General features: G+C 42.9%; 1 protein-coding gene across 2 annotated transcripts; it reads right to left on the bottom strand.

Annotated features, from left to right (window-relative positions):
* Positions 1-48,009: 48,009 nt before the first annotated feature.
* Positions 48,010-120,609, bottom strand: CACUL1 (CDK2 associated cullin domain 1). Of its 2 annotated transcripts, XM_027529408.1 has the most exons (9): positions 119,813-120,604; positions 97,839-97,965; positions 96,643-96,745; positions 73,688-73,783; positions 71,656-71,758; positions 69,138-69,227; positions 65,513-65,651; positions 57,324-57,367; positions 48,010-56,892 (listed from the first exon to the last, which is right to left on the bottom strand). In XM_027529408.1, the coding sequence occupies exons 1-9, from the start codon at positions 120,168-120,170 to the stop codon at positions 56,852-56,854; spliced, it is 1,101 nt and encodes a 366-aa protein (XP_027385209.1). In that variant the 5' UTR covers positions 120,171-120,604; the 3' UTR covers positions 48,010-56,851. The 2 variants fall into 2 exon arrangements, with proteins under 2 accessions (XP_027385209.1, XP_027385208.1); XM_027529407.1 differs by lacking the exon at positions 57,324-57,367 and having other exon boundaries at positions 119,813-120,609.
* Between the last annotated feature and the right edge of the window lie 23,570 nt (positions 120,610-144,179).

Genomic DNA, 144,179 nt, shown 5'->3' with positions numbered 1-144,179 from the left:
AACAGGGATGAGACAAGAAAAAAAGTTTTCCCTGGAGATGGAGTAAGACAGTATCACATCTGCTTTATAATGAATTGAGGCTTCCCATGTAGCCCAGTCAGTGAAGTATCTGCCTGCAATGCAGGAGACCTGGGTGCGGTTCCTGGGTCAGGAAGTTCCCCTGGAGAAGGAAATGGCAGTACACTCTGGTATTCTTCCCTGAAGAATCTCAAGGACAGAGGAGTCTGGCAGGCTACAGTTCATGAGATTCCAAGAGTTGGACAAGACTTAGAGCTATCTTTCTTTTTATAACAAACTGAGAGAGTAGCATTGACAAATATACTCTATCATGTGCAAAATAGATAGCTAGTGGGAAGCTGTATAGCACAGGGAGCTCAGCTCGGTGCTCTGTGATGACCTAGAGGGGAGGGAGGTTCCAGAGGGAGGGGATATATGTATGCATACAGCTGATTCACACTGTTGTACAACAGAAACAAACAACATTGTAAAGTAATTACATGCTAAGTCGCTTCAGTCGTGTCCGTCTCTTTGAAGTCCTATGGACCATACCCACCAGGCTCCATGGGATTCCCCGGGCAAGAGTATTGGAGTGCGTTTCATGCCCGTCCCACCCAGGAATCGAACCCATGTCTCTTAGGTCCCCTGCATTGGCAGGCAGGTTCTTTACCACTAGCGCCACCTAGGAAGCCTCAAAGCAATTATACTCTAGTTTAAAAAAAAAAAAAGAAAGAAATTTTAAAAAATAAATTCGACTTTTGCTTTTTTTCCTTGAAGGCAGCATTGATTTTACCGGAGAAAGAATTGATTTGTACAATGTCTGTTCACCCTTTTTTCCCCACTCAAAATGGCCTTGGGGGAGAAGTCTAACCCGGAGCAAAGAGTGGTAAGACAGTCCCTGAGAGCCGCCAAGGGTCTGCGGCTGGCAGATCCACCTCTGCTGTGTTCAACCCTGCTGCCTCCCTGCCGTCCCAGGAGTCCTGAGACTTGGTCCAAAGTTTTGATCCATCACACCCTCTGAATTAATTCCAATAGTATGACCTGCATTTTCTCCCTAAACTCAGACACTCAGGATGACTGACCCCAAACACTGAAGTGTGAGCAGAGTTCTGGGCCAGAGTCCAGAGGCAGGAATAGTGGAAACTGCCAATACCTCCAAAACAGCTGTTCTGAAAGTTCAAGGCTCGCAGAAGACACGGGGCAAGCCTGGGAGGAGGATGGCTGAAGAGGTACTTTCCACTTGAGAACAAGCTCGCTGAGGTAGAAACACAAGTTGGAGGGGCCACTGGATGGACGCCCAGAGATGGTCATCCAGAAGGTTTTGTGGAAGGGCCAGCAGAGACCTTTTGAAACCACTTCCTGGGCACGTCTGTGGTGGGAGCTCCAGGCCAGGGTTTAAGGACATGGGCTCAAACATTCTAACCCCGCCTGGCTGTGTGATGCTTCTATTCTGTAGATCGGGTTCACGAGAGTCCTCACTTTCTGTGCTCCCTGAGTCAGAATGAGATAACTCAGGTGATGAGCTCTGGGTAGGTCCCTGGGTTAGTCTCCCTTACCCGAGTCCACACTCGCTCTGCTTGCCCAAGGAGATGGCAGACTAATTTCTCAAAATAACCATCATCTGGGGTCTGGATGCCAGGTTCTTTTATAGAACAGAGCTGAAGGAAGCGAGGAAATAAAGTAAAAAGCCCATTAATCTTGCACACATCTCCTAGAAAGTCAAAACTTGGGAAGAGGATATGTTCATTTCTTTCTTCCTGTAGCCACCCACAGGTGCACAGGGTCCTGAACGTTGGTTCAATAATCTAACAGAAGGGCAGAGTTCCCTGAGGATAAACAGTATCCTCTTAGTGAACAGCGGGGGAACAAAGGCTAAAGTAAAACAACAGATCCATCCTGGAGTCAGGATGTGCATGTGGTTAGTTCCCTGTGAATGTCAGCAACTCTATCTGCCCTCCTCGGTTTTTCTCCATGTTCCCAACACTCATGGCCTTGTTTCCACCTCACACTAGCCTTGAGAAGTAGGTGAAGTCATTACACCCATTTTACAGACTTGGAAGCTGAGGCTCAGAGAGATTGAATGGTTTCCTGAAGATCCTATGGCTGGAGGTGCAGAACCTGGCTGTGCACTGGAGTCCTTCAGCCTCCTCACCCCACCCCTCCGTTGGAGGGCACCAGACAGCAGTGTGGGTGCCTCTGAGAGCGTCAGGGAGCGTCTGAGCTTACAAAGCAGGTCACCCAGCACAAACGGAATCTTCACTTCATACCTTCATAGAATGAGAGGGTAACTGCCCTCATGCTGCACAGTTCAGTTCAGTCGCTCAGTAATGTCTGACTCCTTGTGACCCCATGGAATGCAGCATGCCAGGCCTCCCTGTCCATCACCAACTTTCAGAGCTTATTCATATTCATGTCCATCGAGTCGGTGAGCCCATCCAACTATCTCATCCTCTGTCATCCCCTTCTCCACCTGCCTTCAATCTTTCCCAGCACCAGGGTCTTTTCCAATGAGTCAGTTCTTCACATCAGGTGGCCAAAGTATTGGAGTTTCAGCTTCAGCATCAGTCCTTCAAATGAATATTCAGGACTGATTTCCTTTAGGATTGACTGGTTGGATTTCCTTGCAGTCCAAGAGATTCTCAAGAGTCTTCTTCAACACCACAGTTCAAAAGCATAAAGAATTCTCCAGCGCTCAGTTTTCTTTATAGTCCAACTCTCACATCCATATGGAGAAGGCGATGGCCCCCCACTCCAGTACTCTTGCCAGGAAAATTCCATGGATGGAGGAGCCTGGAAGGCTGCAGTCCATGGGGTCGTGAAGAGTCAGACACGACTGAGTGACTTCACTTTCACTTTTCACTTTCATGCATTGGAGAAGGCAATGGCAACCCACTCTAGTGTTCTTGCCTGGAGAATCCCAGGGATGGGGGAGCCTGGTGGGCTGCCATCTATGGGGTCTCACAGAGTCAGGCACAACTGAAGTGACTTAGCAGCAGCAGCAGCAGCAGCAGCACATCCATACATGACTACTGGAAAAGCCATAGCTTTGACTAGATGGACCTTTGTCAGCAAAGTAATGTCTCTGCTTTTTAATATGCTGTCTAGGTTGGTCATAGCTTTTCTTCCAAGGAGCAAGTGTCTTTTCATTTCATGGCTAAAGTCAACATCTGCAGTGATGTTGGGGCCCAAGAAAATAAAGTCTCTCACTGTTTCCATTGTTTCCCCATCTGTCCACCATGAAGTGATGGGACTGGATGCCATGATCTTAGCTTTTTGAATGTTGAGTTTTAAGCCAACTTTTTCACTCTCCTCTTTCACTTGCATTAAGAGGCTCTTTAGATCTTCTTCACTTTCTGCCATAAGGGTGGTGTCATCTGTGATCTGAGGTTATTGATATTTCTCCCAGCAATCTTGAGTCCAGTTTGTGCTTCCTCCAGCCCAGAATTTCTCATGATGTATTCTGCCTAGAAGTTAAATAAGCAGGGTGACAATATACAGCCTTGATGTACTCCTTTCTCATTCATTTTCATAGAATGAGAGGGTAACTGCCCTCATGCTATACAATTTGGGGTTAAGAGTGTAAATTATGGAAACAGACTGTTGGATTCAACAGACCAGATACATGACTGTGGGCTGTTACTTAATCTCTAGGCGGCCTCAGTTTTCCTGTCTCTAAAGCAGCTAGAGTAATTTGTGTACCCAACTCAGAAGCCTCAATGACTAAAGTGCATTGAAGAGCACCTGGCATAGAGTAAGTGCTCAGTAAATATTAGCTGCAACCTTCCACATTTTACAGATGTAGAGTGTGAAGGGTGCAGAAACTCGAAGCTCGGTTTCTAGAACTCTCCCCATCATCCCTTAAGAGCCTGGCCCATGTGCTCGAGGCCAGATCCACTCAGCTGGAAAGTCTCAGTGCCAGTGTCAGCCAGCTGCCCAGTCAGCCACTTCTGTCTCCATCCACCCATAATTCCTCCTACTATCATGGGATTCTTTTAAATATATTTACTCAGTTGTATTTTTTTTATATCCTGAAGCTTTGTTGCTTTTTAGCACACAATCAAGAGTTAAAGGGGGCTTTGGAGGAGAATGTGGAAGTTGCTCAGTTGTGTCCGACTCTTTGTGACCCCATGGACTATGCAGCCCGTGGAATTCTCCAAGCCAGAACACTGGAACGGGTAGCCTATCCCTCCCTTTCTCCAGCGGATCTTCCTAACCCAGGAATCAAACCAGGGTCTCCTGCACTACAGGTGGATTCTTTACCAACTGAGCTATCAGGGAAGCCCATTTGGAGGCGAATGGATACGTGTGTATGTACAGCTGAGTCCCTTCACTGTTCACCTGAAGCTACCACAGCATTGTTAATTGGCTACTCCCCAATACAGAATAAAAAAAGTTTAAAGTGAAAACAGGGGGTTAAAAAAAGAATTAAAGCCTCGGGGATGAGGAGCAATGTAATTATAACAAAGATTAAATCAGTATTTAAAGGCTAATTTTGATGTGTGCCTTGAGCAATAGAAATCAAAATAATATAGGCAGGTTGAGAGCGTGGGTGAAAACACACTGATTCTAGAACACGATGGGAAATGCTCTTGAGTTTAGGTGAAAACACTGTCTGGCAACATGATATGTTTTGCTTTTCTGTGGTTAAATAAAAATCTAATTAAGTCACGGAATCTGCCCTGGGGAGCTCCAGTGATGCCGTGATGTGATTCAATAAAGAAGAAAATGTGTGAGTACAGTGAGCTCACGCAGATTCAAGCCATCAAGACACCGTGTTGCTGGGATTAATATAAAACTGTACACAGCACATTCTGCAAATTTGAGGACTATTGCCTAACTATGCAGAAGGACCCAAAGCTTCGTAAACAATTTAAAAATACCTGTAGTACAAACTCTCATTTTCAAATGAGGTCAGATCTCAGGTGTTTTTTCTTCCCACTCAAAGAAAAGGGAACACAAACGTGGAGTGGTATTTTTAGTTTTCAAGGGCCCCGGTTCTAGGGAAAACATCTTTTCCCCAGGCTAGTGGCAATTTCAGAGGAAGCGGTGGGAGGGGTTTATCTGGCTGCAAGTCCAGCCTGAACTCACTGTAAGGGGGTCGTTGTCAAGAAAATGAACTCCTATTAGACAATATTAATAATAATTATGATGATGATTAGTGGAAGAATAGGGTGTGAATTTAAGGAGATAGTTGTCTCATGCTCTGTCTTATTTATTTAACAGTCTAAGCTGGAGCAGGCTTCCCTGGTAGCCCAGCTGGTAAAGAATCTGCCTGCAATGCAAGAGACCCTGGTGTGGTCCCTGGGTCAGGAAAATCCCCTGGAGAAGAGATAGGCTACCTGCTTCAGCATTCTTGCCTGGAGAATCCCCATGGATAGAGGAGCCTGGCAGGCTACAGTCCATGGGGTTGCAAAGGGTCAGACACGACTGAGTGACTAAGCACAGCACAGCAAGCTGGAGCCAATCTGGCAGGAAAACAGTAGGAAAAGTAGTATATTTGAAAGAAGAAGGTACATCTAAGGAAAAAGTTGATGGCTCTGAGATTTAGCTTAAAGAAGCAAAGTAGTGGGACTTCGATGGTGGTCCAGTGGTTAAGACTTCGACATCCAAAGCAGGAGGTTTAGGTTCAATCCCTGGTCAGGAAGCTAAGATCCCCCATGCCTTGTAACCAAAAGAAATTAAAATATAAAGCAACATTGTAACAAATCCCATAAAGCTTTTTTTTTTTTTTTAATTGTTGTTTAGTCACGTGCGACTCTGCAACACTGTGGACTGTAACCCTCCAGGTTCCTCTGTCAACGGGATTTCCCAGGCAAGAACATTGGAGTGGGTTGGCATTTCCTTCTCGGGAGATCTTCCTGACCCAGGGCTGGAACCCACATTGCCTATATTGGCAGGAAAGTTCTTTACCACTGAGCCACAGGGGAAGCCCTTTAAAAAATGGTCCACATCAAAAAAAGGAAAAGAAACAAATTAGCAATTAAGTAAGCTTAGGGACAGAGAAGGGGAGAGACTAAGGGATCCAAGAAAATGTACTAATAAGGTTATCTTGGATATAAAGATCCCGACAAATACCCACTTGACATTAATATGTTTATTCATAAGAATACAGAAAGCAGAATTCTTTATATTTGAGGATATTCTTTATGCATGTGTTTTTCTTAAATATATTTTTGAATTAGTTCATTTCATTCAATGAATAGATCATTTTCAGGCTATAGCCTTAGGAATATGTTCTTATAAATACATGCATGGTTGCTCATTTTCCCGTCTTTTTTACCCTCTTTCTGCCCTCATCATTAGCTTCTCTTCTTCAGGCTCTGGCTTCAATAACAGGCAGTGAAGGCAAAAACAAACTGAATATTCCTTAAAATACTTTTGTGAAGACAGAAAGAAAATCAGTCAATTAAAACTACTCGGTATTAGCTTTGTAAATTTTCAGTCAGTGTGGTGGATCGACAGTGCCCATTCAGCAGACTGACGGTCATGTGAAAAGATAGAGACGTGAGGAGTTCTAGCCAAGCTCACCATGGACTGTGTTATCTGGCATCAGTGTCATTAGAAATAAGCTAGTAGTTGACTAATTAAAAAGCTACATATATTTGTACAATGTTATGAATAATAATAACGACCCTTTCCATTGACCACAGTTGATTGAGTCAGAGGTGGACGGCTGACCCAAGCAAGGGCAGTCAGAATTCTTTCCTAGGATTTTTCAAATTGAAATTGAGTAAAGGGGTTGGGAAGGAGGTTCAAGAGGGAGGGGACATATGTATACTTAGGGATGACTCACATTGTTGTATGGCAGAGACCAACACAATACTGTAAAGCAGTTATCATTCAATTAAAAATATATCTAAAAAAAAAAAGAAATTGAGAAAGAGAATGAGCCCTCTTAAGACTGAGCGCTTGAGACTTCCCTGGTGGACCAGTGGTTAAGACTGTACTTCCAATGCGGGGGGCCTGGGTTTAATTCCTGGTTGGGGAATAGATCCCACGTGTCACAACTAAGAGTTTGCATGTGGCAGCTAGAGATTCTGCATGTGCAACTAAGAGCCAGGGTGGCCAAATACATAAAATATTAAAAAAAAAAAAAAAGACTGAGCCCTTAAGAAGTGACAAGAAGAAGAAAAATTTTCCTCAACTTTTTCAGGATCCCTGATTGGGTCAAAAAATTAAAGTGACAAAGATTAACAGGAGAAAAGTGTACACATCTTATTGAATTTTTACATGTACATGGGAGCCTTCACAAGAGAATGAAGACCCAAAGAAGTGTCCAAAGCAGGAAGCTTGTATACTTTGAGACAAGCAATGAATTTTTGAAGGATTGACAAGACAAAAGGCTTGAGCTAGGGTGATAAGGGCTTCCCAGGTGGTGCTAGTGGTAGAAGAACCTGCCAGCCAGTGCAGGAAACAAGAGATTGGAGTTCAGTCCCTGGGTTGGGAAGATCCCCTGGAAGAGGGCATGGCAACCCAACTCCAGTATTCTTGCCTAGAGAATCCCATGGACAGAGGAGCCTGGTGGGCTCTGGTCCATAGGTTCGCAGAGTCCGACACAACTGAAGCGACTTGGCATGACCACAAGCAGGGGTAATAAAGGCTCAGATGGCAGAGTCTGCCTGCAACGCAGGAGACCCAGGTTCAATCCAGCATTGGGAAGATCCACTGGAGAAGGGAATGGCAACTCTCTCCTGTATTCTGGCCTGGGAAGTCCCACGGACAGAGGAACATGGTGGGCTACAGTCCATGGGGGTCACAAAGAGTTGGATACGACTGAGCAACTAACATACAAACACCTCAGGGGTAATCAATGGCAATGAAGCAATGAGGAAGACAAGGGTTGGTTTAACTAGGAAGATAAAGGTTGGTTTAACAAGGTTTGTATGGATTTCTTGGCCCCAAATTCCCTTCTCTGGTGATGAGAATATCTTCTTTTCTCCTTGTGCAGGGAGAGTACCTTCCACATGGAAGACTTATTTGTTTCAGGGAAGAAGAACAAGATGGGAAGGAGTCAGAGTAACCTTCCTGCGTATGTCATTTTTTAATTCCTTCAGCTTCAGATATTTAATATGCCCAGGAGGTGTATCTTGGGGTGGTGTGTCCTGAATGAACTCCAGCACAGACAATCCTGCACAGGCTTGTTTCTCACTAAGTGAAATAAGCCCCCCACTGAGTGGAGCTGAGTGACCAAGAGTAGAAAGGAACATGGAGCAAGAGGGTCTTGACAGTGTCCAAGCACCCAGATCCCACTCTTCCTGAAGCCCTGCCACACTCTGGTTCTGCCCACAGAAGGAGGTGGCTAGTTCCATCCTGAAGGGATGGATCAGGAGATGCTTGGGGGAAGACCTGGAAGATGAGAGACACTGAGAAAGGAAGAAACACAGAGACCTGGAAGATCAGAGCTGCCCAGCCCAGAAGTGCCAGCAGTGCAGGTGGCTGAGCAGAGTTGGAATGAGAAGGCAGGCTGGGGAGGCAGGACCAGATCCAAAAGAACCAGCACCTGTAAGCCAGGTAAGGAGTTGGAGCTTTATTCTCTAGGCCCTGAGACTCACCGATGGGTCTTAAGTAGGGGAATGAAGTTCACTCCCATGGGAGTATGGAGAGAAGATTGAAGTGCTGACAGGTAGGAGCTGGGGTGTCCATGGGAGGTTGCTGCAGAGGTGCAGGTGAAAGGGGAGGAGAGCCCAAACAGGGTGGGGGTGCCGCTAACTCCCAGTACCAGCCCTTCAGCTTTTCCCACCGCTGGTTGTGGCTGGAGGTGAGGGGAGGGGGAGTCAGAGTGAAAGGGAACATGTGGCAGCCTTCTGGATTGTTCCACCTGTTACCCCAGGCACCCAGAGCACACACGCCCACACTCGGCCCATCCTGGGTTCCTCAGATGCTAGATTTCCTTCCAAATACACAGAGGCTGCATGATCCGATGTTCATTCTACGGCCTCTATCAGCATCCACTGAAAACCAGCAGCTCCCAAGAGGGTGTGCTCTCTCTTCTGGACACATGGGCTCCTACCTATTAATCCCCTTGATGACTCTTTGTCTACATCACAAACCATCCAAAATTCATGCATCCAGGCAGTCCTCCCAAAGTGGGACCCACCCCATATGGGCCCCTGCCCCCAAATGCAGTTCACTTTCCTGAACTTTGTTTATCCTCATTTTGCTGCCAGATGATAACAAGAGAACTTTTGTCAGGACAACAGAGCTTGGCGTGTGCCCAGGGCAGTCTTGACTGGACCCATTTACTCTGGGACTCACTCTGATTTTCACCATGGCCTTGGCCTTCAGCAGGATACAAACTACTGCCACGGTCCCACAGGACCGTCTCCTCTCACTGCACCCCTTCTTCCTCCAGATTCCCTCTGTCCTTCTCCTCAAGATCTTAGACCGATGCATTTCTCCTGCATTTGCTAATTCTGCTCCTGTATCAACCGGCAAACCTTGACTCCTCCTCATAACCCAGAGCTGCATGTTCCACTCAGCACTCCCTCCCTTTTGATAAGAGGCATTCTAAACTTTCTTTTCAAAAAAGGGTGCTTAGGGGGACTTCCCTGGTAGTCCAGGGATTAAGACTCTGTGCTTTCACTACAGGCAGTGTGAGTTTGATCCCAGATTGGGGAACCAAGATCCCACATTGCCAGGTGGTGCAGCCAAAAAGGGAGGAGGGGCTCAGAGGTAATTTTCTCCCATCTGTCTTTTCTGTTTCATTTTGCCCTCATGTTGCTCTACATGAAAACATAACACCAATAACTTAATGACTTCCACATTACTGTAATTCCCCTTATTATGCTATTATTACCAGTTCCTCAGTTCAGTTTAGTTCCTCAGTCATATCCAACTCTTTGCGACCCCATGCTTTGTGACCCGAAGTAGCATGCCAGGCCTCCCTGTCCATCACCAACTCCCGGAGCTTGCTCAAACTCATGCCCATCGAGTCGGTGAGGCCATCCAACCATCTCACCTCTGTCGTCCCCTTCTGCTTCTGCCTTCAATCTTTCCCAGCATCAGGGTCTTTTCCAATGAGTCAGTTCTTCGCATCAGGTGGCCAAAGTGTTGGAGTTTCAGCTTCAGCATCAGTCCTTTGAACAAATATTCAGGACTGATTTCCTTTAGGATTGACTGGTTGGATCTCCTTGCAGTCCAAGGGACTCTCGTCTTCTCCAACACCACACAGTTCAAAAGCGTCAAGTCTTCAGTCCTCAGCTTTCTTTATACTCCAACTCTCACATCCATACATACTGGAAAAACCATAGCTTTGACTAGACAGGCTTTGTTGGCAAAGTAATGTCTCTGCTTTATAATATGCTGTCTAGGTTGGTCATAGCTTCTCTTCCAAGGAGCAAGTATCTTTTAATTTCATGGCTGCAGTCACCATCTGCGGTGATTTTGGAGCCCAAGAAAATAAAGTCTCTCACTGTTTCCATTGTTTCCCCATCTATCTGCCATGAAGTGATTGGACTTCTTAGTTTTTTGAATGTTGAATTTTAAGCCAGCTTTCTCACTCTCTCACTTTCATCAAGAGGCTCTTCAATTCTTCTTCGCTTTCTGCCATAAGGGTGGTGTCATCTGCGTATCTGAGGTTATTGATATTTCTCCTGGCAATCTGGATTCCAGCCTGTGCTTCAAACAATTCCTAGGCCTCTTCATCTGCAAAGGGACACCATCCTCCTATTCCAGCCTGATTGCTGCATCCAGGAGCCTTTTTCTCCCACTGCCACTGAACGGCTTTCACCTGCTTCTTTGTCCTTTTGTTCTGTCCTGCTGGTAAGCCCTGCTGATTTTTGCAATGGTTAAGTGCTGTGTTGCCCATTGTAAAAGCAAGTTTCTTCTATGACAAGACAGGCAGATTCCCTTTTTGCCACTGCACTTCAGGGCCTTCTGAGATGTCAGAAGGACTATTCTTAGGAGCACCTGTTCCTTGGGTTGGAACAGAGACAGCCAACCGTGGGGACACTCTGACTCTGAATCAGCTCCTCTACAGAAAACTCTTCTCTGTGCTTGATGTCCTTCCACTGGGGCCCTCCAGGAATCCCCCAGGTGGGAGTGCTGAGGGACATGGCCAAAGAACCCAAGCCAGCCAACCTTCCAGAACAAGGGGTTTCCATGCAGCATCAAGGAGATGTGCCTGCAGTGCTCTCAATAAGGGACTTGAGACCTGTCTCCAGAGGCTGCTGCCTCAGCTCCCAGTGGAAAAGTGAGATGAGCTTCTAGCTCTCCAGAAGGGATGTAGGACATGACTGTCCTTACAGCGCGCTCAGAGCCGGGCAGGACTCAGCCCCACAGCCACTGTGGTCCAGCTCTCCCAGGACAGTCCCCAAGGATGACTGGTGGGGACCCATGTACCTGATGACCTCCTGCAGCATCGCCAGCCTCAGAGCCAGCCACCAACACTGTCCACCAAGAAGCTCACAGCAAGCGCCAGAAAGGTTCCCAAGGACCCTCCTCTTTTTCGTGCATCTTTCTACGTTTTTACCACTCTGTCAAAAACAATCCACGTTCCCCATAAGTACTGTTAGTCTCCTAGCTAAACAAATAGAATATGTGCTGAAATAACTGCATTTCCCACAGGGTTTATGAGTTTTCATTTCTTTGTTTAATTTTGACCATTGGCTCAGCTTCCTAGAATTGACTTCAGAGTGTTTAGGTGTGGCTGTGACCTCGCTTTGAGCATCACTTGAAATCCAACAGTGGATCTGAATAGAGGAAGCCAAGCCTCTGTCTAGGGAAATACCAAACAGCCCTAGGGTACAGAGTACCCAGTGTCATTTTTAAAAAATATTTTTATACACTTTTTAAGAAATCGATAAAAATGAAAGGAGAGAACAACAGGAAATATTAGCTCCTAAGGGTTGTTTTAAATCCTTCTCTAATTTTTGCTACTGGAGTTTCATACATGAGTTTGTTTTTGAACAGGGAAAAATTCTATGTCTCCCTTACTCTCATATGCTGCTTCTGTGATCAGATATGTGGGCATTTTCCCTCTCCAAGCAATTCTGCGACACCAGCTACTTAGTCCCACAATTTAATGCCATTCTAATACTGTCTACCTGAAGTTAGCCTCAGACTCCACAGGTTCTGTGGAGCTCAGTTCCAAAAGACTGCCCCCTACACTTCAGATGCCAATCATAAGTCCAGGTTATCACCTGTGCTTCAGACTGACTGGTTATAAGTCCCCAAGACCCCCACTTTGGGTTTGATACTTTACCAGAGAAGCTCACAAAACTCAAGGTAGCTGTTTACTTACTAAATTATGGCAGCAGAGGATGAGATGGTTAGATAGCATCACCAACTCAATGAACCTGAATTTGAGCCAACTCCAGGAGACAGTGGAGAACAGAGGAGCCTGGCGTGCTGCAGTCCATGGGGTCGCAAAGAGTTGGACGTGACTGAGCAACTGAATAACAACAATAATTATACTCAGGAGCAGCCAGGTGGAAGAGACGAGTATGGCAAGGCATGGGGTAGTGAGGAGGCTTGGAGCTTTCACGCCCTCTCCAGGCACACATCCCCATAGCACCTTCACATACTCAGTGTCAACTACAAGTTGGCACTTATCAAGAGCATTGCCAACGACTGAACAACAAAGGCCTTTGCCCTCTGCCCCTGTGGAGACTGAACCCCATGCTGCCGTAGCTGTTGACCTTCAACAACCCCTGAGGGAGTTCAGGGTGAAGTGAGGCACTCTGTGCTCCAGGGAATCTGGTGGGACAGGTCTTTAGATGGTGGATGTTTTTAGGAACAGATTTTATGATCTCAATCCTTGTATCTCCTCATATCTAGAGAAGCACTGAATCGTTTCATGGTGCTATCAGATCCTCATGACTAACAAAAAGCCTTTTGTGAAATGAATGCTTCATGGTATTGAACTCCCCCTTCACCAAAACCTTATGTATTGTCTTTCCCCCACTGCCGCTTTGGAGCAGTCGCTCAGAGCTACCTGGGATGCTGCCTCCCGGCTGCAGTCCTCATTTTGCCCCAAATAAAATTTAACTCACAACTCTCAAGTTGTACATCTATTTTCAGTCGACATCACCAACCCAGGATTTTTATGGAGACTTCATTTTGAAGGCTCAGTTGATAAAATCATTGACTACTGGTGATTAAGTTGATCTCCAGCCCGTTTCCCCCCCTCCCAAAGGTGAGACTGAAAATTTCAACACTCTAATTCACGGTTGTTTCCGCCGGCAACAAGCTTTCATTTTTAGGGCTTTCCAAAAGTAATCTCATTAATATGAACTCATGTGGTTGAAAGAGGATTGTGATGAATAACAACAGTCACCCATTTTTATCTTCATCACTCTGAAACTATTTCAGGAACTGGGAACAAAAATGAAATATTATAACAAAAGATGCCCTTATAGCTCTTATCACTTAGGAAATCACAAGGGTTTTCAGGGTTATGTGCCAGTAACCCTGGAGGAAGACCAAAATAAATATACTAAGTGATGGTCAATGGAATGCAGGAGGAATTGTTGAATACCACTTCCAAGTTTGAGCTCTAAAAATCCTCCTTCACAATCATTCATTTCCTTTCTGCCAGCTGAATGCAAAGAAGATAAGACCTTAGAAGATGAAACACCCACATCATGGAAGAAACTTTAGTCCCTAATACATAGAACAGTCTAAGACCCTCTGCCCACTTCCCATTAACTGGAACAAAACCTCATTGGATCATAATATGAGCAAGAAATGAAATTTTGCTGTATTAAGTAATTGAGGTTGAGGGTTTCTCTCTCTTTCTCTCTTTTTTTTTTTTTTGTATTGGTCTACTTCATGTGCCTACTAAAATAATTTTAAAACTTGCAACCAGAAAGTTTACAAAACAACCTCCATGTCTTATATGCCTTCTACCACACTCCTCATAGAGACTCCTCAGTGGTAGGTCCACACTCACCCAGCACCGTTCTGGCTTGCGTTGTCACAGTCCGTGAATGAACGCTAATGGTTACTTTCAGTTTGGTTCATTGTCCTGACTGACCATATTGACACCTGGCAGCTCAACAGTTTGTTCTTAATTGCTGGACTCTGTCTCAGTGCTGCTGCTGCTAAGTCGCTTCAGTCATGTCCGACTCTGTGCGACCCCATAGACAGCAGCCCACCAGGCTCCCCCGTCCCTGGGATTCTCAAGGCAAGAACACTGGAGTGGGTTGTGTCTCAGTGGCACCCACCCAAACATTTCCAGAAACATGAGCACATTAGATTCTAATGCATCTCAGGGCTGAGGTCCAGTCAGCCAATTTTCTTGCCACCCCCACTTCCAAACATCCTTTCTCTTTTCCCTCTCCTCCCCCAGGTCCTTCTCTCCTCAGGATCTGCTGGATCACCTAATTTCTCCTGAATTTATCAGCTGAGCTCCTATTTCTACTAGATGATGTCAGTGCCTTTCTAGTGTCCTTTATCTTCCTGATCAACAGCTATATCACAATCATATGCTTGATACCTACTTGGTACCTATCAGGTACATAATATGTACTCAGTCATATTGTGAAAATAGACCATGACCAAGGGAAGGGGAAGGACTGGAGGCAGATTCCAGGGACTCTGGCTTGCATCACAGAAAGAGAAATGTGCTTAGGGGAAGATGCCTGCTTCACTTTGGGACATGCTGTGTCTGAGGTGGTGTCATCCAACCAGGTGAAGATGTCACTTCAATTTACGAACGGGTTTGCTGAGCTCTCGCCTATGCAGATGAAAGATAAAGCCATGGGCATGGACCATCTGCCAGCCATACTGCTAGAGGGGCTTCTTATACCCTGGGAGCAATTAGAACTTCTGAGTCTTGGGGATCAGCCAGTTCCCGGGAAAGAAAGGAAACGAAGGAGCTTTCTGCCATCCAGCCAAGCAGGAAGGCAGTCCTCGTGTTTTCATCAGGGAAACAAGCTCTGCATCTCACCCTGCTGCTCTTTTCAGGGAGGAAATACGAGCAGAAAATCAGAGGCCCCACCTCCCCACTGCCAGGTCAGACTAGCCTCACTCAGGTTTCTTTTTCTCCTTCACCACAAGGATGGAAGCATAATTGCCTTCACACAGCCTGCATGGAAACCCTATGGAAAGCCTCCGATGCAAGAAAACACAGGGAGGTCACAATAGAGCCAGCTGCAGCTCAACAGGCCCTGTGCCCTCTGCCCTCCATCTAGCGAGGAGGCTCTCAGCAATAGGGCCATTGCTCAGAGGGGAGCAGGCGGCTCAGAGCTGGCTTACAAATCAGCTGCACTGAGTCAGGAAGCAGAAAAGAGTTTCCTGCTGGTGACAGCAACTCCTGTGACCAGTGCACACCCTGTCATTCCTGAGCACACCCAGGCTTTGGCTGGTTGTGACAGAAATGGTTGCACAAACAGACATTTCTCCAAAGAAGACATACAGAGGGCCAAAGGCACATGAAAAGATGCTCAACATTGCTAATTACCTGAGAAGTGGAAATCAAAACTACAATGAGGTATCACCTCACACAGGTCAGAGTGATCATCACCAAAAAGTTTACAAGTAATAAATGTCGGATAGGGTGTGGAGAAATGGGAACCCTCCTACAATGTTGATGGGAATGTAAATTGGTACGGCCACTATGGGAGATTCCTTAAAAAACTAAAATGAAAAATTTTTTAAACTAAAAATAGAGCTACCACAGGATCCAGCAATCCCAACTCCTGGGCTTATAACCTGAGAAAACCATAATTTGAAAAGATACATGCACCCCAGTGTTCATTGCAGCACTATTAACAATAGCCAAGACGCGGAAGCAGCCTACATGTACATCGACAGAAGAACAGATAAAGAATATGTGGTACATATATACACTCAGCAATATTACTCAGCAGAATATTACTCAGCAATAAAAAAGAACAAAATAATGCCATTCAACATGGATGGACCTAGAGATTGTCATACTGAGTGAAGTAAGCCAGACAAAGACAAATATCATATGATATCGTTTATATGTGGAATCTAAAAAAATGGAACAAATGAACCTATGTACAAAACAGAACCTGATAACAAACACATGAAAAGATGTTCAGTATCACTCATTATTAGAGAACTGCAAATCAAAACTACAGTGAGATATCACCTTATACCAGGCAGAATGGCCCTCATCAAGAAGCCTACAAACAATAAATACTGAAGAGGGTGTGGAGAAAAGGAAACGCTCTCACGCTCTTGGTGGGAATATAAATTGATACAGCCACTATGGAAGATGGTATGGAGATTCCTTAAAAAATAGGAATAAAACCACCATATGACCCAGCAGTCCCACTCCTAGGCATATCCCCTGAAGGAACCAAAATTGAAAGAGACACATGTACCCCATGGTTCATTGCAGCACTACTTACAATAGCTGGAACATGGAACCAGGATGTCCATCAACAGATGAATGGATAAAGAAGTTGTGGTACATATACACAATATAATATTACTCACCATAACAAGGAATCCCTTTGAGTCAGTTCTAATGAGGTGGATGGACTTAGAACCTATTATACAGAGTGAAGTGAGTCAGAGAGAAAAAGATAAATACCATATTCTAACACATATATATATGGAATCTAGAAAAATGGTACTGAAGAATTTATTTACAGCCTAGCAGTGGAGAAACAGACATAGAGAATAGACATATGGACATGGGGCAAGGGGAGGAGAGGGTGAGATATATGGAAGGAGTAACACGGAAACTTACATTACCATATGTAAAATAGATAGCCAACAGGAATTTGCTGTATGACTCAGGAAACTCAAATAAGAGCTCTGTATCAACCTAGCGGGTGGGATGGGGAGGGAGATAGGAGGAAGGTTCAAAAGGGAGGGGATATATGTATACCAATGACTGATTCATGTTGAGGTTTGACCGAAAACAGCAAAATTCTGTAAAGCAAATATCCTTCAATAAAAAATTAATTAATTAAAAAAAAAAAAACAAGAACCTGAGTCACAGATGTAGAAAAACTTGTGGTTACCAGGAGAAGGAGGGATGATAAATTCGGAGATTGGGGTTTACATATATACACTAGGGTTGCAAAGAGTTGGACATGACTTAGCAACAACTACAACTGATACTACACACAGAATAGATAAGTAACGAGAACCTAGTGAATAGCACAGAGAACTCTGTTTAGTACTCTCTAATGATGGCAAATAGATGGGGGGAAATGGAAACAGTGACAGGCTTTAATTTATTGGGCTCCAAAATCACTGCAGATGCTGACTGCAGCCATGAAATTAAAAGATGCTTGCTCCTTGGAAGAAAAGCTATGACCAACCTAGACAGCATATTTAAAAGCAGAGACATTATTTGCTAACGAAGGTCCTTCTAGTCAAAGCTATGGTTTTTCCAGTAGTCATGTACAGATGTGAGAGTTGGACTATAAAGAAAACTGACCTCTGGAGAATTGATGCTTTTGAACTGTGGTATTGGAGAAGACTCTTCATAGTCCCTTGAACTGCAAGGAAATCCAACCAGTTCATCCTAAAGGAAATCAGTCCTGAATATTCATTGGAAGGACTGATGTTGAAGCTAAAACTCCAATACTTTGGCCACCTGATGTGAAGAACTGACTCATTGGAAAAGACCCTGATGCTGGGAAAGATGGAAGGCAGGAGGAGAAGGGGGTGACAGAGGATGAGATGGTTGGATGGCATCACCGACTCAATGGACACGAGTTTGAGTAAACTCAGGGAGTTGGTGATGGACAGGGAAGGCTGGCATGCTGCAGTCCATGGGGTTGCAAAGAGTTGGACACAACTGAGCGACTGAACTGAAGTGAATGACATATATGGGGATAGCATGTAAAAAATAATGAGAAAACAAACAAGAAAAGAGAATGTGCATGTTAAGTTTTAACGGTATTTTCAGATTGTCTTCTGAAGATAAGTCCCCAGCCTCTAGTATCACCTCAAAGATCTCACCCAGAACAAAGTGCTATTTCCCACATTTTGTGGGGGGTTTTTTTTTTTTTTTTTGGTAAGAAAGTGTTGACACTTCCTGAGCATATATCCAGGACATTTCACATTCTTAGAACATAAAACATAATGCAATTTAAATGTTATCTGTATTTAGAATTATCTTTAAAGGTTGTATTAAAGAAAAAACCCTACCTTCCTATTATATTTGGAAGTAACCCATCTCTATAAACCTTGAAGTAGTGAAGGCTGACTCATCACAAGCAGTTAATAAGGTTAATAAAAGTGAAGCAGAAATGGGGACTGAAACTGATAAGGCAGCACGTGGCATACTGCAGCAGACACATCTGTGACCTGCCCAGTATCTATTCTTGCTTCCTTCTATCAAAACCTTGATTGTGCTCGGATAACAGTGCCATTTGCCTGCCAAGGTCAAGTCCTACTTTCCGACTCTGGTCTGGTCACACAACACAGTTCCAGACACAGAAAATGAAACAGGTGTCTACTGTGGACTCCATAAAGATTTTTGCTTTTGCTGATAGAAGGGGTGGGTATCAAATGTGTATCATTTGCACTAACATCTCTCATTCCACCCTCTCTCCACCATTGCTTTCATCTGCTTTGAGTGAGAAGTGATGCATGAAATGACCATAGCCGTTCTGTAAACCTGAAGACAAAAAACATGAGGGAAATCTAGGAGAACTGCAGAGAGATTGGCCTTGATATTCTCCGGCATAGGCCTCTTGATATTTGACTTAAAAAATCAAACATATATATTATGTTCGTCTTTGTTTAACTACTATATTATTTTGGTACTTGAAGACATAGACATCCTTAATCTTGCATATATTATGTAAAAGTGTAGATATGGTGAAAGTATTTTTAAAGTTGAATTCCAATGAACCTTTATTTCACAAAATAAAGAGGTGAATGAAGGTGCTGGATTATCTCTTTAGAAACTGTTTGCAGCCTTTGGTTGGAAAGCAATATAATAAAAAGAGAAGAGGCTGAACTTTGGAATCTGACATGCCTAAATTAACATTTAATTTCTGCTACTATCTCTTGAGGTGAGGGGGGAAGGGAAACGTGATTTCCTCACATATAATTTAAATATATTCTGGTGGCTCAGATGGTAAACAATCCGCCTGCAACACAGGAGACCTGGGTTCAATCCCTGGGTTGGGAAGATCCCTGGAGGAGAAATGGCTACCTACTTCTGCTCCATTTTTGCCTGAAGAATTCAATGGACAGAGGAGCCCGGCGGGATACAGTCCATGGGGTCCCAAAGAGTCAGACACAACTGAGCAACTAACTCTTTCACTTTCAAGAGTCTTACAGGTTTGTTCTGAAGATTGCATGTGATGATCACATAGTAAGTCATCAACACATGTTGATTCTCTTCTTCCATTCAAAACTAATCATTTTGTGTAAAAAGCAGCCTCAATCTACCTCCCAGGAGATAATACAACTTCTCATTCTTGACTAGTTTATGAAAAGAGGAAAATAACAAGAAAATGAAGTGATATAGGACTTTTAAATCTAAACTACATATCTCAGGATGTGATTCAACTCAGCTCCTAAACTTTATAGAAGTCCATCCCAAGTAAACTGAAAATTAATGCCCATCATGAAGGACTATGAGCTTCTGCAAGGTCCTGGCCTAGAGGACCAACTTAGGTTCACTCTCTAGTACTTACCAATGCAGGAAATATAGGAGTGGGGAGGGCAGGGGGGACAAGCAATGTTAGTTCTTTGCTGTTTAGAACTCCCTAAGGATGACTGTGGGGTCACACAGAGTTGGACATGACTGAAGTGACTTAGCAACAGCAGCAAGGATGACTGTTATCTAAGATTTTGTTAAGGATGATAACATGAATTTTTTTTAAGACAGGAGGAACGTGAAAGATCGTGGACATTGCAGAAGTACAAATTCTACAGTTTTTTAAGGTTGGCAGTTCTTTTGTGTCTTAAAATAAAAGTATGCATTTTCTTCTCACTTTGCAATTAAGAACCATGTTTGTACCAAAAACCACTGAACTGCACACTTTAAATGGTTGAATTGTAAGATATGTGAAGTAGATATCAATAAAGCTGTGTACAAAAAGAAAAAGAAAAAAGAAAATAGATAACAAACAATAAATAGCATTTGAAGCTATACTCAATATTTTGTAGTAAACTATATGGAAAATAATCTGAAAAAATAGACATATATGTATATATAACTGAATCACTTTGCTGTACACATGAGACTAACACAAATGGGATGTGTCAAGGCAAAAAGCACAGAGAAAGAAGTGTTCAATAGAACGAAAAGGCAGCCTATGGACTGGGAGAAGACACTTGCAAACCATATCTAATACGGAGTTAATGTACAAAATACATAAGTGATCTAAACACTTCCACAGCAAAAAAAAAAAAAAAGTAAAAGATAATTGAATAGACATTTCTCTAAAGAAGTCATACAAATGGCCAACAGGTATATGAAAATGTGTTCAGCATAACTAATCATCAAGGAAATGCAAATCAAAATCACAATGAGATATCATTCTATACCTGTTAGAATGGCTATCTTCAAAAAGGCAAAAAAGATAAGTGTCGGGGAGGATGTGGAGAAAAGGGGATCCTCATCTGTTGGTGGGAACTGAATTGCAACAGTAGTTATGAAAAACAGTATGGAGGTTCCTCAAAGAATTAAAAATAGAAGTACCATATGATCAAGCAATCCCACCTCTGGGTATATATCCCAAGGAAATGAAATCGGGATCTCAAAGAGCTATCTGTACCCCTTTGTTCATTGTAGCGTGATTCATGATAGCCAGGATATGGAAGCAACCTGAATGTTCACCAACAGATGAATGGATGAAGAAAATGTGAGAGAGATATATAGGGAGAGTATGGAATATTATATAACATATGGAATATTATTAAGCCAAAAAAAGAAAGAAATCCTGCCATTTGTGACAACATGGATAAACCTGGAAGACATTATGCTAATTGAAATAAGCCAAATGCAGAAATACAAATGCTGAATGATTTCATTTATATGTGGAATTTAAAATAGTCAAACTCATAGAAGCTGAGAGCAGAAAGATGGTTACTAAGAGTTGGTGGGGGGAATAGAAGAAATGGAGAGATGTTGGTCAAAGAATACCAACTTTCAGTTATAGGATGAGTAAGTTCTGGGAATCTAATGTACAGCAATGTGACTGTAATTAACAATACTGTATCATATATCTAAAGTTTGCTAGATAAATCTTGAGTTCTCACCCACTCCCCAGTAAAGGTAACTATTTGAGGTGATGGGTATGTTAAGTAGATTGATTGTGGTAATTAGTTCACAATGTATTCATATATGAATGCATCAGTCCATATACCTTAAATATAAAAATTTTTACTTGTTAATTATATCTCAATAATGCTGAGAAGAAGAAAAAAGACAGAGAAAAGCCACATATCTAAGGTGACACATAACTTAGAGTTTGAACCCAAATATTTCTGTGGATGACCAAATGTCCTGGTGGGCCTGGGACTAGGGCTTCCCTGATAGCTCAGTTGGTAAAGAATCCACCTGCAATGAGGGAGACCTGGGTTCAATCCCTGGGGTGGGAAGATCCACTGGAGAAGGGAAAGGCTACCCACTCCAGTATTCTGGCCTGGAGAATTACATGAACTATATAGTCCATGGAGTCGCAAAGAGTCGGACTTTCACTTTCAGGAGTTTCTCAGGACGGAGTGAAAGAGTGACTTTCATTTTCAGGAGTTTCTCAGGACGTAGGACACTTGGTCATTTTACTTTTGAAAATGAAAATGAACATGACTCTTCATTCAACTTGTGATACTTTCTGGTTCTCCTTATGATTTCTTCCTTGACCAATGTATTGTTTAAAGATGTGTTGCTTCATTTCCCAATATTTGAAAATTTTCTAGTATCTTGTTTTTTTAATTTCAAGTATAATTTCATTTGGTTAGGGAGCAATCTCTATATGATTTTAACCTTTCCAAATTTATTGACACTTGCTTTATAGCCCAGCATATGGTCTAACTGGGTGAATGTTCCATTTGCAGGAGAAAAGAATATGTATTCTGCTTGTTGGGTAGCAAGTTCTAGCAATATCGACTAGGTCAAGTTGGTTGATAGTTTTGTTTAGCTCTTCCATATCCTTTGTGTGTGTGAGTTGTTCAGTCATGTCCAACTCTTTGCAACACCATGGACTGTCACCCACCAGGCTCCTCTGTTTGTGGGATTCTCCAGGCAAGAATACTGGAGTGGGTTGCCATTCCCTTCTTCAGGTGATCTTCCTGACCCAGGGATCAAACTCAGGTATGCTTCATTGCAGGCAGATTCTTTACTGTCTGAGCCACCAGGGAAGCTCATTTACTGAGAAGAAGGTAATAAAATTTCCAAGTAGACTAGAAGATTCATTTGTTTCTCCTTTTAGTTCTGTCAGGATTCTTACTTGTATTTTGAAGCTCTATTATTAGGTACATATACATTTAGGATGGCTATATCTACTGAGAACTGACCTTTGTATCATTATGAAAGGCCCCTCTTTACCTCTGGCAATATTCCTTATCTTGAAGTCTAGGTTAAATAATTCATAAGCTCCCTTCCAACTCAGAAAAGGAAAAAGACAAGGAAGTGTGTGTGTGTGACTCTGCCGCAGCCCTGACTCATTTAAAGTCAAAGATAGTCCGTGTTTTTTTCACTCCCTCTTGGAATCTTGGGGACAGAGCACAACATTCAGAGCATCCAAATTTATTCTAAAAGAAATGGTCTGTTTGGTTTAAACCTTCCCAGATGTGATTCCAATTCAGCTGCAGGGAAAGCAGCTGTTTATGTCAGACGGGCTGATAAGGCTTTTTGTCTTGGGGAAAAAAACCGGAAATTTATCAGTTCTCTTGGACCTAAATCACTGGGCTTTGGGGGTGGGGGTGGGGGGTGGCAGATGCTAATTCTGCTCTTTGAAAACCTCAAGAACATAGGTGACCTTCTCAGCTAACAACCTCTTTCCCAGTGGCTTGTCTCTCATTTCATCGGCATGGAGATATTCCTGGATGAGGTAGAGCTTCAGGTCATGTGGAATAAAATCAATGGTTTAAGGACATGAACCACAAACCCCCAATTTACAGAGGGGCCATGGGGGTGTGAGAGTAGTAAAAGAGAAGTCACAGGTAGTTTCCAGTTTAAAAAATGAGGGAACAGTGACCCCAAAGACTGGAACAGATGCTGGTGAGTACTGTACTATTTTCATTTTGTGTCTTCCGAGTTCATCACAGTGATAAACGCCTAGTAGATGCATAACATGGGCTTCCCAGGTGGCACTAGTGGTAAAGAGCCCGCCTGCCAAAGCAGGAGATGTAAGAGATGCTGGTTTGATTCCTGGATCGGAAAGATACCCTGGAGAAGGGCATGACAACCCACTCCACTATTCTCGCCTGGAGAATCCCGTGGACGGAGGAGCCTGGGGGCCTATGGTCCATGGGGTCACAAAGAGTCAGGCACGACTGAAGCAACCTAGCACGCAAATGCATAATACATATTTTGGGGGTGATTCAATTAATAAAAGAGTGAAACTGAAGTCAGAATGTGCTCTCAAGGAAAGCAAAGGAATAAATCAGGGGTCAAAATCCCAGCTCCTTTAGGGCTTTATTAATCAGGATTCAGTTGCAAATAACAGTAACCACTGTAGCTAAACAGCAATGAATTTAATTTCAGGAATTGAGTGTTTACAGAGTCATTGGATGGGACAAAAGAATGAATGATCTCTAGTCTGAGAAGAGATTCCCTCAAATGCATGGAACTGGTCCACCAAGGGACAGGAACTGTAACTTCTGCTACAGTCAGGAAGCTGCAGATCCAGGAGGCAATGGCTGGCTGGAGGTCTACATGACCCGTGGTCGGGGGCCAGATGTGGCCCCTAGCACTGCTGACTCCACAGCCCCACTGTGCTGCTGGAATCCACGGCAGCAAACAGACACTTAGCTCACTTCTGAGTGCAAGTCCCAGCAAGGGCATCTGAGAGTCGATCTGAATCACCTCTGGTGCCACACCTGCAGGGAGTTTGAGAAGTGCAGATCTTTCCAAACTATCCAGTTTCTGCCATGAAGGAAGTTATCCCAGAAGGAGGTTGCAACAGAATGCTGGGGGTTCAGATTCTAAACTTTTCAAGAAAAGTGTGCTAACCAGACAAGACACATCTCAGCCACACCTGCGTCTCTTGCAAGCATGAGAGTCCTGGTAGAAAAAAGATTGCAGAGGCTGGGCAGAGCCTGGGCCAGGGAGAGGGGAGAGGAAAGTCAGTACAGAAAGCAGGATTCCACGTATATGTGTTAATATATGAGATTTGTTTTTCTCCTTCTGACTTATTTCACTCTCTATGACAGTCTCTAGGTCTCTCCATGTCTCTACAAATGACTCCGTTTTGTGAAATCTAGAAAAATGGTACAGATGATTCTACTTGCAAAGCAGAAATAGTCACAGAGGTAGGAAACAAGTGTATGGATATCAAAGGGGAAAAAAAGGGTGGGAGGAATTGGGAGATTCGGGTCAACACATATACACTATTATGTATAAGGTCCCTCAGTCGTGTCTGACTCTTTGCGACCCCACGGACTATAGCCCACCAGGCTCCTCTGTCCATGGGATTCTCCAGGCAAGAATACTGGAGTGAGTTGCCATGCCCTTCTCCAGGGGATCTTCCCAACCCAGGGATTGAACTCAGATCTCCGGTATTGCAGGCAGAAAATTGATAACAAATGAGAACATATTGTGTAGCACAGGGAACTCTACTTAATGCTCTGCGGTGGCCTAGATGGAACAGAAATCCAAAAGGGAGAAGATATATATATATCTGATTCATCTTGCTGTACAGTAGAAACTAACACAATGTTTTAAAGCAACTCCACTTCAATAAAAATTAATTTTAAGAAAAGAAGCAGGAAAAGCAAGAGCAGGCATGTGGGGGAGAGAAACAAGGAAGGTTAGTGCAGTTGGTGATCAGAGAGGAGGTGGCTGAGATTGGAGGAGGGAGCAGCAGCGGGGAGCTGGGAGGAAGGGAATAACACAGTGGGGACCATTTGGCAGGATCTCGTGAAACTGGCTATAGCCCAGCTAGTAAAGAATTCACCTGCAATGCAGGAGACCCTGGTTCGATTCCTTGGGTTGGGAAGATCCACTGGAGAACAGATAGGCTACCCACTCCAGTATTCTTGAGATTCCCTGGTGGCTCAGATGATAAAGAATCTGCCCGCAATGCAGGAGATCTGGGTTCAATCCCTGGGTTGAGATCTCCTGGAGAAGGGAAAGGCTACCACTCCAAAATTCTGGCCTGGAGAATTCCATGGACTCTACATTTCAGTTCAGTTCATTTCAGTCGTTCAGTCGTGTCCAACTCTTTGCAACCCCATGAACCGCAGTATGCCAGGCCTCCCTGTCCATCACTAACTCCTGGAGTTTACCCAAACTCATGTCCATTGAGTTGGTGATGCCATCCAACCATCTCATCCTATGTCATCCCCTTCTCCTCCTGCCCTCAATCTTTCCCAGCATCAGGGGCTTTTCAAATGAGTCAGCTCTTTGCATCAGGTGGCCAAAGTACTGGAGTTTCAGCTTCAACATCAGTCCTTCCAATGAACACCCAGGACTGATCTCCTTTAGGATGAGCTGGTTGGATCTCCTTGAAGTCCAATGGATTCTCAAGAGTCTTCTCCAACACCACAGTTCAAAAGCATCAATTCTTCAGTGCTCAGCTTTCTTTATAGTCCAACTCTCACATCCATACATGACCACTGGAAAAACCATAGCCTCGACTAGATGCACCTTTGTTGACAAAGTAATGTCTCTGCTTTTGAATATGCTGTCTAGGTTGGTCATAACTTTCCTTCCAAGGAGTAAGTGTCTTTTAATTTCATGGCTGCAGTCACCATCTGCAGTGATTTTGGAGCCCAGAAAAATAAAATCAACCACTGTTTCCACTGTTTCCCTGTCTATTTGCCATGAAGTGATGGGGCCAGATGCCATGGCCTTAGTTTTCTGAGTGTTGAGCTTTAAACCAACTTTTTCACTCTCCTCTTTCACTTTCATCAAGAGGCTCTTTAGTTCTTCTTCACTTTCTGCCATAAGGGTGGTGTCATCTGCATATCTGAGGTTATTGATATTTCTCTCAGCAATCTTGATTCCAGCTTGTACTTCCTCCGGCCCAGCGTTTCTCATGATGTACTCTGCATATAAGTTAAATATACAGCCTTGACATACTCCTTTTCCTATTTGGAACCAGTGTGCTGTTGCATGTCCAGTTCTAACTGTTGCTTCCTGATCTGCACAGGTTTCTCAAGAGGCAGGTCAGGTGGTCTGGTATTCCCATCTCTTTCAGAATTTTCCACAGTTATGGTGATCCACACAGCCAGACCACAGCCTTATCTAATTCAATGAAACTAAGCCATGCCGTGGGGCCACCCAAGACGGACGGGTCATGGTGGAGAGGTCTGACAGAATGTGGTCCACTGGAGAAGGGAATGGCAAACCACTTCAGTATTCTTGCCTTGAGAATCCCATGAACAGTATGAAAAGGCAAAAAGATAGGACACTGAAAGATGAACTCCCCAGGTCGGTAGATGCCCAGTATGCTATTGGAGATCAGTAGAGAAATAACTCCAGAAAGAATGAAGAGACGGAGCCAAAGCAAAAACAACACCCAGTTGTGGATGTGACTGGTGATAGAAGCAAGGTCCGATGCTGTAAAGAGCAATATTGCATAGGAACCTGGAATGTCAGGTCCATGAATCAAGGCAAATTGGAAGTGGTCAAACAGGAGATGGCAAGAGTGAACGTCAACATTCTAGGAATCAGCAAACTAAAATGGACTGGAATGGGTGAATTTAACTCAGATGACCATTATATCTACTACTGTGGGCAGGAATCCCTTAGAAGAAATGGAGTAGCCATCATAGTCAACAAAACAGTCCAAAATGCAGTACTTGGATGCAATCTCAAAAACGACAGAATGATCTCTGTTCATTTCCAAGGCAAACCATTCAATATCACGGTAACACATATCTATGTCCCAACCAGTAACACTGAAGAAGCTGAACGGTTATATGAAGACCAACAAGATCTTCTAGAACTAGCACCTAAAAAAGATGTCCTTTTCATTATAGGAGACTGGAATGAAAAAGTAGGAAGTCAAGAAACACCTGGAATAACAGGCAAATTTGGCTTTGGAGTACAGAATGAAGCAGGGCAAAGGCTAATAGAGTTTTGCCAAGAGAACACACTGGTCACAGCAAACACCCTCTTCCAACAACACAAGAGAAGACTCTACAGTTCATAGGGTCGCAAAGACTTGGACACGACTGAATGACTTTCACTTTCACATGAAGCTGGAAAAGCAAGCCCTGAACCCTTCCGGGGAAATTCACACACAGGCTCAGAGAGACGAGTACAGGCACAGGGACATGGGACTAGGGAAAATGACACCTGAGTGAACCGTCTGTGGGGCAGCACAGAGCTCTCTGTCTATTCGGTGAATACAGAGGTGAAAAGAAAGCCTGTCTATTACCTCTGTCACACCCACACAGGTTTCAAAAACAAAATGTTGGATGAGAGGAGCAAGAAGACAAATGACACATGCAGAACAATACCACTTATTTCCTTTTTAAGACGAACACACACAAAGCACTGACCTGGCTTATAGACACACAGGTGTGTGCTCGCTGCAGGGCACAAGGGCGCACAGCAACTCGCTTGAGATGACAAAGGGTGTGAGGAGTGGAATGGGAGAGACGGGACCCCGCAAGAGAGCACCGTTGATAAAGTTTAGTATTTTTTATAAAAGCCTGGAAGAAAATAGACAAGATATTAAGAGCTGTTCATTTAAGTGGTGACAATACGGTCATTGGTGTGTTCTTTCTGTACTTACTTTCCAGGGCAATTTAAAACTCAAAAAATAGATTTCATTTTTTTTTTTTTTTTTTAAGAAAAGGAGGTGGGTGATTCTGAAATGGTTCTGTACATTTAATGCAACTCAATGAACATTTGTTTCTCACCAACACGTTCGGATCCGGTGGTGGCTGTTCAGAGGGGCCCAGCAAATCCTGCTTCTCCTGAGGTTTAGGAGAAATTGATGGGGCTTCAGGCAACTCATCTCCACATACAAAGATGCAATTTAAAATCATCACAGCTTCTGCTACTGTTGGTGCATCTCTCCCCACCTGGTGCAGGGGTGTGGGTTGGGGGGGGTCAGTGAGCAGGCTCAGCAGCCTGGGGGAAGGCGGGCAGGAACCCCAGCCCATCTGGAGCTGCCCACCCCTTCCAGAGCTAGAGGGAGGGACACCTCAGGATCCGTGGACCCTCCCCAACCTCTCCCTGAGCTAGCCCCTCATCCTGAGCAGTCCAAGGGAGTCAGAAAAGGACCCAAGGAGAACAGGGGCACCAAGGCAGCAGAACCGCCTTTGAAGCATACAGAGCCTCACCCTCTAGGGCTGTGCCCACCTCACATCTCAGGCTGTCTGCTCCACTTCAAGAAACTCTGCTCTCCTGGGCAGAGACCAAGAGCATCATGGCTGAGCACCCACCATCGCCAGGCTCAGAGGTAGGCACTTAATTATGCAAAAGATCAGCTCTCTCATCTCCCAGCAAGCCTGAGGGTGACAAGAAAAATTAACCCTGAAGAGTGCAGCCAAAAGGCATCTAATGGAAGGAGATTGGTGAGCTCACTGAAGTGACAGGAAGGCTGCAAAAAAGGGATCCGAGGAGGACCTGGAAGCTGAGCAGATCCAGCGGTCTAGGAAGCAGCTCTTGTGGGAGTCTTGTCAGGGCTAAGCTGCCAGACAGTCCTGAGGGTGACTCCACCTAGAATCACTTCGCTGGACTTAGTCACGTGATCACTCTGGCCAGGGGAGGGGAGGACACCTTGACATATCCATCTGAGATCGCACATGGTTGGGAGGTAATTCCCCAAAGGAAATCAAGGAACTGTTAGCAAAGGAAAGAAAATAAATGTTGAGCAGCCAATAAACAGCTGATTTTTATTGTAAACACACCCAATTTACAGATGAGGAGACTGAGACTCAGGCGTTAAATCCTTTTCCCAGGCTCACACATTTAGAGCTGAACTAAGGTTCCAGTTCCATTCTTTGGGCTCCAAAGTCCATGGCTCCCCACACTGTTTCCATGATTCCAGAGACTACAGGGGGTTCGAAGCAAACAAGTATCACCCCTGGAGTCGAGGCCATACCTGAGTTTCACTGCCATACCCCAGCCATCTGAAAGCTACAGCTTCTCAAAACGTCTGTGCATTCTCACCCCAGATGGGAATTAAGGCCGTGACCAAGCTCAGGACTTATTGCTGTGATGTGGGACGCTGCTGGAATAATTGTCTTATTATAGCAGGCCCAGAGATGCAATTTCTCAGACCATCTGGCTGGAGTACGTGACTGGAAGGGACAAATTAAGATGCCCTTGGAGAGGCTAATCAGATAATAAATAGCAGACACACTCTGAGAGCACAGGTTCATGGAGAAGTAGCCCTGGAAGCTGTTAGGGACTCGGGGCCCGAGACAGCTGAGCCAGCTGGCCTGTGGTCTGGCCCTTCAGCCTGCCGACCCCTCTCTCAATGAAGAGGTTCCGTCGTCCTGATGGGGAGCAGGGAGGGAGAAAGAAATTGGGTTCCAAATGTGAAGCTTTAGGCATAAATGAAATGAGCTAGTTTGCTCATAACCTGAAGAGTCCAATTGATCATATCCAGCATAAAACATTTTAGATACAATCCTGCCAACATGATAATAACCAACATTTAGGCTGTGCTTTTCTCCCAGAGAAGCTGGTAATAAGCAGGGGTGGGCTACACATTTGCAGAAACATCTTCCATTGGAGAACTGCCTTCTGAACACAGAGCAAGCAGCTTGGCACAGGCCTGAATGTTTTTCTGATGAAGAACTGGCATCAGCTGAATGTTAAGAGACCATCCACTACTGCCTGGCTCCAGTTAAGAGTATGTTGTGTATGCGTGTGTTTTATAACACAGGACATCTTCGAACAAGAATCATCCAGCCCAATACACAACAAAAGTTCACCACTAAGCCATTTGTGACTGGTTAATTATTTTCTTTTTAAAAAATATTTATTTACTTATTTATTGGATAGCACTGGCACATAGGATCTTCCATTTTCATTTCAGCCCATGAACTCTACAGGTGCAGCATGTAGGAATCTAGTTCCCCAACCAGGGATTGAACCCAGGCCCCCTGCATTGGGAGTGTAGAGTCTTAGCCACTGCACCAAGGGACTGGTTAATTCTTTGTTGCAGATGGTAGGGGACTGTCCTGTGCATTGGAGGATGTGCAGCCGCATCTCAGGTCTCCACCCACTAGATACCATTAGCTCCCCACCCCTGCCTCTCTCCTGCTCCTTTATCCTTCCCAAGCCTGGTCCTGCCAGCAACTCTTGTAACCTAGGTCAGAGATTGCTGAGTTGCGGGCCAAATAGGTTCGATTTTGTTTGGTTTGCTAGAGTTTAATGCTTCAATCTGCTACCTACTGGCAGAAGAAGTCAAATTTCTATCTCTTCCTGAGAATTCAAAAAGCAAAAGAAAACATCTGACTTTCCTGGCTTAGCAAGGTGGTAAGTGGAGGGGGCTCCAGGTGCCTGGTCACCATGGAAACCCTCCATCCTGCCCACGCTCACTACCACTTCCCTGAGTGATGGGACCAGCCCCATCTGCAAGTGTTTGAGGATGTGTTCTGTTTGATACTGATGCTATAGCTGATACCTGGAGCTCTGGGTTTCTTTGTAAACCACCCTGTCCCAACCCAAGGTGGTCCTGAGGGTTACAGGTTCCCTAACAACATTCCCAGCTCTCCTCACCTCTCATTCCAGACCACCTCATCATTTCCAGCTCTCTCAGAGCTTTGGATGATCTCATGGTCATCTTCTTCATCTTTGTAACAGTCCCAGATAAGGAGAGAGACAGAGGTACAGTCCCCCACAGAGTACAAGAGGGGAAACTGAGGCCCTTAAAGAAGTCACATCACTACACCCAAGAGACCCCTACAGGCAAACAGGAGCTGGATGGAGCCCAGGATTTGCTCCTTGTTGTGAACCCAATGTCTGAGCCTCCCGCAACTTCATATGTTGCAACCTTAGCCCCCAGTGTGGCTGTATTGAAGGTGGGGCCTCCAGAGAAATAATTAAGGTTAAATGAGGTCATGGGAGGGGGTCTGCTCTGGTAGGATCAGTGTCCTTCTAGGAAGAGACACCAGAGAGGACTGTCTGTCCCTCCCTTCTCCTCCCCACACCCCACAAGCGTGACCATGTGAGGATCACGTGACAAGACTGCCATCGGTAAGTCCAGTAAAGAGTCCTTAAGCCAGGAAAAGAGTCCTCAAAGCAACCAGATGGGCCAGCTCCTTGACTGTGGACTTGCAGCCTCCAGAACTGAGAAAATAAACATCGGGTGTAGAGGTCAACCAGCCTGTGGTTCTGTTATGGCAGTCTGAGCAGACTGAGTCATACCGCACACAATTTTATAAACTGCTTTTTTCACTTAATGGTGCATCGTAGACATCTGGTGGGCTCATTCCTCCTAAGGGCTCCCTCCTCATTTTTTTAACACCCACATGCAGCTTCTCCTAAACGTTTCTGAAATCCTGGCTGTTGACGTCTTGGGGCAGGGACTCCCTGAGGGCAGGATCCCAAGCCTGGCTGAGGGGAGACCCAGGAAGGGCCAGGACCAGCCTTGGGCAGAGAAGTGATGGCGTCGGTCATGCGCCTGGACAAGACCGCCATCCCGGCGCGGCCTCCTTCCGGCGGCCGGGGAGGGGCTTCCTGTCCGGTTGCTCTGTGGCCCCCATCCCGCCTCCCTCAACACACCGGCATAACTCTGAAGTTGCTGCCACAGGAACTCACCAGGCAGAGGCTGGTACGGGTTCTCAGCATGATTAGGGATAATGGTGCTGAGTCACACGAGCCGTCTGACTGTTTTTCAGCTCAGTTTTTCAAATTAGGGCTGCGAGAGCACTCCCAACACCACCCAGGCTGGCAGTGTGGAGTGCCACCCCACCCCACCCCTCCTTGCCTCCTCCCGCCAGTTAGAGGGCATGAAATGCTCAGCCTCGTCCACATCGTCCGCTAGTGCTGTTGACAACAATCTGCCGGATGCTGAGTTCCCAGGCCACCTGCTCGTAAAGCCCTGATGCCTACAGGTGGCCTGGCTGGGAACAGGGACCCTGCAGCCTCCAAGGGGGTGCCTGAGGCCAGGAGGTTGGGGCGGGGTGGGGGGGAAGAAGGGCAGGCTTGGAAAAATGGGATGCAGGCCCCCCTCTAGCTGAATCCCTTAGTCCTTGTGATGTGGCTGAGATGACAGCCCCCTCCACCCTGGGGCTGCCTCTAAGGTCACCCCTTCCTCCTCCTTCCCAAAGATGAAGACAAAGAACAACTCCCTGAACAGCTACTGTGCACCAGGCATCCTCCTGAGTCTTTTACACAGATCGTCTCACTTAATGCCCCGTTTAGCTCGAAGTGTGGCATGTCCTAAGGCTCTCCTCCTCCAGGGATGATGGAAAGAAGATGCTGAGAGCCTCCAAAGGCCTTGTTGGGGCCAAATTTAAGAAAAAGCCTTTGATTCCCCTTTTTTGCCACTGCCACAGAGGGAGATGGAGCAAGGGAACCCTCAGAGGCAGTCAATGCCACGAGGAGAGAGGGGTAAGTGAGGGTGATGTATCCAAACTCCTTGCAGCCCCCATCTTCTGTCTGGGCAGTCTCTACTCAGCCATGGACCAGGCTCTGCCCCTGAGTTGACAATATATGGCCTTCAGCCTCTCTGTGGTCTGATGGCCTTGACTGTGCAACCTCAGGCAAAGTTGCCTAATTTCTCTGAGCCTCATACTTCTCAACTGTCAAATGCAGCTTTCAGATTAAAAAGATTTTGTTTCCAAAAACCTTCAGCAGCAGAGCCCTCAAACACGCAAGAAGCAAAGGCAGAGCTTGATAAATTTGGGGGGTTTGGAACAGTCGGGGAGCTCACCCCTAAGACCGTATCTGTGTGGTTCCTCCCCCCAAGGCTGGCTTAGTGACTTCTCCATGGACACTAAAAGCACCCTATTCACCAAGAACCATTTTGCTAAATACCAAAGAAAATATCTTACATGAAAAATTAGCATATGTCAACTTAAATATAGTCACAACCAAAAAGTGGACAGTTGTGTTTTATTCTGCAGAAATTTTTAGGATTTAAAGCCCAGGAGACAGCATCTCAAGTAACCCTGAGAGAACTGTTCTGGAGGGGTGGGGGGTTGGAGTGCGGGGGAAGAGTCAGGTTATAGAGAAGCTTGCCACAAGGGGCAGGTAGTCTGAACATCGAAAACACCTTAATTATTGTTAATTAAGGAAAACCAGATATCTCAAGTTGAAGAATTTAGCACTTTTCTATGTATGGGAAGATGCAAGAGTCTGGGTTCACTAAAATCATTCCTTTCATATGTATCTCAGCTATCTGGGGCAATAGCTTATGTTTCTTTCACATCCACCTTCTCCAGCTCCTCAGAGCTCACTGTCGGGAATGGCTGCAATTAGGTGGCTGCCAGATAGCAGGTATTGGCCTCCTTCCTGGGCTCCCTCAGGGCTCAGAAACTCACATTTGGATCCTTGTCTGCTATGTCGTTGTGTGTTATGTTGTTGTATTTAACTTATATGCAGAGTACATCATGAGAAACGCTGGGCCGGAGGAAGTACAAGCTGGAATCAAGATTGCTGGGAGAAATATCAACAACCTCAGATATGCAGATGACACCACCCTTATGGCAGAAAGTGAAGAAGAACTAAAGAGCCTCTTGATGAAAGTGAAAGAGGAGAGTGAAAAAGTTGGCTTAAAGCTCAACATTCAGAAAACTAAGATCATGGCATCTGGTCCCATCACTTCATGATAAATAGATGGGGAAACAGTGGAAACAGTGGCTGATTTTATTTTTCTGGGCTCCAAAATCACTGCAGATGGTGATTGCAGCCATAAAATTAAAAGACACTTACTCCTTGGAAGGAAAGTTATAACCAACCTAGACAGCATATTCAAAAGCAGAGACATTACTTTGCCAACAAAGATCTGTCTAGTCAAGGCTATGGTTTTTCCAGTGGTCATGTATGGATGTAAGAGTTGAACTATGAAGAAGGCTGAGCACCGAAGAATTGATGCTTTTGAACTGTGGTGTTGGAGAAGATTCTTGAGAGTCCCTTGGACTGCAAGGAGATCCAACCAGTCCATCCTAAAGGAGATCAGCCCTGGAATTTCTTTGGAAGGAATAATGCTAAAGCTGAAACTCCAGTACTTTGGCCACCTGATGCGAAGAGCTGACTCATTGGAAAAGCCCCTGATGCTGGGAAAGATTGAGGGCAGGAGGAGAAGGGGATGACATAGGATGAGATGGTTGGATGGCATCACCGAAATGGACATGGGTTTGGGTGGACTCCGGGAATTGGTGATGGACAGGGAGGCCTGGCGTGCTGTGGTTCATGGGGTCGCAAAGAGTCGGACATGACTGGGTGACTGAACTGAACTGAACTGATGTTGTTGTATGATATGTATGTTGATAAGACATATCCTTGTGTGTTGATATGGCAGGAAATACTCCCTTTCTTACATAAATGCTAAAATTCTCAAATGCAATGCTGGTGGTAGTCTTTCTGTTGATGAAATATCGTGTGTGTGTGTGTGTGTGTGTGTGTGTGTGTGTGTGTGTGTTAGTCACTTATTCGTGTCCATCTCTTTGTGACCCTATGGGCTATAGCCTGCCAGGCTCCTCTGTCCGTGGCATTCTCCAGGCAAGAATACTGGAGTGGGTTGCCATTCCCTTCTCTAGGAGGATCTTTCTGACCCAAGGATCAAACCCCAGTCTCCTGCATTGCAGGTGGACTCTACTGTCTGAGCCACCAGGGAAACCCGATGAAATATCTTAAGCAAAACGAAACTCTCCTTTAATAAGCTACTAAATATTGACTTTACCAAATCAAACAGGAAATCTGATGAAGTAGACAAACTGGTTATTTGGCAAATTGATTGGTGAGTTTTCCTAGAAGGCAGATTCTTGGACCCTGATGCAGACTCTCGGAATCAGGGTCTGCATTTTAAACAAGGTCTCCAGATAGTTTGACTGCTTTTCAAGTTTGAGAAATGCTAATTTAGAGTAGTGATATTTTAGCCTTGGTTTCACATTAGAAACAGGAAATCACACTCTTGAAGAAATACCTGCATCTGCCTGTTCACTGCAGCATTATTCACAATAGCCAAGACATGGAAACAACTTAGGTCTCCATCATCGACAGATGAACAGATAAAGAAAATGTGAGATATATGCGTATACCTATATAATGTACGTAATATATTCTGCCATAAAAAGGCAGGAATTTCAACCATTTGTAACAACACTGTTGGGCATTTTGCTAAGTAAAATAAGTCAGATAAGCCAGCCAGAGTGTGACAAATACTATATGACATTTATATGTGGAATCTTAAAAAGGTGAACTCTAGAAACTGAGAGTATATATTGGTAGATACCAAGGGTCAGGAGGTGGAGAACAGATGTCGATCAAAGGTACAAACTTCGAGTTGTAAGATGAATATGTTCTGGGGATCTGGGGTACAGATGGTGGCTACAGTTGACAGCGGAGAAGGCGATGGCACCTCACTCCAGTACTCTTGCCTGGAAAACCCCATGGACGGAGGAGCCTGGTAGGCTGCAGTCCATGGGGTCGCTAAGAGTCGGACACGACTGAGCAACTTCACTTTCACTTTTCACTTTCATGCATTGGAGAAGGAAATGGCAACCCACTCCAGTGTTCTTGCCTGGAGAATCCCAGGGACGGGGGAGCCTGGTGGGCTGCCGTCTATGGGGTCGCACAGAGTTGGACACGACTGAAGCGACTTAGCAGTAGCAGTTGACAGTGCTGCAGTGAACCCTTGAGGGGCTAAGAAAGGAGATCTTAAATGTTCTCACCACCACAACAAAAACTAGCAAGTGTGTGATGATGGACGTGTTAACTATCCTTATCATGGTAATTACTTTGCAATATATACATGCATCAAGCCATCACACTGTACACCTTAAACTTATGCAATATTATATGTCAATCATGTCTAAATAAAGCTAAGCGGGGAAAAAAGAATCATGTGAGGAGCTTTTGAAACCTGTCAGTGCCCAGGTCCCAGACCCAGAGGGTCTGATTTCCCTGGCCAAGGGTGAGGTCTGGGCTCCCTGTTTTCAAGCTCCATAGGTGCCTGGTGCCTACTTTTCTCTGTCTCCTCCCTCCCCTCTCATCCTCCTGGGGACCTGGGAGCTCCAAGCTGGTTCTGACACGCTCAGCGGGGAACCTGATTTCTATCATCTGTAGCTGACAGTCACAACAAGCCATCAGCCAGGGAGATGCGTCCCTTGCAGAACAAGCCGTGAGCAGCCTCCCCATCCACGCCTTCCATGGGACTAATTTCTGGCAGGATGACAGTGCAAGATGCAAGCAGCCCTGCAGACTGCAGATCAATGAGACCCAACCAGGAGCAAGGCCAGCAGCGGTGGGGACAGAGGCAGGACGCCAGCGCTCACTGACCACTAACTTCCTGGCCTGCTCTCAAGCCCATGAATACGTTTGGAAAGGACATAGATCAGGGAGCCACCAGGGCCAGAGGGAGACTGCTGGGCTGGGAGAGGGAGTTGTGTGGGGCCAGGGGAGGGAGCCAGAGCTGTGAGTTATGGTGGAGTTCAAAGCCAAGATGTTGAAGGCTCCTTGAGCTACTACCTTTTTCAAGCTCTAGCACCCCAGCTTCACCTGGAAGGCTGGCCTCACCCCCAGAGTCTCTGATCCTGTTGTTCTAGGGAAAGGCCAAGAGGTTGCATCTCAGACACAAAATTCTGAGATGCTGCTGATGCTGCTGGTCCAGGAACCACACTTTGAGAACCAAATGCCTTTGAGACTATACTTTGAAGCAACCCCTCGGTCACAGGATGCTCAGCATTATGGTTAGTGGAGCAGTCTCAGGGGGCAACCACACCTGAGTTGGAAGCCCAGCTCTACCACTTTCCCGCTGTGTGACCTAGGGCAAGTTACTTAACCTCTCTGTGCCTATTTTTCCCTTATGCCCATTTGCAAGAGGAGGCAAGGACAGTAACTATGCCTTAGGGCTGTGGGGACGAGTAAGAGAAGAAATACCTGCGAGATGTCTGGAGTACCGGTACCTCTTAGCACTCCTTACCTGAACTGTGGCCAGGATGTGTCTGGAGAAGCCTGCGCATACCTCCTATGGGCCGGGCTCCTTCCGGGGTTCAAGTGTACTTTACCAAATTATCTCTTTCCATCTTCAAAACAACACTTGGGAACAGATGCTTGTATTACCCTCCCTGAGCCCTCAATTTACAGATGAGAAAAATCTGCTCAGCGAGTCCAAGGAATGAGTCCAAGTTTATACAGCTAAGAAGTAGCGGGGTCTGTATTTGAACCCTGGCTACTGACTCCCTTGCCCTCCTATCTTTTATTTAAAGGCACTGAACTGATGTGACTTCAGCCTGTGCAGCCATGCTGGGTACACACAACTTGTGTCCAACAGGGTGGTTCAGAATCTCCTGGAACACAGGACCCTCCAGTTATCCACAGTTTCTTTGCTTCTAGAGCTGTGCTGTTCAATACAGTACCCGCTAGCCACACTGGGCTACTGACATTTGACGTTAGATTCATTAAAATTAAATAAAATTAAAAACTTCAGTTCTTCATTTGCGCTCACCGCATTTCAAAGACTCAGTAGCCACCCATGATTAGTGGCTACTCTACTGGGCAGCGTAGATCTAGAACTTTCCCACCTCCACATAAAGTTCTATTGGCCAGTGTTTCTCTAGAACTTTGATACACTTATTCTCTGTACTTTCCTGTATTGTTTTCTAAATAAAAAGAGAAAAAGAGGGAAGAAGGAAGGAAGAGAGGGGTGGAAGGGGTAGGGAGGGAGGCGTAGAGAAGGGGAGAGGCATGAATTAACTTAAGTAATCACTCTGGAGGTCACCTGTCTCCCCATGAAACCTGCAGATCAGGTCTTTCTGTGTCTCCTCTTGAGACAGGCGAACAGGAGCCCATTTCTGGGGAAGGTTAAATAGGAGTCAAAGACAATGAGAGTCTTAACAGCCACACTAGCAAGAGTCCAAATACTGCCGGGGGGAGACTTGGAATCTCCACCAGAACAGAGATCCACTGACCTCTGCAGGGGCTAGAGCCCTCTCTGCTGGCTTTTGTCCCTGTCTGGCAGCCTGGGTCAGAGGGCAGCTGGGGTTGGCAGTTAGCTCTTCCCCAGAAATTTCTCTATCTGAGCCTGACAGGAGGCCTTTGAAGACCATTCCTCAGCGGTGTTCCATAAACCACAGCGGGGTCATTTGCCTCTCTGTGCAGTGCGTGAGTGATGCAGGCCTAAGGCAGACACTGCTAACTTTCCCGGGGACTGGGGTGAGAGTGCAGGATGGGACTGATGCTGAGTCCCAGACCCAGCTCAGAAGCTCTGAGCTTCGAGGTTTCAAGGATAGCACATGGCACAAAATAGACACTCACCAAAGAATTGCTAATGAGCAACTAAATTGATGGGTACAGGTTTCAGGTTAGACCACCTGGGTTTGCACCCGGCTTGCTGGCTGTGCCACCTAGGACCAGTGCCTAACCTGTCTGAGCCTCACAGAGCTACTGGGGAGATACGCTGAGATCACATAGGCAGAGAGCTGGTGTAACAAGGTGCTCAAGAAATGTTGGCAGCTGCGATGAGAGTGAAAGCCCACTGGCCCCTGGAGACAAGTTTCTACCTGATGGGCCCTTGACTTCAGTCTGGTCTCCTGGTCCATGTTGGGTCAGCAGTGTGTCCGCAGAGAGAATTCTAGCAGCTGGTACTGTGGCTTGGCGCCCATCCAGGGTCCACTTGCCAGAGGTCCCCTTCCCAGTGCTCCAGGGGTCCTGCCTGGCTTGTCCTCAGATGCTATCTCTACGTACCTCTAGAGGGCTTCACTACAGGGGCCCCCAGGGGTGGAAGGCAGCAGGAGGAGGCTCTGTCCAGGCACACCCCCTGCTCCAGGTGAACCCCCTGCCCCAGGTGACCTCAAATCCTCTTGGCAGGATGCGTTCTGCGTCAGTGCTACAGGGTCAGTCCCCATGTTACCTTCACATATCAGAACCACTGCTGCTGGCATTCAAGGCCTCTGGTGATGAGCCCACTGGACCAGAACTTGGAGGCCAGAGAGCCACACCAGACCTGCCTATTTCCCCCTCAGGGCCTGGCCTCACCCCGAGAGGCCGATGGAGACCCTTAAACAACAACCCTCCTCTCGCCACCCCAATATTTATTCACCAAGGCCATGTGTGTGTCATCCAGGGATGAGAATTTAAACATCCCCTGATTAATGGCTTTGGATCTGCCACATCCAAGAGGCACGTCCTTTGTCCCTGGCAGGGGAGGGAGCAGTCTCCTGGCTGTCTCAGGCATCGCAGAGAGAACGCACTGTGTTTCTTGATCTTAACACGTTTAGTGGTTACATGATTATGTATTACCTCATCCAGGCTGGTCTGAAGGCTCTGCCACCCCAAACTCACTGACTGCAAAGTCTGAGAGCAAGAACAGAGATCCTGCCAGGCCCTCTCTCCTGCCCCTGGATAATGAATGGAGTCAGGCCTGGTTGCCAGAGTAACCATTCAAAATCCATTTATTTAAGGAAATCAAGAATCCTGTTTATGCCCATTAATCAATATTAATAAAATCTTTGACTGCAGAGGGCTCTGGAGGAGGGGTTCCAAATCAAAGCTTCCTCACGCTCCCTCTCAATCCGCCCCAGCTGCCGGGGTAATCACGCCACCCTAACTGGGCCAGCAGACAATGGGCTCCCCGGGGCTGGGCTGCAGCAGGGCTCAGGGGGCTTGCTCGAGAGAGAAGCTTCAGCCAGGTCTCTCTCAGGACCTCCATCCGCGGAGGCTGAAAGCTTTGCTCAGGGAGAAAGCCGTCATGAATTCCAGAAAATGTGCCCCGCATGCTGGGCCCCCACTGAAGCGGTTGCTGGGCTCCTCCCAGCTGCCACCAAGGGCTCTGGGTGTGAACCTACAGCAGGAGGTGCCCCATCAGCCCCAGGGCACGGTGACAGAACTGCATAAAAACATCCACCGAATTGGGGATTCTAATTTCAGCCCCAGATGATAAAAATTGAAAGATGATTTAAGAATCAGTCTTCAATTCAGACCCTCCATAGAGGGCTTCCCAGGTGGTGCTAGTGGTCAAGACTCCACCTGCCAATGCAGGAGACATAAGAGACATGGGTTCAATCCCCGGGGTCAGGAAGATCCCCTGGAGGAGGGCATGGCAACCCACTCCAGCATTTTCGCCCTGAGAATCCCATGGACAGAGGAGCCTGGAAAGCTACAGTCCATAGGGTCACAGAGTTGGACACGACTGAGGAAACTTAGCACGCACAGACTCCACAGACGTGAGAATCTTAGACTTGGTCCAGCCTGTGTCCCCACTCGGGGTGGGCCCCAGGTGTATGTAAGTCACCTGGGGCATGAGGATGAAGTGCATGTTTCTGGGCCCTGCTCGGGACCTAGAGAATCAGAATCTCAGCAGGTTGGAGAGGGGTAACGATCCCCACTGGCTCTGCAGGCCAAAGTTCAGGAACCCCCCTCTTTTCACCAGTGAGAAGAAGACAGGCAGCCTGTTGGCCAGGAGCCCCCAGCAAGGTAAGGTCAGGAAGAGGCCTGGGAACAATTCACAGAAATGCCATCTTTGCTGACATGGAGAGGGGTGGTAGCCAGGCCTCGATTGGTTGGGAGGCAGGTAGATGGAAGCTTCTGGACTTAAGGGGATTTGGGCTTTGGCGGCTATTTCAGCCTGGCAGGTGGAGTCTCAGCCCAGGGTGGGGTCTTCAGGAGGGAGCAAATCCACTGGGCCAGGGTCCACTCCTGTGGCAGCCACCAACCAGCAGAGTGGACAGTGCAGGGAATGGTTCGGGGGGGTCTGCTCTGCGTCTGACCACCTCGGCCCTGCCACCCAATGGCTGTGTGACCCTGGGCACTTCTCTGGGTCTCAGCTCATCTGAAAATTGGGACTAACCAGGGTTCCTGCTCCCTGGGTAAGTTGGGGTGGGGGGACAGGGTGGGGTGGTGAGACATGGTGCAGCAGCTCAATTGCACTTGCCTCTCAGTTCTTGCTGCTTCCCCAACGCCCACCCTCATCTCTCCGTGTTTCTGAGCAGACGGAGGGGGAAACGAGAACCCCAACTCTGCTCCCGCCCTAAGCCTCCCAACTCTCCCTCCTAGGGGCAGAGCGCAATTCACTTCCTCCCCTACTCCTGGCCCCACCAGACTCCTTGCTTGGAAAGAGGCTGCCTGCCCACCATATGGTTAACTCACCCCCTGTGTTATTCATTACATCTTTAACTGCCCATCAGGACCGGTTAGGCCAGAATGAAACTGCCAAAGTGGTCATGGAGAGTTAATAGCTTTCCAGCTACCAAATAACCCAATCTGAACAGCATTTCAGAGGTAAATGATCGGTTTCTAGTGAGGGTCCTAAAATGCTGAGGTGGCTCAGAGCCTCATTCTCGAGCTGGGGTCTACAGCATGACCTGGGACTGAAATCACAGCCCTTGGGGACAGACCCAGATCGGACCACAGCTCTATCCCCTAGTAGCTGTTGTGCTTAGTCGTGCTTAGTCCCTCAGTCGTGTCAACTCTTTGTGACCCCATGGTCTGTAGCCCGCCAGGCTCCTCTGTCCATGGGGATTCTCCAGGCAAGAGTACTGGAGTGGGTTGCCATGCCCTCCTCCAGGGGATCTTCCCAACTCTAGGATCGAACCCTGGTCTCCTGCACTGCAGGTGGATTCTTTACTGTCTGGGCCACCAGGGAAGCCCTAGTAGCTGAGGGACTTTAAATAAGTTACTGGTTATCTCTGAACACCACTTACCCCATCTGTAAAATGGGGCTGAAAATGCTCATAGCTCCCTCCTGAAGAGTCTTGGGGATTAAATGCCAGTGTATATAACATTTTTCACCCACGGCCTGACAATGCTCAAGTTCAATAATTGAAAGCTACTGATTCTGCCCAAGGCCTTCCTTCCCTCACCCGCAGCCTTGGACGCCGAGGCACAAAGCTAATAAGATGGAGACGTCTCAGACTACCATGGAGGTTGTCTAATCTAATCTGTAGAGGCTGCTCTGTGGCTGTTTATTGAGTTAAAAGAAAATAGGAATCTAATTTTAGCCCAAAGAAGAGAAAGCTATATGACAACTAGAGTAATGGGCTCTGGCTAGACAGCTTGATAGTAACTGATGATGTTTCCAGCATTTACTACATGGTAACTGCTTTCCCTTAAAGGAAAAAAGTCATTTAAATTGACTACAATTGTAGCTGCTATCCATTTTCCCAATAGGATTACTAGCCCCACTTCTAATACAAGCCCAGTGTACCTGTAGATGGGGAAACGACAGTCACATCTCTAAGGGGCTGAGTTGAACTGTCTGCCTCCCTGGAACCAGGCTCCTTCCTAACATCAGCAGGATGTTCTGAGCATCAGCAGGAAAACTCAGTGGCAGCTGACACAGCACCAGTTCTTGCAGCTCTGTGGGAAAAGGGACAGATGATGTGGCCCCAAGCAGCCCCCCAATGTCACCTGCCCAGGGAGCGGACGCCACAGTACTGCCATGCCAGGTGCCAGCTGAGTCCAGCTGTGGGGGTGTGCAGTGTCAGGAGGGGATGGCCCTGGGCTAAAGACGAGGGAACCTGGGTTTATCACCAGCTGGTTCCCCTGGGCCGCTGCCTAACAGAAGCAGCTCTGGAGCCAGACAGCCCTGGTCCGGATGATGTCTGGGCCTCAGGCTGACGGCAGGGGTACAGTAGCAGGGTGAGGACACGTGGCACAAAGTGTGCAAGTGCCTTACACAGTGCTTGGCTCAAAGCAAGGCTCACTAAGGAAGGCTTATTCTTAAATGGCCTCATTTCGAAAACAGACACTGAGGTCTTCAATTCACCGTCCGTCCTGCTCAGGACACGGTGAGGTTGGGGGGCCTTTGGGGGCCCCCTCCAGATCCCTCCAGGCACAGAATGAGAGGGCCTTAGAGCCGCTGTGTGTGGGGACACGTGCCCGTCGCCTGTCTCCTCCCGCCCCCACCAATCTGGCTCCCACCGGCCCAGAACATCACCTGTCCTCTCTAGGCCCAGATGCCACCCCAGCACAGCATGTCAGGTTGTCCCTGGGAGCTCAGAAATGCTGTGATAGAAATACACCTACTGCTACCTGGAGATTGAAAATGTGTTTTTCACGCTATCAGGCAGTAGGGCAAAAGCAATTTACAAATGGTCAGCCGCAGGAGAGCTGCGGCTGGAAGTGTTTGGTGGTTTATCAAACAGTGCTGACCAGGGCTACAAGACATGCAGTGCCCGGACAGGGCTGGGGTGAGCGTGCAACTGGGTTTCTCTGCAGGGGGGTGACCAAGGATGTGGGCTCTTAGGAACGGCGTGCCTGGTTACTCCATGCTGGGGACCTTGGCTTTGGGATCAACTGAGCACCCCCCATTTCTACCCAGAGAGAAAATGCAGAGGACGAAGAAATCGTAGACTCCATCTTTTAAATGTATTTGGTACTGAAAGCGTGTGGGGGGTTCGGTGAGTGCCGTTCAAAAGCCAATAAACAGGGCAGGTTGGTGGAAAGGGAAGTTCGCTGTATTTTAGGTGCCTGCAACGGAAGGGGTGGTGGTGGGATGGCAGACATCTGTTCAAAGGTCGCCTCCCCCACCCCACTCCACCGCCCCACCCCCACCCCACTCTACCACCGCACTGGCACCAGTAGGACAAGAGCTTTTACAGACAGAAGGGGCTACATGAAGAAACAGCTCAGTCTACTCTGACAGTCATCTTCAGATTGGTCATCAGTGGTCTGACCAGCACTATCCCGGTTGTTTTAGGTACAGTTAACCTTCAGTTCCAGCGTCCATTCATTCCCATTTCTTTGAGGCTTGTTTTTGGAATTGTAGCAGCTTAGGCCGTGGGTACAGTCTGGTCACCGTGTAGTTAACTTCTCCCACCTGGGGTTTCAGTATCTATAAGACAGCTCACAGGATATGGTTCAGAATATTTTCTATAGTCCAGATCCAACCAGTCCATCCTAAAGGAAATCAGTCCTGAATATTTATTGGAAGGACTGATGCTGAAGCTGCAATTCCAATACTTTGGCTACCTGATGCGAAGAACTGACTCGTTGGAAAAGACCCTGATGCTGGGAAAGATGGAAGGTGGGAGGAGAAGGGGATGACAGAGGATGAGATGGTTGGATGGCATCACTGACTCAATGGACATGAGTTTGAGTGAACTCCAGAAGTTGGTGATGGACAGGGAGGCCTGGCATGCTGCAGTCCACAGGGTTGCAAAGAGTCAGACATGACTGAGCGACTGAACTAACTTGAGAAGGAACTAAAGGTCCTTGACTGTGCTTAATGACTACATCATTATTTTTGGTCTCCTTTGACTGTTTTCGGTTCTGCATTTCTCACTTCTCTGATTATTCCTTGACTAACATTTTCCACAAAAGGCAGACTGACGACATGGTAGGGGGCAGGACAAGGACCACAGGGTCCTGCTCCATTTCATATTATTTGTTCACCACTTTGTTTCAGAAAAGCTCCAAAGTGGATAACAAAGACCCCGTTTATTGAAAAGGGATCGCACAGATCACCCAGATCTCCTGGGGGCCTTAGGACACTTGGGCTGCAAACAGCAAGCACTGACCTTCACCCCTTACGGTGAAGGAAGTGTGGTCACCAAGTGGACGGCAGAGCTAGCCTTTGTGGGAACGAGAGCCTGGTGGCGTCAGGATTTCAGCAGGCAGATCCCAGCCCAGTCCCTGGGGCCTCTTTCAGGCTTCAAACGGCTCTGCTCAAAACTCCATTTCCAGGGGAGAAAGCAGATTGGCTCAGGTAACACGCCCAACCAAACAAAGGCTGAGGAAGGCAGGACAGTTTCACCAGCCCTGTCCAAACTGTTGTTGAATAGGGAAGAGCAAATTCTCTAAATCATGTGCAGGAGATGGGTTTTATAGCAGAGCAAACCGAGGCTCAGAGAGCTGAAGTGACCTGAATGGGGACACATGACACGTAGGACCAGGAGTTACTGACCCCAAATGCATCTGAGTGAAGAGCTTATGTTATCTGTATGGCCCCACATGGCCTCTCAGAAGGCCTGGTCCACATCTGTACTTGCCCGCTAGCCTCTGGGTCTGCAGGTCTGCAGGTCCCCATGTCTGCTGCCTGTGAGGGCTCACCCTGGGCCCTGGCCTCAGATGGCCTGTTGAGACTGGCAAGTCTTGGCTCTTACAAGTGCTTTCACATCAACCCACCCCCGAGCTCTGCCTTGCACCTGAAATTTCCCACTTCTCCTCCCAAGACCCCCTTACACCGCTGCTAAGATGACACCCCATAGTCAGAAAGCCCATCCATGCCTGCTTCTTCTCTTTGACCTTTCCTGTACTAGGAGATGGGTCTGGTACCTTTAATTTTCTTGCTGTCCTTGTAGCTCTGACACGGTTCCCCCCTTCACACTGCCGCCTTGGAATAGCTTGATTTAGCATGACTTTCAGTAGACTGGAGAACTCCAGGTCTGTGTAACTTGGGAGGGTCTGACTAACCAGGTTATCCTTAGGAAAGCCTGAGAGCAGAGAGTGCAGAACCCAGAAGAGAGGGCTCCTTTAGTGCCCAGGAACAACCCCACTGGTTGACTGCATGCCAAGGACTTTAACTGCTCCTCCACCAAAGCTTCCTCTGATGGGTTGCAATGACATTTTCTCCAAATGTCAATCCAATTCTCTAACCCTGATTGGAAGCCAACATGTACAATCAACTACAGCAAGAGGAGCTATGAATGAAACATGTGATTCACATGAGAGTTTGTTAAGCTCAGACCCTCCAATTTGAGGATGGACATTTTTATCCATCTCAAAACAGACTTTTGAGGAGCCACCAGCCCCAAATAGCTATGTGTTCACTGGAATCACTGTGGTTCTCTACAGAGGAATCATATCCCCTTATAATTCTGAGAAACCCATGGGATTTAAAAAAGCAGCTTTCTTGGGGAAACAGTTTTAGATTTACATACCAAGAGTTGCAAAGACAGGACAGTGTTTCTATAAATCCTTCCCCCAGTTCCCCCTAGGGTTTAAACTCCAGGTAACCATGGTACGAGCTTCCCCAATGGCTCAGCAGGTAAAGGAATGCAGGAAATATAGGAGACATGGGTTTGATCCCTGGAAGAGGAAATGGCAACCCATTCCAGGATTCTTGTCTGAAAATCCCAAGCAAGAGGAACCTGGTGGACTAGTCCACAGGGTCACAAAGGGTTGGACACAAACTAAGCACACAATTTGATTTGACAACCGTGACATTTCTCGAAACAAAGAAGTCACCAAGAGCAGCGCTATGCCTGGGATTTTATCCAGATTTCTCCAGTTACTCCACTTGTATCTTTTTTCAATCCCAGGATGCCAAATGCCATTTTGCCACTATGACTCTGTACTTACCTTCACATGTCACAGGTTTTTGGTTTTCCCTGACCTTTAAGAGGGGCAGTCGGGTGTCCTGGAGAAAGTCTCCCTCTTGTCTGACACCACAGAGGTGAAGTGTCCTCCTCAGGGGTAGGATACCACGTGACTCATGGTTGGACTGTGAACCGTGACCACTTGGTTAAGGGGCTACCGTAGGTTTCTCTGTGATGAAACCTTTTCCATACTCAGAAGCCAGTCACTGAGTACAGCCCATATCCAGGGGGAGCGTAATTAAGCTCCACTTCCTGAAGGCAGAAATATCAAAGAATTTCTATACATATGTTAAACCACACTAATATTTGGAGAGACAACTTTTGAGTTTATCCAACTATCCTATTTCTCCTTCAACAACTTCCACATACCAATTTAGCATTCATCAGTAGATCTTGTCTACAGCAATTATTACTGTGGTTTTCTAATGGTTTTCTATTTCCCCATGCACACGTGCATGCATGCTCAGCTCAGTAGTGTCCGACTTTGTGACTATAGCCTGCCAGGCTCCTCTGTCCATGAAACTTTTCAGTCAAAAACACTGGAGTGGGCTGGCATTTCCTTGTCCGGGGGATCTTCCTGATCCAGGGACTGAATCTGCAAAGCCTGCATTTCCTGCATTGGCAGGTGAGTTCTTAGCCACTGCAGCACCTGCGAGGCCTCACTCCCCCAGTACTGGTTAAAAGGGATGTATTCTGAAAGGAGCAGTGGGATTCCACAGTGTGGGGACACCACCATCGTTCTCTTCTTGAAAACTGTGGTCTGAGCGCCCCCACAAGGCAACCGGACTTAGACGTGATCTTACATGAGAGCATTTTTACAATGTTTTACGAGATGTGTGTGTGTGCGCGTGCATGCCCAGTTGTGTCTGACTCTTTAGTTGTGTCTGACTCTTTGCGACCCCATGGACTGTAGCCTGCCAGGCTCCTCTGTCCATGGGATTATCGCTATTGCAGCAAGAATACTGGAGTGGGCTGCCATTTCCTTCTCCAGAGGATCTTCTGGACCCAGGAATCTAAGCCATCCTGCGGCTCCTGGATTGGCAGGCTGATGCTTTACCACTGAGCCACCTGAGTAGCCCCATTTTCTGAGATGGAGAAATTTAAATCCCAGAAGAGGTTTGTTGGTTATCTCACAGTAACATTTGATAAAGTATTGTCGGTATTAAATATGTTCTTTATTTTTTAGTGATAAAAACACGTTTGCAATTTGCCACCTTTTTTGTGGTGACAAGTGCCTGTCAATAATGCAATCATGAAGGTACTTTAAAAACAAAAAAGACAGACTTTATCCAACTCTTCAAAGTAAAGATGCTATACTAATAATGAGAAAGAAAGTTGCTATTTTCTGAAGAAATTCATGTTAAGAGCATCTCAAAAATGGATAGACATGATTCCAGCTTTACAAAAATGTGTTGTCCAAAATCGGTCACCTATAAAACCTCTTGTAAGAGCACACTCAAACTTGGGAACTAAAATTCAAAAGTGAGTTTCAGTAGGTCTTGAACCCATTTGTTAATAATAAAAATACCACACTCAATTATTGAGCAAGAACAAGTTAGGAACAGTGAGACAGATGGAATTTTATTACAAAGATTTCAACAAACACTTTAAGACTAGGAGATGGAACTGAAGACAGTATTGTTTCTCAGAAAGCCAAGTCATCTGGACCCACGTCTTAATGAAGTGGGTTTTTTTTTTTTTTTTTTCCAGCTACAATAGCCATAAGAACTTAGCATTAAAATAAACTTACCTTAGAATCACACATTGCTTTTATTGTGAAGTGTTAAAACTAGAAGTTTCAAAAATAATGAAGCATTTTTAATAATATGGCTCTTACTAAACTTTTCAGAAAGAGTAAAGGGTTTTTTTTTAACCACAATACACACAAAAAGTATTTTAAAACATTTTTACCTCATCTTTTTTTCTCATCTATTTTTTGTCTTACGTGTATTAGTATAGTACACAGACAATTTAAAAATATGTATGTATGTACAAATGCTGGGTCAGAGCTCTACATAGTGAGGCGGGTGATTGATTTACACAGGGCTCTGTTTTCAGACCATTGCTTACATTCATAAAACAAACGTCTCCCACCTCAAGAAAATATAAATGGTATTGTCTTCTAGTTTTTATAACTTTAACCTTGTTCACTTTTAGTCCATCTGGAATTTGTTTTTGGTGTACCGTATGACTGAATTTTTGCCAGCTGTATCAGCACCTTCCACTGAATAATATGTCATGATCAGAACCACTTAAAATACCCACCTTTACCACGCTTAAAAGCATTTGAGTCTATTTTAAACCATCTTCCATTAACTTGTCTTTTGACAACAGTGTAAAAATTTACCATTGTAAAAAAAAGTATTTTTTGGTACAGCAAGTTCCTCTTCTTTTCCCCCTTTTGATGAAGATTTTATTTTCATCTGTTCATACTTTCACACAAATTTTTTATTTATACTTACAATACTTTTTGGTGTTTGGATTGGCTTTACACTGAATTTAGATGTTAATTCAAGAACTGACATGTTTACTAATATCAGAATGTTCCTAATTCTCAACTGCTTATAAGCCAGTGTCTCTCTCTGTTCTCACTTCCCCTTTACCCCACCTTCAAGGAGACCATGGTCTTGAAAAGTGAAAGTCATTCAGTTGTGTCCGACTCTTCGAGACCCCATGGACTATACAATCCATGGAATTCTCCAGGCTCCAATACTGGAGTGGGTAGCATTTCCCTTCTCCAGGGGATCTTTCCAACCCAGGGATCAAACCCAGGTCTCCCACATTGCAGGCGGATTCTTTACCAGCTGAGCCACCAGGGAAGCCCAAGATACTGGAGTGGGTAGCCTATCCCTTTCTTTGGCACATTTTCCCAACCCAGGAATTGAACCAGGAGCTATCAGGGAAGCCCCATGGTCTTAAATGTTAATAAATCTCTTTACAGTTTTACTACTTATGAATCCCTATACAATATACTGTTTTTCCTGGTTATGAACTTTATATAAGGCTAATTAGGCTGACTATACTTTTCTGATTTGCTTCTTTTTAACTCAATGTGGTTTCTGAGACTTACCCAGGTTGACACACAAAGCTGTGCGCTGCACTCAGGACTCGACACAGATGCCATGCACACACACATTTCATCTCTTCATTTCCCTGTAGATGGGTCGCTGGCTCTTTTCCTTTTTGGTTACTACAAACACTGCTGTTGTGACCATTCCTGTACATGGGTCCTGGGTATTCACATATGACGTGATTTTCTCTAAAACTGGAAGATATACCTGACGTTCAACTTCACTAGCTAATACTATTTTCCAAAGTGGTAGTACTGACTTACACGCAGAGTAGCAGATGAAGTTCCTGTTGTCACGACCTCTGCAATTTTTAGTATTTTCTGACCCATCCCCCCCTTTTAAAATTGCAGTTGACTTACAATGTTGCATTAATTTCTGCTGTGCAGCAAAGTGACTCAGTTATACATACATACGTTTCCACTACGGTTAACCCCAGGACACTGAATAAAGTTCCATGTGCTACACAGTAGTGCCTTGTTGTTTATCTATTTTATATGTAGCTTGCATTTGCTAATCCCAAGCTTCTAATTTATCCCTCCCCTGCTTCCTGACTTTTTAATTGTTGCCAATATGGGAATTGATGCTTTTGAACTGTGGCGCTGGAGAAGACTCTTGAAAGTCCCTTGAACTGCAAGGAAATCCAACCAGTCCATTCTAAAGGAGACTACTCCTGGGTGTTCATTGGAAGGACTGATGAGAAAGCTGAAACTCCAATACTTTGGCCACCTCATGAGAAGAGTTGACTCACTGGAAAAGACCCTGATGCTGGGAGGGATTGGGGGCAGGAGGAGAAGGGGACGACAGAGGATGAGACAGCTGGATGGCATCACCAACTCGATGGACATGAGTGTGAGTGAACTCCGGGAGTTGGTGATGGACAGGGAGGCCTGGCGTGCTGCGATTCACGGGGTCGCCAAGAGTCAGACACGACTGAGCGACTGAACTGAATTGAATATGGGGACTAGAAACTGCTATTTATGGTTTCAGGTGTGTTTCCTGATTACTGATAAGGCTGGACATTTTTTCATGCCTATGGGCCATTTCTTTCTTCTGTAAAATGCCTACTTGTGCTTTTTGCCCAATTCTCTCCTGAGTTGTTGCTTTCTTACTGATATACATTCAGGTGCTTTTTAACAATTATGTATATATCATGATTATCTGTATCTTGTTCCAGTTTGGCCTTACTTTTTCATTCTGTGGCATGTTTGGTAAACAAAAGTAGTTACTATTAGTGCAGCCAAATTATTTCTCTCTTAACTAATGGTTTGTACCTTTTCCCCTTCCCCCTAAAGTCATAAAAAATATTCTTCTATACCATCTTATAAGTTTTACAGTTTTAACTTTAATCCAGTAAATCTTTAATCCACTTGGGACTGACTTTTGTGTCTGGTGCAAGGTTGAAGTCCAATTCACTTTTTTTCCTTTTTGAAAAATTACTGAAGCCTCATTTAAGAAATAATCCGTCCTCCTCCTCCTCACTGATCTGCAGTGACTATCTTTTAACAAAATTTGGTTCTGGAACATGAGTGGGTCAGTTTCTGAGCTCTTTATTCCTATCCATTCATCTACTTATCATCTCTGTGCCAACTCCACAGTGTTTTAAGCACTCACTGTATTTCACAGTAAGGGTCATACTCTGGTAATCCTAGCTCTCCTCACACCTCACCTTCTTTTACAAGTATCTTGGATATCCATGGTCCTTTGTTTTTCCATTTAGATATTAGGATCAGCTGGGATTTTTTGTTGGAATTTCTTTAATCTACTAACAGATTCGGAGAAAGAGTTGAGACTGAGATGATCTTACCAACCACTGTCTATTTATGTCAACAAAGGTGCTTTTTAAAAATTCTCAATTTCTCATTAAAAGGCTTATGTATCTTTTATTAAGATTTTTAGGTACTTTATGACTTTTCTGTTCCTAGTATAAATTCTATTTCTTAACAATATTTTAAAAATTTACAGACATTACTGCTTGTGGTTGCTGCATTTAAAGGTAATCAACATTTGCATATGGATTGTGTTCTAGCAACCCTGATAAACTCACAAGGCTACTAATCTGCCTTGTAGATATTTTGGATTTTCACAGACAATCTGATCACATGTTAATCTGTTGATAGATGGGTCTGTCACATTAATTGATTTCCTAACATTAACCAATTTGCATTCCTGAGATAAATCCAATTTGGTCATCACTGATCACCATCATCACACACACACACACTCACATTGGTTGTAGAGGTCAGGATGGCCACTCATGCTGCAGGCTAATGAATGTGGTAGAATACGGAGTGTCATTATCATTTAAAGGAAGCATCATGAATGTACTATAAGCAAAACCATATATTCTGTATTAAAACAAACTTCCAGTAAACCAGGTATTAACATAACAAGGCCAAGGACATCTGTACAAGATTTATTTCATTAACCACAATGTTTTAGAGTGATGGTATACACCCTAATACAGAAGGAGTGATTCAAAATCCAGCAAGAGTTAAAGGTCAGAGCCAAAGTCAGTGGCTCTGAATCCCCAGTCAATAAGAGCTTCATCCACCATTTTGTTCTTCTTGGATTCATAAAAGAGCTAATGTACAGAACACCCTGTTCTAAGCCCCACCACGCTTTCTGACAGAAAAGGACCACCAGGAACTAGACTCACCGCTTCACCCTTGCTCTGGCTATGCTGGTGGGTGGCAGAAGCGTTTTGTCTGCATTTGGCCTCCCATTTACTCGCAAGCATTCCTGTCTCCAGTCATAGCTCCCCACAACATCACATCTGAACAACAACTCCTGAATTGCATGGCTGTAATATTGACAAACAGGGCCAATGAGGGCAATGAAATTGCCAACTGTTGAACAAGACATACCCTTTGAAGAGAACAGCCATAGTCTTATTGCATTTAGTACATAGTCACAACATTGAAATGACATCTGAGAATACAAAATATTTATTTTTTTCAAACCACAGAATTCACCTCGGAGCCACACTATCAATTTCCCAGAATTATAAGCCAATAACACACTGCATTTCTGAACAATGCAATCCAACTAGAAATGAAGATAATTTCCAGTCAGCAGGGGTACAATATACCCTACGGTCCTATAAGAATGTACCTCTGATTAGCATTTTCTTTAATGCTCCCACAGCCACTCCACCAACATAAGCAGAAATAGTATAGGTACGTGGCCACTTGGCTCTGGAAAGAGGTTCGAAATGAGGTCTTGGCCAGTGGACATGGGAAAGTGTCAATGATTTATTTAATCAACAGTGGGAATAGAAGAGGAATCATTTCCCTTGAAAAGAACAAAGGTCCTTTCATAGATCCTGGTGGCCAAAAACTGGGACAAATTTCAACTTGGTAAGGAAAATAACAGGAAAGCCATTTCTCTATGAATAACTATGACCTCTGTTTTAACTTCTGATAAACATAAATTTCACCTTGTGCAATCTTATTGAAAAGAGTAATCACAACTAAAAAGGTCCTTATAAATCTCTTCTGGGTGTATGTCAAGGGATTCATACTCTGATCTTAAATTTTAAAGTCCCGTTAAGTGGTCTAAAGTGAATTAAAGTCAAAGTAATACTCTGAAGCTCAATGAGATACCATTAAAAAAAAAAAAACCCAAACATCCAAACAATGACTGGATAACTAATGCAAGGGTTCTATTTTGTTTTTTAATTGTGAAGTTTTTTAATAACCCAGATTAGTGTATATTCATAGAACAATGTTATCTAATTCTAGCTGCTTATTGGAAAATTGAATTTTAGCTCAAGGGTAATGCCTCATGTAATAATCATGGAAATAATAAACTGCAATAAAAAACACAGAGAAGAAAACAGAGCCAGTCTCAGTGAGAAGACGAGATCTGAAGGGTGACCCTGGGAGAGTAAACAGCTTCTTCAATACTACGACACAAGCGCTCCTGCTCACTTAGCTCCGGAAACCAACTGTGTTTGCGAGATCACCATTACCTTTGTTTGTACGTGTGCACAGACCACCACTCTGAAGTTCTCCTTTTGTGCTGAAAAACTTTCAAACCCCTCGTCTGGCCGGTACAGAATATTATAGCGAGGTGATGTGTGTGCAAACTCTTCCTGAGGAATTCTTTGTGTGTGCAAATTTGCAACCTGACAGAAAGCATGGCGTGCAGCAAGAGGCGTGACAGTGTCACGGGCTGTGGCACTGGGATACATGTGCGTGCAGCGTTACTGCCACAGCCCACTCTTCTGCAAGCTCACTTACTCACACGGTGACTTTCATCCCGCACCCCGAAGGCGGGGAGGGGAACCGCCTCCAACTCATAAAAGGGACAGGGAAAAAAGTCCCTTCTCCACAAAATTTAATAACGCACAACTCATGTGCCCAGGTATTAGTCTCGTCTCTTTTCACTAACTCTTATCTAAGACGTAGTATGTGAAGAGTCACAACACCAGGTTTTGCTCTCTGCCCCACAGAAAGCACAGCAGTCAGGTTAGGGTGCAGCTGTGACTAGAGAAGGATATGAGACAACACATACTGAAGCCTAATGCCAGCTTTAAAATAAGTACCATCTCTCCAAACAACGATCATCTATTGATGTTAAGTGTCACCATTCCAAAGTGAGTGAAACGGCTTTCTCTGGAGGGTCCAGTTTCAGGCTGCATGTATGTATACACTAGCCCATTTGGCAAACCAACTACTTGTGTTGACTCATGAGACGATCAACCTGCTTTACAATTTTCTGCCTTTGATGATTTGGGCCCCATAAAAAGCCAGTGTTTAACTATGGTGTGTAAACTACATACTGTACTGGCAAGAACACAAGTGAACACGTGAAGGAAATACTTTTAGGCAGACAGTGTTAGTCAACACAAAATGGAGGCATTTCTTACTTCTTCACTGCAGACTAAGAATTTTGTTAAGAATCCCAATTAAATAAGCAAGGTCACTATTGAGTTAAAGAAATAAATTCTTCATACTGCAGTATACCTCACAAGGCTAAGATGAGTAAGAACCAGGCTGAATGTACTGGGAGGTGTTCCTCCAGTGCCTTCCAATCAAAGCTTTGCACCACTAAGCCCTCACCCATAGCGAGCTGCAGCCACTGTGCAAAAATTTACAGAGAGACTAAATTCTGCAAACTTTACTCTGCCCACTTTGTTAACACACACATAATAATAAAAAGAAGACAATACAAAATATTCCCCCATTAACTAAACAATGCAAAAAGCATCCAAAGATTTTAATGCCAATTCATATCCTAATGTGATGCTTTTATAGGGAAGGTTCCATTGTTGGCCGAAGAATACTTCCTTCCCAGAAAAAGCATTTGGGTACATTACTAGGATAATGAAGAGTTCATCCACATTTAATGAAACATTCCAACTTCATTCCTTTTCAGAAATATTATTATTAAAACTACTTGAGAGAATTTGGTTGCAGGTGTTATAAGCCTGCAGCAAGCATTCCACTGAGTAAAATAAAATTTGAACTTCATGATAAAAGAGAATTCTTCCTTGACATTAGAATGTTATGATGTGGCAAATCAAATCGTACAGGGCACAATGAGGGCCTGTTAATAGTCTTAACAGTAATTCAGTGTTTATCAATACAATCCAAGATGCTCACGGCATTAAAGGAGCACACGTGAAAGTCCTCCTCAAAATCTACCAACTCTGGTTGATAAGTACTTAAAAAAATAAATCTGACAACCTTTAACTTTTGCTTCTCTGAATACTAATTTTACAAATAAGAGGATTTCTATGCAATGACTTGACTTGCTCCTAACACTCCACTTCGAACTCACCCCGAGCCTGCTCTCTGCAAAAGCACCAAGTGAACCGGCAGAGGCAATTCTATGAACCACCTGGAAATCGCAAGTGTGATAGTCAGTATCCCTGGTATGTCTTCTTTTTTTGCCTCTAGTCCTCTGAAGAGACAAATTAGTCTGACATAGCCAACAAAGCCAAAAAGAGTCAAGCATATGCTCGATTTAGATTTAAGCAAAACTGAGCAGAAAATCATTTTTCCCTTGTTGCATCTATTTTCCTTTGCCTTTCAAAATCAATAGGGTAAGCTTCAGAGTCTTTTATAGGACTAAAGAGCACTAAGGAACTAAAGAGCACTGTGAGTGTATGGAAACAGAAAATCTAGCTTGGCCAGAGCCAGAAGGGAGCCTTAAAACACAGTGCTACTTCTTCTCTATGACACTTGAATATAATCTTTTAAAAGATACAGACTGCAGACTTTTTTAAGTACTTATCTCACCCATTTAAAATGAGACTGATCAGGAAAACCACACTATTGATTATGTTTGGATTTAATAACCATATCTGCTTCCTAGAGCATCATAGAAACCAGCTTTGACCACTGGGCAATTCTCAACAGTATTAAAAAGGTAGCTTTAGTGCTAAAGTACTGCCCAACCCTAAACTAGCATAATGCCAACACTACAGCAGCTGGGGAGAGCCTGTTAAATGACAGAGGAATGGAAATGTTCTAAGGAGTTGGTCCCCAACATTTAACAAGAAAACACCACTGCGAGGCAGGGGGAAATCTGACCCGTGTGCAGCATGTCCCTCTTTCCCCACTGATTTCAGCCTCCTGCTATGAGGTCATACCCGACATCTTGGCGGTCAGACTGTAATGCTATCAGCTTTTTCGGGAAGCATTTGTGAGTTTGACAACATGGTCACAGAGCTGCAAAGTGCACAAAGCTCAAGGCACAGAGTAGAAAAGAGTTATGAACTGATGGGGGTGGGGGGAGGGGAGAAGTTATATTGAAAGCAGAGTTAGCATTTTCCTGTAACAAGACTTTCTAATGCTAAACAAAGACCAACTCTTTTTTGTTTTTAAAAGGGGTCGTTTTGGTTACGGGTGAAAAATACTGTATTTTGTAATGATCTGCTTGATTTTAAAGCAAAAGACATCTTGATGTGTGAATCCAATCTGCCAAAGTGCTAAGTCCACAAATGAACAAAACAAGTGCTTTAAAAAAATCCTTCTGCTCTTATATTTTTTGGAGGAAGCTGCTGATTTTGGCTGCCGGATCTCACTTAGCAATGGTCACTCTTCATGATGTGTGTTCCTCACGGAATCTGTAGATAAACTCGTTAAAAGATTGTCCCATTTCAAAACCATCCCCAAGTCTAGCAGCAACTGTTTTGTTTTTGTTAGTTTTGTTTTGTTTTGTTTTTAAATTACAAACCAAAGCAAGAAGTCCAGCATCCTCTTCCAAGAACAGCTTGGTGACACGGCTCCTGAGTGTCTGCGGGACCCCCGCTGTGCTCTGAACACAGTCTCTGCAGCTCCAGTGTCCTCTTTTCAGGAAGTAAAGTACATTCAATACATTCACTATCTGTACCCTCTGGAACTTGCACAGGCTGATGAGCTGTCTGCAAAAAAAAAAAAAAAAAAAGGAAGGGGAAGAAGTATCAACAGCAGCCAACATCTATCTGATAATGGTAGAAATCTGCTTATGTGACACATATTTCTCATCCTTCTCCCAAAAGTAGATCAGGAAAAAAAAAACCTCAAAACCCCGTGGCTGTGAATGACGAGAAAGGGGACCATATCACCTGGCACTGAGTCTGGACACTTATCTCATTCTAGTGGAGACGAAAGAACTGGCAGCCTCTTGACAACTGCCTGAGCACTACCACCAGCAACTGGGCTTCAGAGCTGCCACGGCTTACAGAACAGTCTGACCCTGCCCATATACAGTGCCCTTGGAGACCACCATCAGGAACTCTGTGGACATCATTATGGCCAGTGGCTGCTTTATATCACAAAACCATCAAAAATGGTAAGGAGCATCATTACTTACTATAAGTCAACTCATCCCCAGCTCTCTTCCGGGACTGGTCACCTCTGGGGATAAGAAAAGGAGGAGTCAACAGAACTGACTGACATCGTCACACACCAAAGTAGAGGAGAAATGAATTGACATCACTGATGATGGAAGTGGAGTAAGTCTTTCAATTTTAACAACCTATTTTAAAACTGACTTTAAAATTGACATTAAACTTGTAAACAGCAGCTGAGTCACTTATAACCTGAATATTCTTAGCTAAAAGGTGCTACCTTTTAAATATAGAAAGCCATTAAATGAAGGAAGGATTATCTATAAAGATGGGTCCTAGAAACTGGTTCAGACTAAACTGTCTTTGAAGACAAATCTAGGCTCTATTAACAACATCCTTGGTAAACTGCATATAACAGGGCAAATTTCAACTATGAAATAGAATATACCAAAATCTTCCCCTAAGAGCCCTATTATGGGATTGAAAACTGCTTAAAGCTTTTGAAGAAAATCTCAGAAATCTTAATGAATACCCTTCTTGCAGACAGAACATGAACCTTTACATACAGTAACCAGTTCACCTTAAATACTTACAGTAACACCTAAATACCTACAGAAGTTCGAGTTCCACTTAAGAGATAGGAAAATAAGAATTCTATGCTATTTGTAAATCCTCCGTTAGTCTCTGAGATTTCTTAGACAACAGTCCAGACAAACGACTAAAATGCCTAAATAATGAGTAATAATAACCAGTCCACTAGCTTTTTCCTCAGTCTCAGCAGCATTTACCCGGTTGACCTCCTCCTTCCTGAAACACTCCAAGTTCTGCCCAATGCTCTGTCCTTGGCCACTTTCTCTTCTCCTCCACGTATGTTCTCCTTAGTCTAGGAGAGTGGTCATACCAGTCCTGTGACTTAAAATATGATCCTTATGCCAATGGCTCCCAGATTTCTATCTCCAGCTCTGATTCCCTCCTGACCTTTCAGTCTTGTAAGGTCCAGATTTCTCATCGCCACTGTCACCTGGATGACTTCCACGTTCTGCAAATTTACCACGGCCAGAATGCATTCCACCCCCACGGCTTCCTCAGTAAATTGCACCACCATCCGCCCAACTACTCAGGCCCCAAATCCTAGCTCATCCTTGATTCCTCTCTTTGCCCTACTCTGGAGCATTCTGTCTCAACACATAACCCCAAATCAACCACTGCTCGATCCCACAGCTACAATGCCAATCCCAATCCACTATTACCTCTCCCCTACTCCACTGCAAGATCTTAGAATTAGTCCAGGCAAGAGCCAGAGCTACCTTATGTTAAAAGCATGTATAAGATGACTTCATGTCTCTGATTAAAAGCCCTTCGGTGGCTTTCTATGACAGTTAAAAAAAAAAAAAAACTCTAATTCAAATTTATTTTCCCAGCCCTGTGAATTACAGCTCTTATCTGCCTCTCCACACCCATTTTCTCTCTCTGTTCACTATACTTCAGTCACTCTGGCTTTCTTTCTGTCCCTTGGACATGTTAGCACTTCTGCACTTTTTTCTGTACCTGCAACACTCTCCTCCCAAGTTAGCCGCATGGCTATCTCCTTACTGTTTAGCTGGGATTCTCCTCGGGGGCATTACATCACTAAGTGAGGGGACAGCCCCTCGTGCATGCCCTAGTCAGCTACTCTCCATCCTATGCTCCGTCTCATTTTCTGTGTAGCACTCATTATTATTCGAAATAATTTGTTTACACGTTTGCTATTTATCTCCCAACAGCAGAGTATAAGCTCAATAAAAATAGGAACTCTGCCTGTCTTGTTCACCCAGTATCTAGAAGCAGTATCTAAGCGCAGAGTAGAAAAACGAAATATTTGCTGAATTAACAAATTAGTGCATAACTGATAAACAGCCTCCACAGATGGATTAAAATGCTAGCCCAAGTATTTATTTCATGCCTTTGTGCAATGTTTCAGATTGCCAATGTTTCCCACTTTCTCTGGTTACGATCAAGACCAGGACAGAAACCTCTCGCTAAGCTGGATGAGGGGTCTCACAGACCAGAAGAAAGAGAACACACCAAACGGTCTCTGAAGGGTTTTTCTCTCGGCCGAGCATTTAAGAGAAAAACTTAGCGTGAACCAGGTTTAGACAGCCTAACAAATTCTAAACAGATCCACCCCACTGCTGCTTTTGAACACCTCTATTGTTAATACACTATTTGGCCAAAGCCGGCTGAGAATCTTACAGTAGTATCATCACAGTTTTGTTGCTGTCCAGTCACTAAGTCGCGTCCGACTCTTTGCGACCCCATGGACTGCAGCACAGCAGGCCTCCCTGTCCTTCAATCTTTCCCAAAGTGTGTTCAAATTTATTGTCCACTGAAATGGTGATGCTATATTACCATCTCATCCTCTGTTGCCCCCTTTCTCCTTTTGCCTTCAATCTTTCCCAGTATCAGGGTATTTTCCAAAGAGTCAGCCCTTTGCATCAGGTGGCCAAAGTATTGGAGTTTCAGCATCAGTCCTTCCAATGAATATTCAGGACTGATTTCCTTTAAGATGCACTGGTTGGGTCTCCTTGCTCTCCAAGGGACTCTCAAGAGTCTTCTCCAGCACCACAATTTCAAAAGCATCCATTCTTTGGTGCTCAACCCTCTTTATGGTTCAACTCTCACATCCACATATGATTACTGCAAAAACCATAGGTTTAACTATACAGATCTTTGTTGGCAAAGTGATGTCTCTGCTTTTTATTATGCTGTTCTGGTTTGTCACAGCTTTCCTTCCAAGGAGTAAGCATCTTTTAATTTCACGGCTGCAGTCACCATGATTTAGGAGCCCAAGACAAAAAAATCTGTCACTGTTTTCACTTTTTCCCGTTCTATTTGCCATGAAGTGATAGGACTGTATGCCATGATCTTAGTTTTTTGAAGGCTGAGTTTTTTAAGCCAGCTTTTTCACTCTCCCCTTTCACCTTCATCAAGAAGCTTTTTAGTTCTTCTTCAATTTTTGCCATTAGAGTGGTATCATTGGCATATTTGAGGTTATTGACATTTCTTCCAGCAATTGTGATTACAGCTTGTGATTCATCCAGCCTGGCATTTCACATGATGTACTCTGCATAAGCAGAGTGATAATATATAACCTAGATGTACTCCTTTGCCAATTTTGAAACAGTCCGTTGTTCCATGTCTGGTTCTAACTGTTGCTTCTTGACCTGCATACAGGTTTCTCAGATGATAAGTAAGGTGGTCTGGTATTCCCATCTTTTTAAGAATTTTCCAGTTTGTTGTGATCCACACAATCAAAGCCTTTAGTGTAATCAGTGAAGCAGAAGTAGATGTTTTCCTGGAATTCCCTTGCTTTTTCTGTTCTGTGCTTGGTCTCTCAGTCATGTCTGACTCTCAGGCTCCTCTGTCCATGGGGATTCTCCAGGCAATACTGGAGTGGGTCGCCATGCCCTCCTCCAGGGGATCTTCCCAACCCAGGGATCAGACCCAAGTTTCCTGCATTGCAGGTGGATTCTTTACCAGCTGAGCTACCAGGCAAGCCCTCGCTTTCTCTATGATCAACACATGTTGGCAATTTGATCTCTGGTTCCTCTGCCTCTTCTAAACCCAGCTTGTACATCTGGAAGTTCTCAGTTCATGTATGGCTGAAACCTAGCTTGAAGGATTTTGAGCATTACTTTGCTAGCATGTGAAATGAACGCAATTGTACAGTAGTGTGAACATTCTTTGGCACTGCCCTTCTTTGGGACTGAAATGAAATCGGATCATGAGCTCCTGATAAGAAAATTCAGGCTTAAATTGAAGAAAATAGGGGAAATCACTAGGCCATTCAGGTATGACCTAAATCTAATCCCTTATGATAAATACAGTGGAGGTGACAAAATAGATTCAAGGGATTAGAGCTGGTAGACAGAGTGCCTGAAGAACTATGAAGAGAGGTACATAACATCATCACAGCAGCATTCACCAAATACTCTGAAACAAGTAAATTAATGCTGATCAAAAAGGAAGACACAGCATGGATCTTGAATTTGGAACTTAGACTTCTATAAACAAACTTCACTCCCACCCCTGCAAAATTTTTTAAAAAATGAAACATGTTAAAATAACAGGAGAAAAATACGGATATGAAAACAACAGGAGGCACAAAGAATGTCAGTGTGATGTATGTGAGGCTGTTAAACCACTATCTGATAACACTATTAAGTCAGCTGCCCACAACACCAGACCCAGGCTACTACTGAAAAAGCCCTGATCCTGGAGTGACCGTCTCAGCTAAAAGAACAATACCCCTAACAAGGTTCTACTTTGTTCTAGAAATCCAGGTAACAATCACTCAGCAAGAATGGTTTACTTGCCTTTAAAAGCTACTTGGCACATGCTTTGAAGAGGCCCATAGATGGGTTTGAATGAGGATGCTCCATCTGAGGGCCTGCGTGTTAGAAATTCCCTAGTGAGCTTATCTTCCATAATGTAATCTTTGACAACAGCAGACAACAACCTGCCCTTCCCCCAATAAGCAATTCAACTATGCAGGTAACATGCTAACAACAACAACAAAAAAACCCTGCTTTTAGCTGGTACGTTACTTCTAGCTTTGAAATAAGTCCACACTGTATTTCTTTACACCTAAAGATGCTTCACATAAACTCCAACTCAAATAAGAATCTGTCCATTAACTACAAAGACAATATATTTGACAATATTCACTTACTATTTTAAAACACTTCAAAGACTGTGCCATCCACATTAAAAGCAATGCACTGTCATACCCTACATCATGTAAATGGAATACAGCCTTAAATGAAAAAATAGCTTGCAAAGCTAAACAGGAATCATGTGACTGGCTAGACACAAACCATAAAACAATTGCTCATATGAAGGCAGCCAGCAACAGAATTTTTGTTAGACAGCTTATATGATATTTTTTGCATCAGTGGACACCATTTCTTCAAAGCAATTCTAGCCAAATAATGATCAAAGGCAGCACCAAGTTTGGCAAGAGCAGAGTATGGAAGGTCCAGACACAAGTGCTGGAAGCACAGATGACTGCCGTCAGCTGCTAAGTATATGGTGTGTGCACACCCTTTCTGACTGGTCTGAGCCAGCCCAGCAGTTCAGAATGTTTGCTGAAAGGAGGTCCTACTCTGTGCATATCACCCAACAGAGTAAGTCACGAGGCAGCCTTTAATCTTCAGAATAAATGTATAATAATTTGTTAACAGAAATAGCTCAACTCAGTTTGTAAAATAAAACATTTTTATCATCTTTTGGAATACAAGAGTTTAAATTTCATATGAATGAAAGCACCTGACCATCCTGACCTTATCAGAACAGTGCCAGGGGAAATGGCAACCCACTCCAGTGTTCTTGCCTGGAGAATCCCAGGGATGGGGGAGCCTGGTGGGCTGCCGTCTATGGGATCGCACAGAGTCGGACACGACTGAGGCGACTTAGCAGCAGCAGCAGCAGCAGCAGCAGCAGGCTAGTCCTTCATGTTCAAAGGCAATGTTACCTGAGATTATTTATCGAGTCAGTGCCTCAACTCATCACAAGCAGATTTTACCTAAGAGCGAGGACACACCAAACAGTCCTGCGCCCTGCTCTCTCATTCCAGGTCCCAAATGTTATCTAAGAGCGGCTGGCTACACACCAAACAGTCCTGCGCCCTGTTCTACTCCAGCTCAAAAATCAGGATTAGGAAAATGTCTCTGGATATGTTCCACACTCTTCTGTAAGGTGAATTCAGGTGTTCAGAGAAATCTACAAGAGCTATCTTCCTACACTGCTTCACAGAAATAAAAGCCTTTCAAGGGCTGTTTGTTAAAAGCATCGATAAGCTCATCTCTAAAATTAAAAGCAAACATTCAAATATATATATATATATGGGAAAAAAGCATAAAATAATTCAAAATTATGGTGAGCCTAGGAAAAAACAGTAAGAGCTATACTCAGTTCATTCTGCATTAATTTTTAAAACATTTCAAGAAAAAACTTTTAACTATAATTCAGAATGCATAAGCCATAAAGAAAAAACTTGATCAAGTTAGTTACATAAAATAAAAAAAACTTGCACATGACTTCAAATAAAACAAACAAAAAAACCCATCATAAGCAAAGTCAAAAGAAATAGAAAACAACTGTCATTTTGGGCAAACAACCTCTTCACTATAGAAAGAGCTCCTAGAAACCAAGAAAAAAAGACTAACAATCAAATAGAAAAATGAGCAAAAAAGCAGAAACCATTTATAGGAAAAGAAATAAAAACACAGGAAAATATGCTCAGCCTCACTCATAATAAGAGAAACACAAATGAAACTAACTCTGAGTAATTATTTTCACCTTCCAGACTGGCAGTGTAACAACACACTCCACAGGCAAGGACGTGAAGAACAGACGCTCTGCCTAGTGAACGCGCAAACCGGCACGGTCCCCTATGGAGGGCTACAGGCAACATTAATCAAAATTACCACTGCATTTGCTCTTGACTCAGCAATCTAACTTAAGGGAATTTACTCTGCAAACATACTGACAACCAGTATGAAAATTATGCATGCAGCATTCTCTGTAACAGCAAAAAGATTGGAAATGATTCAATTTGCCATCTATAGGGGACTGGTTAAATAAGTTATAGTACATCTACACAACAGAATGTGTAAGAAAGGAATAAAACTAAGAATATATATTGTGCTTGTTTGTATATGATATAAATGCTGGAAGGGCTCATAAGAAACTAATAAAAAATGGTTACCTAATGTCTGAGAGCAGACAGGGAGATAGGTGGGAGTAAAACTTCTCAGTGTATGCTTTTTAATATCTTTATTTAAAAAAAAAAACAAACCTATATTGGCTCTTCAAAACTGAGTAAGTAAAATTACTATAGCATTAAATGGCCTCATTCTGTGTATGAAAATAGTATCACTGTTAGAAATACTACAGTTGATGTCAGAAGACACCCAACCACTGGACATGAGGGAGAAAAGCCAGCTGTTGGCATGCAGACTCTCCCAAGGCCTTTTGTTCCTCTCCCACGGCCTTTTGTTCCTCTCTCACTTGCCACAGAGAAGGCGGGCTCGTGAACCTGTCTACATAGCTTCCTTCTGACATCTGACCGAGCCCTTCCAGCGTCAGCTGCCCACGAGGTGGATAATGATCGGTGGGTTACTCAGTGGCCCCTCTACCACATGAATACAGATGCCTTCCAATGCCGGGACACAAAGGGAATAAATGCCAATCCATGGGCCAGCAAAGAACAAAGGACCTGCTTTCTTTTCTTACTGGTGCTGAAATGAGAAACTTAGAAACAGTGATCTTGATCAAGGCTGGTGTTCTGAGACTGAATGTGGCCTCAGAAACTGTGAAAGAGCGTGGCCATCCCCTGCCCAAGCCAGAGAAGTGAGTCAATACTCAACCACTGTTTGTGGTCACAACTATGCCTCAGGGAGGAACCCAGGTGTCTTTCTTGCCACAACTTTCTCCCTTTAATGTGAGGGATTCAAATAAGAAAAGACATGCAACCATGCTAAGGAGAGGGCAAGGATTATGAAAATTATAAAGTTCTACTATACCCCCCAACGATCTGATTACAGAACAGGGTGCTTTCCCATGAGAAATCACACAATTTTTGCTGAAAATACACACTTTGAAAGATTTTCTGGGATAAAGCCAGGATACTGAATTGCAACTTTCAGAAACATTAGCAAAGAGTTTATATCAAAATCAAGGGAGGTGAATTTTGTGGACACATACAAGTGATATCCTACTTTTTAAGAAGAAATGACTAGAATTTAGTGGAAAAAAATGGAAATATGAAAAACACAATCTAAAGCCTGCTTACCAGTTTAGTCATAAAACTAATCCTTTGCTAGTTTAGTCATAAATGTACCTTATAACTGATCATAAAATTTTGACAAAGTTTTTCCAAATATTCAAAACGAGTATAAGAGGATCAAAGCTGGAAGAGCTCTTCGGAGGCTGCCCAGACTAACTGCCCACCCGATGAGAAATTCCTTCTTCAAAATCTACTTAACAGCAGCTCTCATAAAGTCAAAACCCAGCTTCAACACTTTCACAGACAAGGAGCTCACCACCTCAGCACCGGCCCTATCAGCAGGTAGATGTCTCCCATTCTAAGAACCTGGCGTCCCTCCCCCACCAAGCCAAACTGGCCTAAGGAAATGGACACATTTTATCATGAAAGGAAAGGAAAACTTGCCTCATGAAACCATTCTGTATAAGTTCTCTTTGAAGCTTCTGATCTTGAGCAGCATATTCAGACAGTTCAGACTCCACCGCACGAGGGAGAATGTTTGGAATAAATTTAGAAAACAGAGTCGGAGCCATCTGAACCCACTCTGTGAGGGAAGGAAAAGATTCATTAAGGAAATCATACAATTTAAGTAGAAAAGGAAGAACTTTCTTCCCAAACAACAAGATTATAAATTAAACCAAACTTAAAATGGGGAAAAAAATTAGTGCAGCCCCTTCTGATAAAGAGGTTAAGTTTCTTTTCTAAATGGAATTTACCGAAAGAGGATATTATACATTTTACTGATTTAACCAAATTTAACAAAAAAATCCCTAGAGAATTTTTGAATGAACCATCTCAAAAATTCTAAATGTGGAAGAAAACACGAGGGAAATAAGCAAAGAATTCTGAGCAGGAGGGACTTGGAAGGAAAAGATTTGGTGGAAATACTTAGCCCTGTGGAACATTAATTTAAAAAATACACTGGCCTAAGAATAACAGTACATGAAGTAATAAGCAGACATATTTTTAAAGTACCATAAAAATGGGGAGGGAGGTGGGAGAGATGACGGGTAAGTACTTTTAAAATATAAACCAACTTTGACTCACATTAAATTACAGCAAATTAAACATATATAATGGTGAAAGAAAGAGAACTAACTGGTAATCAAACTATTAAGGAAAAGATGAAAGATCAAGAGAATAATCTATAGAAAAAAATTCATTCATCAAAATAAATAGACAAAAAGAAGTCTAAGGAAAATATCTGCATTAGACATGAGAAAGATAAATTAGTATCTTTACTGTAAAGCATTTTCTCAAATCAGATACTCTTCCCCTTACTCAGTGAACACGAAATATAAATACTGCCACTTCTGTGTCCTCTTGGATTAATCTAGTCCTTTCAAATTTTTCCTTTTGGATATATATATAGGCTTCCCAGGCAGCACTAGTGGTAAAGAACCCAACTGCCAATGAGGGGACCTAAGAGACATGTGTTCAATCCCTGGGTCAGGAAGGTCCCCTGGAGGAGAGCATGGTAACCCACTCCAAGTATCCTTGCCTGGAGAATCCCATGGACAGAAGAGCCTGGTGAGCTACAGTTCACAGGGTCGCACAGAGCAGAACATAACTGAAATGACTTAGCGTGCGCACGCGTATGCATGTGTGTGTGTGTTCTGGCTGTATATATCAAAACCCATAAAATTTCAATGCTCTATTTAATCCAGCATGCTCACTTTAAAAACTGTAATCTAAGTAAACAACTCTAAATCAGAAAAACAAAGCAAAACACATTTAATGCTATGCAATGCTGGATCACTGGCAAGTTAAAAAAAAAAAAAAGCCTAATAAGAGAAGAGTTAAACTAGAGATGGTGAAAAACAAACAACAAAAAAACCAAGCACCACAAACACTCTCAAGGTGATCCAATCACCCTTTGTATCAAAATGTTCTCAACAGTGTCCCTTTTTCTAGCTCAGTTCAAATGGCTTTAAAGAGTCTCAGGTCAGTGCCCTGGGGAACCACTAACCCATATGTCAGAGAAGGCAAGGAGTCAAACCAGTCTTACATACTCCAGGCAATCATTAAAATGAAGATAAAGAAACAGTGAAAAGTGTTTGTATTAAATGAAGAAGAGCAAGATGGGATCATGGGAACTATTCCTAGTGAGCTTCTAAAGACTAGATGGAAACAATTTTAAATAGCAGATGTCATCAGAATCTCCAAAGACTAGGGCCCAGGAATCTACAGTTTAACAAACCTTTTTGGGTGATTCAGATGCATCCATTATATAAAAATCAGCACTACTGTAATGAAAGGAACCTTTACATTTAAAATTCAATTTTTAAAATATTTTAACCTTAATCTGTCAGGTGAATAAAACTGCTTTAACAAACTAGGAAGACAATGGATACTGGCAAGACGAATAAATGTCAAAATAAGTTTAAGAGTATCTCAGAAAATAGCTAGGAGAGCAAAAGGTTCGTCTGTGATAAAATTCACCTTTCCAAAAGGACAAGTCTCAAACACAGAATTCTCCTCAGAAGTAGTACGATCCTATTACAAGAGCTCAAACCTGGATAAAAATAGCATTTGGATAAACATGGATCTACAAGTTTTTCTACCATTAGTGACTAGTTTTATTCTATAATTTTGTTACTAACGATAAAAGCCAGAGCTGATAAAGCTGCTCAACTATGGAGGCAGAATTTAGAAATCTGTCATACTGTACTTGGATGTCTTCCAAAATAAAAGAAAAAAATCATTCATAATCTAGCACTAAAAGAAAAATTCATGAGTTACTTTCACCACACTTAGCAAAACGAAATTTAAAATTCTAAGAAACTAGAAATTCATCAGTTTATTGGACACAGGCAATACTTTTAATTTTATATAAATAATTATTCTGTAGGAATATGTCTAAAAATTATGAAGATTAGAGCAAGAACTTATTCCAATCTAAGTCACATTACATTTGAATATTCTAGAAATCATTAATTGTTTAAAGTAGCCTGAGAAAGAAGGTGCTTCTGGTAGATCACAGTCTAACCCTAATATCACAGTTTTTACTTGGTTTCCAATTTGGTAAGCTAAATTCTGCTATATCTTTTAAATTAAGTAAGTAAAACATTCAGATATCAGTCCATTAAAATAACCACTGGACCCAAATGAAAACAGTAACAACAGCTAATATTAGCATGCTTATTACATTATCAGGTACTGTGCTAAGTTCCTTAGATCCTGTTTTATTTCATTCAATCCTCAAGTTACAGAATTTCACAAAAAGATAATTACTGTCCAAAAGGCATCCTTTAAGTTTCTAGACTGGCAAGTATTTTTCTTTTCTCTTTCTTTCTTAAGTAGCAGAGAGAAAGTACACTCCCAAGAAAATATGAGAGGAGACTCTGAAAACCACAAGCAGTCAGAAAACAATTTTCTACCCTGAATTTCGGCAATCTCTGTCCTATGGACATTTTTTAATTGGCTAGACCACTGGGATAAATTTGAGGTGCTGGGTTATAAACAGAAATCTATGTATAAAAGCATCTGGAGAATACTTTAAATTCAGTGTTTTTATTATAAGACATATATTAAGATAACTTACAAACCATGCCTTGAACACAGTGATCTTTGATTTTTGGTTCTGTTATTCTATCTCCCTCCTCAAAATACCCTTGTATAATTTTATCAGAACTTCTAGATTCCTTGCAAGATATATAACAGGCCTTACAAGATGGAGCTGTGAATATGTATGCCTGGGCATATTTGCAGTATGAGGTAGAAGTAAAGGAGAACCTAACAAAAAAAGAGATTCATGCCAGACACAAGATTGAACTGTATCTAAAGTGTCTCCTACAAACTATTTCTTGTATTCCCTAAACTATCTGCTTTTCACTAGTATAGAAAGATTTCCAAGTGAGATCCTGAGTTTACATTTCACAATAATGAGTATCTACTCAACTTTCTTCTGTAACAAACCCAAATACCATTAAGCCTCAGAAAACATGGAGAAACACTATCCTCTCACGAATCAGGCTGGAATTGCCATAAACAAACAAATCTAACCCCTAAACAAATGGTGAATGTTTACCTGGTCTGAGAGTATACAGGCCTTTCACAATATTTGCCATAGTTGAAGGTGTGACCTGAAATGGTGTTGACTGGGCTTCTAAAAGTAAAGCTGAAATAAAGAGAAAACGGGTTACAAAAATGATGCAACTCTTATTGATTGTCAAGGTTTCATTTTCTATCACCATTTCGCCCAAAGACTGAAGGATAAACAAGGATAAGAAAAGAACAGCTTAAGAGGGTAAAACAAGTATTTATACATTAAATTTCTTCTTTTTAAAAATTAATCCACCACAGTCGAGTTCCATCTACCAAGTAAATATGTGCATGTCTGTTGAAACACTGATGGAAATGATTCGATTGATGGAGGTTCTGAAAATAAGCAAAGCTTTATTAAAGCAACAGTACTCACGGTACTTAAGTGCTGCTGCTGCTGCTAAGTCGCTTCAGTTGTGTCCGACTCTGTGCGACCCCATAGACAGCAGCCCACTAGGTTCCTCTGTCCCTGGGATTCTCCAGGCAAGAATACTGGAGTGGGTTGCCATTTCCTTCTCCAATGCATGAAAGTGAAAAGTGAAAGTGAAGTCGCTCAGTCGTGTCTGACTCTTAGTGACCCCATGGACTGCAACCTACCAGGCTCCTCCGTCCATGGCGTTTTCCAGGCAAGAATACTGGAGTGGGTTGCCATTGCCTTCTCCAGGTACTTAATTGAGTGAGCTTTAAATACTTCACATTAAGTTCATGATTTAAAACACTTACATTTGGGGAATGAAAGTTCTCTAACTCCCTCATCTCTAACTCCTTCAATCATTTCCCTTTCCCCCAAATCACCATATATTAACTAACAAATACTCATGAAACTTGGGGTAATTTTAGTCTAAGCCAGGCTTGTCAAATTATTGTTTTTTCTATTCACACCTTTTTAAAAATGGAAATGCCATCTCACTTGTTCAACATTTCTGTAGTTTCAAACATGCAATGTGTGTTACATTTGAATTCATGTACTAAAGGCCACAGGGTCACTGGTTCAAGTTTTTTCTTCTGATTTTATCATCAGTAGATAGTTATAATTTTGAATGGCATATATAAATTTAAAGGCTAACAAATGCTAGGCATTGCAGAAAAATCACGTCTTAAAAAGGAATGTTTAAAAACTGAAATTCTAAATTTTAGTTTCTTGGAGTCTCTTCTACTCTACTAATTTCAACATGACCCCAAACCCAGACTCTACTTTTGGACCAATCATTTGGCTTGCAGTAAGTCTTGAAAGTGAAAGTCGCTTAGTCGTGTCCGATTCTTTGCGACCCCATGGACTATACAGTCCATGGAATTCTCCAGGCCAGAACACTGGAGTGGGTAGCTTTTCCCTTCTCCAAGGGACCTTCCAATCCAGGGATCAAACCCAGGTCTCCAGCATTGCAGGCAGATTCTTTACCAGCTGAGTCACAAGGGAAGCCCAAGAATACTGGAGTGGGTAGCCTAGCCTTTCTCCAAGGTATCTTCCCGACCCAGGAAGATACCAGGGTCTCCTGCATCGTAGGCTGCAGTCCACGGGGTCACGAAGAGTCGGACACGACTGAGCAACTTCACTTTCACCTTTCACTTTCATGCATTGGAGAAGGAAGTGGCAACCCACTCCAGTGTTTTTGCCTGGAGAATCCCAGGGATGCGAGAGCCTGGTGTGCTGCCACCTATGGGGTCACACAGAGTCGGACACGACTAAAGTGACTTAGCAGCAGCAGCTCCTGCATTGAAGGTGCATTCTTTACCAACTGAGCTATCGTGTTATTCCCAACTAACTCTACAGGTTCAATCATATAGTCATTATGTCATCAAATACATACATTTGCAAATAATCTCTACATAACTATAACCACCTATGTCAAACTTGATAGCCACATAAGGAAATGATAAATTCACAGATTAAACATAAAATGAATACAAATTTAGGATAAATTAATTGAAAATAATCACATTCAGTTACAAAAAGATATAACATTTCAATAAAATCCTCTCCACTTAAAATTGTTTATAGAAAGTCTTTAATTAAAATTTTCTAGTTGAACTCCCCTTTTAAGTAAAACAAAATGGGAATTTGAGGGAGCCATACATGAGAGAAGGGACAAATGTATGTTCAATTCTCATAATCTTTAACTTTTTTAATAAAAATAAGGAAACTGAGAGGATACTGTGCAATTTCAAAATACTAACATTATCCTTCTAGAATTACCGGTAACAAAATTACATGCAAATGAACTCCTTAACATTAATAATATTTCCCCCAATGTCAGAGGAAAACAAAAGAGGCAAGTATCACTCCAGCTATGCAGGCACTGTTCAGAGCCTGGCTTCTCCCAGCTCACTGGGTGACCTTCAAGTCACATTTCAATTCCTCAGTGTCCCGCTATAGAATGAGGCTTTAACACTTCTTGAGATATGATTCGCAAGATGTCAACATTGGGGTTCAGATGCCAATGCTCTCTGAGTCAAAAAGGAAAACCTGCTAGTGTCATGTCATCCCTCCAAGACGGAACACTTACGCATTAGGCTGTAAATGTGCTTTTCTGCAACATGTTCGGTAAACAGCTTTATAAGGTCATCTTTTAAGTCTCTGTTAAGCTTGGTTTCGATGTAAAACTTATTCTGAAATGGAAAACAAGTTATTTTTCAGGGCATCAATTAGAGGGAAATAATTAGTCTAATGAACTCAGGCACTAAAAAATAATTTTAGGAAACAATTCATAAAAGCATCAATTAAAACATAAAAAACCAACATCAGAAAACAAAAGCTCTGCCACTATTACAGTCTTCCTAACATGGGAGTTTAAAGCACATAAAGATAAAATGCTATAAATCATATAAAAGAACATGGAAGATACTCAACATTAACTAGACAGGGATGTAATGGACCATACTGTATGACCAGCACTTAATATGCCCTTTTATATGACTACATCATCATCCAAAGGCAACACCAGGAAACACGAGTGATAGGTATGCTATTTAAAGATCCAGGCTTAAAGCAGGCAGTGGGCATGCACCGGTTGACTCCCCTACATTCCACTTTAATGATTAGTCCGAATCATTCAGTTTACAGCATTCCTCCCGGATGGGTAGTCTTTGGTTCAAAGGCAGACAAGTGACCCAAGGTAACCCAAGCAGACCAAGGGAAACTGAGGCTTGAGTGAAGAGTACCTTACAGTCATCTTACAACCATGTGGAAAACAAGATGAAACAGATATGTAAAGCAAAGAGACAAAAACAAGCTAAGCCTTTGGTAACACTGCTGCAACTACAGATTTAACCAACCCTGGAAACGACTTCATTTCTAGAATTTTATAGCAAGAGATAATACTTTTTCTTTATTTATCTACATCACTTTGAATCAAGTTTTCTGTTTCTTACGGCCAAAAGCATCCTAATTAGAATGACTGGAAAGCCAAAAAGACTAAACTCATTTGTGTTTAAAAATGCTAACTCCATGTACAGGAGTGGAATATACTAAGAGGAATATTAACAAGTTGCTCACTGATTCACTCAAATTTTAACATGTTTTCTTTCCTCTCTGATATGTTTTATTTCCCCTAAAATAAAGAAGAAAACACTTGCTAATGAAGAAATACAACACACTGCTTTACATCTTGCTTTTTCACCTAATGTTGTAGCTTGAAAAGATTTCTCTCAAAAATAACATAGGGACATGTCATTATTTTTGACTGTATAGTTTTCACTGTAAACATCCTTCATCCATTATTTAAACAGTAGTCTCCCAATGACAACACAGATTTCTCCCAATGACCTGGTTTTTTTCTCCCCAGTAAAGCATATCTTATGGACAACAAATCATTTTGAAGTTTGGTATCACACACATAGCGACCTCTAAGCAATAGAATGTAGAATCAATCTAACAACTCAACCTAATATTAACGAGAAAGTGGGACAATGGTTTCTAAAGGCTCTTCCATTCAGTACGAACACAAACATTAAGATCCTATAACTTTATATATTTAAAACGTGGGGTGGGGTGGGGTGGGAGTGGAGAACACGTCAGCAAAATCAAGAGACTACAAATTATACCCATGGCATGATCCTCCAAATGAAAGAGATCATTAGAATGAAAGAAAATTTTATTGTTCCACTTTTTATGGAGTTACCTCCTTGGCATTTATTATACATCATGTTTTTAGATACATGTCTTAACTATACTTTCTGAAGATAACAAATCTTTGTATATAGGCAAGATTTTATTTTCTTACCTTTATTTCTTTATCTTTATTTTCTAAGCACAGTATTTTTTATATGGTAGAAATAAAATAAATGCTAATTGAGTGACTGAGATTAAGTAATGCCTAATTGTCTATTTCAGCAATGGTACTTATGAAATTTTAAAACAGTGTACACAAGGCTAAATAAGTTTTCTATGTCAACACTATCAAATATTGCTGAAAGAGATTAATTTGCATTTCTAACATAATAGTAAAAGAAAAATAGACTATACTTAATTTTCTGCATCTGTTTGCACTTAGGCCAATAAACCAAGGTATGTGGAGAGGGAAAATAGCTCCAACTTACCATATATATGAAAAGAGGCACAATGCTCTGCAATGCTCCCATATATTGTCCAAGAGCTATATTAAATCTTTCAATATAGAGGTCTGGAGGGCTGGCCTGTGAAAAACAACATAGATGGGATCATTTTGGGAAACCAGGTATAAAGATCTTCCAGCACAATCTAAAATGCAAACAAAACTCAATCAAAATTCATATTGAGATTCACAATTAGGAAAAGAGGAGGCTTATATCCTGAAGTTTAGTTAAAAGTTTTATCTCTATTCCAGTATCTGTTATATAAAACTAAGGTTTGATTTAGTTGTCTTTAAAATTTGTGTAACTGTACCACCTTAAAAGGCTTGCTCTGTTAATAAATAAAAATGTAAATTCATAATTAAGATAAATGATACAATTTTTTAAATTACCACTAAACTATAGACATTTACTATGGGAACCAAACTATATCTGGGCTTGGAAAAGAGGAGGGGGGATTCAAGGAAATGGTATACTATATACTTATAGTATACTTATATACTTATAGTACACTATATACTTATATACTATATACTGTATATTTAATATACTATAAGAAAGGCTGTTGGTATTTTGCAATTATCTTTGACACAGTAATATTCTGAGTTCTATACTAACTAGGTTGTAAACCACTCGCGTAGCTAACCAACTATAAACCTCATCAAGCAGAAAGCAGGACTCAGAGGGTCCATATACATCTGCAGCTCTGGAGAGCAGTTAAAATAAATATAATACACGACTGGCACTTAACTGTTACCAAATATCATGTTGTAAACCCATCAAAAGAGAACACTTCCAATTTCAGTGCGTGTTGTCGAGTGTGCCTGCCTGCATGCCTGCAAGCTATGTGTGAACCCACACGCAAGTCCTAGCCAGTGAAGCTGCAAGCAGAGGCTAAACGAGGCCACAAGAGCCCTGCTCCTAAAGAATTAGTGTCCTTATAAGAAAAGGCACCAAGGGGTTCATTCTCTTACCCTTCCCTCTCCCTTCCCTCCCGCTAAGCATACTCAGAGGAAAGTCCACAGGAGCGCACTGCAAGAGGATGGCTGCCTACAAGCCAGGAAAAGAGCTCTCAACCAGAAATCAAATCAGCTGGCACCTTAACCTTGGACTTCCCAGTCTCCAAAATGGTGAGAAGTAAGTCTCCACTGCTTAAACCACTCAGTCTGCAGTACTGTGTCATGGCAGACCAAATAGACTGTGTTTTACACAAATGTACCCAGGTTCTATTTCACTTTGTTCTCCAAAGCGAAATTAATTAGGTACCATTTTAACATTGAAGAAACACACAAATGGGCAAGGATTTGCCAAAAATGAGTGTGTTAGGAGATGACATATCTGGGTCTTCCAGTTCTGAATTGAGTCTTGGGCAAGGAGCTGGGATAACAGGCATGGCACACAACATCACACAAAGCTGATTCCACAAAAGGGCTGACTCGTACCCGTCTGATAAGCTGATAACCATTATCATACACAGAAAGTCTGGCTTTCAAACAAGGCTACAGAGAAACACCACACTGAAAGACTCCTAAATATTAAATACTGAGATTATAAAACCATTTCAGCTAAGCTGCTTTAGAAAATTTCCAAACAGTCCAATAATATTTTAAAATAAAATTTAACTCTTTTTTTTAGTTCTGCTTAGAAAGAAAGAAAGTGAAGTCGGTCGGTCGTGTCTGACTCTGCGGCCCCATGGACTGTAGCCCACGAGGCTCCTCCATCCATGGAATTTTTCAGGCAAGAGTAGTGGAGTGGGTTGCCATTTCCTTCTCCAGGGGATCTTCCTGACCCAGGGATCGAACCCAGGTCTCCTGCAATGCAGGCAGACACTTTACCATCTGAGCCGTACTTACTTCTAAGTCATCTCCCATTACTGAGTTCTTACATAGAGGTTTGGTGCACACTGTTTTAACATTTATTTTTCTTAGTCTACTGCAATACATCCAACATTTTTCTATTTAACTTCTGACGTAACTGAGGCTCAGAAACAATCATTTGACTGTAGTTCTACTGCTAATAAGCCCAAGAATTAAGACTCAAACACTGTTCAAACTTAGTCCTGCATCTATTTATTAGGTAGGTACAAAAGTAACTGTGGTTTAGCATTGTTGAACTTTGCCGTTTCATACTGGAATACATTCTTAAATAAATGTGGTTATGTTATACATCATTTTAATGTGCATATCTCGATTTTTTTGGCTAATGACTTACTACTTGGTGTGTATTTCATATTTATTTCAGACTAGGAAATGATGTTAGACGAAAAGCAAACTCAAGTGATTTTCTTATTAGAGTTCAAACTGGGTTGTAAAGTAGCAGAGACAACTCTCAACATCAACAACAAACGCATTTGGTCTAGGAACTGCTAAAGAACGTACAGTGCAGCGGTGGTTCAGGAAGTTTTGCAAAGGAGATGAGAGCCTTGAAAATGAAGTGTTAGTGGCCAGCCATGGGAAGTTGGCAATGACCAACTGAGAACATCATCAAAGCTGATCCTCTTATAACTACACAAGAAGTTCCCAAAGAACTCATCGTTGACTATTCTCCGGTCATTCAGCATTTGAAGTAAATTGGAAAGGTAAAAAAGCTAAATAAGTGGGTGCCTCATAAGCTGACTGAAACCAAAAAAATTGTCATTTTGAAGTGTCATCTTCTCTTCTTCTATGCAACAACAAACCATTTCTCAGTCTGATTGTGATATGCGATGAAAAGTGGGTTCTATACAATAGGCAACAACCAGCTCAGTGGCTGGACTGAAGAGAAGCTTCAAAGCACTTCCCAAAGCCAAACCTGCACCAAAAAAAGGTCACGGTCACTGTTTGGTGCTCTGCTGTTGGTCTGATCCACTACAGCTTTCTGAATCCCAGCAAAACCATTACATCTGAGAAGCATGCTCAGCAAATCGATGAGATGCATCGAAAACTACAACACCTATAGCCAGCACTGGTCAAAAGAGCCCAACTCTTCACCACCACAACGCCCTTCACACAACCCACGCTTCAGAAGTTGAACGAACTGGGCTAGGAAACTTTGTCTCCTCCTCCGTATTCACTTGACCTCTCATCAACCAACTACCACTTCCTCAAACATCTTGACAACTCTTGACAAACATCTTGACAACAGGGAAAACGCTTCCACAACCAGCAGGACACAGAAAATGCTTTTCCAGAGTTCACTGAATACCAAGGCATGGGTTTTTATATTACAGGAATAAACAAATTTACTTCTCATTAGCAAAAGTGTGTTGATTGTAATGGTTCCTATTTTGATGAATAAAGATGTGTCTGAGCCTAGCTATATTTCTTGGGCTCCAAAATCACTGCAGATGGTGACTGCAGCCATGAAATTAAAAGACACTTGCTCCTTGGAAAAAAAGCTATGACCAACCTAGACAGCATATTAGAAAACAGAGACATGACTTTGCGACAGAGGTCCATGCAGTCAAGGCTATGGTTTTTCCAGTAGTCACGTATGGATGTGAGAGTTAGACCACAAAGAAAGCTGAGTGCCGAAGAATTGATGCTTTTGAACTGTGGTGTTGGAGAAGACCCTTGAGAGTCCCTTGGACAGCAAGGAGATCCAACCAATCCATCCTAAAGGAAATCAACCTGAATATTCATTGGAAGGACTGATGCTGAAGCTGAAGTTCCAATACTTTGGCCATCTGATGCGAAGAGCTGACTCACTGAAAAGACCCTGATGATGGGAAAGACTGAGGGCAGGAGGAGAAGGGGATGACAGAGGGTCAGATGGTGGGATGGCATCACCGACTCAATGGACATGAGTTTGAGCAAGCTCCAAGAGTTGGTGGTGGGCAGGAAGCCTGACGAGCTGCAGCCCATGGGGTCACAAAGACTGAGTGACTGAACTGAACTGACAATGATTTAAGATTCACAGTCCAAAACTGCAATTATGCTTGCACCAACCTAATACAATCAATTTTTAGCACTTCGAAACTTAAGAGAAAAAAATTCAAAATTCCAATTTAAAGCACTATCTTACCTCTATCCTTTCACATCCTGCTTTCACATCCTCCCATGCAGCTACTAACAGCTCCCCAACAATGTCCATGTGCTGCTTAGGCCTAACTGCCTACACGTTCTACCTCTTCCACCACGCCCTAAGACTCACCATGGCTAACTCCTCCTACTCATTCTTCAGGATCTGTGTCACTTCCTCAAAACTAACTGAGATATATGGCCCTTCAACTGGGCACCACCACACTTACTTCCTTCTCCACTGGATGGTCTCTGTCACTAAACTTTCAGACCCTAGAGGGCAAGATCTGTGTCTTGTCTTTACATCTCCAGTTGCAGACCACAGAACCTGAACATCATAGGTAAAGATAAATGTTTTTGGTGTGGTTATTTTTGCATTTAGAACAGTCTTGCTTATATCTAAACTTGTTTAAAACTAATCTGTGCTATGCGCTCACTTGGTCATGTTAGACTTTGTGACCCAACGGACTGTAGCCCACCAGGCTCCTCTGTCAATGGAATATTCCAGGCAAGAATACGGGAGCAGGTTGCCATTTCTTCCTCTAGAAAACTCTAATCTTTATTTCTCATGTGTTCCCCATCCTGAACCCTCCTCCCTCCTCCCTCCCCATACCATCCCTCTGGGTCGTAAAGGAATAAAAAAATTAAAAAAAAAAAAAAAGAAAAGAAAACTCTAATCTAGCCTTGTTTAAATCTAAATTGCTATTTGATCATTTAACAAGGTTATATGACAATTTACTTATTTAGCCTTTTGAATTTTGATTTCCATACATACAAAAAAAAAAAACAAGAAAAATACTAACGTGCCACTTCCAAGATGTGTTGAGAATCAAAGAAAATAATGTGTAAGCGCTCTGAAAAATGTCAATTATTACACATGTACATGCAAATAGTAAACCCCTTTCTGAATTAACTGTCTAATACCTCAGAAAAACTTATTAACATTATTAAAGGCATTCTCTGTCAACTAAAGAAATTGGGGAAAACGGTTCCACATTATGGGCAAACTTTTCACTATAACTAATCGACAGAATCACATGTAATATCTTTCTCCAAACTGCATCAAAGAACTCTGGAAATATTTCAGCATTCAAAGAAATAAAATGTGTAAGTATTATATGAAAAAAGAAAATCTGAAGAGTTTTTGCATTAAAATAATTTTCTCTTTTCATAAAAGGATATTTAATCTATCCAAAAGTTAAAAGTATGAACACTGATCAAAAGTCATGCTTAACAGCAGACAGAATAAATAAAATTGAATTCCTTAGCTATTCTTTTAAAGAATTCCCAAAGCCTCAAAGGTTATAAGTGTTAGAAAGTACTTTTTGTACTGAATCAAATGTCAAAACAGTCACTTAGCTTTTATACTTCCAAATTTCATGTAGTACTTTTTTCAAAACCTCTTAAATAACAGACTACAAATTGTAATAGTCTTCTAAAATAAATCCACTCTCTATGAGAAACCTAGAAAATACCTGCCAGTAAAAAAACTAATCAGATTTTTTTCTCCTTAAAACTTAAGTTCAGTATACTTTGGGCCCCACTGGGGAAACTGCTACCTATTTGATTTATATAATTTCACCATTAAGTGTATTTGAATTGGACAGTATGTGAAATTTTTTACCTCTAAAATATAAGCAAGCTTCATTTTCTTCACTAATAAAATAAGAAAAAGCAAGTCACCAGAAAAATAACCATTATTCCAAACTTGCTCCAACTATCGTAACAGACTTATATATTCCCTGAAATTTGTAATATAGCTGGTAGGAATATTTTAATTTCTTCTTTTTTAAATGAGTAATGCATTCAACTGGTTTTAAACTCAAGGAAGTTCAAAAGTTTTAAAGGGAATTCACCTTTTATTCCTTCCTTACTGAACAAACCAACACTTAATTCCTTTATAACCTTCCAGAAGAATTTTACTTACATACAAGTAAATAAAAGCCCTATTTCTAGCCAGTGGGAACTTAGTGTATAACACAGGGAGCTCAACCCGGTGCTCTGTGACAACCTAGAGGGGTGAGAGGGGTGGGAGGGAAGTTCAAGAGGGAGGGGACATGTGTGTACCTATGACTGATTCATACTGATGTAAGACAGAAACCAACACAACACTGTAAAGCACTTATCTTCCAATTAAAAATAAATTAAAAAAAATCCCACTTATATTCTTTTTCACATAAATGCTAACTTACAATCATACTGGATCTGTACTTTTCTTAACAATGTATCTTGGAGACTGTTTCCTTCTAGTGGTTCTCAAACATTTGGATTATGTCAGGAATCCTTTATACTCTTAAAAAGTAATTGAATATTCTAAAAGTATTTATAATGTAGGTTATTCAGTGCAGTTCAGTCACTCAGTCGTGTCCAACTCTCTGCGACCCCATGAACTGCAGCACACCAGACATCCCTGTCCATCACCAAGTCCTGGAGTTTACCCAAACTCATGTCCATCAAGTCGGTGATGCCATCCAGCCATCTCATCCTCTTTCGTCCCCTTCTCCTGCCCCCAATCCCTCCCAGCATCAGGGTCTTTTCCAATGAGTCAACTCTTCGCATGAGGTGGCCAAAGTATTGGAGTTTCAGCTTTAGCATCAGTCCTTCCAATGAACACCCAGGACTGATTTCCTTTAGGATGGACTGGTTGGATGTATTGCAGTCCAAGGGACTCTCAAGAGTCTTCTCCAATGCCACAGTTCAAAAGCATCAATTCTTCAGCACTCAGCTTTCTTCACAGTCCAACTCTCACATCCATACATGACCACTGGAAAAACCACAGCCTTGACTAGACGGACCTTTGTTGGCAAAGTAATGTCTCTGCTTCTCAATATGCTATCTAGGTTGGTCATAACTTTTCATAATAATAATAAAAATTGCATTTTAACAATTTTAATGTTAAAATACAGCTGAATACTTTACAAACTAATACGTAAATAACTATATTTCCCCCAAAAAATTAGTAAGAAGAGTGGTATTACTACATAACATCAAATAAATTAATATCACCACCTATCTCATTAGAAAAGTCTTTTTAAGGATTGGGATATTATCAAAGTCATCGTGACAGATACAGGTTTTCCAAAATTCTGATTTTCACTTCAACGCTTGAATTTTACCATTGGCAAATAAATAGCATCAGTTGTTTTTCTTTAAATGACATGCATCTTTCCTTTTTCAGAAAATGTCTATTAAACAGCAGTCTAAATAACCATGAGGCGTTCCTGGTGGCTCAGACAGTAAAGAATCTGCCTGCCAAGTGGGAGACCAGGGTTCAGTTCCTGGGGCAAGAAGATCCCCTGGAGAAGGGAACGGCTACCCACTGCAGTATTATTGCCTGGAGAATTCCATGGACAGAGAAGCCTGGTGGGCTAGGGTCCATGGAGTCACAAAGAGTTGGACATGACTGAGGGTCAAACACTTTACTTCACTTTCACTAAATAACCACAGTTTGTCATTTTTTCAAATAATCTTTTAAAGGGGAAAACACTACCTAAACAGCTGGTTTAGCTCAAAACTCATGTAAGTACCACAAGTACTATTTCTCAAAACAATCTTTGCTACTTTAGTGTACACAGCTTCCCATTTCTGCACAAAGAACATTCCTTTAAGTATATTCAAAGTCACAGTTTAGTAAAATTAAGACTTATCACTGTTTCATCCTGGACATTAAGTGAAATGCTTTTGTCTTCTGCTGTGAGTGTCAAGAAATGAAGATTCAAGCTAAGACTCCAGCAGTTTTACCCACCATTGCTTCTGCACTACCAGACCAAATAACATAGTGAAAAGGGAAGATGAGATCTTAGCATAATTAGAAAAACTGGTGATTTTACAGACCCCCTGAAAAGACTTCAGCGCCCCTCAGAGGTCCTCAAACCACTGTTTAAAGAAATCTATTCTTGTAAATATGGTGTTTGAATGTACTATTCATTTAAACAGTCCCCACTGATAGCTTATTGTTTATCTTTTATCACCACACAATGTTGAAATGAATTACTTCATACAGATGCTATTCTGCAGAGTAGTCTTAAGAAAAATTAAGTTTAAAAAAAAGGTAGAATTAGATAATCAAATATCATCATAAAAAACAAAATAATTTTGACACTTTGTTTTATAGAACAAAGCTGCTAAATATCAATATACATAAACACATATATTTACTAAGTATATTCCTCAGTTAACTTAATTTTGAAAGCTAGATAGGAAAGTCTGGTCAGTTACTCTAATTAGATGTATATTAATTTTTAGAACAGCATGACTTGTTTCATAATTTTACTAGCCAATAGAGGGCTTCCCCTATGGATCAACAGGTAAAGAGTCTGCCCTACAATGCAGGCGACCAGACTTGGGTTCAATCCCTGGGTTGGGAAGATACCATGGAGGAGAAAATGGCAATCCACTCCAGTGTGCCTGCCTGGAGAATGCCATGGACGGAGAAGCCTGGCAGGCCTCAGTCCAAAGGGTCACACAGAGTCGGGAACACTAGCACTAGACGCCAACAGACAAATATACTACAATCTAGGTCAGTACTGCCCCGAAGAATCTCCTGATGATGGAAATGTCCCGTATCGGTCATGTCCAGTATGGCAGCCACTGGCCACGTGTGACTACTAAGCACTTGAAATGAATTTAGTAAGTTACATGTGACTAGTGGCAACCAAACTGGATACTACAAATGTAAAATACAAGTTCCAGAACTTAATAATTATATCCCTCCTCTTCTATCCACACCCTGTTCCCATCCCACCAAAATGAAAGATACACACAAATAAAATCTAAGAGTACCTGCTTTTATGTTCATAAACAACATAGTTGTCTTCAAATAAATAGCTTTCATATGTTATAATGAAATAGGGAGGTAGAAAGGAAGGAAAGGAAGAATGTAATAAACCTAACAAGGCCACTAACACATAATGTTTGTTGGAAGTAATACATATTCATTGAAATTTCTAAAAATCAAAAATGCAATTATAGAAAAATAACCACTACCAAGAATGGTAGATAACTACCATCAACATTTTCTTCTGTTCTTCTGTGTGTATGTGTTTTTATGGAATGAATTTTGTAATCTAGTATTATCACTGTGCTATATATACTCATTAACACCTCCCAGATCAAATACATTTCTACAATGTAATTATAATGACTATCTGGCCCTAGCAGTGTCTACTTCATCAGTCCCTCTTCACTAGACACTTAAACCAAGCTCTGCTATTTGTATTATCCAGGTATGCACAGTACTCCTACTCCAGACTGGCACTGCAGTGGTGCAAATGTGTTGTGTGTCTTCAGCAACAATACAATCTTACATTTAAACCAAAAGACACACCACTCCTAGCTTGAAGAGAGTCCAGGTTTGGGAATCACGACACATTTCCCCAGGCCACCGCTCTCCTAAGCACCTGAAAGGTTTATTAATGATGCAGATTCCTTTGCCACACTCCAATCCAAAGTCCAGACTCAGAAACTCTTCAGGAGTGTGTATTTTTAATGAGAACTTCAGGGGATTCTTTAGACAGCTGGCCCAGCAGCGGTTAAGCACTTAGAAAACTCTATCTTCGACCACTTCAAAGGAAAGAGAGGTGCTCTACAGGAAGGAAGTCTAAGGGATCCAAGGGAGGGTGGAACAGTAAGCACTCACTGACACAAGGCATTTACTGCATGACACAGGGACACTGCAGCTGCAAACTATACCAAAATCAGTAAAAATATGGTACACTAACATTTTAACATTAGCATTAAGACTATAGGTGAATTGTTTTTTTTAATTTAAGAGCTTCTTGATTATCGAATTCAGTGATTATGAAGTTATTAAAGTCTAGCAGTGAAGCTCTAACTCCACTTAGAATGCAAAAAGCCACCAGAGAACATCAGTCCTGCCCTGATAAGAAAAAGCTGGTCAACCTACAAAATCAATTTTCTGAGCTCAGAGACCTGACGTCACCATGTTTTACAACTACAATGTCCAACCCCTCCTGATTCACACTAAGAACAGTCACAGTGCACTGTTTGAGAGTCTGAGGCCTTATCTACTGAAACAATAAAACTCAAATCCAACTCAACTACTAACATGACTGACTCAACTCCTCACACTAAGAGCCCAACAGAAGAGCGGCAGGCCCACTAGTAATAAGCATAAAATCATTTATGCCAGTCTCTACTATTGTTTCCATACACACTGTCCAGCATTCAATTAGAAACACCCCAAAAAAGCAAGAAAACACACCCACTGTCAAGAGTTAAATGGCCAATAGGCCCAGACACAGAGATGCACACAAGCTGAAACTATCTTACGCACTTTAAAGTAACTATGATTAATACACGTGACGATCTAGAAGAAAAGGTTGGCAACACGCATAAAAAGATGGGGTTTTTAAAGTCAAACAAATGCTAAAAATTTTCAAGTAGTTCCTTCATCTTTTAACATTTATCCCTTCTATTACCAAGCAGGACTTCAGCATTTTGGATGCCATACAAAGGGCCCTGAATGCTGTCTTAATATTTTCTGAATCAAAAATTCCTTTTTCTCTTTTCAATCTGCCTCTCTATGAATAACTTTAGCAAAAAAGAAGAGCATGTAATGTACTTGGTCTAACTAGCTTAATCCGTGACTTTGCAGAGCACTTCCATGCTGCCGACAGCCGGATTTCTCAAGGACCCAGAAGCAAGGCTACACCTGAGACCGACAGATGCTACATACAAACGGAAGTTCTTTCCAAACAGACACAATACATCCGTCTAGTATTATATTCTCATCCATTCCCATTTCCAACGTGCAGATATTGCTTCCACAGTAAAATATGCAAAAAATTGTAAGATATGTACAAGGTAAATGAGTCTCAGGAGCTATTAAGAATTATAATGTATATATTAGATGCTCCTAATACAAATTGTAAGGATGATTTTCTAATTAAAAACAACAGTAAAAAATAAACGGAGTCTAACAGACGGTGGAAGACATTTCTTGTTTAGGCCTCTTAACTTCAAAGTCAACTGCTACTATTACTACTGTTACCATTATATGGAGATTTCTTTCTCACGTATTTCTAAAAAAAAAAAAGACTGTCTTTATTTTTCAAATACTATTTGGATCTGAACACTAAACAGAATTAAAATCAAGCCTCTGTATTCCTGGATTCCTTTAGCTTACCCACACAACAGTGAGATAAACCTAGGTTCTAATCTCAGTTTTTTAACTGACAGGTGGTGGTTTAGTCAATAAGTCGTGTCTGACTCTTGAGACCCCATGGACTGTAGCCCACCAGGCTACTCTGTCCATGGGACTTCCCAGGCCAGAATACTGGAGTGGGTTGCTCTTTCCTTCTCCAGGGTATCTTCCAAAGCCAGGGATCAAACCCCGGTCTCCTGTGTTGCAGCTGGATTTTTTACCAACTGAGCTACCAGGGAACAACAAAAAACAGTTACAAAAGGTTCAAGGATTACATAATAGTGAAAATATCCAAAGAAGTCAGATGGACTCGGATGACTTTTCAATGTCCTATACCCCTCATCTCTTTGAACGATGAACAAAAATGATCTGATCACTTCTACATATTTGCTTATTTTTTGAAGTAAACCTTTTTTCTTATCTTTTCCAATTTAAGTACATAACTCTGTCTTAAAACAAAAAGTTTACTTTAAAAAGAGTATAACTCATCAAGGTACTCTGTACACTCTGATAATAAACAACTGCAAATAATTATTATTAAGTGATTTGACTCTCCTGCTCATCACAAATCCATTTTCCAAGTTAACTCTTTTAACTGTAACAGACGGTTCTAGAAATCTCAGCTATAAGGCAAGCACATTTTTTTTTATCTTTATCAACTTAGTAAGCGCTTTTACTGGATCTCTTTGGGGCCTGGTGGTCCTATTAGGACAAATGAAAAGAAAACACAGACTTGCCTTCAAAGGATGGTGGTAAGCATATTAGAACTATGGTCTGAACGCAAGCCTATAGACTGAACAAGGGTTAAGGCGTCTCACTGGCAAATTCCCTGAGATAAGAAAAACTTTGCTATAACAACTACTTTAAGTTCTAATTTGTACTTAAAAATAGATCTCCAAATAACTTATTCGGAAAGACTTCTTGGGAAGAGTTACTTACCAGTTGGCAGTAACAGCTACCTTACTTGAAATCTATGCAGAAAGGGTAACAGACATTGTTCTTATTATCTAAAAATCTGTTAACCTTTCTGCATAGTTGTAGAATATATGTATACACTTTGTAGTTCAACAGCTATAGAAATTATAGCCTCCAAAAAATACACAAAATTTCACAGGACGACACTCATGACAACTAGTTGAATTATGCTGCCATCCACTGGACAAAACACAAATGGCAAAGCAATTCTTGCTCTGATTTTTAAACACAAAGACAATCAGGTTCCATTTGTTAGCAGTTTTAAGAGTAAAGGATGTCAAACCCATGCAGTTCAGTTATCCAAATGGTAGCAGGGCAAAACAGAAAACAGAATCTTCTAGATATCATCAATTCAAGTGCTGATTTTATCAGTCAAAACACAACTCCCCAAACCTCAGTAACTCAACAGAACAGAGCTTAGATAAACAAACTGTGATATAACCATACAATGGAATGCTATCCAGCCAAAAAGAAGAATGAAGCATCATGCTATAATCATAAATAAACCTTGAAAACATGCTACATAGTTATTTAAGACAGACACCGAAGGCCTCATATTGACTAATTCCATTTCTATAAAGAATAGGCAAATCCACAGAGACAGAAAGTAGATTAGTTACTGCCAGTGGCTGAGAGGAGTGGAGATGCCGGACTGGCTACTAATAAGCGCCAGCTTCTTTCTGGGGTGAATAAAATGTCCTGACATTAGTGGTGATGTTGCACAACTTTGCGTCCACACGAAAACCCACTGAGTTATAACTTTCAAAAAGGTGAATGTCGGGGTATGCGAATTGTATCTCAATAAAAATATAATAATTTTTTATTGTGTTTAAAAGAGGAAAAAAGTACATACAGCATACTTTTATTTCTCCCTTGTTTCATGCCCATCTTGAGTATAGCTCCACGCTATACTCACTTAGGGATCCAGGTTACAGGAGGCTTTACCATCTAGAGCACTGGGCAGAGAAGGGAAACATGGAAAATTACACTGCCAATCTTAAAGGCTTCAGATCTTTGGGGGGTGCACGCCTCACTGAACACACTTTCTCTTACAATTCACAAGCCAATGCACTTAGCCAAGTCTAACTTCAACAGGATTGAGAAGTATACTCTTGATTGGGAACATTTGGTTAACAGAATCAAGACCAGCATATTTACCTAATGAATTGTTGTTGCTGTTTATTTAGTCAGTAAATTGTATCTGACTCTTGTGCGACCCCACAGACTGTAGCCCGCCAGGCTCTTCTCTCCATGGAATTTTCCAGGCAAGAACACTGGAGTGGGTTGCCATTTCCTTCTCCAGGGGATCTTCCAGACCAGGGACTGAACCCACATCTCCTGCATTGACAGACAGATTCTTTACCACTGAGCCACCAAGAAAACCCTACCTAATGAGTACTTAGTTCAAGACCACAACAGGCCAAGGAAAACAAAGTAAGTTAGGATCCTTGCCCTTAAGAAGCTCTCAGTATTGCAAAGGTGACTTCCTGCTGGTAACTAAATATATGCCAAGTGCTAAACTAAGGACTCTAGCAGCAACACAAAGTGCTAGGGCGGCAAACCCTAACAAGGGGACAAGGAGAATGCCCCCTCTGCAGAAAGGGAAGGAGGAAAGAAACAGCGGCCAAAGGAATTAAGAAAACACACAAAGATAAAAAGACAACCCCTGACCCCACCACCACCACCATCTAAATTTTAAAAGCAAAATACTCTTACACTATCTTGCTAAGTTCAGGTGCAAGGAGCCTTGAAATTCTTTTTAAGCAGGATGGTGTTTGTTCTTTGGGCAAACGAAGAAGCAAAAGGTTAAGAAAATGAATGACATGCTAAGTCTAAAAAATAAACAAAATGGATAGAGGGAGGGTGCAAGGTCAAGATATGAACCAGAAATCTTTTTCTATTGTTTGAGCAAGTATGAATGAAGACCTAAATAAACTAGGGACGTGGCAGGGAATAAATCTGAGACAATTTACAAGGGAGGAAAATCAGTAAGACTTGTGACTCATTTCAAACCTCTATCATGCTATTCACCACACTCCAGTATATTAAAATGACCATCACAAAGAATAAACCCATCTTACTCATCACTGTATCCTTTACATCCAGCACAATGCCTGGCATATGGACACTAAATGTTAGCTGAGCTAAATATTCAAAAACCACTCTCATCTTCCCTCCCACTCCCACTTCTAACAATTCCCCTGAAGCCAAAATGACCTTCAAATGCTCTCATCCTACAACTCTTCCAACTTACTGTCTTATTTGTCCTGCCTCTTTCATCTGTGCAATGTGCCCCAGACATCTCTTTCTCCCTTTTGATTGACAACAGGTTCACAATTTTTCACCCAAGATTCCTGGGACTAGAAGTGTGCTACAATTTACAGCTTTTCAGATTTAGAAAAAGCCTCTTGATGAAAGTGAAAGTGGAGAGCGAAAAAGTTGGCTTAAAGCTCAACATTCAGAAAATGAAGATCATGGCATCTGGTCCCATCACTTCATGGGAAATAGATGGGGAAACAGTGGAAACAGTGTCAGACTTTATTTTTTGGGCTCCAAAATCACTGCAGATGGTGACTGCAGCCATGAAATTAAAAGACACTTACTCCTTGGAAGGAAAGTTATGACCAACCTAGATAGCATATTCAAAAGCAGAGACATTACTTTGCCAAAAAAGGTCTGTCTAGTCAAGGCTATGGTTTTTCCTGTGGTCATGTATGGATGTGAGAGTTGGACTGTGAAGAAGGCTGAGCGCCGAAGAATTGATGCTTTTGAACTGTGGTGTTGGAGAAGACTCTCGAGAGTCCCTTGGACTGCAAAGAGATCCAACCAGTCCATTCTGAAGGAGACCAGCCCTGGGATTTCTTTGGAAGGAATGATGTTAAAACTGAAACTCCAGTACTTTGGCCACCTCATGCGAAGAGTTGACTCATTGGAAAAGACTCTGATGCTGGGAGGGATTGGGGGCAGGGGGAGAAGGGGACGACAGAGGATGAGATGGCTGGATCGCATCATTGACTCATTGGACATGAGTCTGGGTGAACTCCGGGAGTTGGTGATGGACAGGGAGGCCTGGAGTGCTGTGATTCATGGGTCGCAAAGAGTTGGACACGACTGAGCAACTGAACTGACTGAACTGAACTGATGGTACATAAACCATATACTCTGTAAAATATCCGGTAGAGAATGGGAATATCAACCTATTGATATTTCTGGGAGAAAACATATGTAGGTTCCCACTAAGTTCCTTCCTCACATGAGTTTTAACCAGGTTTTACTGCAAATGAGTTTTGGCACCAAATTTAAGAGGGGGGAAAAAATCAATTTTCAAAGTTTTTTTTTTGTATTTTGGAATTACAGACAAGGGACTGGGGACCTATATATATTCAGAGATATGTAATTCATATCTCAGTTTTCCTTCACTCCTACTGACTCTCCAAGTTTTCATCTAGGGATATTTTCCTTCTATCTGAAGAACACTCCAGTATTTCCTCAAAAGGAGAAACTACTGGTGATGAATTCTCCCAATTCTTGGCTAAAAATGTATTCCATCGGTTCTCTCCGTTTCATGATCACATCTCCTAATATAACCAGGTATTTCTGACTGAACATCAGACACTGCTTATGAAAAATTATGCAAACAATTTGATGCCTAGGATAATTATCTTGCTACAGACAGAATTTACTTTTGCTTCTGGTAAGCCACTAGAGGAGCTAGCAAATCCACACCATCTTCATTCCATCAGGAATCAAATGCCAGCTACCATGACAGCTCTAACTGACCATTCTTAGTATACCTGGGATGTGATCCTTTAGGTTTGGTGGGACCTGAACCCCAATTTTTATCACCCTACCCTCATAAACCCATCAAAGTTTTATAAAATTTCTCAGCCTGGAAATCCCATGGATGGAGGAGCCTGGTAGGCTGCAATCCATGGGGTCGAGAAGAGTCGGACACAACTGAGCAACTTCACTTTCATGCATTGGAGAAGGAAATGGCAACCCACTCCAGTGTTCTTGCCTGGAGAATCCCAGGGACGGGGGAGCCTGGTGGGCTGCTGTCTATGGGGTCGCACAGAGTCGGACACGACTGAAGTGACTTAGCATAGCATATGACACTACTCTTCCCAAATAAACAGGCGCCTCTAGCAGAGAAATGGCTCAAATGCTAGTCTCCCGTCTCCAGATTTCCTTCTTTTCCCAGATCTTGGTCCTATAATTCTTCACTTTTTAATTAGCTCCTTGGACTTTTTTTTTTTTTTTTAACATTTTTGTTTTTTGGCCATGCCACAAAGCATGTGGGATCTTAGTTCCCTGACCAGGGATCGAACTCGTGCCCCTGCAGTGGAAGGGTGGAGTCATAACCACTGGACACCAGGGAAGTCCCTATCCCTGCTCTCAGCTGAAGAGTTGGTCTAAATGACTCAGCCTTATCAATCATACGTCTATGGCTGCACCTGCCAGAGCACCCTGCACACTAGCATAGGAAAGAGCAAGCTCTAGTAGGTTCCCCACTAGGGATCCCTACAACCCACCGACCAGCTCAGTTACTTTATACTGGCTAAGAAATCAACAGTGATTAAGAAAAGCAAATGGGAATCTTTGATGTTTTTGAATAAGAAAGTATGCCCATCAAAAATTAGCATTTTTAGAAGATTCAGTTCAGTTCAGATGCTCAGTCGTGTCCGACTCTTTGTGACCCCATGGACTGCAGCATGCCAGGTTTCCCTGTCCATCACCAACTCCTGGAGATTGCTCAAACTCATGTCCATCAAGTCGGTGATGCTATCCAACCATCTCATCCTCTGTCGTCCCCTTCTGCTCCTGCCTTCAATCTTTACCAGCATCAGCATCTTTTCCAATAAGTCAGTTCTTTGCATCAGATGGCCAAAGTATTGGAGCTTCAGCTTCAGTATCAAGATTAGTCAGTCCAAAAAAAAAAAAACTGACTGAACAAAGGAAGACCAGTTAGGAGAGTCCTGCACTACAGTAGGCACTAGCCAGCAATGACAAGGAAAAAGATGACAGCAGTGGGAATAAAAGGGGACAGAAACAAATCAAAGTATTGTATTCTATCAACCTTGACTAGCACCTGGAAATAAGAGGTAAGGGAGAAAAAAGGAGTCAAAGGTGAATATGAAATAACAAGCCTGAGAGTAAAACTGATTTGAGAGAAGAGGAATTTCAATTTATACATGAATATGGAGTATCCAAAAGGAGAAATACAAGTTAAAATGTCTAATGGGCATTTGGAAAAGCTGGTTTGAGCCATCACGTAAAGTATAATGATTGCCACAAGTTTCAATAGAATTTTCTAAAACTAACCAGAAAGAATATCATTTACTAAACTAATAAACCAATTTTGGTATATCAAAAAATCAGAACTGTAAATTCACATTTTGAGGCTTTGGAGACATAGGGGAAAAAAACAGAATAGAGATGTTCATCCCCATATTTAAAGAACAGAGGAGTGAAGCACAAGTCCGGGAGAACGACTTTAAAAAAAAAAAACATGCAAAATAGGTCACAGTTCAAACAATCTGGTAGTTTAAGTAAAAAAAAAAAAAAAAAGTATAGATACATACATAAGAAAAATACAATAGTAAGTAGAACACTAAGTCGGTTTAGCTATGAAAGTGATTTAATAAATTTAACAACAAAAAAGTTTTTAACTTACCAAAGTGGTCAAGTCATTGTTCAAAAATACATTTTTTCAAGAACAAGCAAGTCAGATTATGCTGTGATTAAAACATTTAGGTTTGACAAATTAAAAGAATCTTTTAAAATATCTAAAACCAATATTCTATAGTTTTTAAGTCAATAACTGGGGAACATGAAACATTATTTCATATACTCTTCAGTCCCTTCAATACAATATGGCTTTCGATAGAAATAAATAAATCATTCTGACAGTGTAAACATACACACACCAGTAGTTATTTTAAGATGCTCTTGAAAGATAAGAGGTTGATGCCCTAAAGGTCCAACTCACTGATTATATTAATCCAAACACCAAATTTCTGATTATCTGCCAAATGCACCTCATATCACACTCCTGTTTTAGCTCATAACAGCATTTCATTACTACACTCAGAGCTGCAAACAAAACATTCCACCCAAACGGAACTCTTCTGGCTCAAGGGACCTGAGCATACACTCATGTTCTGTCCCAAATGAAAACTGTCCTTAAGGTCTCTATAAAGTAGAGATTGCATCACGATTATGCCACACACCTGCAACACTGAATAAATTGATATACTGGATTAAGTGAAAACTGAATTAATAAAATGCCTACACAACTAGTTAGGACTTTCCAGATGGCTCAGTGGTAGAGAATCCACCTGCCAACGCAGGAGACGTGGGTTTGATCTCTGGTCTGGGAAGATCCCCTGGAGAAGTAAAAGGCAACCCACTCCAGTGTTCTTGCCTGGGAAAGCTCATGGACAGAGGAGCCTGGTAGGCTATAGTCCATGAGGTCACAAAGAGCTGGACACGACTTAAGAGACTGACCAACAACAGGCATCCAGAGACATAAAGATTAGTGGTCACTAATTATGCTACTCTTCCCACTGGTCAAATCTGATGCCGAACATTTACTTGACAAACATTTGGTGAGCTGTAACTGTGCCAGGCACTACGGATAAAAAGACAAACAAGACAGAGTCCCTGCCTTCTAAGGAGGAAGGAGCTGTCAGGTGTCCAGACGTGGACGCAGGAACAATACAGAGTTGTTATTGCCAAGATGCTATGGGTACACAGAAGAAAAAGTTCCACTGGCGTTCTGTTTGTCTGAGGGAAATGAGAGGGTGTGAGGAAGATTTTACACAGGTGGACACTAATGAGTTTAAGCCTGAGAAAAGAATGAAGCAGCACTGGCCGAGAAGCAAGCAAAGAAAAAATATCTTAGACCTGAGAGTAAAGGAACCAGATATTTCGGTAAAGCCACTTCATTTTAAGAATGAGAAAATTTGCAAGATGATATCAGCATGCTTAATCAAGAGGCAAATAGCTGCTGAGGGGCAAGAGTTGAGACCAGAGCCCAGGTCCCCATATTTTTATCCACTTCATCCTGCTATTAATAATGGTTTGACTTAACAATTTTACAACAGAGATCATTTCGAAACAAGATTTTTCATAGTCCCATGCCGCTGAACTCAAAGTAGGATATGTATTGATTCTAAAAATAAACTAAGTTCCCTGGTTTTACATAGTATACTATCTGCATATTTATCAATATAGCTTTTAAAATTTTAGCTATCACCTAATACTAGCTCACAAGAGCTATCACCCTTGACTACATTTTAATTTTTATAAGAATTATGCCTATATTAATACAAAGCAAAAATTCTTTAGTTACCTAACATGCCATATTAGTAATGGTAGAGAAAACAGGCATTCTGATACACACCGAACCAGTGGGAGCACATAACTTGGCACAACTTTTGTGAATCACAAAATATGCACAAAGTACATGAGATGGCAGGCAGACCTCAGAGATACTATAGGTTCCACTGCAGACCACCACAATAAAGCAGTTATCAATAAATAGAGTCACACGTATTTTTAGTTTTCTAGTGCTATAGTCTATTAAGTGTATAATAGCATTATGTCTAAAAAAACCCAATCCATGTACATACTTTAGTTTAAAAAAACCAATCAATGTACATACTTTAGTTAAAAAAAATGCTTTATTGCTAAAAAATTCTAATCATCTGAACCTTCAGCAACCTAAAGTAATAATATCACTCATCACAAATCACCATAACAAATATAATAATAATGAGAAAGCTTGAAATACTGCAACAATTGCCAAAGTGTGACACAGAGACACTACGCAAACAGATGTCCTTGGAAAAATGACGTCAGTAGACTTGCTTCAGTTCATGGTTGCCACACACCTTCAATTTGTAAAAAATGTAGCACCTGTTAACTGCAATAAATCAAAGCACAATGAAACTTACAAGAGCGATTATTCACTGTACCACTGTTAGTAATAGCCAAAGACTGGAAGCAACCTAAATATTCACCGGTTAAAAAATGGTTAAATAAACTGAGGTACATCCATAAAGCAAGGGACAATGAACTATGGTGCATTTGTGATAAAGAATAAAGGAGCTCTACACACAGTCAGAGATCACTCTCCAAAACCACAGAAACTCACTCTCCAAACCTCAGTGACTCCCAGGTATTAGGTCCCTGTACAGTCCATCCTGGGCAAGTAACAGGTTACCTTTGGGATACCGATAACTGATCAAGCAAATTTATGCCAGAGATTGTAGCAAGTGGTCTTCCAAAACTATCGGTTAGATAGAGCTTGATGATACTACACTACAAGGCCCTCTACCTTTAAAAATATTTTACAGTAATATTCTAATTGTAAGAATGAAAAGTCTTACAGTGCTTACAAAATTAAGTACCAGAAAAATCTACTCAAGCAGAAACTGCAATACGACAAATAGCTTTGGCAAATCAGAACTCTATCAGTCAAATTAATGACACACGCGAAGTCAGAGCATAAGTGTAAAATGTATTATAAAATTTCCAATTCACATTTCAAAGATGACTTTTATAAGACAAGTAATACATTTTATCCTTATAAGTTGAACTGAAAGGTTTGCTTTCTGTTTAGAAGACTATTTAATATTATTTCAATAATAGCAAAAGAGTATTAATAACACGATCCTTTTTGAGATGAGTTTTTTGCTGATCTAATGAAATCTCTGGTATATCCTACACCCAGAAGATCACCTAGATTTCAGGTTAAAAACAAGATCAAACTCCGATTTCTACTAGAAAAATTTTCATTACCCAAGAGATAATAAATATTCATAAACATTCATTCACTATACATTTTATTCAGTAAGTGATGGCTAGTGCGTATCAGACACTGGGTAAGGTACTAACGCACAATAATGAAGACAGACATGCACCTCTGCTCTCTCAGGACACACTACTGGGGCAGGGGGTGTGGGGAGAGGGAACAGCCAAACTAGAAATTACAATACACAGTGAACTACCATGACATACTCAGTGCTAGAGAAGCACAGATAAGGGGTTCCCAAACCCAGACTTGGGGAACAAGGTATCAGAGAATGTTTTCCAAAACAAACGATGTCTGAGCTGCAGCTTGAACCTTAAGTTCACAATGACTGAAAATATAAGAGGGAAGAGGAAAAGGAAGAATGTTTCAGGCAGTCAACTTAACATGGGAAAAGCCAAGATGTGAGAGAGTACCTAAAGTGTTCAAGGAACTGAAATAAATTCAGGAACAGAAAAGCCATTATTGCTGTTCAGTCGCTAAGTCGTGTATGACTCTTTGCGACCCCGTGGACAGCAGCATGTCAGGCTTCCCTGTCTTTCACAATCTCCTGGAGTTTGCTCAAACTCATGTCCATTGAGTCAGTGATGCTATCCAACCATCTCATCCTAAAAGCCATTAGGCTACAGAAACAAGCAGGATTCAAGACAATGAAAGGCTTTCTAAATCCCGTTAAGAAGCTTAGATGTTATTCTAACAGGAATATGATTATCAGAGCTGTATTTTAGAAACAGTCACTCTAAAGTGCAAGATTCTAGTTAGAAGTGTTAAAAGTAGAGGCAAAGCACCAACTGAGAGGAGCATTTTAGAACACACCTAAAAAGACGTAGCCTGGACTGGATGATGGAAAGTGGACAGGAGCCAAGACAGAAGTAGAACATAAATGGGATTTGGCAATAAACTGGACGTGGGGATTCAGAGAGGGTAGAGTCAAGAATTATTAAGCAAACCATTCAAAGCCACAATGCACAGGTCTTAAGTTTTACCTGTAATTCATATACAATGCCCAGTACTAAATATATTTGTTAAATGGATAAAAATTTTGTATTTACACGTGTATGTATGGCTGAGGCCCTTCGCTGTTCAACCGAAATTATCACAACACTGTTTGCTAATCAACTATATCCCAATACAAAATAAAAAGTTTAAAAAGACAAAAAAGACAGATTTTGTATTTAATGGCAAAAAAGATGACAAAAACAATTTATACCGACAAAAGGAAAAATATATATCTGGCTATGATAAATACAACTCTGACTATAATTTTTTTTAAGAAGCTACTTTTACTTAGTACAACAACTGTTTGGGGTAAACAAAAACTAAGACACCTCAGACCACAAGGGAAGCGAGGAACCGTATCCAAATAGCAACCCAGCACTTGCTGGAAACTGGGTATTTCAGAATTGCTGAAGCACATCCTGACTGAGGGGGGACCTCGGTGATCTACTGCTGCGTGACTCTTCTACACATCCTGCAATTTCTACACTGCAACTAAAATGTGAGCTGGCCCTGGAATAAAGATAGTACGTGACCTTCAAGCACTGGAAACTTCACTGAGGCGGGAGGGCCAGCAAGCCATCAAGAAGCCAAGTGCCTCCTTAAACAAAATATTTCTGCAACTTGCCCCAGATTTCACAGCTGGGATGATGTTCGTCTGTAGAGCTGACCAATAAAATGCTAACTTCAGTTGTTAATATTAGCAAATATTAGAAACTGGTAGGCAAATAACGCTTCAAAGATAACAATAAAAACAAAGTTCAGAAAAAATTAAAATACACAGGTTCATAATACAAAAGTCACCAAAGACTGAGGTTAACAGAACAAATAAGGTTTTAAAGAAAAGAAATGCTGACATGGTTAATAAATGGAATTAAGGTCGGAAATACACATAATCTAAAAATGTCCACAGTTTATGTTAAATTTCCAAATTAATCTATTCCCAAGACGAGACAATTTGAAGAAGCAAAAATCGATACAATCAGTTCTTTACCTGCAGCTCCTTTGAGACTCGTTCTAAGTGGTTAGTTATCTTTTTAATCAGATCACTGTACATCTGTTCCGAGTGCTGCTGGCACACGCATTTATACACACAACTGTGGGGAGGAGGGCAGACAGAAAAATCAACAATGACGCACTTAACTCAGCCCAAGGTAAAGGCATACCCTCAATATATAACCACTGGTGAATTAATTCGGGCCTAACAAAGTAACCAACTGCAACAAAAATGTACCCTGCCCCAATCAGTGTTCAGACGGAAGAGCCAGCACTGCCAGCTACAAAGAATCTTTCTGAGGATCCTATTAACTATTTTATCAGAACTAGATAACCTAATACTGGGTAATAATCTGAATTTGACTATGGGAACTACTTAAAAGTCAGCTTCTCTCTTTGACACTGAAAACTGAAAGTGAAAGTGAAGTTGCTCAGTCGTGTCCGACTCTTTGCGACCCCATGGACTGCAGCCTACAAGGCTCCTCGGTCCATGGGATCTTCCAGGCATGAATACTGGAGTGGGTTGCCATTTCCTTCTCCAGCAGATCTTCCCGATCCAAGGATCTAACCCGGGTCTCCCAAATTGTAGCCAGACGCTTTACTGTCTGAGCTAATAGGGAAGTCCTATTAATGAATGTTAAAATAAGGAAGAGAGAGAGTGATGCACAGCCGAAGTTTCTAACTCACAAAAGTGTTTGCAATGTAATGTCTTTGTGATTCACTTGTGTAGAACAGCACAGCTGTCACTGCCTCCTCTTGTGACTGGGCTGATCTGACATCCCACCCCAGTCCTCACTAATGTGGCTACTTTCACCTACCAGGAGCTGGGAAACAAAATCACCAAAGATAGGTAAACTTGTGTATCATAAACATCAACAGAACAAGCTAGCACCTCCTCATGACACTGAAAGGACAATTTTTTTTTTTTTTGCCTTTTTCACTGACCTGTATAATTTCTGCATTGTGTTGGTGGGGGTGGCAGGCTGAGGTAGGGTTAACAATACCTTGATTTGAAAACCAATTCTGAAGTAAGAAGTACAAATAAAACCCCCAATCCACAAGTGTGTAATATAAATAATTTATAGAGCCTCACTGTATATATCATACATTATATGCATACATACTGCCATAATTCAACTTGCTGTGAACCTCAATATACCCTCTAAAATCCAAGCAAATAAAATCTTGACTTACCTGTATATCTGTTCATAGGATATGGGGATATAGTCACCAGGACTCTGAGTTAAAAGCTGATCTATGGCACCATCCAATTTTGGCCAGTATGTGCTCTTATAATCTTCAATAGTTATAACATTCATTACTAAAAGTAAAAAGTAAGATGAATATTACTATGTGCCACATATAAAATAAACACAAACCATAGCAGTTTTTCAAATTCCTCTAATTTTACATTGACAATCTATCACCTAAATACAACTCAATTATTATTTCACTTCCAATTTCAAAAAGCCCAGTCTGATCAGGGAATTTAAGCAGCCATTAATTATGATTTTAAAAATTACTATACAAAAGAGAAAAAAAATTACCATAAATCTACCTATCATTAAAAATAACAAAACAAGCAATTCTCTCTGGTTCCCTTTGCGGTTTTCTGTGATGACTGAAGCATTCCTAACATGCACTGACCTTCAAATACACATTGTCCATGATGCGACAAGATGGCCTATTCAGGAATCGCAATAAAGTTCTAGGAAACTTAACTTCTAATCAATCTTTACAGAAACCCCTGGGAAAATCTACCTAAGGAAATGACTGTGGAGATTAAATTCCAAATGCTTGAGTGCTAGAAACTTGCCAAGATTTTATGGCACCACCAGGAGCTCCTGGACATGACAATGGCTGTGATGCAGGCTCACGCGATCCCACCCTTCAGATAAGCCCAACAGAAAAGTGTTGAGGAACTCCAGCCGTGTATTGAAGGCTTACCTCATTCCTAACGGCTGGCTGGCTCTTATTCCCGCAGGATGGGTTTAACAAAGCGTTTGTATAACAGCCTGTTCTAACTGTGAAATCCAGGGGCGATGGGGACTTCGCAGCAATGAAACGCTAATAGTGAGAAGGGCTACCCGAAGCACCTAAAGTAACTTGCATCGTAGAGTCTCTATAGGAGCGAACAACTACTAGGTCAGCCATTTTACTATTGAGTTTATCAGAAACTTGGGAGCAGAAGGGTGATTTCCCCAAGAGGACACAGCTAATCCCTGGCAGTGGTACCAGGAAAAGCAAAGTCTTGATCTGACATCTTTCTATCACATTAGTGTTAGTCACTCAGTCATGTCGGACTCTGTGACCCCATGGACTGTAGCCCACCAGCATCCTCTGTCCGTGGAATTCTCCAGGCAAGAATACTGGAGTGGGTTGCCATCCCCTCCTCCAGGGGATCTTCCGGATCCAGGGGTCAAACCCGGGTCTCCTGCATTGCAGGCAGATTCTTTATCGCCTGAGCCACCAGTCCATTTCCCAATTTTAGGTTCACTAAGGTTCAAGATATTTCTCATATCTCTGTGTCACATCTATTGTGTTTGTTCAATATTTTCTTTAAATCAATTGACTTTTGGGGGGGGGCTTTAATACACTTAAAGGACACTTGAGGATTTAACAAGTGATTTACACAACATGGAATAATCTTAAATGTGTTCTGCCAAGTGAAAGAATCAGATCAAAAAAGCTATATATATATGGTAAGACTCTCTTATTTATAAAGGCAAAACTGTAGGGAGGAAAACGGATCAGTAGCTGCCAGAGACTGGAAGGTTGAAAGAGGGACTGTCTACAAAGGGGAAGCAGGAGGAAATGTTTAAGACAATGGACTCTTTTGTATGGATATGTGGTGGCGGATACACCACTCCGTGCATTTCTCAAAACCAAGAGAACTAATCACTATAAAAAGTAGATTCACTGTATGGAAAAAAAAATTCAACCAGGATGTAGTAGTAAAGATGGAATGTAAACAGTGACAAATAAATCTAATTTACAAATGAATCACATAGCTGCCACTAAAAAAAAAGGGCTGGCGGGCGAGGGGGGGGGGGGCGGTCGGGGGGAAATGGAGACAAAAGTAGTGTTCTGACTCTATACAAGGCTAAAGACAAAAAGAACTGGACGTGTGTGTGCACACATAGGCACACACACAAAAGGCAGAAGGTGGTCAGATCCTGGAGGGCCTTATGAGCGGTCGAAAGATTCTGCCTTTCACTCTGAGTTAAGAGGAGGAGGGTTTTGAGCAGTCAAGTTATGTAATCTTTGATTTTCTATGTATCATTCCAGCAGCCTTATGTAAGAAAGCTGTGAGATGGTGGGGGGCTGGACTATGTGAGAGCAGTGAGGACAAGAGGAAAGGTCAGATTCCGCATGTATTTTAAGGGAAAGCCAACAGGATTTGCTGATGGTTTGGATGTGGGATGTGAGAGAAGGGTCAAGGATGACTCTAAAGTTTTTAGCCTGAGCATCAAAGGATGGGGGTGCCATTGACTAAGATGTGGAGGACGCAGGAGAAGCCACATGTTCAGGAGTTGAAACCGCTGGTACCCCGCCCACCTACTCTGCCCACAAAGGCCATGGAGGGGGGGGGGGGGGCGGGGCACCTACCACTGTTTGCCAAAGTGCCATCTGGCTGCCACTCCTCTGCCTGAGGGAGGGGCAGGTTGGAAGTTCAAGAGAATTAACACCCCCAGGAGCCACCATCAAGTAATGATTAATGAGTCCTCGGGCACACATCCCCAGCATCTCCCTTTACTCTGGGTGAATGCTGCGCCGACTCCCAAGCCCCCACTGGGAACACACTCCAGTTGCCACGGTGCTGACTTCTTTACTGGCTTCCTTACCATCTCGGTCTCTCATCTCCACACTCTGACAGGTGCTTCCTAGAATCACCCCCTTGGGCATAAAACTACCCGTTCTTCAAACAAAACAAACAAACAAAACCCATCAAAAACAGAAAAGTAGTACCATATTGGCAATATGCCCCATAAACATAAATACAGTTGTTAAATTCTAGTGAGGTCCTACTGCCTTGAAAGATTGAGTGAAGCTTGCTTTCCCAGCGATAAAAGGGAATCAGCAGATATTGCAAAGGATTACACGCTATCTCCAAAATACCACCTCCCCTTATGCCAAGTCCCTTCGCTGTCTAACAACGTTGTTAATCGGCTATACCCCAATACAAAACAAAAAGTTTAAAGTTTGAAGAAAAAAACTGAAAATAACTGAAAACCAAAGAACTCACTCTGTGATTCTAGGTTACGGAACCTATCAGTGTGTGGGAGACTGCAGGACAGAGGAGCCTGGCATGCTGCAGTCCATGGGGTCACAAAGAGTTGAACACAACTTAGCGACCGAACAATACAACCTCAGTGTTCATCATCTAAACCACACCATACACCTGCTCCATGCCCAAAGCTGGGAGCTGAAGACGCTAACATGTTCAGATCAGAAAGAAAACTTCAAGTCCCAAAAGCCAAGAACGAACAGGCCAACCCACAGGCTCCTGGACAGCTCAGTTCAATGAACTCCATCCGGCACTGGAGCCGGCACTGGAGCTGCCTGCTTTCCAAGCACGGGTCCCACACTTCTACAAACCTCCAAGGCAAAGATCTGATGGAGGAAAAAGAACCTAAGATGTGAAGTCCCGCAGGTGTAAGGACAGGATGAAGTCCCAGTACAGAAGCAAAGATTTCTGATGCCTCTCGGATATCTTTCATGTGGCACTAAAGAAAAAAAAAAAAAGCTCTGCTTTTAAATATCTTTGAGAACAGACTTTCAAACCAAAATGAAAAAGGCACAAGTCACAGCAGAAAATTTTAACTACTATTTCCACATCTAAAAAGAAGTTATAGCTATTTCCACATATATTTTGCTTGAAAAACCACAGAAAACCAATTCACTTACTTGCTACCTATTATGGAGTGAATGTTCACATCCCCTCAAGACTCATGTGTTGAAATCCTAACCCCCAGGGTGATGGTATTAGGAGGTGGAGCCTTTGGGAGGTTTTCAGATCATGGGGGTGGATCCTCATGAATGAACTGAGTGACTCTAGAGAGCCCCCTCACCCTCTCCACAATATGAGGACCCAGGGAGAAGGTGGCCTTCTATGAACCAGGAAGCAGGCTCCCTCACCAGACTCCCAGTCTGCCAGGGCCTTGATCCTGGACTTCTCATCTCCAGAAATGGGAGCGATAAATAAGCCACCCTGTCTACAACAGTCTGGCCCAGCAGCAGGAACACTAGCTAGCATGTGGTTTCTCAGGAGCCACCCAATCTTCACCACAGTAGAAAGGAAGGCAGAACACAGATCAGCATCTGCCAGCTACAGGGAGTTTGAAGGGTGAGCACCGGCTGGTGTTCATACCTTCAGCCAAAGATCAAGAAAGGTTTTCATATCACTCTGCGGTCAACACTTAAAACAACAATCCCGACAACTTTTAAAATACTTAATTCCTTGCTAATCTCAACCCAATCTCTGATTTAAAACAAACCAAATAATATTAGCCATGTGTTTGGTTTATCTAACACTTGATACACACAGCCTCAAACACTGTGTGTGCCTGAACCCACACAGCCTTGAATTCTAAAAACAGATCCTCTTGTTAGAGAAAGGTAAGCAATCCCTTTCAACTCTGCCCACAAAAAAGTTCAGACTAATCAAAAGAAATATAAAATACGGAACCTAAACAAAACCTAACTGAATTTTATCTAGGTTAGATTCCCCAGCTTGAAAAAAATGCACTATTTTTCAAAGTGCCTAAAGAAGATACTCTAAACTCAAATGCCTACAAGGCCCAGGCCAGTAACATAGATGAGTAACACAGACCTGGCACAAGAATAAAAGACCTGTGAGCATTTCAATGAAGTGGAGAACGCACATGCCCTCTAAGAGACATTCATGTTCAAACAATTTAAAAACCCTACAGCCTCAAAACATCATGCCACAAGGCTTAAACTTTGAACCTCATAAGGTAACAAGCTCACATAGCCTACTGAGAAAGTACTACAACTGATCTTTACTAAAATAAAGTGAAATACAATCTGAAACACATGGAATAGCTGGAATCGGAGGTTCAGAAAGTACTGTCAGTCAGTTTGCCAATAAACGAGAAACTACTGGGGATATGTAATTCATACCAGGCAAGAATAATTATGTTCAACTTTCATACTTTGTTATCCAAATAACTTGACATATTATGTGTTAATTATCAATCTTCCTCAAACCAGACACAAGCCCTTTGGAGAAGGAATTCATTCAGTGCTAGATTCCCAAGTCTAAACTAGCACACGATAGGTATTCAATAATGCATGTGAAGTAAATTAATTTAATGGAAGACAAAATAAATGTTTAATATAAAAACAGTTCAAGGCAAGGCATACTACTTATCAGTAGCTTTGGAATTAAAGTGCATTTGGTTTCACAGACTAAAGCAAACCCTACCAGATACTCCTTTTGAGTATTTTTTTTTCTTGTTATTTGTTTGTAAGGGGAGGATATATTCAGAAATTATAGCAGGCATTATTAATTCATTCTAGATCTACTGCAAAGACTGGTCACTCCCTTCGATCAGTGGCTCCGAAAATGTGATACTAGGAGCAGCATCACCACCACCTGGAAACTTGTTCATTTGATGTAAATGCAAAACACAGCCAGGCCCCAACCCAGACCTGTGGGGTCAGAAAAGGAGGGAGGGTGTAACACATGATGCAGAAATCCCTTTGAGCCCTTCAGATGATTCTTCTGCCTGCCTCTTAGAGAAGCACTGCCCACTGCTCCTACTACGCTCAGAACAGCCGGGGGTCACAGGCGCTCCTGTTCTCAACTTGCTGGCATGTGGTTGTTGGGTCTGAACAACTTCAACCGCAGAACAAATAAAGGTGCACGTGTAACAAAGAAAACAATTTAAAGGGCAGCTAGTCAAAAGAGCCTTCAAGTTCTAGTCTTCCATTCCCTTCTCCCCACCAAAAAAGCCACCTTCATTAAGAATTGGCTCCTAAAGGAGAATATAGTATTGGCAATTATGAAATAAATGATTAAGCCAAATTAAACAGGCTAAATTATGTCTCAAGCATAATGACTTTTTAGATTAATTACAACTAATTACAATGAGATAATCTGACAAGTCAACTAGGAGAAAAAAGATCTGGCTAGGGTACATGATTTAAGAGAAAAAGTATGATTTCTTGTGGTCACAGTGTGCCCATCTATCAATAACCATCTTGTAAATCTGTGTGGTCTAAAACTTCACCCCCTGGTAGAATATTCTTCTCCCTCCAACATAAGGGGAAGTCTGAAATCTTTCAAGCAATGGAGCGAGAGAACAAATCCTGTAGAATGGGGAGAAGCCTTTGGGAAAAAAAAAGAACAGTCACAGTGGAAGAGAATTAGAATCAGAATAAGGTTGTGCAGTTTAGCAAATAAATGGAGTTTTCCTCTTTCTTAAAAAAAAAAAAAAAAAAAAATCCCTGTTACTTATTTCTCTCAATAGGAAAATAATTTGATCCAAGCAAAGAAAACAGTAGTTTAGCTGCTCCCAAGAGAACTGCCCAGTTGCGGGAAAAAACAGTAAAGGAAGTTACCAAATCCTTTAAATATATTTTTCCATATTAGAAGGAAAAAAACAAAACCTGTACCAGCTACTCAGGTATATTTTGATTCACCATTAAAAGATGATAGCTAATGTTAAATGTTAATAAAGGAATTGTTTCTAAAATAAGCTAAAACTTTTTAAGAGCTACATGCTCTATGGGGAGTTTATAAGTTTTAAGTTCTAAGTTCCATGTGTCTGGGAAGTTTCTAAGTTTTAGGGCATATGGTTTATATAACTTAATTTAAACACTATGAACAATATAAAATATCTATTGTGATCATTAAGAAGTCATTCTTTGTAATGTTGTTATATCCATGTAAACACTGAGTTACACTTATGTAAACAAATAACTAGATTAACATTTTGGTCCAGAAAAGAATTATAAGATAAAGACACTGGAGCCTTGGAGAAAAGCTATGACAAACTTAGAGCATTAAAAAGTAGAAACCATGCATATTAAAAAGTAGAGACATGCGTATTAGAAAGTAGAGACATCACTTTGCCCACAAAGGTCCGTCTAGTCAAAGCTATGGTTTTTCCAGTAGTCATGTATGGATGTGAGAGTTGGACCATAAAGAAGGTTGAGCACCGAAGAACTGATGCTTTCAAACTGTGGTGCTGGAAAATACTCTTCAGAGTCCTATGGACAGCAAGGAGATCCAACCAGTCCATTCTAAAGGAAATCAACCATGAATATTCACTGGAAGGACTGATGCTGACGCAGAATACTCTGGTCACATGATGAGAACAGCCAACTCTTTGGAAAAGACCCTGATGCTGGGAAGACTGAGGGCAGGAGAAGTGATGACAGAGGATGACATGGTTGGATGGCATTACCCACTCAATGGACACGAGTTTGAGCAAACTCCTGGAGTTAGTGAAGAACAGGGAAGCCAGGTGTGCTGCAGTCCACGGAGTCACAAAGAGTCAGACATGGCTGAGTGACTGAACACCAACCATATGGAACTATAGAACCTGCTTTGCCTTGCTTCAAGTGACATGTTTCTTTTCCCAAACACCATAAAACTTACACAGAAATACATTCCACTATTACTTAATTTGAGAAAATGTAATAGAAGGGTTGGGGCTTCCCTGGTAGCTCAGCTGGTAAAGAATCCGCCTGCAATGCATGAGACTGTGGTTCAATACCTGGGTCGTGAAGTTCCCCTGGAAAAGGGATAGGCTACCCACTCCAGTATTCTTGGGCTTCCCTGGTGGCTCAGACAGTAAAGAATCTCCCTGCAATGCAGGAGACATGGGTTTGATCCCTGGGTTGGGAAGATCCCCTGGAGGAGGGCATGGCAACCCACTCCAGTATTCTTGCCTGGAGAATCCCATGGACAGAGGAACCTGGAGGGCTACAGTCCATGGGATCGCAGGGAGTCGGACATGACTGAGAACTGAGCACACAGCAAAATAGAACAGCAGAAAATTCCTTCATCATTACTATGTTACAAACAGAAAATAGGCGCTGAGGCCTATCAGCAAGATTGAAACTGACATTACTTTAGAATAATTCCTGCTCATTAGTCCACAATATCACACTTGAGCCTGTAAGAGAGTTTCCACAATGAACATGTTATTTATGAAAGCACATATACGAAAACGGTCAAGTGCTATCAATATATCCTTTATGGCTCCAACTCCAACTAATCCCAAATCTCCCCATGCTCAAATAGAAAGCATCTGCTCAATTGAGGTTCCACAGGTGTGAACCATGCCAAGTTAACTGTAGGTCTGCCACAGTTTTAAAATTCCGTTACTTCTTGCAAGATTTAAAGTCAACTCTCCATGGCACTGACACCAGGAAAGTAACTGCAGTAAGAACAGAAGGCAGGACGCGCTGAGGCGCAAACACCAACAGGTGAGCTAATTTTGCCCTGCAGAACCCTGAGAAGTTCACAGGAGGACACTGAGCAAGGTTAGAGACAGAGAATTAGTGGGTGGAGTGAGAAGGGTGAAGGCTGGTTACAAATCTGTAGACTAAACAATGAGAAAGAGAAGGGTTATTCTGCACAGAGACTGAAAGGTAAGAGCTTGGGACTCCAGGACGAGATACACGGTAGGTGGGTGCGTAGGTGGGAAGCTCAGGGCTGGTGAGTTGAACTGAAGTCAAAAGTCAAAACAAGAAATGCTCAAACATCCAACCTTGCCCCTTTTCTTTAATTCTAGACCGCCACTGGCAAGGAGTAATGTTTTTACTTCCTATTTGGCAGTTCACCCAAGAAAACAGCAGTTCTGCATCCAATTAGCCTACAGCGAAGACCAACACTTACAGAGGCAAAGTCCCTTGCAAACAAAGAGCTACCAATTACCTTTTCACTTTTAAATATGAATAGCTGGCAAAGGATCACCAAAATTTGCAAGGTTTCAAACACGAGACTGGAGAAGGAAATGGCAACCCACTCCAGTACTCTTGCCTTGAAAATCCCATGGACGGAGGAGCTTGGGGCAGGCTACCATCCATGGGGTCGCAGAGTCGGGCACAACTGAGAGACTTCACTTCACTTCAGACACGAGAGACCAAAAAAACAAAAATTGCAAAAACATAAAAGCAAAGATAATTAAGAGAATAAAATAAAACTTAAAAAAAAAAACTTTATAATTACTATGCTCAGAGAAGACAAAATTTTTAAATGGTGATGAAAAGGAAGCAATCCAAACACTCTCAAGATTAAAAATACAGCCACTGTTAAAAATCCAACAGAAAGCATCAAGAAATTCTCCCTGAGTTTAGAGAAATAGAGGAATAGTTTAAGAGAAATAGAATATACTGAAAAATAGTTAACAGACTTAGAAGATCAAGGCAGGAAATTCAACATTTGACTACAAATAATTCCAGAGAACAGAGAACAGTAAAGGGAGAAAAACACTGACTCACTAACCTAAAAAAGCATCCCGATAACTTTCTCAAGGGAGAAAAGCCACATGCAAAATAACAAGAATAAAAATTGTACCTAAATTCTCCACTGTAACAGTGCAAACTTATAAGTAAAGGAAGCAACAGTTTAAAAATGATTTACGTAAGAATTCTCAACCCAAAGTGTTAATTGAATATGAAGGAGCATTTTTATATATTCAACACCTGAAACTATTAGCCATACACATTTTTCTCACAAGTTTGCTAGAAAATATGTTTTATACACACACACACACACACACACACACACACACACAGGAATATACCGGTAAAAAGGAAGACATGAAGTGGGGTGGCCAAGACAGCAGAGTAGAAAAATCCTGAATTCATCCCTTCTGCCATGGAAACACCAAAATTACAGCTCCTTACAGAGAAGCTATCTAGGAGAACGGCCCAAAAACTAGCAGAAAAGCTACTCCACAGCTACATACCTAAAGAAGGAATCACAATGACCCAAGTAAGAGGAGACACGGTACACTCAGGACTCACAATTCCAGGTCAGGGATTCACAAATGCGAGGAATATCACAATCACAGACGTTCTCTCCAAGGAGTGAGGCTCCTGAGCCCACCTCAGGCTCTCCTACCCAGGGCTCCTGCACCAGGAAGACGAGCCCCAGAACCTCTGGCTTTGAAAAGCAGCAGGGCTTGTGTCCAGGAGAGCCTACCCACTTGCTGATCCTGGAGAGCCCCCTGGAGAGGCAGGAGGCAAACCGGACTCCCCCTGGGGTTGGAGATGCTGGCAGCAGCCATTTGAGGGCGCCCCTTCTACCAAGGTAACACAGCCCTGGCAAGTGACACTTCGGAATTCTCCCCTAGCTTATCATTGCTTGAGGCTTACTTACCCGCCCACCAGCAGGCAAGCCCCAGGCCCAAGGCCAGGCAGAGAAGCCTACTTCACCCTCCAGCAGGCTTCACAGCCAGGCTGGGGGCCAGTGCTACCCACCAGCGCACCAACCACAGAAGCCCCACCATAAGAGAAGGGCGCAGGCAACCTACAGGGGCGCCCCAGAACATGTGACTCGGCGACCAGCAAGTGTGTGCTGCTGGGACCCACAGGATGTCTCCCACATGAGGCCATTGCTCCAAGACAGGGAAATGCAACCAACCCACCTAACACGGTGAACTGGACAAATGAGCAGAGGAACATGCGCCAAAGACACAAGACAAAACCTCAGAAAAAGAACTAGATGAAGTGGAGGTACACAGTCTACTCAACAGAGTTCAGGGTAATGATCATAAGGACGCTTCCTAACTCAGAAGAATGGATAAACATGGTAAGATTTTAAATTCCAAACTGGGAAAGGAGGATTTCAAGGCTGTATGCTGTCACCCTGCTTATTTAACTTCTATGCAGGCAGAGTACATCATGAGAAACGCTGGGCTGGAGGAAGCACAAGCTGGAATCAAGACTGCCAGGAAAGAAAGTGAAAGTGAAGTCGCTCAGTGGTGTCCGACTCTTTACGACCCTATGGACTGTAGCCTACCATGCTCCTCCGTCCATGGGATTTTCCGGGCGAGAGTACTGGAATGGGTTGCCATTTCCTTCTCCAGAGGATCTGCCCAACCCAGGGATCGAACCTGGGTCTCCTGCATTGTAGGCAGACACTTCCCCATCTGGGCCACCAGATTGCTGGGAGAAATATCAATAACCTCAGATATGCAGATGACACCACCCTTATGGCAGACAGTGAAGAGGAACTAAAGAGCCTCTTGATGAAAGTGAAAGAGGAGAGTGAAATAGTTGGCTTAAATAAAACTCAACGTTCAAAAAACAAATATCATGGCATCTGGTCCCATCACTTCATGGCAAATAGATGGGGAAACAATGGAAACAATGAGAGGCTTTATTTTCTTAGGCTCCAAAATCACTGCAGACGGTGATTGTGCCAAAAATTTAAAAGATGCTTACTCCTTGGAAGAAAAGCTATGACCACCTAGACAGCATATTAAAAAGCAGAAACATTACTTTGCCAACAAAGGTCCATCTAATCAAAGCTATGATTTTTCCAGTAGTCATATATGGATGTGAGAGTTGGACCATAAAGAAAGCTGAAGGCAAAAGAACTGTGGTGTTGAAGAAGACTCTTGAGAGTCCCTTGGACTGCAAGGAGATCCAACCAGTCCATCCTAAAGGAAATCAGTCCTGAATATTCACTGGAAGGACTGATGCTGAACCTGAAGCTCCAATACTTGGGCCACCGGATGCAAAGAACTGACTCATTTGAAAAGACCCTGATGCTGGGAAAGACTGAAGGCAGGAGGAAAAAGGGATGACAGAGGATGAGATGGTTGGATGGCATCACCAACTCACGGACATGAGTTTGAGCAAGCTCCGGGAGTTGGTGATGGACAGGGAAACCTGGCGTGCTGCAGTCCATGGGGTCACAAGGAGTCAGACACAACTGAGCGACTGATCCAAAGGTTTTAAAATAGTTAGAAAATACTGAGAATCAAACAGACCCTAAGAATACAGTAACTGAAATTAAAAATGCACTAGAGGCAATCGACAGTAGATTAGGTAAAACAGAGTAACGGATTGGTAATCCGGGAAGATGACAATAGAAACCACCCAAACTGAACAGAAATTAAACTTTTGTTTCAGTACTTCCAATACTCTAAAGCACAAGAAATGAGAAAGCTCAGCTAACCCACTGCCAACGGATCTCTCCACCCAAATGTCCCACAGATAACTTAAAAGAGACACACATACACATACACCCCTACCTATACTCCTTCCTTATCCATATCCTCCCTTCTTCACCCCCAAATTTTATAGACTATAGTCCCCAAATGCTTTCAAACTACCGCACAACTGCACTCATCTCACACGCTAGGAAAGTAATGCTCAAAATTCTCCAAGCCAGGCTTCAGCAATATGTGAACCATGAACTTCCTGATGTTCAAGCTGGTTTTAGAAAAGGCAGAGGAACCAGAGATCAAATCGCCAACATCCGCTGGATCATGGAAAAAGCAAGAGAGTTCCAGAAAAACATCTATTTCTGCTTTATTGACTATGCCAAAGCCTTTGACTGTGTGGATCACAATAAACTGTGGAAAATTCTGAAAGAGATGAGAATACCAGACCACCTGATCTGCCTCTTGAGAAATCTGTATGCAGGTCAGGAAGCAACAGTTAGAACTGGACATGGAACAACAGACTGGTTCCAAATAGGAAAAGGAGTACATTAAGGCTATATATTGTCACCCTGCTTATTTAACTTCTATGCAGAGTACATCATGAGAAACGCTGGACTGGAAGAAGCACAGGCTGGAATCAAGATTGCCAGGAGAAATATCAATAACCACAGATATGCAGATGACACCACCCTTATGGCAGAAAGTGAAAAGGAACTAAAAAGCCTCTTGATGAAAAGTGAAAGAGGAGAGTGAAAAAGTTGGCTTAAAGCTCAACATTCAGAAAACGAAGAACATGGCATCCGGTCCCACCACTTCATGGGAAATAGATGGGGAAACAGTGGAAACAGTGTCAGACTTTATTTTTCTGGGCTCCAAAATCACTACAGATGGTGACTGCAGCCATGAAATTAAAAGACACTTACTCCTTGGAAGGAAGGTTATGACCAACCTAAATAGCATATTGAAAAGCAGAGACATTACTTTGCCAACAAAGGTCTGTCTAGTCAAGGCTATGGTTTTTCCTATGGTCATGTAGGGATGTGAGAGTTAGACTGTGAAGAAGGCTGAGCGCCAAAGAATTGATGCTTTTGAACTGAGGTGTTGGAGAAGACTCTTGAGAGTCCCTTGGATTGTAAGGAGATCCGACCACTCCATTCTGAAGGAGATCAGCCCTGGGATTTCTTTGGAAGGAATGATGCTAAAGCTGAAACTCCAGTACTTTGGCCACCTCATTCGAAGAGTTGACTCACTGGAAAAGACTCTGATGCTGGGAGGGATTGGGGGCAGGAGGAGAAGGGGACGACAGAGGATGAGATGGCTGGATGGCATCACTGACTCGATGGACATGAGTCTGGGTGAACTCCGGGAGTTGGTGATGGACAGGGAGGCCTGGCGTGCTGCGATTCATGGGGTCACAAAGAGTCGGACATGACTGAGCAACTGATCTGATCTGATAGTCCCCAAATGCTTTCAAACTGTGGGGCTGGAGAAGACTCTTAAGAATCCCTTGGACAGCAAGGAGATCAAACCAGTCCACCGTAAAGAAAATCAACCCTGAATATTCACTGGAAGGACGGTTGCTTTAGCTCTAATACTTTGGCCACCTGATGTGAAGAGCCAACTCATTAAAAAGACCCTGATGCTGGGGAAGATTGAAGGCAAAAGGAGAAGGGGATGACAGAGGATGAGATGGTTAGACAGCATCACTGACTCAATGGACATGAATTTGAGCAAACTCAGGGAGATAGTGAAGGACAGGGAAGCTTGGCATGCTGCAGTTCATAGAGTCGCAAAGAGTCGGACACAACTTTTGAGACTGAACAAGTCCCTAGATATTTCCAAAATCTGAAATCGCCTCTGTTCCAATCCTTAATTTGCTCAGGCTGTCACATCTCGTGTCATTACAAGCCCCTAACCAATCTCTGTTTCCATTTACTCTCTTTTCTAATCGAACATGCTAAGACAAATTTTACCAAGGTGACTCCCTGTGGCTCCTGTTCCCACAGAAGAGAATTCCACCCCTAACCTGGCATGCCCTTTGCATCTAGACCTTTCTATCTAGGTTTAACTTGTGCCACTCCCTCCTCACACCCTGCTGCTGCTGCTGCTGCTAAGTCGCTTCAGTCATGTCCGACTCTGTGCAACCCCACAGACGGCAGCCCACCAGGCTCCCCCGTCCCTGGGATTCTCCAGGCAAGAACACTGGAGTGGGTTGCCAATTCCTTCTCCAATGCATGAAAGTGAAAAGTGAAAGTGAAGTCGCTCAGTCGTGTCTGACTCTTAGCGACCCCATGGATTGCAGCCTAACAGGCTCCTCCGTCCATGGGATTTTCCAAGCAAGAGTACTGGAGTGGGGTGCCATTGCCTTCCTACAATAATTTCAACTGAGTCTTCCACACAGGCTTCTGTCTCTGCAAAGGAAGTCTTTTCAAGCCCAACCCTGCCACCTCAATCCTCCCAACAAAATGTTCATTTTCAAAGATTCTTTTTCCCTCTGTGCTACCATGGACATACATAACTTTACTACAGCATTTAATTATAACATATCACAATCATCTGTCCATCAACCTCCATGCTAAATTCTGTCTCATTCATCAAGAGAGGCTAAAATATTACCTTGGCATACAGAAGACAAAAAATATCTGTTAGATAAAATGCCATCCTAGTCAGCACACCTGCAACTACAAATTACTCCTCCTCTATCTGTGGAGGTTAACAGCCAAATAACTACAAACGATGAAAAAAATACGAAAGGCCAGTTTGCTCTGCCAAGACATATTACCAAAGAATACCCAAAATAACTTTTTATATAGCTTTTAAGTTTACAATGTGATTATATCAATATATGGTCTGCAGCTTACAGAGTTACTGTTTTTAAAGAGGAACTAAACAATACTCATTTTCTTGAAGGATTTGGGACTGAGCCTTACATAAATATTAATGGATTTCTCTTACAGTTTCATCAATGTCACTTGTGCAATTTACACCAAAAAATAGCAAGACAAGGGACCTCCCTGGTGGCCCAGTGGTTAAGAATCCATCTGCCAATGCAGGAGACATGGGTTCAATCCCTGGTACGGGAGGATCCCACATGCCCGGGAGAAACTAAGCCTACAGGCCACAACTACTGAGCCTGTGCTCGCGAATTCACAAGCCACAACTACTGAGCCCACGGGCAGCAACTACTGAAACTCTCATGCCTAGAGCCCGTGCTCCACAGCAGGAGAAGTCGCCACAGTGAGAAACCCACACCCCGCAATGAAGAGTAGCCCGGGTCACCGCGACTAGAGAACGCCCACACGCAGCAATGGGAACCCTGCGCATCTACAAATAAATAAATAAAGGCAAGACAAGATCCCCAATGAGATCCTGAAATGTGGACAATCGGTTGATATCACAGTGATGTTTGCTGCTCTGGAGAAGGAAATGGCAACCCACTCCAGTATTCTTGCCTGCAGAATCCCATGGACAGAGGAGCCTGGCCAGCTATAGTCCATGGGGGTCGCAAGAGTCAGACACGACTGAACAACTAAACCACCACCAACTGCACTAAGACAGACAGTGAGAAGACACCAAACCACCACCACCGATGCCACAAACAGTGCATACTGTAGAGCCTGAATACATTAGCTGATCCACTTGGAAAAGAATCAACCTGGAAACTGGCAGATAGGACTTGATCAGATAAAGAGCAACTTTACTCAGGATTTACTAAAATCGGTTAACACTTTCACTAAATTCAGAAGTCAATTTTAACAGACTTCTGAATCACTAATTTTAAAAAGTGATCTCATTAAGTTCAATTAAAAATACTGTGAAGATTTCATCTATCTGGAGAAGCTTCTGGTGTACTGTGCTCATAGTTCTCCTGAGATCATGACACAAGATCATCAGTCAATGCAAAATCCCTCCCAGCCACCTCCTTCCATCTACCCCTTCACTGCCTTTTATTCTCACACTCAGTTCCACCTGCCCGCAGCCCCAAACCATTCAGACAGGGAACCATTCTAGCCTATTTAGTACATTTGGAATATAAACAGATGTGACATATGCTACATCTGAGCAGAGGCTTTCAAAGCCATTGGGTACTGCCGTCCACTCTCTTCCCTTTGCCTCGGCCAAGAGTGACAAGACCCAGAAGAGAGGTGTGCCTCAGAATGAGATGACGTGTGAACAGTGACAGCCAGCTGTCAGCCAGGAACATAACATGACCAAGAAATAAATCTTTACTGTTCCACAAGCTTCTAAAATTCAGGGGTTAGTGTTATAGAAAGCTGACTAACGTGCAATGAAAAACTGAAGTAAATAATTTCACTTCCCAAATTACATTCCATCAGTCAGACACATCTGAATGAGATTTGGAAGGGGAAAGTGAGGCAAAGGACAGATTATTGTGGCTGGTGGCTCTGGCAAACAAGGTTAGAGATGTCAGAGTTTGTGGCAGCCAAACTCTGAGTTTCAGCATCTGGTCACCAACTTCAAGGACGAGGGAGGCAACTGTGATGATTCAAGAACGCCGGTGGTGGCAGCAACAGCAGCCTGCCCTGGGGAGTGCGGCCAGTGGAGAGCTTCACTGACTGCATGTCTCCAACCTATCCGACAATTTGCAAAGGACCTGGTTTTTGCTATTAAATCTCCTGTTGCTTTAGATACCTACTGTTTTCTTGGACTGAACTGTGGTTGATGAAGTATTTGGTACCAGAGGAGTTACAGGACACAGACTCAAGTTAGGAAGCTGACTTTGGTTTGCCAATCTAATTGGATTTAAAGGCAATGATGGGCATTGCCACCATTAGATAACATAACGCTAACACTAGATGACATGGAGCGGCAAAGAAAAACCTATCACCTGCAGCTACCTGGGATAAAGGTCTTCTTGAAGAAAACACATGGCAGGCTGCTGCGGCTGTCAGGATGGAAACAAGAAAGACGAGAACTGGAGTGGGCTGACTCTGATGACAGGTGAATGCTTTAAAAAAATATTTAGCTTAGTAAACCGAGGGCCAAAGAACATCCACGATTGCAAAAAAAAAAAAATGCCCTTTAATGCTTAAAGGCACAGGATTGATAGAGCTAAAAATGAGAAACAGAATGATTCTGCAAATTACAGAATTACCAAATAAAAATTCAAATTCTAGACAGATCTCTTAAGTAAAAGTTAGGACACTGATTGTGAAATGGTAGGACTCTGAGCCCTGAAATGGGGTCAGTTTGGTGTTTTATCAACCTGAGAATTCTGACCTCAAAGCACTCACAGAGAGAAGGACCCCTTCTCCCCAACATGAAGCTGATCTTCACTTGGCAGAAGCCCCTTCCACAATACTACCTGGAAATACACCTCCAACTAAATTACATTTCCCCAGGGGAACAAGCACCAAATCCAAACAAACAGGAGCCAGTTTTTTTTTCACTCCAAAAAAACTAGACGCACAGTAGTTAAAACGTAACTCATCTTATTGTGCTTTGTTTTACTGCACTTTGCAGATACTGGACGTCTTACAAGCTCAAGTTTTGTGGCAACTCTAAAAGTCAGCCAAGTCTACTGGTGCCGTTTTTCCAACAGTATTTGCTCACTTTGCGTCTCTGTCGCATTGTGGTAATTCTCAAAATATTGCAAACTCTCTACCAGCAAAAAGATTATGACTTGTTAAAGGCTCAGATGATATTTAACATTTTTTTAGCAATAAAGTATTTTTAATTGTTATGTTTGTTGTTTCTTAGACATAATGCTATTGCACACTTAACAGACTATACTATACTGTAAATATAACTTTTATAGGCAATGGGGAAACTAAAATATTCACGTGGTTCACTTTATTGCAATGGTTTGGTACATAACCCATAATACCTCTACATAGGCCTACGTAGACTTTCGGAAGACTTTTTAAGAATTCTAAAGACTGAAATATAACTTTAGATGAGACTTAAGTTATCAAAAGGAATACACTAACTGAAGATTCATTGTAGTATCTCAAGAAACTAGACATAATTATAACAATTCGCTCAGTTAACTGACTGAAACCTGGATCCAATGACAGCCTATGTTAAAAACAGTTGGAACTCCTGCTGATCAAGAGCAGACTTGAACTAACAACAAATTAAACAGCAAAGACAACACAGCAATAGAAACTATCTGAAGTGAAGCACAAAGTGGGGTGAAAAAGCTGAAAAAGATAATGAACAGAAACTCAGTGATTTAGCGTACCTAACATGTGCAACTGAGGGGCACTGCGCAGTCATTCTGAACGATAATGTTCCAAACTGGACAAATTCCAGAACCCTAAGCTCAAAGAACACTAAAAAGAATAAACCTAAAGAAAACTCTACCCCCAAGGAACACACAATCAAACTCAATTTGATATAGTGAAAGATAAAATGAAAATCTTAAAGAGAGCCAGAAAAAAAAAAAGGACACATTACATAGAGAGGGAAGTAGAATATTCACAGATTTATTATGAGAAATAATGGAGGATGAAAGACAAAGGAAAGACATATTTAAAGTACTGAAAGGAAAAACAAGGCAATACAAGACCATCAATCTAGAATTGTATCTCCAGCAAAAATATCCTTAGAAAATGAAGGTAAAAAAATACTTCCGTGAACAAGCAAAAGGTGAATAAATTCCAAGGTAGATCCCTTGGCAATATTAGGCACTGCAAATATCTTCTCTAATTCTTTCATCTCTCTGTCACTGAAAGAAAAATCTTTCATTTTTTCCTACAAAGTTATCATTTTTTCACCTCTGTTTAAGTCTTAGCAGCTTTAAGATGCCCTTCCCTGTCCCGAGGGAAAGAGTGTCTTCAACACTGTCTTCCATTAATTTTCTAACTTTTCCTTTCACACTTAAATCTCTAATTATCTATAATTCATCCCATCTGTGGTGTTATATTGTTTTTTTTTCCCATACAGTTGAGTCACTCTTCTGAGCTACATGACTTTCTCCGATGATTTATGATAACACCCTTAAGTTCCTAAACATTTATAGGTTAACTTTCTGCTCTCTAATTTGTCCCCCTCAGTCTATGTTCTCACATTCCTACTAGTTTTTATTACTATAGTTTTGAAACAGAATCTTGACTTCTGATAAGTCAAGCCCCGACCAAAGCAAATCTTCAAGACTGATTTAGCTATTCAGACTTTATCCCACCTGTCACATAAATTTTAGATCTAGGTTACGGAGTTTGTCAGAAAAAACGACTGGAATTTTGACGGCAGTTTAATCAAACTTACAGATTAAAATGGGAATCTGCCTGACAATGAAGGAGATGTAAGAGATGTGGATTTGATCCCTGAGTGGGGAATAATATCCTCTAGAGTAGGAAATGGCAACCCACTCCAGTATTCTTGCCTGGGAAATTCCATGGACAGAGGAGCCCAGTGGGCTACATTACAGTCCATGGGGTTGCAAATAGTTAAACTCGACTGTGCAACTGAGAACACATTTCTGGCTCCTTAGTCAAGTTCTCTCCTTAAAGATCTTATGTGTTCTTAGGTTCATTCCTAGAGACTAGTTTGTTCCCATTATTGTATACAATATTTATCTTTGATTACCTTACTGATTGCTTATTGCTAGTGTACTAAATACTACTAATTTCTGTAGGTTGATTTTAAAAGCAGTAACCCTGCTAAACTCTTACTAGTTTCAACAGTTTCTCTCTTGATTCTAATGGTTATTCTAGATAAGTAATATTATCTGCAAATAATGAGTTTTCTTGCTTTCCTTCTTGTTCTTATACTTTTTATTTTTCCTTCTGTAGTGTCAGTCAAGACCTCCTTATGTTAAATACCAACAGTGATACAACGGCATCCTTATCTTGTTACTGATCTTAAAGTAAGGGTATCTAAAATTTCTTTATTATTATTTGCTGTAGGTTTTTGGTAACGACCATTATCTAGTTATCTTGTATTCAAAGCTTGTTAAGATTTTTTATCATATATCGGTGCTGGATCTTATCAAATGATTTTATAGTATAGAAATAATTGATGACTTTTCTCCTTCAGTCTATTAATGAGACAAATTACATTAACAGCTAAACAGATGTTGAACCATATTTACATTCTTAAAACAAACTCTATGGATCAAGATTCTTTCAACACATTGTTGGATTTGATGAGCCAGTATTCTATGCAGGATTTTTTGTTTACACTTTCTCATATTGTATATGTATTCTCATATGTATAACTTTCTCACATTGACCTCAACTAGTTTTGAAATCAAGACTTTACTAACTTTATAAAATGAGCTTGGCATCTTTTTTTTTCCCCCCTATTCCAGAAAAACCTTTAAAAAGAAATTTTCATTTAAAAATTCATTGCAACTCGGTAAGATTATCTTCATACAGGGTTTTCCTGAAAGGGGAGGTTTTGCCATTGTTTATTAAATATTTATTAGTCAGCTCAAGCTATCTATTTCTTCTGATACCAACCTTCATAGCTTATAGTTTTCTAAGAATTTATACATTTCCTCCAGGCTTTCAAATTTATAAATTATAAATTAAAAATTATTTTTTAAACATCTCACGTTTGTAGCCGTTTCCCATTTATCACCTATTTTATCAGCATCTTTTTAAAATCAGAGGTCTGTTTAGCTTATTTACCTTCAAAACATCTTCTTTCAGTTTGGCCAATCTTTCTTTCCTTCCTAATTTCACTGATTTCTGCTCTTAACTGTAGGCTGTTTTGTTTTTTTTTTTTTTGGAACTCTTGAAATGAACTTGGTAAAAGCACTAAGGCAAGTTTCCTTCAACATTTAGATAAGTCACCCTGCCACTCTGTCTCAGATCTGGTTTCACTACATAGACTTCAACACAGAAACTATACACTATAAACATCTTTCTCTCCTATTCACAATAAAAATAAAACTAGACAAATCTTATGAACCCTAACTACATATGAATGTCTCTATGTTGAAGGCAAATAAATAAGGTAATGTGCTTGTTCCCCCAAAATATGTAAGGCTACCACTAGGTACCTGAACCAAGGCACTTTCTCTGCACAGCTACTTGGACAATTACTCGTACAGCTTGATAAAATTAGCAACTAGAAATGAAATCTCCAGTTGCTTTACCAGATGCCATTCAAAACTTGTAGTTATTAATAGGAGGGGAAAAAATCTGGCTGTGGCGATCGATTTCCACCACCACCAGCCCCCCAAAAAACTCGCTTAAAGCAGAAGCACTTTTTTTTTTCTAGCTGTGGAAGCATACATCCCTGGCTGGGGACAGTTTCAGGTACAGAAAAGATTCTGATTTTAAATCTTTCTCCCTGCAATTGAGCGTTAAGGGGGATCACTAACATAAAGTTCAACATTCAACACAACCTTGGACCTGGACACATACCGAATGGCTTATTCTTATGAGTGTAGGCTTTGAAAAATAATTTTATACAGTATTAGCTTCAAAACGGATGTCGTAGCTCCCACTGTACTGGTGTTAACTCAAGAAGCAACTCATACATTTTCCCTATGAGGATGCAGAAGGCGTGCACTGGAGACGGGAAAGAACGAAGCGCAGATACAGGTCAACTTTCTAATTCCTGACTTGCTTAAAGCAGGCTGGCTAAAAGCGCAGAAACACAGTGGCCAGATTTTTTTTCCTCTGGCTGCAAAAAAAAAAAAAGACTGAAGGCCTCTCCCTAACGAAACCCGGGCAACCTTATACTTTTCCTTCACGTTTGAGGGTAAAACTTAAGGGGGAACGGAGAAGAAAAGAGCTTCCTAACGTTGAGAGCGAGCCAGTCGTGATATGGATCGCGTCTGCAGAAGAACTCGGGGCTGCGTGCGTTTAACCCCGGCTGCTCTTTTATAGGCCAGGTAATACAAGAAGCCAGGGCCGCTCCGGCGCCGGCCCACCGACACCAAACCGGGAAGGGAGGGAGGGAGGGACGCGAGGAGGTGGGGAAGAGGAGACCCGGGCCTGAAACAAAGGAAGAAGGGCTGGCCGAGAGGGACGGATTCGGCGTCCGCGTGGGGAGGAGGAAAAGCCAAGGCTTCTGGTGAAAGGCTGGACTCACAGAACTTGGAGGTGGAGGTGTTGATGTTGATGGTGGAGCCGGGGGTGGGGGCGGGGGCCGCCTTGGCCACGGAGGCCGCGTCGCCGCTCTTCAACATCATGATCACCCCATTGGCCTCCGGCGGCGGCGGCGGTGGCCCCATTGGAAGCCCCTCCTTGGGGCCTTTCCTGTCCACGGAGACCGCAGGCATCGCCAGCAGCTGACCGCCGGGAGTCTCTCGGGCAGGGGCTGGGATAGAAGGCGGGGGTGGCGGGGGCTGCCGGAAGCCCTCCACGGCGGCCTCCCAGTTGTTGTGGTTCTGGTCGTCCATCATCGCCTCGTAGCTGCCCCCCTCCTCCTCTTCCATGCTTTCCTCCATCCTGTAGGCCCCCAGCACCCGCCCGCCTTCACAGGCACCTGCTGCCCGTCTCAACCCCGGGCCGGGCCGGGCCGGGCCGGGGTAGGGGGCGGGCACCGCAGCCTCCTCGAGCCTCACATCGCCGAGGGCCGGAGCGGGCGCGGAAGGGAGGGGCAGCGGCGCGCCTCGGGTCTCTCAGTCTCCGCCGGGACGCCTGTTTGCAGACAGGGCTGACGGCGGTGGGCGCTCCCGGGTTCCACTCTGGGGAGAGGCAGCCGTAAAGCGGGAGCGCCCCTCACGACATTTTACAGCAGCTTCCAACAGGCAGTTGGGGAAAGGGCGGGCAGCGGGGGAGGAGCGGCCAGGAGGGCACGTGGTGCGAGGAACCAAGCCTCCGGAAAGCGGAGCGAAAAGGGGCGGGAGCTGTGAGCCACCACCAGGCGGGAAAACAGAGGTTCGCCCCGCCTCGACTGGTCGCGCGCATAGAGGCAGGCGCTGGGCGACCCAGTTCCCGGGTAGCCGGCTCCGGCCCGCCCCGTGCCCGGACTCACGTGATAAGGGAGAGGAGTTGCGCATGCGCTTTCTCAGGTTGGTTACCAGGACGACGGGCAGCTGAGTTTGTGACTGAAGATGTGTCCAGAGCCTGGCCTGGCGGTCGATGTGACCCGGGCTTCCCCTTTCGGCCGTGTTTTTTTTCCGCTCCCCCGATTTATCGGGTCTTCGGACCACAGAGGGCCTTGGATTTCCGACTTTTTCTTGATCACGTAACCTTGGTGGGCAGTAGAGGGTCCAGGTCGAACATTATAAACGGGTTAGGACCACCCAAGGGCGGCCCTTGGCCGAATCGCTCATGACCCTCAGCAGACCCGTCCCAAACCCTCAACCTGGTGAATAACAGGCGAAGCAGCAGTGACTAAAAATACTAAGTGTATTTGAGCTAATCAAGGATTTTTTAAGTTCCTAATTCCTCCATACACTGAGGCCAGAAACTTTAAACTTAAAAATGACACTTTCCGTATGCTGTTTCACAAATCTTAACTACAAATTTGAGATTATGAGAGTTTTGAGGGACAAAGAAGAAACATTATGTAACTCTGTTATAATTTCTTCGATTCCTCTGCATTTTCAGATTATAGTAATAGCAGTATATTGTGTGAGAATGTGGTTACAGTTGTTTATTGTGGCGCTCATTCTCGCTGCTGGTGAAAAGTTGTCTAGAAAAACCCTTAATTACTTTAAGCTAGCAAATAATGAATCTTTATTTCCACAGATATGTAATTAGTTTGAAGTTACGTAAATCACTTCAGCCACTGAGAAGTTGTCTCTGATAAACTTGTGTCCACATTTATTTCAGCTTCTCTACACGTATTTTCCCAGCGTATTCTGCACTATACTTAATGAAGCATTTTGACCACTTGTTGTTTTTTTAGTCATTAAGTCATGTCTGACCCTTTGGCAACCCCATGGACTGTAGCCGATCAGATTCCTCTGTCCATGGGATTTCCCAGGCAAGACTACTGAAGTGGGTTGCCATTTCCTTCTCCATGGGATCTTCTTGACCCAAGGACTGAACTCATGTCTCCTGCATTGGCAAGCAGGTTCTTTACCACTGTACCACCAGGGAGGCCCAGTGAGCACTTAGAATGGTTTAATTTCAGAAAATGCTGGCTCATATTCATTAAGGGCATATATTTTTTGAATCAGCACAGGATTTTGATTCCCTGGCCCTGGGACATTTGGGGAATATGGAAAAGAAAAAAAGACAATTTTCACAGTGAAATGCTTGGCGGGGGGCAGGGGGGGGGGCGGAATTGTAACCTTAGAATTATAAGCCCAGCAAGAAAAGAATGTAAGAGGAAAGAGAAATTATAGTTTTTTCAGGCAACAAAGGATAGTTTGTCATTACTAGACTTTTGAGGTGGTGTGTGTGGCTAGGTAAAAAAACGCTCAGTACACAAGATAAGAGAATCATAAATATGTGTCTAATAATATGGGCACAAAATACATAAAGCAAAAGTTGACAGAAGTGCAAGAAAAAAGAGAAATCTGCCATCGGAATAGGTGATTTAACAGTTTGCAATGGGTTGAATAGTAGCTCCCCCAAAAGATATCTCTGAACCTGTAAATGTTACTTTATTTGGAAACAAGTTCTTTGCATAGGTAATTAAAGATCTTGAGAGCTTCCTGGATTATCCAGGAAGTGGGTTGCCATTCCTTTCTCCAGGGGATCTTCCCAACCCAGGGATTGAACCCAGATCTCCTGCTTTGCAGGCAGATTCTTTACAGTCTGAGCTACCAGGGAAGCCCTAGGATTATCCAGGTGGAACATAAAACCAGAGGCAAGTGTCATAGTTAGAGCAAGGAGAGAGATCTGAGACAGAAACAGACGAGGAGGAGGCAGTGTGACCTCAGAGGCAGAGGCTGGAGTGATGCAGTCACACTCTCACACCAAATGCCAACAGCTACCCAAAGCTGGAGGAAGCAAAGAATGAATTCTCCCCTAGAGTCTCCAGAGAGAAGACAGCCCTGCCAAAACCATGATTTCAGACTTCTAGCTTCCAGCACTGTGAAAGAATATCTTTCTGTTGTTTAAAGGCCCCTATTTCTGCTAATTTGTTACAGCAGCCACAAGAACTAACATATAGATCAAATGGACCAAAACATCTTTAAGGGACTAGAGGATTTGAAGAAAACAGTTACCAAGTTTTGGTTTAAAATATACACAGATAACTCAACAACTGCAGAATATACACTCATTTTAAGAATATGTGAAACTTTACGAAAATTGAACATGCTGGGTCATAAAGCAAGTCTCTCTACATGTCTCAGGATTGGTATCATAGCAGCCACATTCTCTGACCACTGTATAGTTCAGTTAGAAATCAATTACCAACAGACAGCTAGTAAACCCCCATATTTCTAGTCTTCCAATCAACTTATGGGTCAGAAAATCATGATGAAAAGAAGACATTTAGACCTGAAGGGAATGGTAACTGTCACAGCATATAACTTTCATCTATTAATAGTAAGGCTTACTACAGAGAGGCTTACTGAGCATACTTGTGAACATAGAACCCTTTTGCCATAATAATCAATATGAGACATTCATCTTAGCTGTAATTGGTTAAACATACCATTAGGGGAAAATCTAACCATGATTGAACCAAAGCAGTTACTGACAGGGTGCAATTTGCCACAAATAAGAAGCATCACCTACTGAAGGGAAACAAATGAACATATTGATAACATTGATTTTATGGACATGAGACATTATTATATTACACTTGGGGCTTCCCTGGTGGCTGAGACAATAAAGAATCTGCCTGCAATGTAGGAGACCCTGGATTCAATCCTTAGGTCGGGAAAATCCACTAGAGAAGGGAGTGGCTACCTGCTCCAGTAGGCTTGTCTGAAGAATTGCATGGACAGGGGAGACTTGTGGGCTACAGTCCATGGGGTGGCAAAGTATCGGACAGAACTTAGTGACTAACACTTTCACTAAAAGCTTGATATATTTTAATAGGTATTAACTTAAAATCTTTGGTGATTTGTTCTGGGATGTGGAGATGGGGAATAACATTACTAGCAACCATTGACCCAACACTGTACAGATAGAACACAGGTTAATTAATAATTACTACAACATGCCATAGTCTCAGACATTAATCTATTTTCTTGGATTTTTGATTTGTCTTTTATTTTTTGGGGTAACAGGCAAATTTGGCCTTGGAATATGGAATGAAGCGGGGCAAAGGCTAATACAGTTTTGCCAAGAGAATGCACTGGTCATAGCAAACACCCTCTTCCAACAACACAAGAGAAGACTCTACACATGGACATCACCAGATGGTCAACAGCGAAATCAGATTGATTATATATTCTTTGCAGGCAAAGATGGAGAAGCTCTATACAGTCAGCAAAAACAAGACCAGGAGCTGACTGTGGCTCAGATCATGAACTCCTTAGTGCCAAATTCAGACTTAAATTGAAGAAAGTAGGGAAAACCACTAGAACATTCAGGTATGACCTAAATCAAATCCCTTATGATTATACAGTGGAAGTGAGAAATAGATTTAAGGGACTAGAGCTGATAGAGTACCTGATGAACTATGGAATGAGGTTCGTGACATTGTACAGGAGACAGGGATTAAGACCATCCCCATGGAAAAGAAACGCAAAAAAGCAAAATGGCTGTCTGTGGAGGCCTTACAAATAGCTGTAAAAAGAAGAGAAGCGAAAAGCAAAGGAGAAAAGGAAAGATATAAGCATCTGAATGCAGAGTTCCAAAGAATAGCAAGGAGAGATAAGAAAGTCTTCCTCAGCAATCAATGCAAAGAAATAGAGGAAAACAACAGAATTGGAAAGACTAGAGATCTCTTCAAGAAAATTAGAGATACCAAGGGAACATTTCATGTAAAGATGAGCTCGATAAAGGACAGAAATGGTATGGACCTAAGAGAAGCAGAAGATATTAAGAAGAGGTGGTAAGAATACACAGAAGAACAGTACAAAAAAGATCTTCACCACCAAGATAATCATTATGGTGTGATCACTGACCTAGAGCCAGACATCCTGGAATGTGAAGTCAAGTGGGCCTTAGAAAGCATCACTATGAACAAAGCTAGTGGAGGTGATGGAATTCCAGTTGAACTAGTCCAAATCCTGAAAGATGATGCTGTGAAAGTGCTACACTCAATATGCCACAAATTTGGAAAACTCAGCAGTGGCCACAGGACTGGAAAAGGTCAGTTTTCATTCCAGTCCCAAAGAAAGGCAATGCCAAAGAATGCTCAAACTACCGCACAATTGCACTCATCTCACACGCTAGGAAAGTAATACTCAAAATTCTCCAAGCCAGGCTTCAGCAATATGTGAACCGTGAACTTCCTGATGTTCAAGCTGGTTTTAGAAAAGGCAGAGGAACCAGAGATCAAATCGCCAACATCCGCTGGATCATGGAAAAAGCAAGAGAGTTCCAGAAAAACATCTATTTCTGCTTTATTGACTATGCCAAAGCCTTTGACTGTGTGGATCACAATAAACTGTGGAAAATTCTGAAAGAGATGGGAATACCAGACCACCTGATTTGCCTCTTGAGAAATTTCTATGCAGGTCAGGAAGCAACAGTTAGAACTGGACACGGAACAACAGACTGGTTCCAAATAGGAAAAGGAGTCATCAAGGCTGTATATTGTCACCCTGTTTATTTAACTTATATGCAGAGTACATCATGAGAAATGCTGGACTGGAAGAAGCACAAACTGGAATAAAGATTGCTGGGAGAAATATCAATAACCTCAGATATGCAGATGACACCACCCTTATGGCAGAAAGTGAAGAGGAACTCAAAGGCCTCTTGATGAAAGTGAAAGTGGAGAGTGAAAAAGTTGGCTTAAAGCTCAGCATTCAGAGAGCTAAGATAATGGCATCTGGTCCCACCACTTCATGGGAAATAGATGGGGAAACAGTGGAAACAGTGTCAGACTTTATTTTTCTGGGCTCCAAAATCACTACAGATGGTGACTGCAGCCATGAAATTAAAAGACGCTTACTCCTTGGAAGGAAGGTTATGACTGACCTAGATAGCATATTCAAAAGCAGAGACATCACTTTGCCAACAAAGGTTCATCTAGTCAAGGCTATGGTTTTTCCTGTGGTCATGTATGGATGTGAGAGTTGGACTGTGAAGAAGGCTGAGCGCCGAAGAATTGATGCTTTTGAACTGTGGTGTTGGAGAAGACTCTTGAGAGTCCCTTGGACTGCAGGGAGATCCAACCAGTCCATTCTGAAGGAGATCAGCCCTGGGATTTCTTTGGAAGGAATGATGCTAAAGCTGAAACTCCAGTACTTTGGCCACCTCATGCGAAGAGTTGACTCATTGGAAAAGACTCTGATGCTGGGAGGGATTGGGGGCAGGGGGAGAAGGGGACGACAGAGGATGAGATGGCTGGATGGCATCACTGACTCAATGGACGTGAGTCTGGGTGAACTCCGGGAGTTGGTGACGGACAGGGAGGCCTGGCGTGCTGTGATTCATGGGGTCGCAAAGAGTCGGACATGACTGAGCAACTGATCTGATCTGAGGGCTAATGGGATTACAGATGGTTTTTATCTACTTCTCTGTTATCTTCCAATCTTCCCTATATTCTCTACAGTGAGCACATATCAATGCTATTTTTATAATCAGAAAAGTATTCCTAACCTCAAAGTTTAAAAAATAAAAACAACGTTAAGAAAGTGTAAGTTGGGATCCTGTATGTTAAAACATTTATTTTGGCTTCCAGAAACAGAAATCTCAAGTAAAAATTGCTCAAAAATCAAGGCTGTTCATTGACTAACATACTGATGAAAGTCTAGGAGGGACAAAGGTGAGGTGTGTTTCAGTCAGGTCTCCAGCTCTGTTATCTGCCTTGAGTTTTGACCTGATTTTCTCATTTGCAAACTTCATCCTTAGGCTGCCAACAAACTGGCTGCCACAGCCCTAGACCTCAGATACTTGACCAACAATGTCCAGAAGAGGGTCTTTGGCTCCTGGTAGGCATTGATTGTAAGCAAGCAAGTTCTTTCCCAGAAGCCCTGAGCATACTTCTTCTCCATGTCCCATTGGCTCATTCTTGAACCAATCTACACAGCATTTAAACCAAATCCCAGAGTCATTTATTGCAAGGGTATGGATTTATTCTTGGAAAATGAGGCCCATCCCTGGTACTCAGAGTGGGATACAAGAATAAAATCTGAGGTCAAGTAGGGAAGTTTAAATGGATTCAATACCCATTACAGGCCCAGATATCTAATCCCCAGAGCCTATCTACTACATAACTTCATCCCGACCTCTCCACTCCCTCCCCCTCGTAAACACATCCCTAAAAATATATGTAGGCAAAATTGAGTGGGCTTCCGAGGTGATCCTAATGGTAAAGAACCTGCCTGCCAATGCAGAAGACATGAGAGATGCAGGTTTGATCCCCTGGGTTGGGAAGATCCCCTGGAGGAGGACATAGCAACCCACTCCAGTATTCTTGCCTGGAGAATCCCATGGACAGAGGAGCCTGGAGCTATAGTACACAGGGTCACAAAGAGTCAGACGTGACTGAAGTGACTTAGCATGCACACACACGCAAAATTGAGTATGCATTGATTTGAATCAAGACAGACAACTACAAAATAAATATGTAGCTAATTATCTAAAATAGTTAAAATAGGGGAGTGTAGAGGTTTTGTCACTAAGAATTAGTCTTACATAGCTTTGATACCTGGAGAAGGAAATGGCAACCCACTCCAGTACTCTTGCCTGGAAAATCCCATGGACGGAGGAGCCTGTTAGGCTGCAATCCATGGGGTCGCTAAGAGTCGGACACGACTAAGCGACTTCACTTTCACTTTTCACTTTCATGCATTGGAGAAGGAAATGGCAACCCACTCCAGTGTTCTTGCCTGGAGAATCCCACGGACGGGGGAGCCTGGTGGGCTGCCGTCTATGGGGTTGCACAGAGTCAGACACGACTGAAATGACTTAGCAGCAGCAGCAGCAGCAGCTTTGATACCATCATGTCACCTTTCCTATAGAGTATTTCATTACGATTGTTCAATATTTTTGAATGAATAAACACATCACTACCTTAAATCTACTTGAAATCTTATTTTTAGATTGGTAGCCCTTTTTCATTTTAATAAACTCTTAAAATACCATCCATATGATGAGATAACATTCTTCCCTAAAAGAAAACAAAGCTTATTATTACCATTTTTTTAATATCTTTCCATCTATTTAACCCTCCTAATTCTTGCATTGTTGGTGGTAGAGTGGTTTAGTTGCTAAGTCATCTCTGACTTTTGCAACCCCATGGACTCCTCTGTTGATGGGATTTCCCAGGCAAGAATACTGGAGTGGATTGCCATCTCCAGGGAATCTTCCCTACCCAGAGATCAAACCTGGGTCTCCTGCACTGCGGGCAGATTCTCTACTGACTGAGCCATCAGGGAAGCCTCTAGAAAGAGATAAAATTGCTCAGAGGTGAGCAAGAAGAGAAAAGAAGAGATGAAAATTTATATGAAAAAAACTCCCAAACTGTACATGCTTCTAAGTAGTCAAGTCAGAACCAATTGAATTAGATAGGCTTGTGATAGATAACACATGGACCTATAGATGATTGTTTTTAATTTCTATTTCATTTTAAATTCACTATTAATTTCATGAAGGCATTAGCATGGAAAAATTGAAAACACAACTTTGATAGAGATAAACTATATTAGGATAAAGAAGAATGAATACTTTTCTTGTAATCTCCCTAGGAGATTATAATGGTACCAATACAGCGTTTGACAAAGAAGTGACTTGTGAATGCATAATGCAATTGGAAGTCTAAAGGCAAAGCTATTGGAATGATCTTGATTAGAAGGTAAGAGGATTAAAGGCATGTAAATAACTCAAGCCTCAATAGCTGTGCAATGAGATTACTGCTTACAGTGGAAATGTGTAGCCACTCGGGGGAGTATTCTCTATTCGATATTTCTTTCCATGTTGGATTTTGTTCCTTTTACATTTTAGCATCTGCATTCAGCTGGATTCCATCCTAGCAGGGGAACAAAAATAATGATGCAGATTCTTTCTGTAAAGCTGATGAATTAAGGGGCTGAAGGAAAGGATTCCAGGCTGAAGGAGACTATAGGAAAAAAGCTTACCCTACCAGCTCCCTGTTGTCAGCCTATTTCTTTTACTCCCTCATTCACAAATATCTCTGTGCTCAGGCGCTGTGCTGGGGCTACAGGTGTAAACAGACAGGAAGGGTTTCTGTCCCTCATGGAGTTTCCTCTGAAGTGTCAAGATTTAAACAATGAACCACAGAAACCAAAGCCTGACAAGCAGGATAAAGGAAAACATCAGACACTGTAAGAGGGCATCACAGAGAAAGTTATTTTACTTGGGGTGACCAAAGAGACTCGACCTGAAAAAGGGTATTTCTGCCAAGACAAAAGGATGGGTAGAAGTGAGCCAGTCAACAAGTTAAGGAGACAACTTTCCAGGCAGAAGTTGTTTGACATCATCTAGGAACTAAAAGAAAGAAACTGAGACTCTAGTGGAGGGAAGAGGAATGGAAGGATCGTGGCATATGAAGGAGAGGTAGAAAGGGCTTCCCTGGTGGCTCAGTGGTAATGAATCTGCCTACCAAAGCCTGCCAGTGCAGGAGATGGGAGCTCAATACCTGGGTCAGGAAGATTCCCTTAGAGAAGGAAATGGCAACCCATTTCCTTGAATATTAGAAAAGGAATACCAATATTCCAGTATTAGTATATTGGTATTCCAATATATGAATTGGAATACCAATATACTATTGGTATATTCTCTTGCCTGGAAATTTCCAGGCAAGAAAATATGCCAGTATTCTTGCCTGGAAAATCCCATGGACAGAGGAGCATGGCAGGCTACAGTCCCCGGGGTCGCAAAAGAGTCAGATATGACTTAGCGACAAAACAACACCAACAAAAGGAAATGGCCACATGTGTGCTCTATACCTCCTGTTGAGGAGTCTATATTTCTGTGTGAATGGAAAAGACATAAGGAAGTGCTGTAAGATGTAATTTACATTGTATAGGGCCATCTCACTACCTTGAGGGAAGTGGCTTATAGGGAAGGAAAGAGTGGGAAAAGAGACCAATTAGGGAGTTATGGCAATACTTCAGGCAAGAGAAGATGGTGGGGGACTTCTCTGGTGGTCCAGCAGTTAAGAATCCGCCTTGCAATCCAGGGAACATGGGTTTCATCCCTGATCTGGGAACTAAGATGCCACATGCCACAGAGAAACTAAGCCTCTGAGCTGCGAGTACTAAGCCCTCACACTCCAGAGCCCAGAGCCTTGGGCCAGAACTAGAGAGTCTGTAAGATCCCAAGTGCCAAAACTAAGACCCAATGCAGCCAAATAATAAATATTTTTTTTAAAGAGGTAACGATGACTTAGACTTTGGGGATGGTAATGGCTGAAGAAAAATGTAGTAGACTGCAGGACTCTTTTGGTACTTGAATGGACAGGACTTGGGTTAAAGCTTGAAGGTGAGGGAAAGAAAGGTTTCAAGAATGATGCCACTGATTGATGTAAATGATCATATTCTTCTAAAGCTGGGGTTTTGTCAGATGCATGCAATGGAAGGAGAGTTGGATCAGTGATGAAAAAGATGAATCAGTCATAAACTTCAAGCTGCATAAGAAAATAAAGACAGATGGGGCAGGTGGCTAGAGAGCCAGGAGAGTTGTTTATGGACGAGAGGTCTCCATGAGGTTGAAGAGTTGCTGCAAGGAAGTGAAAGTGAAGTCGCTCAGTCGTGTCCGACTCTTAGCGACCCCATGGACTTCAGCCTACCAGGCTCCTCCGCCATGGGATTTTCCAGGCAAGAGTACTGGAGTGGGGTGCCATTGCCTTCTCCATGCTGCAAGGAGGTCTGTCCTTAATCAGGAAACCTGCAGGATAGATGATAACCAAAAGGTAGAGTGTTTGAATTAGCAATTCAGTATTGCTTCTCACTGATTCAATGGACATCACCAATTCAATGGACATGAACTTGGGCAAACTCCGGGAGATGGTGAGAGACAGGGAACCCTGGCATCACGAAGAGTTGGACACAACTTGGTAATCTAACAACAACAATTGCTTCTCCAAACCCCACATCCTCAAAACGACAAGCAACAGTTCTGAATGCCATGAAGGTTTCTGTGCGTTGGTGGTGACACCACCAATGGTGGACAGTGACGTATCAGAGTGCAAGGAGGAGCTGAGCAACAGCAGCACTTAACTGAAAGAGAAGACAAATTAATTAACTTCTGAAACCCTTTCCCCTTGGCGTTAATGTGATCGATTCTTGCATAACAGTAACATTGCCCAGTTGTGCCAGGTGTCCATTTTCATGTTCTAATGCATAGGCTTGGAGCTACTTGCTGTGTTAATTTAGACAAGATAGATGGGGTTCACTTGAAAAGTGAAACAATAGAAGTGAATTGCAGTCTTCAGTAGAAAATAGCTACTTTTTTTTTGTATTTGTATTTGCACTGTCCACAGATACTTGGTGTGAACTGTTGCTTACAAAACACAACCATACACAGTTGTTTGTTTTTCACTTTTTAGAGCATTGATATTTTAATTTTTAAAGAAAATGTTAAAGGAAACAAAGTTTGCATGACTACAAAAAGCCTTGTACAAAACTACCCCAAAAATGGTTTCTATGGAGATTTTTTGTCCATTAGAGATCAAAATGGACTCTGAAGAAAGATTTTAACAAATGAAATAATATACTGTGGTTGTCAGTCTTCTTATTCTATCTCAGCATTGAGGAATTTGAAAGGAAAATCCTTTAAAATAATGTATAAATCTTGATCTTTCTTATAAGAGAGAGTGAAATTCAAGATATTGGCAAAAGAAATTTTCATAAATTGAAATATTTTGTACTATTTTCTGTAACAGTAACTAATTATATATAGCCTAACCCCATTAAAATATTACATATGAAACTCATAATATATCATGATCATATGCACATGATGTTAGACTTATGATTCATTTCCAATCTAAGTATTGTTTTAAGAATTTAATTGACAATTCCAGTTGCTGCAACCTCAACCAAACGTAGTTTCTTCATTTTGAAATGTCCCCAGAAGTTTATCTAATTCATCATTACTCTTGATAGAACACAAATTATGTGAAAGTCTTGATTATAACAACATAATTAGTAATTTACTTAAACGAGGCAAGAAAATTAACTTTTATAGAGTAAATATAATTTATGAATTTTTTATGAGTTCATTTTATTACTTATCCAAATAATAAGCTCATGGAAAGAACACCCAGCCAAGACCAAAAACAGTTATGAATAAATCCATCATCTTGAAATTTTACCACAACTTTACACACTTTGTAATGTTGCTGTCATATAAAGATATATTTTTCAAGAAAAGGGGATAGTATATGTGTTATTTAGCATTCTGTTAGCTGGGTGAATAACATGTCAATATTTGGACATAGAGACATATAGATGAGCCTCCATTTGTATTCTTGCAGCAAATATTATAATTAGGCCTGGTGGGATTTCCCTGGAGGTCCAGTGGCTGAGACTCCACACTCCCAATGCAGGGCACCTGGGTTTGATCCCTGGTCAGGAAACTAGATCCCAGATGCCTCAACTAAAGATCCCACATGCTGCAACAAAGATCTAAGACCCTGAGTGCTGCAACTAAGACTCAACGTGACCCAATAAATATTTTTTAAAAATAAAAAAGAATTGGGTCTAATGAGGAGGCCAGCAACGGTTGAGGCTAGAGGGCTTGAAGGGCTCTCTGCACAGATGTTGGTGTTTCCCACATGGGAGTGATGGCAGGGCTGATGTGGAGATAAGGGGAATCTGGAAAGGAAAGTGATGGGGGCGGTAATATCCAGGAGGTGGTCAATATGAGGAGGGCAGGTAGGAAACTCCAATGATGTGAGCCTCAGTGGAGCTCACAAGGGGCAGGGGAAGGAATGGATGGGACGAGAAGGACACCAACACCACTTGCCCATCAAGGAATCCAAGTGACGGGAAACGTGTCCCTTTGGGAAGTCACAGGGAGACTGCTCTCGGAGGAGGGCTAAGTCTGGGTTAAAGCTGAGACGTGGAGGGAATATTTGAAGAAAAAATACATGAGAAAATCTGCTGATCGTGGAGCAAACGTTCTAGAAGGCACAGTGAAAGGAATTATGAAGGAGGAAAAGGGTGAAAGATTGTGTCAGGGGAGAAGATTACAGAGAACTTTGGAGATGAGAATCAGAAGTTTATTAAACGATATCGCCTACACTTATGGGGGGGAAATGGCATTGAAAGGTCTAGTGCATCCAATCCCAATGGAGTTCTCAGAGGAAGGGGACACCTGGGCCCAACATTATTCAGCTGTGGCCTGGAAGTAAGGGTCTTCCTGGGATTGAAATTCAGGACTCCCCCACCCCCTCTCCTCCCCCTCCTGCCACCATCAGCCAGCACTGGCAGGTGCCACAGGCATAAACATGGTTGGCAGTGGTGAGCACAAAACACCTGGTTCCTCATGGCCAATCAGTCCAAGCAATTGTCATCATCATTCCAGGCGGTTGGACCAAGATGCTTCACGATCTTGGGGCCAGCACTCAGTGGATTAGCATTGGGCAGGGGCTCAGAGCCCTTTATAGGCCACACTGATCATCTGGTAGAAGCTGACATCCATCTTGTCATATTTAAGGAGCGACAGACAACCACGGGCCTCGGCTCCATCTGTTTTGCACACAATCAGCACTTCCATACATCATACCCCAAATTGCCTTTCATACTCTCAACCCAAACATTTCCAGCTTTGGCACAGTGGTGTCTCCTGTCAGCCAACTAGTCAGTTTGGGCAGCTCCCTCTCATATCTGGTCAACAGTATGTGTTTATGAAAACTGCAGGGGTTTTGCCATATTGTTTTATAAAAATGAGTAGAAAATGGAATACTGGATGGACTGGTGTGTGTGTGTGCACACACGCGCGCTCAGTCATGTGCAACTTTTTCGACACTGATCTGTAGCCCTCCAGGCCCCTATGTCCATGGGATTTTTCAGGCAAGAATACTGGAGTGGGTTGCCATGCCCACCTCCAGGGAATCTTCCCGACCCAGGGATGGAACCCGCATCTCTGGCATCTCCTGCATTAGCAGATGGATTCTTTACCATTGCCCCACCTGGGAAGTCAGATGGACTGATACCAGTGATTTTTAGAAAGCTGTAAAGTTAACCCCATTTTAGACACAGATGGAAACCATTAGGAGCACCACAGGAAGTCTAATCTCTACTGGCCGGTCACTGGACTTCAGCCAGTGACTCACATGTCTAATTGCAAAATAAAAGAACAAAATGAAATTCAAAAGGCAACAAAACATCAGCAAGGAAGGTTTAAAAGGACAGCTGTGATTGAGGATTTTAAATATTTTTCAGCTTTGTGAGGATAGAACAGCCGTTTATTACCACATGGATCCATTGTTCAACTTCACATATACAGTTGTCCCAACATCTTGAGGAATTTTTTTGTACGGAAGTGGAGGCTGCCTGTGCCGTCAGCAGAGATTCAAAACGGAAACCTCTCTCCGATCCTTAGGCATCACACAGGAGGCTTGACAGGAGAGACTGGCAGCCTGGTCCAACAGAAAGGAGAGTTTGGGTCAGAGAGATAATCCACCTTGCTGCTGCTGCTGCATCTCTTCAGTTGTGTCCGACTCTGTGCAACCCCATAGACAGCAGCCCACCAGGCTCCCCTGTCCCTGGGATTCTTCAGGGAAGAACACTGGAATGGGTTGCCATTTCCTTCTCCATTGCATGCATGCATGCCAAGTCACTTTAGTCGTGTCCGCCTGACCCCATAGACAGCAGCCCATCAGGGTCCTTTGTCCACGGAATTCTCTAGGCAAGAATACTGGAGTGGGTTGCCATTTCCTTCTCCCAATCCTGCCTTAGAGGGAGCATTTCCTGAGGTTCTGAGGACCAGTCCCATTCTCTCTGATACCCTCTTTCCAAGGCAGAGCTTTAATATTCCCCAGAAGAACTGGGGCAGCTTGGCCCCACTTATAGCCGTATGCACCTCTCTCTCATCCCCTAGTCAGCTTGCCTCCTCCTCTAAACAGTCCTCTCTCTAACCTCTCATTTCCATCCCTTTTCCCTGCCTCACTGCGCCTTATCTTGCCAACCCCACCTACAAGCAAAGCTAAAGCTTAGTCCTCAGGAATGCAGAGATGGCAGACATCTAGTGGAAAGTCACAAAGCAATGGTTTGCAGCTAGAGTCCTTTGATCATAGTTTTGCAGACCCAGCTGGGCTCAGCCAAATCTGCCTAGAATGTGGCCACGCTGGTTTCAGGCAAGGACAGTTGGTAGCCTAACCAACAGTCACTCCCTGTCCCCACAAGTCTACTAGGTGGCTGGCAGGCAACAGGTAACCCAGGGTACTACAGAATGAGTTTTGATTTGCTCAAGCCCGTTATAGTGGTTCCTTAGGAACAGTGGTTGACTTAGGAATGGCCCTGGGCTGCAATCCTGGCCAAGGAGTCATGATTAATCTACTGGAGGCTCGAGATGCCAGGAAGGCATGTCCTTTTCTAGGGACGTGGGAAAGCTTGGAGATACAGCACCAGATACACAACTACAGGTCTGAGGTCAGAAGCCAACACGCTGATTAGAAGAGCAGGAAGATGGAATGAGCCTGAGTGTTCCAAAAGTAAATTAACTAAGCCTGGAGCTGCCTCACCTCCACAGTTCCTATCACGAGCGATTTTAAGTCCCTTTGAAATTCTAGCTGTTTTTTGGTTGGCTCCACTATCACATGTGGGTGAAATCATCCTGATACAACAGCCCATTAGCATCTGGTGGCCCTTGCCATTGATGGGGTACTATGTCCAAATCTGCGCCAAACTCGGGGTGCCCTGGAAATTTTAGTCCCATCACCAGCACCCCAGACCTGTGGGTAAAAATGCAAATGAACAAGTGGGAAATTATATAATAAACTTTCCATAGGCCGGAAAAGTGTCAAAGCACTTTACAATCAAATCTAATTGAAAACAACAGCTCTTTAATCTAAATTTACAACATAATCAGCCTTCTAGGTACCTAATTATAATTAAATTAGATTGGCAGTGTATTTCATAGATGCTAATTAAAAGCACCAAAAGAAAACACTGTGTTTTGAAACTGCTGTGTCTCTTCATTCCCTATGAGAACCAAGTGTGGAAAGAGCTCCCTGAGCTGTAAATCTGGAGACCTAGGTTCTAATCCTGCCTCTGCTCAAACTGGCTGTGTGACTTTAGGTCAGCCCCTGAGACCCTCTGAGTCTCCTTGTTTGTCACATTCCTCCAATCAAACACAGTGCTGTCTTTGATTCATTTTGCCTGTTCTTGAACATGATATAACTGAAATCAGACGACACGTAATTTTCTGTCTAGTAAGACACCTACGACAATTTTTAGGGTGTTTTATTGCCAAAGAAATGACAAGCCCCAACTAGCAAAGATTTTGAGTGTTGAAGCATTGAGCCACCCTCTGGGCCCCAAGATTGCCCAGGCAGGAAGTTGTCTTATGCAAGCTGGACAGCCTCTAAGTAGAGCAAACTCCCCGACATTCACTTCAAATGTGGCCCAGGAGATAGTGATCAGGGAGAAATCTCCCAAAGGGTAGAGTCAGCCATAGAGAACAATGGACCAGGGAGCTCCTCTCAGAAATCAGAATAGGCTGTAATGAAGGGACTAGTCCATTCAACGGAGAAGGCGATGGCACCCCACTCCAATACTCTCGCCTGGAAAATCCCATGGACGGAGGAGCCTGGTGGGCTGCGGTCCATGGGGTTGCTAGGAGTCAGACACGACTGAGCGACTTCACTTTATTTTTTCACTTTCATGCATTGGAGAAGGAAATGGCAACCCACTCCAGTGTTCTTGTCTGGAGAATCCCAGGGACAGGGGAGCCTGGTGGGCTGCCGTCTATGGGGTCTCACAGAGTCGGACACGACTGAAGCAACTTAGCAGCAGCAGCAGCAGTCCATTCAAGAGCCCACCTCCTCAGTGTGTGCCTGGCAGAGCTCATCATGGCTGGGGGCCAGGGGCTGCTCTGTCTGCCAGCCTTCCCTTTGTGAATACAGGCTGGTACTGCAGTCATGTTGTGTCTGCCTCTACTTCCATGTATAGGGTGTGAGCTGAGGGAATTGAGATAACTTGCACTTTTAGTTTATATGTTGTTAATGCGAGAGAAGCCACATTCAAACTCAAGGGCTATCCAGTATATTCTTAGGGAAGGAAGAAGAAAAGTGTGCCCAGATGTTTAGCTGGTCACCAAGGCTATGTGACCTCCTTCTGGACTGGGGAGTTGTCACTGGGGAGCAGCAGCTGCCCTGCCAGGGAAAATGTTTGCCAGCCCCTTGCATGCATTTTTTTTTTCAATTGGGGTGAAATTCGCATGGCATGCAATTAACTGTTTTAAAATGGACCATTCAACAGGAGCTAGTCCATTCACAATGTTGTGCAGCCAACCCCTATATCAAGTTCCAAAACATTTTCATCACCTCAAAAGGAGCAATTACACCCTATTCCTCCCTTTTTCTGGCTCCTGGCAACCACCACTCTGCTTTCTGTCTCTATGTGCATGCGGGCTAAGTTGCTTCTGTTAGGTTCGACTCTTTAAGATCTCATGGACTGTAGCCTGCCAGGCTCCTCTGTCCATGAGATTCTCCAGGCAAGAATACTGGAGTGGGTTGCCATGCCCTCCTCCAGGGGATCTTCCCAACCCAGGGGTCGAACCCACTTCTCCTGTGGCTCCTGGACTGCAGGTAGATTCCTTACTGCTGGGCCATCAGGGAAGCCCTTCTGTCTCTACAGATTTACCGTCTATGGGGTCCCACAGGTTGGACTGTACTAGGACATTCTGGACATTTCTCATAAGAGGAAACATTCAGCATGTGGCCTTTTCTGCTTCACTTTGCATGGTGTTTTCCAGGTTCATCCATGTTGTAGCCTATGTCAGTGCTTCATTCCTGTTTGTGGCTGAATAATGCTTTATTGTATGGATTTACCACAAGTTGGGTTATTCATTTGTTTGTTTTAGTTGTTTTTTTAATTTTTATGGCAGTATAGTCAATTTACAATGTTGTGTTCATTTCAGGTATACATCAAAGTGAATCAGTTATACATATACACATATCCACTCTTTTTCTTTAGATTCTTTTCTCATATAGGCCAATACAGAGTACTGAGTAGAGTTCACCATGCTATATACAGGAGGTTCACAGGTTCTTATTCGTTATGTATTATATATATATATTTTTAAATATATATATAGTAGTATGTACATGTCAGTCCTGATCTCCCAATTTATCCCTCCCCGCACTTATCCCCTGGTAACCATAAGTTTGTTTTCTATATTCGTGCTTATTTCTAATACAGATTGCTTATCCATGCATCTGTTGATGGGCATTCCTGGAAAAGAAAATGGCAACCCGCTCCAGTATTCTTGCCATGGACAGAGGAGCCTGGCGGGCCCCAGTCCATAGGGTCACATCAGTCAGGCACAACTGAGTGACTAACACGTTGTCATTGTCGTTGATGGGCATTTGGGCCATTTCCACCTTTCGGCTATTGTGGATCACGTGACAAATTCTCTACAATGACAAGTGGGTGGAAGGGACCTTCATCACATCTGGGCAAGAGTACCTCTCCTCTGTCTCAGCCCCCTCAGTGGACTCCAAGTTGTACGGGAGGAAGGAACCACAAGATGGAGGAACCTCAATCCTTGATGAAGGCTGCCTGACCAGGAACACACGCACATCATGGTATAAACAAGAAATAAACATCTGTTGTTTTAAACTACTAAGATTTTGGGGTTTGGGTGTCCCTGCAGCTGGCATTAACTTATACCTCACTCAAGCTCCATCTCTTAATTTCCAGCTTCCTAGTAGAGTCCAACCTGTATAATCCACCCTCAAATCTCAACTGCTGCTGCTAAGTCACTTCAGTCGTGTCCGACTCTGTGCGACCCCATAGACAGCAGCCCACCAGGCTCCCCCGTCCCTGGGATTCATCATATCTGCTCTAGGCAGGGATATGTCAATTACAGGGATCAGATCAGATCAGATCAGTCGCTCAGTCGTGTCCAACTCTTTGCGACCCCATGAATCGCAGCACGCCAGGCCTCCCTGTCCATCACCAACTCCCGGAGTTCACTCAGACTCACGTCCATCGAGTCAGTGATGCCATCCAGCCATCTCATCCTCTATCGTCCCCTTTTCCTCCTGCCCCCAATCCCTCCCAGCATCAGAGTCTTTTCCAATGAGTCAACTCTTCACATGAGGTGGCCAAAGTACTGGAGTTTCAGCTTTAGCATCATTCCTTCCAAAGAAATCCCAGGGCTGATCTCCTTCAGAATGGACTGGTTGGATCTCCTTGCAGTCCAAGGGACTCTCAAGAGTCTTCTCCAACACCACAGTTCAAAAGCATCAATTCTTCAGCACTCAGCCTTCTTCACAGTCCAACTCTCACATCCATTCATGACCACAGGAAAAACCATAGCCTTGACTAGATGGACCTTTGTTGGCAAAGTAATGTCTCTGCTTTTGAATATGCTATCTAGGTTGGTCATAACTTTCCCCCTTAAACCAAGAGAAGCAAAATAAGAGTTTACTATAAGGCTACTGCGGAGAAGGCAATGGCACCCCACTCCAGTACTCTTGCCTGGAAAATCCCATGGAAGGAGGAGCCTGGTAGGCTGCAGTCCATGGGGTCGCTAAGAGTTGGACATGACTGAGCGACTTCACTTTCACTTTTCACTTTCCTGCTTTGGAGGAGGAGGTGGCAACCCACTCCAGTGTTCTTGCCTGGAGAATCCCAGGGACGGGGGAGCCTGGTGGGCTGCCATCCATGGGGTCGCACAGAGTCGGACACGACTGAAGTGACTTAGGAGGAGGAGATAAGGCTACTGAGATGTCAGGGACTTTGGAGACAGGAAAAAAAGTACACCCAAATCTCATGCAAGCAATCAGAAGCACAGCAAGCAAAGACAGCTAAAGGAAAATGGGCCCCTGAGTGCCAGTCACAGGGTTGTCACAAAAATGTAGGTAGAGAACGTTTTCAATTTCAGTTTTGCACTAAGTTGAGTTGAGTCACCAAATTGTGTCTGACTTTTTGCAAGCCCATGGACTGCAGTAGGGGACCAGACTTCCTTGTCCCTCACCATCTCCTGGAGTTTGCCCAGGTTCATGTCCATTGAATTGGTGATACCATCCAACCATCTTACCCTCAACTGCCCTCTTTTCCTTCTGCCTTCAATCTTTCCCAGCGTCAGGGTCTTTTCCACTGAGTTACTGTTTTTAAATATGCTGACCATGAAGCCTCTAGTCCAGCTGTATATTTGATACTCATTTCCAGGCAAACCCTAGCCCCCAGGCTCCATTGATCTTCCTCTGTGCTAGGATGAGGGTCCAGATGGCCATTAGGAGCCGAGGAAAGTACCATCTCAACTTCCCCACCCAGGGCCCAGGTGGTCTCTGGTCTCTGCTTCCCTCTGGGCAACTGTGCCTGGCTCTGCTTCACAGACGGCAGTCTCCTGCTTGCTTCTTCTCTCCCAGGCAGGCCTGATTTCCCACTGGAGGCAGTCCAGCCCTTTATCCTGAATATCCAGACCTCACTGGTTTCATTTTTGCCTCTGAAATCTTAAGTGGCCCAGGGCCCACTCCCATCTGTCACCTAGAATTCCTGCCTTGTGTGGCTGGTTCTTCTCTAGTGATTGTTTATCTCATCTCTGCAGGGAGAATAGGGTGCCAGAGTTTCATGCCTGGGCCAGAACCTGGCGCCCCCACACATTATTTTATGATTGCAGGCAAATGACTGAATACCTCAGAGCCTTAATTTTTCATCTGTAAAATGGGTAGAATAATACAACCCACCTTAGAGTTCTTGCAAATATTGTGTGTATATATATATATATATATATATATGTATGTATATATAAGGTAAAGCAAGCGTATTGCTTAGTAGGGTTCCTTAGTAGGTTTCCTGATACATAGCGACTGCTCTCAATTTTTACTGTTCCATCTCCCTCCTCAGTCTTGCTGGTGCTTGGGGAGCAACAGATGTGATCATCTATCGGTCTGGTCCTCAGACCTTCAGATGAGCAGAATCAGATAGGGAGCTTTGGGAAAGGCTCCTTTCCCGTCCCTCATGCAACTGGATCAGAATCCCAGGGTTGGGCTTAGGAATCTGAGATTCTAATAATCAGCCAGGTTCAGCACCCTAGGGAGACTCTATCAGGCTGGTAAGGCCACTTTCAGTAGGAAATAGGGAGAAAATGCCAATCACGGCCTAAAGCGGTCATCCCCCTGCAGTCGCTAGAGTTCCTCCCTCCCTCATTCAAACCCTGGTCAAAATCCTCTCCTCAGAGGGGTGACTGTCTCCCTCCATCTCTTTCCTCATCCTTCCTAGCAGTTTTCACTACCCAATCTGGACTGTGTGTTTACTGCTCATCATCCATCTCTCCCCACCCTTGAGGCCTGTGGCAGTGCCTAGCACATACCGTGAAGAAGAGAATGAACCAGCCTCTACTGAATCTCCCTTTCCCATCCCTTAGCAAGATGTGGGGCAGATTTCAAAGCTTTCAGGTCCCCTTCCTTATTAAAACTCAGCCCAGTTTGGTTTAGAACTTAATCTCTTATCTGATTCCAAGGTCACCCCTTCTCTATCATGAGTGGATGTGGGGCTCTGGGGACTTGAAAGGGGACAGACAGTCTGCTTTCCACCTCTTCCCCCCACCTCCCTCCACCCACCACTGGGACTGAAGGGAACTTGGTGTGACTTTGAGATAACCCTCTCTTTCCTCAGGTTGTCAGAGGTTGGGGGCTGGGAGTCAGCAACTCGTGGGAAAGGAACGGGAAGTCTCCCGATGTAGCCAGTGTTTTGCAATCCTCTCCAGGTTAGCAGAGCTGCTGGCCTGCCTGACTCTTCCTGGGGGAGCTTCTCAACGCCAATGCCTTGTAGGGTGCAGGTGGGGTTCCTCCGGATGTTCTCTGAGTGAGTGATCCTGTTCCACTCCACCACACACCTAAGCTGCCTAAACTGGCAGTTACACCCACGGCCTCTTGCTACTGGGGTCCTTTTGCCTGCAGGCAGCCACCTCCCACTGTGTCCCCTGGACGTCTGAGAAACTCACACATGTGGGTGTTCAGGGCACACATGGTTAGATAGGTGCCAGCCCTACCCTACAGCTTCTCTTCAGCCCTCTTCTCCCCTGCATGGTGAGGCTCATCTAGAGAACAGCATGTTCAGGGCTAAGCACTATCTGATTGGGATAGAGGGGCTCCCAGGGCCCACAAGGGATACTTTGCAACCCTTAGTTACACAATGAGGGTAAAAACACAAAGGAGCAGCTCCCCTCCTCCACGCACACCTTGGGGAGGAAAGGAAACTGCCCCTGGTGAGCCCCTCCTCACACAGCCCCATCAGGCGACTCCTTGTCCTCATCAGTCTTGGGCCAAGAGCCACGGGACAAGTCCCAGCTCACAGCCTGTCCAACAGTCAAGCACTTCTTGATCTTCTGATCAAAGCTTCCAGATTTGGAGGCTGTGCCAAGCGCAATGAATTCATGAAACTTGTAAAAGTCAGGATCCTAACAGAGCCATAGGAATACAAATTTTGGTTCCTCCCTCCCCTTCCTTCCTTCTTCAATTCTCCAGTGGCTGAAGGAATATAAACTGACTTCTAGAAAGTGGCTCTTAAAGGAAAGGGCAGGATCTTCCCTATTTCCTGATGGCTAGAAGGTGGACCTGATGGACGTGATGGCTGGAGCTACCACAACTATCGTGGGCTATAAAGGAGACACTACATGATAAAGGTGCCAGAGCAGCAGAGCAGGAGGAGTCTGGGGACCCCACGATCATGGAGTTGCCTTTCCATCCCTAGGCTTTTGGGTCTATGTACATGGGAGAAGCATATCTTACTATGTTAAACCAATCTATTTCAAACTTCCTCTTACAGCCTAAACTCGTGCTAATAGTCTGGCTCTAAGCTTGAGGCCTCACTTTATTGGAAAAATTATTTGCTTGCAGGATTGCAAGACAAATGGAAAGGAAATCTGCCTCATGACTTGATATTCTTTAAACATATTGCTACTTTAGTTCTCTCTCCTGCCACAGGTGGTGCCTGCCTCACGCTTTAGGAAAATCTCACAGGTTACAAAGTCGGTAAAACCCAAGTTAGAATTTGGTTTCTATGATTTCTTCAGCTGTGTAGTAACCTTGAGCAATTTACTCAACATTTCTGAGTTTTAGTTTTCTGTTTTATTAGAGGGTTTTTAAAAATATATATTTTACTTACTTATTTTTGGCTGCATTGGGTCTTAGTTGCAGCACACAGGATCTTTCGTTGCAGGGTGTGGGCTCTCCATTTGTGGCATGCAAGCTTAGTTTCCTGGGGGAATGTGGGATCTTAATTCCCTGATCAGGAATCGAACTGGAGTCCTCCGTGTTGGAAGGCGGTTCTTAACCACTGGACCACCAGGGAAGTCCCTTCTGTTTTATTAAACAAGAATAATAAAGTCTGTCTTGAAGAGTTCATCTGACAAATTTTTATTGAACATCCACTATCTGCATGACATTAAACTGGAGATACCACAGACAATAAACAAGGGGAGAAATAAACAAGTCCAGTGAGGGAGAGATGATAAAGCAAATAAACAAGCAAACAAAATAATCACAGTAAACAGTTTACTGTAACAGAACAGCAGAGTGTAGGAGCCCTGGGAGCTAGGAAATCCTCCACGATGAGGGCTAAAAGACACACTTCATGTAAAGCGCTGAACACATGCAATAGCTACTACTCTAGTCCTCGCCTAGACCTTTCAGTCTCCTCACACAGGGCATGAACAAAGCCCAAGGACAGTCCCCCATCCTCTGCAGCTTGTGCACAGCTCTATCAGGGTAATCTGATCTGTGCTGTTTCTGTCCATCCAAGGATGGAAGGGCTGGACAGACAGAGGGCCTCACACAGACTGCCAGCAGAAAAGCTGTTGGCTGTAGACCCTGCCTGGCACAGACCCACCAATGAACTGGCTTTGTCCCCGTGTCTAATGGGCACCACCTGGGTCCCAGGGATGGCAACTGGCATCAATTAGTTCTCATCAAGCCCAAGCTGGAGCGGCACCCTGGCTTCCCTCCCAGGTAGCGGCGTCAGAAACCGCCAGCTCCCAAGCTGCGTGTCGTTTACTGCTAACGACCTCCGTCGTGACCTCTGTTCCATTACTTGGGACCCCACCAGGCCCGTGGCTGTCATCATCATGAGAAACCTGGTTCTCTGAAGGGGCCAGATGTGTGCAGTGAGGATCACTGAAGCAACAGAAGAATTCTGAAAATTCCCTTTCTGGCTTTCGAATTTCATGCAATACAGAAAGATAGGCAGTCCAAAACTGGAGGGACTGCTTGGAACCTAAGCAGGTACTATGAAGGCAGACCTAACGGAGAGATCAAGTCCTCCTCAGCTGTTTCCAGGTGTCTG

The sequence above is a fragment of the Bos indicus x Bos taurus genome, chromosome 26 (genome assembly GCF_003369695.1).
Source record: "Bos indicus x Bos taurus breed Angus x Brahman F1 hybrid chromosome 26, Bos_hybrid_MaternalHap_v2.0, whole genome shotgun sequence".
In the NCBI taxonomy this organism is placed as follows: domain Eukaryota; kingdom Metazoa; phylum Chordata; class Mammalia; order Artiodactyla; family Bovidae; genus Bos; species Bos indicus x Bos taurus.
Note: the sequence above shows the minus strand (reverse complement) of the source record. Positions and strands in the feature narration are given on the sequence as shown.

What these genes read in the sequence shown, in the direction of transcription:
- CACUL1 (XM_027529407.1), bottom strand. Translation starts at nt 120,170, where the DNA reads ATGGAGGAAAGCATGGAAGAGGAGGAGGGGGGCAGCTACGAGGCGATG. An exon ending in TCCTATGAACAGATATACAG is followed by an intron (nt 96,746 to 97,838) that starts GTAAGTCAAGAT and finishes TCCTCCCCACAG; the next exon opens with TTGTGTGTATAAATGCGTGT. An exon ending in ATACAGAATGGTTTCATGAG is followed by an intron (nt 56,893 to 65,512) that starts GCAAGTTTTCCT and finishes TTTTTTTTGCAG; the next exon opens with ACAGCTCATCAGCCTGTGCA.